The 144,179-nt window shown below is 40.3% G+C and overlaps 2 protein-coding genes across 2 annotated transcripts; one reads left to right on the plus strand and one right to left on the minus strand.

Moving 5' to 3' along the window:
• Positions 1 to 24,365: 24,365 nt before the first annotated feature.
• prkx (protein kinase X-linked) lies at positions 24,366 to 73,115 on the minus strand. Its single transcript, XM_084347630.1, has 8 exons — positions 72,426 to 73,115; positions 63,395 to 63,563; positions 56,504 to 56,767; positions 48,499 to 48,618; positions 41,565 to 41,660; positions 33,050 to 33,107; positions 29,892 to 29,969; positions 24,366 to 29,199 (listed from the first exon to the last, which is right to left on the minus strand). Exons 1-8 carry the CDS (start codon positions 72,571 to 72,573, stop codon positions 29,074 to 29,076), a joined length of 1,059 nt encoding a protein of 352 aa, XP_084203756.1. The 5' UTR covers positions 72,574 to 73,115; the 3' UTR covers positions 24,366 to 29,073.
• Positions 35,101 to 36,924, plus strand: LOC311253286 (uncharacterized protein). Its single transcript, XM_084347138.1, has 4 exons — positions 35,101 to 35,336; positions 35,611 to 35,961; positions 36,097 to 36,359; positions 36,504 to 36,924. The coding sequence occupies exons 1-3, from the start codon at positions 35,307 to 35,309 to the stop codon at positions 36,301 to 36,303; spliced, it is 588 nt and encodes a 195-aa protein (XP_084203264.1). The 5' UTR covers positions 35,101 to 35,306; the 3' UTR covers positions 36,304 to 36,359; positions 36,504 to 36,924.
• Positions 73,116 to 144,179: the final 71,064 nt, after the last annotated feature.

Below are 144,179 nucleotides of genomic sequence, written 5' to 3' on the forward strand. Positions count from 1 at the left end.
TTGTTAAAGTTAAAGTTGAAGTCAGGTTAAAGTTACCCTATAAATAATGTCCATACTGGATCATTCTGCACCTCATATATTATGTCCATTGCCAATCTTCAGTGCTAATTTTCCTTTTATGTAGTTGGGCAACTCATGAAATTGTAGGATTGGCAATGTAACATAAGTTACTAGGTTTCTATGAAAGATCATGACTTTCCCATTTGTAATCTGGCTACTTTGAGTTTCCTGGGGAGGGTGCTGGGAAACTAGTAGTACAGCGGAACTACCATTAGCAACAAAGTACCATGCTAACACCTGTGGCACTTTTGAGGCTTTAGAAGTGTTAGTTAAGTGGGCAAGGCTGGGCTATAATACTGTAAGTGGTATTCACTCAATAAAGTCGCTAATCTAGATCTTCATTAATGGATGATACGCCGCACCAGTCACTCTAAAAAAAGAGGATAGTGTCCTGCTACCAGGAACACCTGGTTGCAGTTAAGGACGCATTGGAAGTCGTGCCCATACTTCGCGCATGGTATCATGACATGTTATTATCATTGGAACATGTGACACAAGTGAACTGATATGGACATTTGAATTTATTTTGAATCTTTTTTTCCTTCATTTGCCGTGACTCTGTGGTGCCATTGGAATTGAATTTTGATTGGTTGCACAGCTGCAATCAGGAAGTGTTTTAAGTTTGAAATCTAACACCAACAAACACATCAAACTGAGGTCAATCTCATCTCCGACTCCAGAAGAACAACAAAAATTCAAATCTATAAAAAGAAAGTTAAAAAAAGTCACATGTACCAAACCGTCATCCACTACCTTCCACTTTAGATGAAGAAGATAGTAGATGAAGAATACTTTACTTTGAACACAGTCATAATCATTTGATTGAATAATTGTCAGAAGAATTGTCTGCCAACTGTAATCTCATTTCCCACACTGCCTCTTGCACTCAATATGCTCTTCATCTTGCCCTAGCTAAAAATCACTGAAGTTTCCATGCTCTGTGATGTAATCGGCCAGACACTCACACACACACACACGCAAGGGAGCAGGAATAGCATCTGTTCTTCAGTTCTTCAGACGCACCTAGCAGGCACAGAGCTGCACAAAAACAAACAGCACACTCCCTCACAACCACACAGGACCAAGCACAAGCGCTCTCATCGCAAACTAACCAAATATCCACCGCATTAATATGTCATAACCATAATACATGTTTGTTTTCCATTAACAACAAAGCTTTCTTCTTGGTTGTATATGTCACTGTTTTAATATTTTATCTCACAGGTGGTGGTTTTAAAGCACCTTAATGTTGAATTCTTATGTGACTAGCAGCGGGGGTGGGGGCAAGTTTTTCCTCACTCGAGTTCAGGGTCTAAAGACAGAGGGTGCCATTCACTGTACAGATTGTAAAGCCCATAAATATAAATATTATTTTTTATTTTTGCCTAATTTGATATAAAATTCAGCTTTTACATCTAATTAACTCAGGATATTACACTGTTTTTTATTTTTAATAAAGAACATATTTCTAGGTTTTACCTACTTTAAAGGGGACATATTGTGCAAAATTCACTTTTTCGTTGCTTTAGTACGTATATTTGCGTATCCAGAGTGCCTCCCCACCCCTTAAGCGTGAGTTTCGACAACTAAGTCAATGTTTTGTACCTGGCCCAGTCAGGAAATGAGTCTCTAAACGAGCCATTTGAATTTGAATACTCCCTTCGCACTGGGTATCTCCTCCCATACTACCCCAGCTACCTGAACGAGGATCCACCATTTTCTCGTTCTCGCTTTAGCTTCAGAGCTAATAAGAGCTCAGACTTCTCGAGGGGACTCGAGGGGGAAAAGCTGCTGCTCCTCCATGTTGATGGGGGCCAGTTGAGGTGGCTGGGGCATCTGATCAGGATGCATCCTGGGCACATTCCCTTGAGAATTAACCTAGTGTGCATGTTTTAATGGTGGGGGGAAACCGTAGTACCTCGAGGAAACCCACACAACCACAAGGAGAACATGCAAACTCAGCACAGAAAGGCCCTGCCCCAGCAAGATTTGAACCCAGGGCCTTCATGCTGTGAGGCATCAGTGCGCCACCATGCTCATTTATGTCTCATCTCGCCTAAAGGTTTCCTCAGGATCCCCTGGGAGGCATTGTAAAACGTTGCCCAGTAGAGGGTCATCTAGACATTATTGCTCAGCCTGCTGCCGCTGTGAACTGGCCAGGGATAAGTTGAAGAAAATGTCTGGCTGGTTGGCTTGGATGTAAGGATGGATGAATGGATTAGTAACAACTGACAAACCTATTAGATTAACACATTTAGAAGACAGAGATGTGATCAGCAAATGACCATCGGTAGCCCCAAGGAAGCTACTGGCAGCTACTTTCGCTCCTCTTGTTTCTGTGGTTGTGTGTGCTCAGTTTTGTATTCTGCTGGCCTGCAGCCCCACTTCAGGGAATAAACAGCCTTCCCCCTGCCTGCTGTGCTGCAGCTGTGCTCAGACCCTACAGATGCCTCATGTCAACTGGCTTGTGGACAGAAAAAAAGGAATCATGCCCGGCATCATAAAGCTAACAGGCAGCGTCGCCTGAGACGAAGGAGCAGCAGGTCAGACTGAAGCCCTGCGACTGGCTGCCAGGTGTTGGGCATTCTGGCTCTGCGTCGTTAAACTTACACACTAATTACAGGTATGCGAGAGGGTTCATAGACATTAAACACACATAGGTATTCCAACAGGCATGTACAAGAATGCTGAGGCATAAATGAAAACGCACATGTGGACCAGGGAGAGGAATTCAGAGCTGTTCCTTTACCTTTGATTGTCCTTTTAGGAGCACTTTGGCTTGTTCCAAGATTCATTAAACTGTATTATATTTGTAATTCACAATTAAACTTTGAAGGGCAGTATCACTGACTGTATGGTAACTCTTTAATGGATCAGCAGTGTTGTACCTGGATAGGTTGTAATGATAGAACAATGACAATGAATTTCACACACATCTTCAATGATGTTGAGTTGATTTTATAAGCCTTATCACCCCACCTAACATTTAAGTTGAATCTTTTTGATTCATTTTCAGACACATGGTAGTTCTACCATTTTGGCTCAGACAGGAATATTGAATGGGTTGTAATTCAGTGTGGTACATATATCTGGGGCAACCAGAGGGTGAATTCTAATGACTTCAGTGATCCACTGGGTTAGTGCCACCAGCAGGTCCAACTTTTAACATATCCAGATAAAAGTTTCATCATCTACAAGATAGACTTGGACAAAATAGACACAGAACTCTATCCCAGCATATATTGGAGATCTGAGACATACTTTAGAGCTCATGAAAATAAATTATTAATAGGTTGTCATCATCAAAAGTGTTCTTTGTTTCGTCCTCTTGCTGTTTGCAGTGTGTCTGTGCTGTGTACTCTTGTTCTGGCTGCTGTCACTTTGCAATCAGTCAGTAGTCTTTCTTTATATTTCTGCGTGGACGACTTTCATTGTCGCCACATTAAGTAATGTCTTTCGTTTTATGTGAAAAGGACATGAAAGTATAACGCCATGTTGTCTTGTTTAAGTCAAGTCGAGTTGGTTTCTATGGCACCAAATCACAACAAAAGTTATCTCAGACAGTTTTAATATAGAGCAGGTCTGGACTGTATTCTTTATGAAATTATTCACAGAGACCCAACATTCCCTCATGAGCAAGTACTTGGCGACAGTGGCGAGGGAAAACTGCCATTAGTTCCTATCATTTTTTTAAAGCATTAATGTTTCCAGTCCTTTATTGCTCTGCATGCTGTTTATTGTCTGCTGTACAGAGAGTCGAGGGTCAGGGTGAGTATGTTGCATAATGTTCTGTATGGAATCTCTAGCCTATTGCCCTATATATTATCACCACTCTCAATATTTAAAAAACGATTGCAGTAACTCTTTTACTTGTTATCTAATATTTTGTTAATGGAGGGTGTCACATCTAACCATGTATGGAGGACTATGAAACTGCAGAAAGAAATAAAGAAATAAATAATGGCTCAATAAATAAATTAATATGCCACCCAAAATAAATTTGAAAATAAATGTAGGCCTTCCTTAATTCATACAATGTGATATAAATAGATATTTCTGCTTTAATTTGCCTGTGTATTTATTTACCTTTAAAACATATCCATGTCTGCTTAATTATTCAGATGAGGGGTCTGTCAATCAAAGTGTGTCATGGGGTCAACTTTTTGATCAACCAACAGGGCGCATAGATCAACTACACATGCCTTGCTCCCACACCTGTAGCTTCCGGCCAGCTCACTCACTGTCCTCAGCCAAGAAGAAGCCAAGTCTGTAGTCTCAGTATGGTATGTGTTGACTGAATTTTTTTTTTTTAACCTTTTCCCCAAAGTATGAAAGTTTCAGCAGCTTGATTGGTAGTGATACTGTATGTAGCACTGAATTTGATTAACTTACTGTTATCAAACCACAAATGAGAAATGAATTAGGTTGGAAAAACAATAGATGCTGCGAGAGTTGAGTGTCTCGGGGTAATGAGGGTGTGTTGCAAGACTCAACTCGTGTCTGTGCAGGAGACCAGAGAGAAAGGCATTTTTGAAAGACTGTGTTCAGCTCTCAGTAATTTTGTAACTTTTTACTGAACCTTTGTAGCTTTTAGTTTAGTTTCTCTCCAGTGTCCCTGTTGGTACTTTCAGATATCTGCTGTATCTTACTGTGTCATCGTGTTTGCTGTCAGCTGTTTTAGGAGTCGTGTTAAGTGACTGCAGGTGAAAACATTTCCTGATTAACTGCTTCATAATTAAAGCTTTAAAACAACCAAATAAGTCATTCTTTTATTGTGAAGAATTTATAGGAAATTTAACGTGTTTGTCACCAAGTTAGTCAAGCTCAGTTAAAGGCTTTTCTTCGATAATACTACCACAACACAAGACAGGAGCATTATCAGTTAAAGACACACCAAATGGACAAAATAACAAAAAAAGGTTCTGAAATTGTTGCATTCAAATCTATTTAATAGAACCTGTTGGCCTACATGCAGGACCAATAACGGTTTAAGTCTAACACATGTAGTGTGGCTGGTTCCATATGGGGAGGCCTTTTTCCACTCAAGGGACCAACAGATCAGCTGTAAATGACTCCCTTGTCTGGCATTTGCAGTACATGAAGATGAGGAAGGCAGCTGGATCATGAAAAAGCTGGAGGGGAATAACGATGTGCAAGCTAGAGTTTCATGGGAAAGCAGAGGCTGTTTGGTGACCACCTGTTTCTGAACAGGATACTGCATCCATTCTGTCATGTTTGGTTGTGTCATCGCTGAAAGATCGCATCCCAGTTGCTCTTGACAACTTGACAACAAGGTTTGATAGTCAGATTTTCCTTCATGTTATGGAGAAGTTGTCCCTGTGACCTCATATCCCTGCTCCTGATCGTCCCTGTGGAGCTATCAGTATCAGAGAGCATAATTTCAAATCTAAGGCACGTCTGCTCATTCGGCAAATCTCCTCTGTGTTGAGTATCTCCCTCTCGGCAGCGTCCACTCCCGTGGGCATGAGCCAGCCGCTCTGTTTCCTCAGCTGGGGATGGGGAATTCAGCCAGGCCCATTTGTCTCCATCAGTAGAGAGATTTGTCTCTACAGAATAAAGCTCAGTGATCCAGAACAGCTCATACAGCTCAGAGTTTGCAAAATAACACACACTGCAGAGCTGCTGGCTGTTTTAACAGTGCTGAAGAGTGCGCTGAAACCCAGTGTTTAGTTCAGTAATAGCAGGAGTGAAGGATTGAGGGTTTGCTGAAAGGTAGCACTTTCGTGGGCAGGAAGCAGTGCTGTTATATTGATGTGTCATTTTGCCAATATTGACCTTTAAATAAAAAGTGGACATCCAGTAAGATGTTATTATGTAAGTGATGATTTTCAGGATGCAGCACAAACACAGCCGAACTTCTGGTGTCAATAAACTCACGGTAGCAGCTAAGACAGTATAACCATCAATCCAGTTTGTCAAGAAAACAGATTCAGTCAGTTCCAGTTCTTTCAGTAGAATGATCTAAAGCTTGGACCGTTGTCTGACACCAAATGTGTTAAGTGAAGAAGCAAATCTATTCCAGGAATGTGTCGGAGGATTCGCTATGGCCCCACGAGCTGCTGACTCACCTGCAATGTCATTAGTCTAAATGATTAAAATGCTGTTGGAGAAACTTTTCTACAATGGCAAAAAAAACCACCTAGAAGTTACACAAAAGTTTGTGATTTTGTGGGCAATTTACATACAATAATATAAAAAAATATAAAACATGATAATGTGCACCAAAAAGTGCATCAGTAGTGCATTTGTGTTCTGTGAGTATCCAGTGCCTGATGCTATCTTATTCGTCTTTGCCATAGAGCTCCTTGGTTGTCCAGAAACTATTAATAATACATCAGTGAGCCACACTGCTACACTGGGTGACATGTTCATTCATTCATTCCATGAACACACACACTGTTGTTTCTTTAAACTCGATCCCATATATACTGTTCCACTGTTAGAAATACTCACCACCAAATGTGGATTAATGCGCTGCTGAGAATAGTCCCCAACAAATGCAATTTCTCCTCCTGTTGACTAACGTTTGTTAAAAACTAGAGTGACCAGCTGTTTTAAAGCTCTGCAGCAGGTACTTAGAACTGCCCAGAACATCACTGGTACCCATCCACAGAGCATTAGTGATATCAGTGAAGTGAGATGTCTGTGAGAGTCTAAAGAATGCTAAAAGACAACACCCATCCTAGCCACAGTCTGTTCACCCTGCTGCCATCTGGCAAAAGATACAGAGGTATCTGCTGCTGTACCACCAGACTACAGAGCAGTTTCATTCCCCAGGCTCTGAGCCTCAAAAGGCTGTGAGTCTTTATGCCTCATAAAAAACAGTTTTTGACCACCCACACAAACACTGTTGCAGCCAAAGCACACTCACTCATAGTAACAGTACTCCCTGATGACAGTGCTGCCAGTGGACTTTTTCCAGCATGCCTTAAAGATACTTGATTGAAATGGGATTTCGGGAATTTGGAGGGTAGATCGACACCTTGAGCTTTCTCGTGTTCTTCGGTCTATTCCTGAGCAGTTTTTGTGGTCTGGTAGGGCACACTGTCTTTCTTGGTTTGGGTCTATTTGGGTCTGCATATTTGTTGACAATTAGAATTATATAGCACTTCTACTATGATTAAGCAAGACAAAAAACCTTCAAGCGGATCTACACTGATCAGCCATAACATTATAGCCACTGACAGGTGAGGTGAATAATGTTGATTATCTCATTACAATGGCACCTGTTAGTACAGTAGGTGGATATATAAGGCAGCGAGTGAACATTTTGTCCTTGAAGTTGATGAGTTGGAAGCAGGAAAAATGGGCAAGCATAAGAATCTGAACATGATTATCCATAACTGCAGGTCTTGATGGGTGATCCTAGTCTGGAGTGAGCATAGGCAATGGGTATGTTAGCATCAGAACTGGACCATGGAGCAATGGAAAAAGGTGGCCTGGTCTGATGAATATTTTTTTCTTTTACATCATGTGGATGGTCGGATGCGCATGTTTCGCTTGGGAAAGAGATGGTACCGGGATGCACTATGGGAAGAATGCAAGTCGGTGCAGGCAGCGTGGTGCATTGGGCAATGTTCTGCTGGAAAACCTCAAGTCCTGCCATTCATGTGGATGTTACTTTGACATGCAGCACCTACTTAAACATTGTTGCAGACCAAGTACACCCCATCATGGAAATGGTATTCCTTAATGGCAGTGGGATAACGCACTTCAGCAGGATAACGCACCCTGCCACACTGCAAAAGTGGTTCAGCAACACAACAATTGTTCAAGGTGGTGTCTTGGCCTCCACATTCCCCAGATCTCAGTCCAATCGAGCACCTGAGGGATGTGCTGGATAAACAGGTCCGATCCATAGAGGCCCCACTGCTAAACTTACAAGACTTAAAGGATGTGTAGATAACATTTTGGTGCCAGATACCACAGCACACCTTCAGAGGTCTCGTGGAGTCCATGCCCCAATGAGTCAAAGCTGTTTTGGTGGTAAAAGTGGGACCTACACAATATTAGGCAGTCCTAACCTTCAGACCTCTACAGTCTTATCTGTAATGTAACTAAAAGGCAAGGCCATTTTGCACTGGAGTAGTTCTGGAGATGACCTGAAAAATATGAGGAATCATTGCCCGGTGACTGTGAATATTCCCTGCATGATTCATAGAAGTCTGGGTTGTTGACCTCATGCTCTGGACCAAAGTGCTGGGAAACAAGCTTAATCACTGTCCTGGGGCCAAGCCCTTAGAAAGACAAGAGCGCTGATTTCATTGTTAGCCTTCAAAACCTTTCTCTCTCTACTGAAGGCTCTATTCTTAAGAGTTGATTATACATTGAAACATTGTATTTACTGTATCACTAAATGTTACAACTGTGCCTGAGATTTGGACAAGAGGTTGATAAAAAGAACTATATTTTAACACGGAATAGTACAATAAGAACACTGTTTTGGCTTACTGTGAGATTTTTCTTGTCCCTTACATGTGGAAACAATCCTAATGCAATGCAGAGATGCCTTAAGATTCAGTACCACATGCTGGCTACATAATGTGTCCTGCACCACATAAAAGTGCCTTTTTCAAAAATCAAAATTGGTGTCCTTTTTCCCACAAGACGTTATAGTTTTATCAGCTCACTTTCTTCTCCTTTCCGTTGGCAACAGAAATCAAGCTTCAAACAACCTTTCAGGGATGTAAGGTTGACTTCATGCCACATCCATGTCTTTACAATCTGTAGTCCCATAGCCCCAAATGAGCATATTTTCACTTTCCCCCTGTAACCATGTATCTCAAAACATCTACTTTTCATGAGCAATGAAAACAAGGCTTGTTTGCAGCTTCATGACAATAATCCAATGGGTTTTAAATGACTTGCTTAGCTTTAGAAGTAGGCAGTTTTTCTCAACCAATAAATAAACAGTTCATTCTTGAGTTTATCATGACATGTAGCCTACATTTAGAAGGTTCAATAAGACATTATTTTGTATGATTGCTGAGAACAAATGCAATTAATTTAATTTAATTTAATTTAAGTATTACAGTTATATACGACAGTGAAATGCATCATATATGAAGTACTAAATATCTCTTGAAAGCTGCATTTGAGACATACAGTAGCTACTTTTTTTGCTCATAGCATACATGCTAATGAGGCCTCTGGTGTGATCGTCTCCCTTTCAGCAGCTTGACGCTTGAGTTCCCGTTCATTAGTTGCAGGTGGTTAAGTTCAGTTCAACTTAAGGTACATAGATACGTATGTTACGAAACTTGAGTTGCATTGTACATGCCGCCATATAATGTTTTAAAAATTATTCACTGTTGACTTTTGGTTTCAAACAGGGCACAGACAGTCGTCCCCTGGATGAAAGTCCTGTGTTTGTTTGACCCATCAATCCACCCCAGCATCCTTCTTATGTGGACTTAGTTGCTCTTTATACCACAACACTTGACTTTCTTCTTTGCTGCCTTAATTACTACAGCCAGAGGTCTCTGCTTAACAGGGAACATAAACTGGTCATAATAAGTTCAGTGCACGGTCAACCCATATGGTTGTTTTCTGGTGATGAAAGGCTGGCATCACTTCAGAGTAGCGCCTCGTCCTCTGTCCCTGCACCCCAGTCACCTCTCTCTACTAATTGATCAACTAGACTGAGGTGAGGGAGTTACACCTGAGCAGGAAAACTACCAGGAAATGATGGAAACCATCTGTCTGCAAAGCACTCTGATGCATAATTCCAATTCCCGGGTTCCCCATCTGACAAGGGCGTGAGCGGCTGGACCTCATCAGCAACAGAGCAAGGTCTTTAGGGGGCAAAAAACAAAGATCGACTATATTCAGACAACAGGAGCACAGCCAAGGAGATCCCAAAGTGGGGAAAAGAAAAGAAAGAGATGCTGCTGTGAATGAAGGCTGTGAAGCTTAAATCAACCCTGACCTCTCTGAAGAGACTACACAAGGAAAGAGAAGAGAGGATGAAATTATACTTAACTGGTTACAGCTGCTGGAAAGTAAAGAGATCCATTTGTATAAGAGACATGAAGCTGATGATCAAAGACATGGTGTATATACGTTCACACTGGACTTAGATCAAACATCTGATTCTACTGCAATTTCTCATGGCCTTGCATGACCCGAGACTGAATAAACTGCCTCTCCTATAGGCTTACAGAATAAAAAAGAGACAGAGTAGGGAGTCCGGTCCACTAAACCTCCAGTGAACTGAATCCACACCTCTAACTGCTCCAGCCTGGCCAACTGTGAGACTGTCCCCGACAATTCAAGTGACGATAGCAGCCTGCTTGTGTTATCAAGCTCCCCGGGGTCGTGAAATGATGAAGTTATGTTCGTGCTGGGCTCAGTTTGCCTGGCTCAGTGGAAGCAAAGCAGTCAGCCGAAGATGGGAAAATATAGACCATATATTGCTCGAGTCTCTTATGTGATGACTTTGAAGACACTTTGGGCCCGATTTAAACGTTCTATAGCGCATGGTCTACAGCACAGCGCACTAGTGCGTTTAGGGCACGTCCAAGTCCATTTTGCTAGTTAAACAGCTGATAATCTTGGTGCACAGTGTGGCGCACAGTGAAAAGAGGTGGTATTTAGACTCTGAATTAGTTTAATAGCCAGGTAGGCCATGGCCTGGTACATATTAAACAGTGGCACTCGTCTTCACTGAGGGACAGTTGGCTGCTGGACCCTCTGCCCCACCGTTTCACAATCATCTGTCCCATCAGCAACTCTGTTTGACTGCATATGAAAAAATAAACTGATATTTAACTGAGGAGGAGTGCTGCCGCGTCCCTCTGTGTCAGCATGACTCACAGTCCGTGGAAAACATCTTGTTTGGGTTTAAATAAGTCGGTTAATCATCTATCTAAGGTGCGTGGCACAAGTTATGGGGGAATTCCAGTATTTACACCTGGGTCCAATATCTACATGCTCTGTTGTGTAAATGATTCATAATTGCCAAAGTTTTGGAATCCGTCCAGTTGATCGCCTCAGCTGGCAGCAGCAACACGGCTGCAATTTGATTCGATTTGATTTAGATTGTTCATTACAGAAAGTATTCCCACAGAGAGAGAGCTTTTTGATAAATCATAACATCTATTTTGTAACCAGAAACACAAGTCTAACTCAAGGAGAAGTCTCACTCTGATATCTTTTTCGAGCTGTGAGTTGTTGCAGGAAGACGACAGTGGAAACGAGTCAGACTTGGAGAGTTTGGAGTTCACTTAGAGAAGCTGCCAGCAGGATTTTATTCTCAAAGACGTGGCTGAATATTTAGCTGCTTTTTGACAGTCTAGATGAGACAGGAACTGGAACAACTCACCTCACGAGATTTCAGAGTCGGACCCCGACATCCGCCCAATGCAGACTCTTTATACTTGCCTAAGTCACCTGACCTCCTCCTTTGCTTCTGTAATAACTACTGTGTCCAACAGAGGTCACCGCCACAGTAAATGTAGATATGGGTCGTGAAAAGCTGCTTGTAGGGTCGAGCGATGTGTTTTTTTTCCTATTGATGAGAGGATGGCAGTTCCCTCAACTGAACCAACTCCAGTATTATTTTGGTTCAGTCCTCCTGCTCTCAACCTAGTTTCAATCCATGACAGGCAGCTGTTTTAAGTGATAAGGCTCCCCACCAGATATTCTTCTCAGGAGCTGCAGAAATCAAAGCTTAAGGAAGAGTCAATATTGGACTCACATTCACTAATGGACCAGAAAAGTACAACAAAAGTAACGATGATTCGAAGCTCCTCTCCTCCTCCCAGGTGAAACATTAAAGATCACAGAGGACACACGCTTACATAACTGCAAACCAAAAACTGATACAGGTAGCGCATCATAAAAAATATGGGCTGCTCACAGGGAGGCAGATGGGACGGCAGGCCTCTGAGCGTTGGGAGCTGAGCGAATGCGTCTCTGAAACAGAAACACATGGACGCCTTGTGAGCAATGCAACAGAGGAGGCTGGACGAGCATATGGAGAGGGGATCACAGGGAGCGAAGCCAGACAGACACATGGAGACAGAAAGGAAGAGGGAGAGGAGAAACACGCTCCAACAACTCAGCAACACCTGCTTCAGGTAGGAAACTCCACACATACAGATATGTCAAAATCATAAATGCAAATATTCAGAGTATAATTCACTGAATGTTATAAATTCATGCAAAACCAGGACCAGGAGCCAGCAATAGATAAAAATCTGTGGACCATCCATGAGGACATCAAAACCGATGAATCACTGAAAGAAATTTTAAATACGTAGTTCTGGGAAAATGTTAAATAAATACTAAATATACAATTTATCCTCTTTTCCAGGCTTTTTGAGATAAAGTCGTCAACCTTTAAACACATCAAAATCAGACAGCCATTCTCAGTCCTGCTCACCCGGACGAAAATGCAATATTTCAGGGTTTTGTCGAGCCATTTCATGGAACTTCACTTAAATCATCACCATTAGTGAGAAGAAAACAGGACTCACTTTCCACTTTGCTTGAATCAAACTGTTTAACCATCGGTTCCCCTCCTGAATATTGTGAATCAACCAGCCTCAGAGAGGAAGAATACCAGCTCTCAACTGTGCAACTACATAAACCACATGTAATATGATTCAGCACAAAAAAACACAAACTGGCTTTGACTGAATGTTTTCAAACCATTGTTCTTCGAATTTTCAGGAAGATTTAAGTCAATGTTGCAACACAAATGATTCCTGTGGATATTCAGCACGTCCACCTCGTCAAAGATCAATTCAATCTATGTGGTTAACTCCACATAAACACCTCATTATCTTTTCTGTCCTCTGCCATGTCGATCAGACGGTTCCATAATTGGATCATTTGACAATTTGGCATCATGTCTCTCTGAATTGTTTGAATGGGAGTGAACCTATAAACCATCAGACAACGTTGTAACTATTCTGTATGGTGTCTACACTTCTAGATTCCTTTTCAGCCCCATATCCCCTCTGTCTAGTTTAACATACTGTGCCAGCCACTGAACTGATGCTCCCAGCGGTCGCCTCTCTGGCTGCCAGTCGGCTGGGATCCACTTTCTGAAACACGTCCCACAGTTCACAGCAGAGTCATGTTTCTTTGTTTAGTTCATGGTTGGGACAGTTTGTTTCCCACACTCACAGTAGCTCCTGGAACCCACACAAAAATTCCTGCCAGTCTTGTCAGCAGTTATTTTTTCACAAATTTGTCACAGCATAAGCCCTGATTTTACCCTCTAATTTCACTTTAATGACTTTGTCGTTCAATGCAATCTTTTCTGAGGCGACAACAAGTTTATTATTATCGTCAGGGCTACAACTATACAATTGTTTTCATTGTTGATTACTCTGTTGATTACTTTCTTGAATAATTGATTAGTTGTTTGGTCTATAAAATATCAATCAGTGTTTTCCAAAGCCCAAGATGACGTCCTCAAATGTCTTGTTTTGTCCACAACCGAAAGATATTCACTTTACTGTCTAAGAGGAGGAAATTAATCAGAAAAAAAAACAATCAGTAAGAGGGATTAATACATTATCAGATAAGATAATTGCTGATTAATTTAAAAGCTGCAGCTCTGATTATTATACTTTTTTTTTAGCAAGAATCAAATTTAATTCTTGTCTTTTCTCATTTATATTGTAAGATATAGTGACTAATAGAATTTGATGCTGCAATCACAAAACACAAATTTCAACATTTTGGGAAATACACTGCATTCAGTTTAGTGGTGGAGAGTTAAAGAGGAGATACATATCTTCCTTATGTCTGCACGGTCAATATGAAGCCACCCTCCACAGGTGTTAGCTTAGCTTCACATAAAACTTGGTACAAATTGCCGTTGCCATGTTACAGATTGGGACGTGCTGGACTATTTTTTCTTTTACCTCTGCGTAGTTGCCATGGAAACAGCAAAGACTCCAGAGAAAAGAGTTATTTTGGCTTCTGATGAAATAATTTAAGACATAACTCATAGAACGACGAAATTAATACATATATTTTTAAAAAGTAAAAATAAAAAATACTTCCCACAGTTACACAGCTAGGCTTGATCAGCCTGGACTTGATGTAGACTGTATGTGGCTGTTCACAATGAATCAACACTTAACAACATCTCCAGACACGTTTCAAAGACTACACAGAAAGAGACGCAAATGTCATCCTTTATGAGCAAAAACACACACTCACCGGCCACGTCTGCTTATTATCAGTGTATCAGCATAAATAACTGCCTGATGACAGGCAGAGGAGGCTGTGCTCCAGAGACGGGATCACTGTGCACCTCAACAGCAGACCACAGAGTCTGAAGTGACCCGATTTCAATGATAACACATTAGCAATGTGTTTCAGTGACTTCTTTATGATTCATAAAGGGGGGATTGGCAGGGGAATTTCTTTCCTGGACTCTGCGGAGTAAATATTAACCTCCCCATCGCTGACAGTGTGGTGCTTACTCTTTGTGACTCGCTTGCTGTATTAGGCCAACTCATGCTCTGCATGCTAGCTAACATCCGAACAGAAATGCAGTTTTGTAAAGAAGACTCATTAACTGTCAGGAATTACCATGATTTATTGACTTGTGGTGGGCCAGCTGAGCTAGACAGCAGTGCTTGGATGTGTTCCTGGCCAGCAGGATGATGAATCTCTGAATCTCTCTCCTCTCTCTCGTCTTACAGCCATCAGTCTGTGTGTAATGTTTGCTCCGTCTGCTGCCAAGAAGATGTCTCCAATAGCGCCGGATCTCACATTGTGCTCGACAGCAAAGCGTCCGCCGAGCGCCAGGGCACACTTACTGTGTGTCAGGGGGTCACGATGCTAAGTGGGCTTAATGTGCAAACAAGCATGGCCGAACAGCTAAGTAGTATCGGGGGGCAGGAGGGGAGGGAGCTAATATGAAAATCCATCAATGAAATGGAATCATTCTATGGATAAGAGAGCAGGGAGAGAAATGTCAGGCGTACTTTAAAACACGTGGGAGGTATTTGGATGATTGAGCTCCTACTGGTGCCTCGAAAATGGGCTTCCTCCAGAGGTTTGGTTTGTGAGAGAGCGAGTCGAGAAAAGAGAGACAGCAAGACGAGACCGTGTGCGAAACAGAGGGTGTGCGCGTCCTCGTCTCCAGAGGACTCGGGGACGGAGCAGAGAAAGGCACAATCACATCCAGCTGTTGAGCCGTTGTGCTGATGGATGGGAAGCACCAGGCATGTGTGTCCGTTTACTGAGAGAGGAGCTCCAGTGTGACGTGCACACACAAACACGAGCCGGCTCTCGGCTCTTTTTTAGAATTTGGCAAAGCCCGAGCTGTCAGTGGAAATGTCTCCGAAAAAGTTTCTGCGCTCGCTCACACACACTCAGTTCTTGTCCGTTCAGATGTCATGCCAAATGCATCTAGTGGTGTTTAGTAATGCTTACCACGATTTAACTAATGGGTCACAGGCATTTTAATTACAGCTCCATCAAGCAATACTGTTGTCATTAAAGAGTTGGTTCACCCAAACGTGTTTTGCAACTAAGCATTTTTTTTTATCATGCAGACAGTTTTGGTTGTAAGATGTACAGTATGTCCTAAATAGCTTATATCCTGAAACCAGCTGTTACTATACAATGCATTTTTTTAAAGAAACCATAGTGGTATAATGACAAAGGACAGGACACATGCTGTAGATGTTTTTGAAATAACATCAATTTCTTATTCCTTCACATTCAGTGATCATTTTAGTTTATTTTTTAATGTTTTCAACTGAAATTCTTACATATTGCACCTATTTTAAATGCACTAACCTTATGTTAAATCAACAACCTTAAGTTATTGATTTATTTTTGCATGAAAGTCAATTATAGACCTGTAGAACAGGTGCAAGAAGATCTCTGATATCCAAAGTATAATTGATAATATTTTGCCATATATAATAGAAAGGTAATGCACACCAGGGGCTGATCACTGGAAGTGGACTTGAAAGTAGCAAAAAAGTATCACAGTCTGGCTCCATGTGCACATTTCTTCTTCATCTGGTGACGTCTCAACAACAATAATGGCACTGATATGTTTCAGTATACAGGCCACAATCTAGTAACACGTGATAGTGATCAGACAGTCATCTTCTATCACTAGGCTGGGAACAAACGATCAAAAAGCCTTGAATGACTAAAAATTGTGAAAGGATTTATAAACAAATACATAAATGAAGTAGTGCAGAGTTCATACCACATGTAAAGATTCAAATATCGCAAATATTTTGGTTGAATGTCTTCCACAAATTTAAAAATACATGAATTCTGTGTGATTTCTGATAGATATAAGGAAAAATTAAGCAATAAGAGGAGTCCATTACAGAAAATACAGAAAAAGTCATAATCTATGGTGAATCCATGAGGTGCCAGCCTTCTTAAATGGTGGATCCAACAGTACTCCCTCTGCCGTCATGTGACTCTGACACATGGCGGACCAAAGTAAACATTGGGTTGATGGCAACATCCATATTTGTGAAATATATTTCCTGGCTTACGTGATCTGTTTCTGTTGCTCATCCATGTCAATCAAATGCCAGAAACAGCTGGCGATGTGAAGTTTAAGTGCCCTAAGCGATAAAATGCAAAACATCGTCCATGTTGCTCCCACATTCTGACTTAATGCACACGAACACACTGTGAAGTCAGAAGAACAGCTTCTGAACTCGGGAAATGGATCATATGAATGCAGCATTAGAATTCTTTTGGTTTTCAGTAATAAGTAGTAAGAAACATTTCATGATCTCCAGTTATGGCTGATGTTTATATTGTTCTTCATATCTATTAGAAATCAGAATAATGTTTTTTTTAATATATATATTTTGGAAGGCAAATTTTAATATTTACCTGTAGTATGAAGCAGACTTTTTTTCACCTTAGAAGTAATTTGATTGGTTGTATCCTGCCACTGTCTATTTGAGGCCCTCTGGTTGTTTGTTCCCACCCTCGTGATGGAGGACGATCACTGATGTGTGGCCAGTATAACATATCAGTGCCTCTTCCTCAAGGTCTGAGGGCTTCAACGTCATCAGATTAAAAACAAAAATGCATATGGGGCCAGAGGGGACTTTTCTGCTACTACTCATAAAATGTTTTCCAGCCAAAACTACATAAAATACAGAGAGATTACAATATATTTAAACATATACCGAGTGCAGCTTTTTGATATATTTATTATAAAAGATGCTTTCAGGAAACTTTCTGCCAACACTCCACAGAGAGGTCTCCACATTAGGCAGTCTAACAAAGACATGGGTTTGTTAAAGAGATAATTGCTGTTGAGTTTTCCCAGGTCTAACTTAGCACCAGAAGCTGCTACTAACTATTTATCTCCATTGTACTGAGGTGGAGACAGTCTATACGCACCTCAGAGACATGAACCATTGGAGCCTGAACCATCTGTATGGAGACATAATGCTAATACTAATGCTAAGTGACAACAAACTAACATTTTATTATACATATTTCAGCTTGTGGACCAAAGTCTCTAGTGGGCAGAACTCTGGGATGTTTTCATGCGCTGGTAAACTTTGAAATTTTCTTTGAGATCGTCTTTCAGCCTTGTGGAAAGAAAACATCCAAAATCCACATTAGATAGACTTATTTGCATATGAAGATATCAAATTAATGTATGTAATAGACTGGGCAGGTTTCATGGTGATATGTATCAGCTAATACTTTACACTATTCACCTGCAGTGTCTCCCCGTGGATGGTTGATGGGGAACTCTCACTTGAGCATCTGTTAGTGGAGATGAAGAGCGAGCGGGAAATGTTCATATCTTTAAAATAATTCAAGCTTTTAAGATTATTTTGCACAAACACTGGACTTGCTGAGTATGAGTTTGTTTTTATGTCCCAGTACTCTGAAGCTTCAGTGTTTCGGCAGTCGTGACCCCGGGCTGTCAGTGACCACAGCAGGCAGGTACAGTTAACTGCCTCTCAAATCAAAGTGAGCCACACTTAGTTCCAACACCTAGTCCCCTCTAATTAACGTACAATAAAGTGGATTCATCAGGACAAGAGATTTTACAACTTTTCTCCCGACTGACAGCCTCCTGGGTTCTAGTGTGTACGGAGACATTTTGGAAAATGAAGGTCGTGTGGACAGGGTTTTTTTTTTTTTCAACTTTTTCTCAGACTCAATTCCCAAAAACTCTGCCTGCATTCTGAGTTTTTGTTTCTTCACTTGGCTTTAATAATCTCCCATAGAGGACAGCGTGTCTCTGAATGGTCCCTGCAGAGTTCCAGCCTTGCTGTTCCTCAGCAGGACAGATACAAAGGTGAGCATTAGTCCAGGCGGGTGGGCGGCACCCTGCTTGGTGTTGGGGTGGTGTGTTCAGGTGTCATCTCTCTCCCAGCAGGGGTGTGGTGCATTCACAGCCTGTACTGATGACAGGAATCCCAGGTGAGCGCTGCTGACATGACCCGAGTGCTGACCTGTTATTAGAGCGATATCACAGGGCATGTTAACGAGCGCACCCTGTTGTTTGGCCGGGTGGGGCTTCACAGGGCCAGCGACACTAAAAAGACCGTACGAGACGGGGTCAGATGATTTACAGTGTATACGGCCCTAAATGTCAGATTATCAGCCGGTCAGTGTTTCTTCTTCTGTGATGAACCTTCCTTCTGAACAGAGCCAATCAGTATGTTCTATCAGATGTCAGAGCAGAGGAATATGACTCGAAGACAGTCTGAGCTACAGGAGCTTCATTAGTCTGCCTTTAAGACTTGTAGCCCATCGTGGTTGGAACGCTGTTTCAGTGGAAGTCAGTGATGGTTGACTCAACAATAAAAGCTATTTGTTCACAAAGACAAAGCACTTTTGCTTTCTTTTTGTCCCCCCTGAAATCCAATAAGTACCATTTATCACAGACCTGAAGGCTGGGTGAGACCCATAAAGCAGCCTTTCTCAACCTTTACTGGTCAATAACCCTGCTGGGTCCATCAGAGTCATGTTGTTCCACCAAGCACTGTTCAAACTCACAGATCTCCGTCTTATATTCTAGTTTACCCATACATAAACACAATATATGTACATATAGAACCAAAATATTTATATATGTACATATATGTGTAAACCACATATGAAAACTATTAGAAATTGGAACAGTTTCATATATTAACATATGTCTAACCCATACAAATATATATGTAAATTACATATCCTGACTGATAAAGTACATGTATTTATACATGTAACATGTATGTAGTTCTACAAACGAGTAATATTCAAACTCTACTCTCTATGCATAGAATATCATGTACAAATATTAGATTTGAGCAGATTTGAGTTTCATATACAACACTAATTACTGCATAACATGTAAAATTTGGGAAACTCCGCCCACCTACCCCTCAACACGCTTTAATATGGTGTATTGTTTTAATATATGCACATGCACAGATTTTTCAATGGGTATTTTATATGCATGTTATAAACCTGTTTGGAATGTACGGCTGCAGCATATATAAAAATGTAACATATAGACATTTTTCGTGCATATATCTCCATATACACAGACTATGCATGTATGTAATAATCGTATATTGGCATATAAGTCACATTTATGGAAGCCTGATATAGGGGCATTTATTTCATATATTACATTTTCATATGGGTAGATCCCAAATGTCCGAGTGAACTTAGACACATGCATTAATTAATATTGATGATATACAGTAGTAAATCTCATTTTGATGGAGACTTTTAAATATTTCATTTTCAGCAAAGTTTGATCATATACAGTTTCAATAAAGTGTAAAGTAAAAGTGTAATAAGTGATACTGTTACACAGTGTGATTTAACATTTCATACAATAATAGTCAGTCTTGTCAGGTGTTCTATAAGGAGCATGCTTTTGTACTTTATATCTAAGAGTATGAAAGATAAAATATAAATGTATCAGTCTTAGAAATCTCTCAGACAGGATGTGAGATCAGTGCTGGCACCAGACAAACTAATTGGAGAGGTATTTGATTTATATGAGGAGCTTAATGTGCTCATTATGAATTCATTACACGCTTATTTCCAATTTAGTTTCATCATCGGATGAAATTCAGGCTTCAGCTGATTAATTAAAGCAACATTATGTCACTTTTTTTTAACCTTAAAATAACAGCGTACCTTGTAACAGGGTGAATGGTGTCCCTGTCACTTGTTTCTGCCCTATGTAACTTACATTACAATTGACACATTCTTACAGACCTGGGAAATAAAGGTTAAATGACCCCCCTTACCCATGGAGTATAAAAGGGTTCTCAGTGGAACCACCTTGGCTGGTTCTTATTAGCACCTTAGAATGTGAAAAGCTTCTGGATAGAACCCCTAGAAAGAGTTCTGGGGGGAACCATCACACCATGGAACCTCTGTAGGGGGTTTCTGGGTGAAAGCTTAACAGATGTTTCTAGGTAGAACCCTTTATGTTGGCCTCTGGGTAGAACCATCTGAAAGGGTTCTCCTATGGGTAGAAGCCAAAGAGCCTTTCATGGTTGTAGTTAGTGTAGTGTTGTGTAATAGGACAGAGACAGAGCCACTGTGACTTCACCCATAGGTCTCTGAAGTGGGTGGTACCGGACGTAGCCTGTTCAGTGGTCATTACAGTGGATTACCATGGATGTGGTGATTCAGTGAAGATAAATCCACTTAATTCCAAGAGTTAAAGTAATCTCTGAGCTTTCCTCCATCAGTAAACGGATACAGATCAGAGCAGAATCTGATGTGTCTCCAGATGTTTATTCCTCCAGAGCTCACCAGGTCCTGCAGCTGTCTGCTGGTTAATACTAACAGGCTCGCTCATTAATCCAAAATACCGGTGTGTGTCCCTCTGCTCCAGTCTGTTGGTATTATTTGTCCAATATTTGCCTTCAAAAATGGCCAAAAGGTGAAGATCAGTGACGGGAATTAGCTGAGCTTAAGTAGCCACACACTTAATTATGCATAACTTTAAGCCTTAATTAAATGTTAAAGAGTGAGTAATATACAAATTCACCCCTTGTACAGTTGTCATAACCGGTTAATTTTGCTAAAGAGACCAGAACCATTTTATGAACCAGGCTGTAAACACTTCTGTTTCTGCAGTAAATTTGGGCATTTTAACATGGACTCTTATAGCCAGCCTCAAGTTGGAGGTTGCAGGTACTTCAATGTTAGCTTCATCTCTCAGCCCTGGAGGCTGCCTCTTCATCCTGTTATCCTGGGGTCAAACTTAGGAACTATTGGGCTTACACTGAAATCAATGAGTGCAGTCGTTTGGTGTAAATACTGCTGTGTTTTTGTAACTGATACTAGACACTGGGACTTTTTCTTACCTCCTGATTGTTTCCTGTCACAAGGCCTTCTGGGAAGTATCACCCGGCACTCCCACAGCCTCTGCCGTCACTCCACCAAATTCACCTTGAAAGCACTTCATAAGGCATTCATTAGCTGACTATTAGAAGTGTGCAGCTCCAACGTCCTAGCTGTCATCACTTAGCAGGGACTCCAGACAAAACATGACTCACTTTTCCACTGTAAACATAATGACCCTCCATGAAACACAGTGTTCAGCACATTAACACCAGTCCTTCCTTTGGGTTTCAGAGACTGGGAGAGGAAATTAAAGCTCATAGATTTCACCAGAGTCCATGTAAAGAGCTGAATTAAATTGTGATTATACTTAAAGAGATACAGATGAAAACAGCTGCCGGGAACAGAGTCACATGGGAAATGCCACGTCAGGGGTTCATCGTGAGGCGGTTTACCAAAGAAAAACCGCAAACACCTTGCTGCTATCAACAAGTTAATTATAACCAAAAATTCTTAATATTAACCATCTGTGCATGAGGATTAGGGCTGAAAAAACAAATGCAGGCAAGAGGACAACGTCACACTTTGGATGTCCCACATGGCAGTGAGAGGAACTGCAGCTCTCTGGGGGACAGTCGTAATGTCTCTGCTGCAGAGACGCTCGGTCTCTGAGGAATTAAAAGGTCATATATGAACAATTCAGGATTACTCACAATTTCCCATTCTACCACATGCAGACAAAGGCTGTGTCGACGGCATTCCTGAGAAACTTATTCAGTAATGAAGTGTCTTGTTAGTCATACTCGGGGGGGGGGGGGGGGGAAACAAACAGAGACCTCCTTGAAGTGTCTGGAAGTCAAGACACTCACCAACAAGTTTAGAGGAATTCACTGGAAACTCACTCATGATTCTGTCCTTGCAGCTTATTTAGTTGTAAAATTGAGCAACTTACTAAATTTGGTCATTAATTCTGAGTTTGTGTTGGACTGCTGCCATATGTCTGTTAGGACCCCTACACACCAGGCTGAGGGTCAGCTGCAGGGCAGTCTATCCGGGGATCTAGTCAATGCGGTGTGTCCCGCACCGTCGGCACTGGACAGCCCTTGTCGGAGGCCTTTTGACCAATTCAGCATGTAGAATAGTCGGCAGCTCATGGATGAGAGAAATCACTCTGATTGGCTGTGTAGGTAAGCGGGTCGGGCCTCTGTCTCTTCACCAGTGACATTAACAACTTTCTATCACACAGAGAGAGTAGTGTCCAAAATGCTGCTTAATCATAACAACAGTTTGTATAGTGGCAGAGAGGTATTTCCTTTAATGCAGGCGCAGAACATACAAGTTAGTTGGCCGCCAGCTGAGGTCTTCGTGGTGTGTTCAAGTGCAGCTTTTTGGCTGGGATAAAGGAGACATGAGGTGATGCAGGAGTCAGCCTTTGGTCATATTCCTTCTGTGGGCTTACGATTGGTCAATAAAGCTGATTCTGATAGAGCACACCATCTGGCATCCTGTTACTGAGTTATGGTGTTGAGTAATGGACAGAAAAGTGTTTTTATGGAACATTACAAATGTCCCAGTGGGGTTGACCTTTGACCTTTTGTACCTATTATGTCATCACATCATGTCAACCTATGAGACATTTTGTGAACTTATGTCGTGATTAGCGTATGAATTATTGAGTTGTCACCGGCACAGAGGACACTGGCAGTCAGTAATGCACTATTACTACAGACATAGCATCCGAATATTCCTTAAATATACCTTAATCATATCAAGGTATTCTGCATGCGGTGGTTATAATGAATGTAATGCTGTTAACCATACAGGTCGACAGTGAAAGCAGCGTATCATAACCCATATTTATGTTTCTTGTTAGACAGCGACCTCTTGTGGACATAGCAATTATCATGGCAGCAAAGGAGGAAGTCAGGTGAGTCAGTGTGAAGAGCGACAAAGTCTGCATAAGGAGGAGGTCGAGGGTCAAGCACTGAACTTTCACCTGGGAGACTGAAGCCATAAAGTAACTTATGCACATACATTTGTAACTGAAGTTACATATGTAGTTATTTCAAGCCAAACCATGTTTTCTTAAATTTAACCAAGTAGTTTTCTTGCCTAAACCTCATAAAACCGTCAGTGTACAACTAACGTCTGGTCCGCCTGCTGCTGGTACACTGCAACAGTCATGTTGTTTTGGGAGTTGCTGGCATCTGACCTATTCAGTTGTTTATGTATGAGTACTGTATGTGTTATGAAAAAATAAAACGGTAATGATCATTATTTTCATGTTAAGAATGGATCAAATGACTATGTGCAGTGATAAAGCTGTCATTGTATTACCAACTCTTCAGTTCCCCTCTGCTCTACTGAGCTTTTGAACCTCTTGTAGCTTGTTCTGGTGTTGTGACCCACAAACTCAGCTCTCATCAAATTCATTTCAGCAGACAGCTGTTTTCAGTGCACCACTACAGACTGGGCCTCTGATATGAATAGCTTTTGTTTTAAATGACTGAGTATTGATTTTTTTTTTTTTTTATCAAATATTTCAGTCTTGTAATGTTACATGTTTGCTGTTCAGATAAAAAATATCCCAGTGTTACAATTCCAGACCATACCCAGTCAGCTTTGTATCAGTGGAAATAAAACTGACAAAGTTTATATTTCTTGTGTGGAGCAGACCACAGTCTGTGGAAAAAAGCAGCATGTTGTCTAAACAGATAGAAGACTGTGCTGTCTCCTGTGGTGTACTGTATACTGATGCTCTACTTTGTTGCAGCCACACACAGAGCTGTTTGCAGAGAGAATCAGTACATTTTGTCATGAAAACCTTAGACTGTAGAAGCTTTCGACATCATTCCATTTCCCAAATGTCAGATTTCCATTTTGTAAATATAAAAGCTTTGACTGACTGCACAGGCCGCCGGCTGACCTTCAGAGCGACACTCGGCAGCAGCTGCTGAGCGATCGGAGGACAGGAATGAACAGGCAGGACAAGAGAAGAAGAGAAACATGTTTTCTTTCATTTCACTTTTCCAAACATTTCCAAAGACTCTTTAGTCTTCATACAAACATGAGCCATTGCTTAGAGTTCCATAATCCAGAGTATAAAGGGAGTTACTGTATATTAAAAGGCATTGTTATGTACTGGGTATAAAATGATGTATGATTGCGCTGACAAAGCAAACATTTTAAAGGCAAAGGTTGAAATCTAAAGCATATCGATGGGTAAGACATAATGGGCCGGGGGCTGGAAGTCAAAGACAACATGCTTTGTACAAAAAACTGCTCTAAATGGACGCGCACCTCACTGAGAGCAGTCCAGTTTCCTCTACTCAGCAGAAAAAAGCTTTGCATACAGTGTGGTATGTGACAGTACAGGCATTTCCAGACAGAGGTGATGATATTTTTTACATTATTATCAGCTAAATATAAACAGGAGACTCAGGAGCTACTACTGTGGGAATACATGTGTTGTGCAGGCCCATATAGTATACTGCACATGTTCACTGTAGAAGGGATATGATGATGATGATATGATTAACATGTTGACTAGAAGTTTGTCTCATTGATGTTGAATAAATAATGTCAGATCGACTAGTGTGTTTTAAAAACAATGGCAATGGATTCAATATGAAGCTGCCATTTCAGATTTTGTGCAGACATATGAATTTTATCATCTTCCAGTGGTTTATCAGCTCGGTTATTGATTAATATGATCACAGTACTATCAGTATAAGTGTGTAGAGTATATAGTAACAAGAAATGTCAGCCAAAGATATGTACGAGGTGGCTTAATGTTCATGATGCACTGCTTCATTTGATAGTTACAATAGGCTAGTTTACAGCTTGGGGCCGTATTCACAAAGTATCTCAATCTAACCACTCAGGGTCTTCATATAAGACACTAAAAGTTCCAGCTCAAAGTTTAAGCTTAAAGGTATCATTTGTAAGAAATGGTCAGAATTTGAAAGTAGCTCCAAAACTATAGGGGGCAGCATAACCTCTTCTTGCTCCTCACTATATACTGGTGTAGGGATGATATATTTGTGTAGGCTACAACCCTAAGACGTTCAACGTCCCCGACAACCTCTGTAGTCTCATTTAGACACTTGTTCGCAACTGCTGTTTTCTAAGACGCGTCAGCGCTTTATGATTACAATGCTAACTAAGTGCTCTTTTGTAGGCAACTGGACTTGTTTCTCATCCAAGAGGCTTCTTCAGTTCTAACTAACTGAAGGGGAGTTGCAGGCTTTTAAACTTTGTGTGGGAGTGTCCTTACAGAGTCGTTAAGGACACGTGTGAGCTCTGAGTTTCAGAGTTGTTAGGACCACTTGCGAGGGCTAGGTGAGCCCAGGCGTGAATGGTTGTTAAGCTGTCTTGGGAGAGAACTCAGTACTGCATTGTAGGTGGGTGATAATTAATGTCTTAGGCTAAATGCTAACTGACTTCCAGGTTTTAGAACTCATTAAAACAGCACTCTATACTCTTTGCTGTAGCTATCTTTGGTTTGGAGCGACTAGCTGCTGTTAGCAAGTAGCTTAGCTAGCTGTGGAGCTACGCGGTCTTATTAGCTGACAGGAGTCTGCCTGAAGAATGTGTTGAACAAAAGAAGACGATGGAGTTTCTTCTTATTCGGCTTGTTAAGAGAAACTTTTGGCCTCAAGATGATTTGTGAATACAGCCTGTGATTCAAAAACGGCTCGTTTTTCTCTCAGCCATAATATACTTGTGCTGTATTTGTTGTCAATGATACTAATTTAATTGCCAGTTCACTGCATTTATCTATAGTGTAGTTTCAAAGTTCAACTGTAAAATGTCCCACTCAGTACATATCTTTGTCACAACCCTTTAACAGCCACATTTAAAGGATCCTTATTCAAACATACAGACTCCATGTCATGTGTTTCTGCATTAAAAGAAGAATATCAGTCAACATGTCAGTTATTGACATTGGCTCTGTTCAGACTGATCCACTCCACATCATGATGCTCAAGAACAGTTGTGATGTGAGAGCAACAACAACAACAAAAATCAATCACAGGAAGAAGCTTTTGTCTTTAGTGGATGGTGGTGAGTGTGATGAAAACGTGTGAAAGAGGAAACACAGTGATGAGGATGACAGGTGCCTGCTTAATATCTGGCCGAACAACTGTCATCCAGGTTGTTAAGAGAAAACACACAAAAACACTTCAGTGTTTCAAGTGTTTACTCCTGCGCAGTCAAGCAACAACACACAAAGTTAACACACACACTGATGTCAGCTGTTGTCAGCCACGTATCAAAACAGGATCAAAACCAATGAGAGGCTGGCAGATGACAACATGTCCTCAAACACACACTGAAAATGAAACAATGGCTTTGTTCGGACCAGCATTAGCACTGTGGGAGAAACACAGCACAGTGAAGCTGTGACACAGAGCTGACCGGCAGGACAGTTGGCTCAAATTTTTGTTACAGTGTAGTGTGACGCTGTCCAGCAGAGTGCTGTGATGATTAATCAATCATCTGAAGGACTACACACATTGTTCCTGGAACATTATAATTAACGTTGCTCCAGGAACATCATTAAAACTGACCAATCATGTTTTTTTTGCAATGTCAAAGCTTTGCAACTCAGGAAAAACACCAGAAAATTAGTACATGGGAGAAGATATCCTTCCTGACACATGGTTAACTTTGTTAAAGTGACGATTTTAGCGCAAAACCTGTTATGATAAACCAAACTGAAGCAGAAAACTCAATAAAATGGAAATTAATAAGTGAAGTTGGTGTAAAAACAACAAGAGAACAGTATAACAATATGTTCCCAGCAGTCCTGTACTGAACCGTTCAGCCACAACAGCTTGATTCAGTTGTAGATGTTGTTGCTTTCTTGTAAGTTAAACTGATGCTGCCTGAACATTATCAATTATAATGTTCCAGGAACAACACCAACATAAGTGGTGTGATATGATAAGAGATCGGATATACCAGGACTAGATACTAGGCGCTCACTACAAACATTTTTTGGGATGGAAGCTGGAATTTGCAACATGAAATTATGTCTCATTTGAAAGCTTTAGCACAAAACTACTGCTTGAACGTGTGGGAGTCCTGTCCGACTATCTGCAAACAACGATCATTTGCAAAACATGACAAAAAACTATTAAAACAAAACCAGTTTTCTGTTAAAACCTGGGGAATTATTACTAAAAGAGGTTTTACTGCATGATGCTTTATAGTACAGTTGCAATGATTAATCGATTAATTGTCAACTATAACTATTTTGATATTCAGTTATAGTCATTTTTTGGACAAGACAAGACATTTGAGGATGTCATCTTGGGCTTTGGGAACCACAACTGATTCATCTAGGATGAAAGTAATCATGAGTTACAACCCTCCTTTATTGTCTAACATCCTGTCTACACAAGCCACATGATAATTTGCTGCTGATGTGCTACTGTTGCTATGCAGCCAGTGTAGTGTGTCACTGATAGCTGAACCATCACGCCCCCACCAACACGGCTCACTGAGCTTTTTCGACACGGTGCCGTTTTTAGTCCAAACACGATGAGATATTTTGAGTTGGGTAACGAAGGGTGATGTTCAGAATCGTCACTTAGATATGAATAGCAGCAGAAAAAATCATTTATTTTAAAGGCATTGCCCCAAAATGCCTGACTACGGCAAACTGAAACGTCAATAAATACTGGTGGTCAACTTTAATGTAGCTCTGTAGAGTGACAGGTTAAATATTGACTGCCAAACACCTTTCACCACACGTGACTTGGCTTTAAATGCATTACAACAATGATGATGAGGATGAGGATGATGATGAGTGAAGTGAGTGGGAGCATAAAGTCAACCAGAAGTCAGTTGTTCATTAGTGGAACAGCTGTGTGGAAATAAAGTCTTAGCTGTCAATGAACCTGTTTTAAGAGGTGCAATAGGAAAACTGGGGGAAAGCTGACAAGTAGGAGACATGAGAGAACATTCAGCAGCCTGTTCTCTGTAACAGCACCTCACACCAACTTCCATTATTACTACACGCAGCGCTAATGGCTGAGAAAAGCACTATTTCAAGTGAACTTGATGTAATTGCAAGACATCATGCCCGTCATGGTGATGTAAGGCACCTTTTAACAAGTGCTACTGGTCACGCATTTTCAAATAAAGTGGCTGAATCACGACTACATACAGTATCAGGAGTCTAACACCGCACATTAATGACAACTGGCCAGCTGACAGTTACAGCACCAGTCTGGAGTCACATTACATATGACCGCATGAACATTTTAAAAAGAGATACAAAATTAAAACATGATAATATCAAAAAAAGACCTGATTTTTCTTTTTTTTAAGCCTAGAAAGTAACAGTCTTTTGGTTTCAAAGGAACCACATCTTTTCTTTTTTTTGTTTTTTTGCATATGAGCAGGCTCAGAGAACAAACTGTGATAAAAAAACAATTTTAAAACAGCAAAAGTTTGACTTTGACGTCAGATAAATAAAAATATAAAAAGCAAATCATCTCTGTGGTATGACACATGTCACAGTATCAATCATTTGGAGTTTGTCTTTGGGGAGGTCATTATTTCAGATACAATGCGACTCTCCCGCTTTGATAAATAAGGATTTCCTCCATGAAAGTACCTGTAACAGTAACTTTACAATATGTTGTGTCAATTTTCAAGATATTTAATCAATAAATAAGCCAGGCTGAGTGATCAGAAGTTCTTGAAGATCTCCAAGTCCTTTGGAGGCACGGGAGGGTCTTTCTTCCAGTCCTCCTCTGGGTAAACATCAAAGTTAGAGGTGTCCCCCTCATGGGAAACTTTAGGAGCAATGGGAGGCTGTGGAGACAACGGAACATTCAGGAACTGACGACTGCCATAATATACATGTCCTTTACAAGTCGATGTAAACCTTTTGACCACAACTGTATATCATCATCATGTTATATATTAAATATACCAACAATATTAGAACTAGTAAAACAACATTTGGTTGCAACAAAGTGAGAACTAGTGGAGAGATGCATTTTTGAAAATGACAAATTCTTAGTTGGGTAAAAAAAATATGTTTTGTTATAAATCTATTTAAATTAATACATGTTACAAATGTACAAATCATCCTTTGGGTTTATTGGATGATTCGGACAAATTTCAAACCCAATCCATTGAGAAATAAAGAATTAGTGAGGCTACGAATAGACGTACAAAGAATCACAAAAACTGATTTAGCTCTGAGGGCCAACCTTCAAATACTCGAGTACAGCTACAGGATTTTTTGCAAGGTCCCATGAATTGAAAAGACGTTTTTATATGATTCTATTCAAAAAAATCCTCAACATGCACTGGGAAAAGTTTTGAATTCTGGGTGAGTTCATAAGCAATGATCCACCTTTGAAAACCCAAAAAAATTCTCTAAGTTTTTTGCAATGGAAAATTAAGTGTTGGACCAGTCTTAACACAAATCTCACCTACTTACTGCAGTTAATTATCACCAGACAGATTAAATTAATACTTTAGAGTACAGCTCTCACCTTCAGTTTCCTCAGAGGAACTGCGTCCCAGTCAATTGGCTTGAACCACCGATGCTTCTTCACGTCGTCAGCTCCGTTCTGAAACACAAAACATGGCTGTAAATAGGCAAGTTTATTTGTATAGCACAATTCAGACACAAGGCAACTCAAAGTGCTTAACAGGGGCATACAATTACATTAAAACATTAAAAATTGCATTTCAAATCTATTTATATAGGGATGGGAGGATAAAGGATATCATCGCAAATTGAGAAGTTGATTGTGGTGAATTTTCATTATCAGATAATTGTGAACTGGGACAATTGTGAATATCCTCTCATGAGTTGCTCAATGACAAACTGTCCTATGGACTGTATACAGATGCGTGACACAAATACTGGAATTACTGGATCTCCTGTTTGGAGAAATCTGCGTCGACGCACACATGATATTCATCTCTTTCCTCTTTTTAACCACTTTCCTTCACTTTTAAGGAGATAGAACAAAGAAGAAAAATGTAATTAAATTACTTTTAAGTGATGCGTAAATAAAATTATTTAAAATTAAATAAAATTAAACATGGACATCAAATGAAACAAAATGGCCAACTCACAACTTTTTCATTTTTTTGGTTGTTAAATGATAAAATAGTTCAATTTGAAAACGAACCACCCTAAAACAAAATTAAGTCTGACCCACGGAGCAGCAGCAGGTGCGCTGATAGTCCAACACTCAACTCCCACTGATATGTAACAGCTGGCCAATCAGAGCCCATGCTGCTGCTCTGTGGGTTAGCCCTAATTTCATTTCATTTAAGTAATCTGAGTGCCCGGATACTGTGTGTCAATGAGAAATCATCTGTTGTGATGGGAGGTGAAGCCATGGGAGTTAAGTGTACAGCGTGCAGACTCATAGTCAGCCAGCTGTGTGCACATATCAGGCTGATGTCTTGTCAATACAAACAGCAGGAGCAGATGAAAGAGTGACGACAGGCACTTTCCACCCTGTATGAGCTCAAACTGAGAACAGAAGTGGATGTGCAGTACTTATTCAATGCCTCTGATAATGACAGAAGACAACTGGATGAATGGCAAAAAATGATCCTCATGGTCTCAAGAAGATCAACCCTCATCACTTTAGTAATCGTCTGACTTTTCCTCTTGTGCCATCATCACATTCAAATTTTAATTAGTCCAATATTTTTGTTTATAATAAAAAACAGCAAATTACACCTTCCCTTCAGCTGCATTTAACTGCCATTTAGCTTTGTTATTGTTAATTGTCAATAAAAACATAAATGTTAATTACAGAATGTGAACATGGTAAACATTATAGCCCCTAAACATCAGCATGTCAGCATTGTCCTTTTGAAAATGCAAGTATGCTGGTGTTTTTGGTGCATTTAGCGGAAAAGCTCTTACATGTTACATACATACTCTGTGTGACACAGGGGTTTGCTACCAGGAAATGATAAACATTGCTAGTGCTTCTACAGAGTCAAGAATCAATCACAGACTTTAGATAGTTAATTAATGCATATTTTAAATGCAATTGTAATTAAACACTGTAGAAGTCTTCCATTGTAGTGGCACAGTCCAGCCTCTGTACATGAGGACAGACAGCCTGTAACGGCACAGCTGCATCCGTGTTAATGAGCGATGTGACTGGAATATTGGCAGCAACAAATCAATATCATCTTGTCTGGGATTATGTGTGTTAATCACTGGGCTTAGACAAGTATTTGTTTTATTGAGAGCAGCTCTCAGTCTGCAGCTCCTTTCACTAATGTTAATTGAAAAGCTCCAGTCCTCCAGTTTGAATGGGAATCTACACAGCAGCCATTGATAAATGATGAAGGGGCAGGCTCCCAGTAAAATGTAAATCGTACACACTGTTTTCCATTCAGTAATTCCTCCAAGAGATCACTAGAAAGAAATGGCTCTTAACTTCCTGAGGCTGCACACAGTGAAGGTAGACTAAATGCTTTCCTTTCATATTTCTTCTTGTGTGTTCGGGTTCTGAAATGGAGCTGTTCAGGAGGTTCAATAGGAGTGAAATGGAGCAGATTTATGTGTTCTTTTGATTCCACTCTCATAATCAGGGGACAAACCTCGATGTGAGGCTCTCTTAAGATACATTCATTGCAGTAAATCAACTTATTGCTTTGAGGAAGGAGGCTCACTGCACATGAAGTGGTTGGAGCTCTAATGGAAAGGGTCAGAATGGGCTCAGATTGCTGCTGGCAGCCATTGTTGCTACATTAGCACTGAGCTATTTATACTACCTGCCTGAGACCTAGGTACTCTCAACTTCTTGTGTGACCCTGTGTCAGTTAGGTAACTGTATAGAAGTTATGCAAGTCAAAAAATGGTTACATAAATCTTACGTTGCAGTCTCTAGGTTTTGGTTGTGTGTATCTCCCACATTCAAAATACAGCTAAGAGCACAATGAAGCTGTTGGACTGAACATTTGAGGCATTATCCAACTTCCAGTTTCTGTACCACTGTGTTATAAGTTATCAAACATTTATACTTTTAGCACTCAAGATTTCACAGTTTTAGCTTGATTTCTTATTAAACTGTTTACTCGTCATAATCTACACAAGAGTAAATAAAAATGTTGTTATATTCATCTGGGTTGCACTCAGCAATGAACAAGTGCTCATAGCAATAAGCTTCACAAGCAGCAGTGAGTAATGTGTGGCTGCTTACACGTCTCCATTGTAGACTAAATGAATGACTAAACTCATGTTTTGTCCTGTGTTGGTGCTGGAAAAAAGTTCTGCGAATATGTCTTTGTGTTCTCCAACAGTGCTCTGCAGATTGGACAAAACTTGGAGTTGTTTTGGCTGACAAGTCATTAAAAACACTTCCATAACTGTGTTGCTGAGAGGAGCAAGTATGTTGCTCATAATAGGGACTGAAAATATTTATATTACAAGTCAGACCTATAATAGAGGCAGCCACAGGCATCCCATCCTGCTGGAAGTATAAAACCTTTAAAGTTCAACAGAACCTTCTGTAAGTGTTTCTTTATTTGTGACTAATTGGGACCATGTGGAGCTTCAGTCACACTGAGGGCTTTTCCTGTCCTGTCCTTGCTGACGTCAAACTACCTAGCAGAGGTATGAAATATGGTGCCATGTGGTTTAGGGAGACAGGAAGTCTAACCAACTCACCTTCATGTTGCCTAGCCGCCGGGCTCGGTCAATGACCAGAAATTTCTTGATGAGGTCCCTGGGGGGGAAAAGAAACAGTGAGTGAATCCAAAGCTGTACAATCTCCCTCCCTCTCATGAGGAAAAACTGTCAGAAGGTCCTCCCCAGCACTGCCAAAATGACAAATTCATCCTCACCAAAGGCAGCCTGTAAAAAAGTGACGAGGTCAGGTTAAGTGAGTTGTGTCCCTCTGACAATCTTTTAATTGAAGAAAGTGAGCACTTTTTTCCAGACAGGATCTTTGAGACTATAAACTTGTGCACGTGATGTAGACATCCATGAGGGAGGAATGAGGATGATTCACGGGGATCTTAAAATGGCAAAGTGTAGGCTTTCGGATGAAATGTGATAGCTGCTGACGAACAGAGAGCTTTTGATGAAGGTACCGTATCTCACATCCCAACAGCTGCTGACAGGCTCATAAATACAGCGGCTGGATGTTGGCAAGTCAGCTATTTCTCTGTTTCCGACTAAATCCCTCCTATGCTTAAAGACAGGCCTTTGGAGTGATATGTCACAGAGAAATATTTTAATCAGCTCGAGGGGAAAATATTTGTATTTATGCCTTTTCATGGATTTCATGAAGGAAAATTCATCCAGAAATGATGAGGGACAAAACAAGGGAGGAAGGATATGAAAAGAAAAAAAAAGGCTACTGGATATTTTGTGGTTCATTTTTCCAACAGATGTTTGCTTTTCCTTTTCCAATTGCAATTTTCAATCTCTTTACCCCTTTCAGCCGCATTAATCATTACGGTTATATTACCAACATTAATTATAGATAATTATCACCAACTCTGCAGTTCACCCTAAGCTCTAAAAAGCCTTTTAGCCTCTTAGAGCACACTTTTTGGTTTTATGACCTCGAGGTTCAGCTCTCATCTACAGCTTTTCCAGTAGCAGCAGGGAGCTGCCAGTAAAAAAAAAAACTCTGATAAAGCTGATGAACATGACCTGCTTAGCAACAAACAACCGACAGGCACAGTTAAGAGTCTAGCTGGTAGAGCAACAGGGCACAGAATTTTGGATCTGACTCCACAGATGAAAATTTGGGATCGAGGTAAGTAAGCAGCAGCTGTGTTAGAGAAATTTTACTCAAATGAGACAGTTTAGACGCCACGAAAGAACATCATATCTTTACAACAAAAAGTTAGTCACAGCTGAGGCTGTGTTGTGTAACGGATTATGTGTTAGCTCCAATTCGTTGAAACTAGATTTTATCAAATCAATCAATAAATCTTTATTTTTGTAGCAGCAATTCACACAAAAGTCATCTCATGATACTTTCCAAATTGAGCAGGTCTAGACCATGCTCGTTAATTCATTTATTTACAAAGACCCAACATTTCCCCCATGAGCAAGCACTTGGTGGCAGAGAGAGAAAAAACTATTTAAAAAGTATTGAGCAGATAAAGAGCCGGATAGATTTCATGGAAACTAGACTGGAGCTAAAAATATCTCAACATCTCCAAGATGGATTCTGAAAAACATTGTACAGACATTCATGGTTCCCAGAGGATGTACCCTACTGACTGTAGTGAGCCTCTAACCTCATCTTTAGCCATAAGGGTTGATGCTTGTGATATTTGGTGTCTGTGGTCATTTCAAACAGAGCAAGAAGAAGCTGGAAACAGAATCAGAAGTTTGATATAAGTGTGTGATATAGGCTACCAGTGATAAACAACTCTCTGAAATACCGAGAAACACTTGAGATATTTCATCACAGACTTGTTTTATGTGTTTAAGGATGTGGGTCTGCGTTAGTAAGTTGTAATACATGATTTGAGGGTTGTCACACCATAAAACATTTTGTCATCTTCACTGCTACTGTGAAGAGCAGAAGTGTGTTGACTCCTGTGACAATTTAAGTGTCAACACTGTGGTTGTTTGTATATTTTCCAAACATTGTTAAATTTGACACACGTTGCCATAATGACCAGCTTTGATCATCATAGTTCCAGACTGTTGACACCAACATCTATGTTAGACTGTGCTTCTGAAGAAAACCTCTTTGCATTCGACAATTTGACGGGTACACGTTTTTGTCACTGCTGAAAAGAAATCTTTGATTATTGATTTATTCAGCAGATACCTTTGCGATATCTCGATATCCAAGTCTGCTCTGTTCAACTCTGAAACTAGTACAGTTTCAACTTGAGCCCAACTTTGATTTTGATTACTCTTTTCACTGCCGCTGCGATATCGTCACTGTGTCGCCATGGACAGAAGTCCCAGTGAAAGAAGCCTGGTAAGATTTTCTTTTTTGACCTGAACAGAGTTTTTTCAGTACTGTGCCTCTCTAGTCCAGCCTCATATTTACTTATATTTCTTCATATTTGGTCTAAAGCTTCAAAAAACATAGTAAATCATTTGAAAGCAGATTCATTTTCAAACAGGATACGTTCAATGTATCATTAATAATTCCCTTGTGTTAGCCACATTGGGAAATGCAGTACCTCATATCCAATGTCAACATAAGACTGTACGACTGACATGTATGTTTGCCATTTGTGCCGATGCAGTTCGTTGCTGTCGCTTACTGCCCGAGTATGCCGGCTGCAGTACAGCTGCAGAGCTCTGAGCAGCTCCCTCACCCCGATGTGAAGGAACTCAGAGATGTCCTGTACTCCGCCATCAACGAGAGCAAGTCTCTCAGAGCTCACAACAAGTCTCTGATGACTGAGATTGGCCAGCTGAAAAAGAGCCCAGTCAAAGTGAGCCAGCTACAGAAAGAGCTGACTGAGAAGGAAGACGCTCTAGAAACGGCCAAAACCACCGCCCGTGTGCTGGCTTGGTCATCAGAGCAGTGGAGGAGCAGATGTGACGCTCTGGAGGAGATCCTTACCTCCAACTCCACCTCCACCCAGCTGCAGGTACGCTGCCTCAGATCATCACTTTATTTCACAATAACTTGTTGGATTTTAACAGCTTGTGTTGGACTGCTTCAGAATCTGCTTTTTTTATGTAAAGTAAAAAAAAAAAAAAATATGCTGTTTTTCTCTTCTCAGGAGCTTAACTCCAAATTAATGGGGCAGGATCAGATGGTGGCAAACAGCCAGGTGGAGGTGGTCCAGCTCCAAGCGAAGCTGGACCACAAAGACCATGCTGCTGCTACAGAAGGCCATCAGGAAAAGGCGGTCCATCACCAAGACCTATGTGGACACCCTGGACCTGCTGGCTCAGGCAGAGCAAGAGCTAAAGAGGAGCAGGCGTGATGCTCAGGAGGAGAGCCTGGAGGAGTGGAGGAGTGTCCACCTCCACCCAGCTGCAGGTACGCTGCGTCAGATCATCACTTTACTTCACAATAATCACCTGTTGGATTCTAACAGCTTGTGTTGGACTGCTTCAGAATCAGCTTTGTTTATGTAAAGTAAAAAAAAAAAAATACTGTTCTTTCCTTTTTTTAACGGTCCAGGAGGAGGCAGAAAGTGAAAGAGGAGGAGGAGAAGATGGAGGAAGAGAGAGGAAAGGTGGAAAATGAGGCGGAGGAGATGAAGGAGGAGGGTGAAGCAAAGATGGAGTACAAACAACGTGAGCAGGAGATGAGGACGAGTGGCGAGAGAGAGGGGGGAATTACTGAATTGTTCAGTAGAGAGGAGGAACCTGCTGCTGGTTGGACTTGGGGGAGACATCGTCATCCTCCTTCCCCCTGAAACCCCAACCTGCCTCCTACCCCCTACCTACCTCACCCTCTCCCATCTTCCCCTTCCCTACTTTGTACCCACATGTTAGCATGTCCACCCGGATGTTGTGTTTCTATCACAGTCGATCGGTCATTGAACACTTGAGTAAATGCCGATTATACATATTCACATTAAGACAAAAGCAAGATGTTAGTGGGTATTCGTGTGTTTTTTGTCCAGTGTGAAAGGGGTATTGGTAAGGCATGCAATAGGATGGAGGGGTTAATACCTCCACTAAGGAGGTTATGTTTTTTTTGGTTGGTTGGTTAGTTGGTTGGTCAGCAGGATTACACTGGCTCTTGGCCCAGAATAGACAACATTACATTTGGGGGTGGGTCCAGATAAAAGGTCAGGTCAATGATTTTTTTCTCACTATGTTAAATGTTAATTTCCCAGAGAATCATACATGGATCTTGATAAAAAGAAATCAGGTGCATTTAGGTGGCGGGTATCTATGAGTGAGTACAATTTGATGTGGATCCTAGCTCTGCCCTATGGCAGAGCACTGTGACAATTAAGAATAGGGTTAGAGTTACCCATTTAAGTCCCTCTAACACATTCTTGTCAGCCCCCTGGGGAACCAAACACATCTCAGGAATAACATGCAGGCTTCCTAGCACATAAAGACAGCAGAGGAAGGTGTCTAGGTGGTGCAGAGGGCATAAGGTCGGGTCAACACAATGTCAACATGTCTATAACAAGTCCTTAACAACCAACTAATTTTATGACTAATGTCTTACAAGACTTTTACTGCCAGGGTCACCCTGGGACAGTTCTCCAGTCTGATGCTCAGCAGCAGCTGCTGCTGGAGACACAGCAGTCTGCCTGCAGTCCTCTGCAAGGCCTTTCACTTCTTGATGGATGGGAGTGTGTGACGTGGAACTGTGTAAGAGTGATATAAATGGTGGAAATATTAAAAATCCTTCTGTCTGCTGGCTGCAAGATAGATGGCTTAACAGTAGGAAGCTGTGGCTTCGCTGAATTATCAGGGGAAGCAGTGTGTGTCTGGTCTCTCCGGGGCCACTGTGTCAGGACTGATTGAGTGAGTGGGTGCGTGTGTGTGTACACACTCACTCACTCACACACAAACACACAACCACACACACACACACACACACACACACACACACACTCAAAGTGTGCAGAGCCTGTAATCTTGCACATTCCTGCGCCCTCCAGCTGGTCTAATGGGCGGTGTGAGCGGTTGGGGAACCTGTCCAAATCAGCTGGGTGTGTCATTAGTGACTGCAGGTCAACCTGAAGCCCCTCTTTAGCTCCAGGGAGCTCATTGTCCCCGTGTTAAAGGGGACTGCAGCACTTAGATACCCAATCGACAGCCAATGTGGCCCCACAATCGTTTGAAGTATTATGCTTTAATAGGCATTTAGATGGTGGTGGTGGTGGTGGTTGGGGGAGTCGGGTGGAGTGCGTCAGTGACTCTCAATAGGGAGTCTGTCATTTCCTGACTGGCTACAGCTTATGAACATGTTCACCTGCAGGCCAGGTTTTGGTTTTAAATGGGCACCATGTGGCTAAAGTTAGGAGTCCTGGCACCAGGGCTGAAGCTAAAGCTAAGGACATTCCGGTCATGTTCCTGGTTTGGCTTGTATATTCAGGGGAACTTTTTTGGGCCGATTTGAGCATTTTTTAGACTTAGTTTATTTAAATTTGATTAGTATTTTGATCAACAATCAACAACCAGAATATTTTAAGGATAGAGGGTGTCATACAGATGAAACCTCTTAAAACTTCCTGTTCCTCCCTGACAGGCCGTGCTCAGGCCTGAAGGAGTCCGTGACTGGAATGAGATCCCCCGTAGTTAACGCGGAGCCGAATCGTAACACCCCTAAGCGCCATGTGTGGAAACCAGTTGCAATGGCTGAAGCATTACTTCAGCGTGAAATCAGCTGTTCTTACTGTATCATGGGCAAACAGTATTTGATGTGTGTGAGAGAGTTTCAAAATCGATGGAGTCATTTCCAGATCCACAACATGTTTTTACCTAACAAAATATTCTGTTTCAATCAGTTTAATCACAAAAACAATATTTTCACTGTGGCAAAACAAAGTTTGCTCTCAGATTTCCACACGCATGAGAAATTACATTTTTTTAACTACAATAACAAACAAAACAAAAAAAATGTTTTCAGCTCTTTTACTATAAAAGTTTGTCCCATCCCCACATCATTAATTCCCCAGCCATATTACTTTACCTTCCATGCAGTACTGTTAAAAAAAAAAAAAAGCTGAGGCATAATATTGATGACCTCATGATATGGTAAATAATCTCTAAATATGCTTGGTCCGTGACCATATTTGTATTTGAATATTTCACTGGCCGTGGCTGGTTACAAGACACATGAACCATTATGTCAGGTGACACATTTTCAGCAGAAACTATTGTCATTGCGCTGTATAATTTTTCTGATATTTTTCATCAGAAATTCCTCACACAATGGCGGATGATAAAAGAGATGTACTCAGTTTCTAAAAGTGTGTTCACAAACATCCTCTGCATATCTTGGGAGGTGACAGAGGCCAAATACTTATTCAATAGACATCCCTCAGGTCTTCCAGCCCCCATGCTCATCTGGCGGCTGCAGGGCTGGTGAATCAACTTGAGAATTTTGTCCCACATTTTGTCAGCGTGCGTCTACAGACACAAAGAGCTCAGACAGATCTCGATAGCGAGAGCTGCCGCTCGTTCTCTAAACTCTGATCAAACTGTCTAAATCTGGTTGTGCAGATAACACATAAAGCAAGAATCTGTTACTACACTGCATTTTCATCCCTCTTATGCTATGAGGAACATTTTTTGTCTAACACTTAGCTAAAATAGAGAAAGCTTGTGAATCGGAAGTCCCCGCCATTTTGTTTATTTACTATGAAAGTGGAGGCTACAAAAATTCTAACGAAACTGTGAACCAAGTCGGTAGGTGGAAATGTTTCACTTCTCTTGTCGGAACAGCTTGGGAGATGATGGGAGGCATGGCGGTGACATGCAGCGAGAGACGACGGGTTGAGCTCCAACCCTGGGCTTCTCCAGAGTGTCTGTATATGGGTTGCACACTCTACAAACTGAGCTACTGGGGTGTGTAAGTGAGAGACATTTTAGTCAGAGCAGAAAGATCTTCATTGACTGATTTCACACTAAATAAATAGACGTTCATGATGGAATAAACAAATGGTCCATTTCATATTAATAAACGTATAGTATATTCTCAAATTATAACTATTGATGCATTAATGTGTTCAGAACTTTATGGCTGCAGCGGGTAAAGGATTTTAACAACTGTTTATACTGCTGGGTGGCTTAACCTATAATTATATAACCTAGCTACAACTCTAGATTATTGATATAAAGTATAAATTAAGTAAGTAAAGTAAAGTAAGCAGTAGGGCTAACACTTAATAAACTACCTTAAGCTTTAAAATAAATGTAGTTGGATAAAAGTAATATTTGCTACTGAGATGTAATGGGGTAGAAGAACATGGTTTCGGTTTAAAGGGCATCTATGCGGTATATGTTTTTTGTGAGGGAAGCGCCATCTCATGGTGACACCCCGCAATTGAATGAATGGGCGTGTTTACAGTGGAATCTAGGCAAACTTTTGTGTGAACTCAGGGTGCTGATTATTGATTAGTCGACTACGCAATGAAATGTTGCTACTCTCAATAGTCGGCACCAGTCAGTTAAACTTACTATTATCATCCAGTACATATTTAAATTACATATTGATATAATTTTCACTGAAATTTAATTTCTTCCTGGTCAAATGTTGCTTTATAAAAAACGGGCATTAGTTAAATTATGTAATAAACATTATATGCTCTTAACCTTGTAGATTTAATTGTGCTAAATTTTTACTTTTTGTTTTCTTATTTTTAGACGTTTATAACTTGACTATAACTTTATAAATTGATTGCTAATATGTTCAACAACACAAGTAGTGTGGCTTTTGGTCCAGGTGATCAGGTAACTATTGCAGCCCCCTTCTTGCTAATCAAGAAAAAACAAGCAAATAATCAAAACACCAATCATCCTAGAAGCAGGGTGCAGAGGGAGTTTGTGTTCTACACTGTTGATGGAAAATAACCAAAAAGGATGAGGCTTTGTCAAAAGGAGCTGGCTTATTCTAAAACCACAACATATTTGTGGACTCACCTGCTATCTGCAACCCAAGTGAAAGCAGAAACAAATGGAGCAACATCAAATGCTTACTTTTCACCCACTCATCCTCAGGAGGCAGAAACATATATGAAGGCCCTCACTGATCAAACGGCAATCCTTATGTGGCATTTTTTCAGGAGAAGGTTGTTAAGATAATGACAGAGCTAAAGCCATTATTTTGCACGGGCAAATATAAAGACTGTAAGGCCATAGAAAGCAAAAATACAGTAACTATCATCGCCTAGGTCAGAAAGAGCGACAGTGACAACTCAAGCCCTTTCTCTGGGCGGACGCCTGCTGCCGCAGACGCTTGCTCCTCATTGGGAACAAAAGACGCTGGCGCTCAGAAAAAACATGGACATATGTGGACACACAAACGGGTCATGGAATGATACTATCACACTACTACATGACTCTGCTGCTAATCGCCGCAACGCCTGATTCTGTCTGAATGAAACACTGTCTGCGGGGAGGCGCGAAAAATTATGCAAAACTTTTTGAGTGACAACTCGAGCACAAACAAAGAAATTTAGGATTAATGTATGCCAACAGCACACACACATATACACACACACACAGATTCCTGTTGTAATTTGACGCCGGCCTGGTGTCAGGAGCTTACTTGACATAGAAATCCAGATGGCGTGGGAATTCCAGTTTTCCGGCCAGGATCTTCTGATAGATTCCAAACGGATTGTCATCAAAGAACGGCGGGTACCTGTGGAGAGAAATAAATGTCATCTCCAGCCTGCTCCTCTGAAGCTGCACACACACTGTCACAGTGAGCAAACCCAATTTGTGCTCTGCAAAAACAGCATGATGCAAGGAACAGGTAAGGTGGGCAAGAGCTTACACACAATCACCTGGATAAGTTTGAACAAAATGGAGGAGAGGTCACCATTTAGAGTCTGGGGGCTATGACGACGTTGTGCTGTAGACAGAGCAGCCGTTGTTCACAGCTGTTTTGAAGATTCAGTGTGTGTGTTAGTGTTTCTACCACCCACAGGCCCTCTGCTGCTGCACTGCACTCCACTAAATGCTTCTCCAGCTCTCCTGTTCTTCCCTCTGCTCCAGCCTGGACAAGTCATTACCCACAAATTACATAATGGGACCAGCCTCTAAATGCATTACGCATGGGGCAGACAGGCGCATAATCGCACCAGTTTGTCACACGCCACTTGCCTTCCGAGTGAAAAGCTCCAGAGTCAGGAGACTGTGGGATGGGGGCGTCTGGGAGCGCCACAGACTCCGCTCATGTGTTTTTTGTTTTTCTTCTCCAAAACTGGTGCTGTAATAGGTGGAAAATCTGGGTCACTGAGGCAAAGTGGGAGGAGGATAACATGATATGACCATTTCGTAACTTAAATGGTTTGTTTAAGAGGAGACAATATTAATAATAATAGTAAAGGGGCTGCTGTGGGACTTAAGGTGGAAACTTTTTGCTTCAGAATGACTCTCTCTGAATTTGTTGTTGAGTGGATGGTAAAGGTATAAAAATATGGATTTAAACTACTATTGACATCCTGTGAAAAACATATGTGTTAGAGAGGGGAACATTACATTTTGGTCTTTTGCCATTAGACATTTCATTCACAAGATGTAAATGCATGGTGAGTGCTGACCACTTTGAGTGCTTTTTATTATTCCAATTAACAGTCTGAATCAAGGTTTTATACTGAATGTTTTTTCAATAATGAGTGCTTTAAACAGCCCTTTCCAGTTCAGTAGGGAGCACTGAAAAACAAATGACTTTCGTTGAAAGCAAAAATGGTTTGCTCACATAATTGTCAGCAGAGGGCTTCACTGTAATACAGTAATCACAACAGACAGTGCACATTTAGATGAACACTGCACAGGTATATGCACACAGATCCATCTAGTGTGTGTATTTTACAGTAATTTATCTATTTATTTCAGTATATTGTTATTTTGTATTCCAACTCCTACCTTGTGCTGCATCGTATCGTTTTGCGCACTGATTGTTTCCCCTCTGCTGCTGTGCCAAATTGAATTTCTCCTACGGGTGATCAATGAAGGTACATCTTATCTTATCTTAACAGATTAGTCACTTAAATAAGACAACACCATCTTTTAGAAAATGCAGGCTTTTTATTCTCAATATGTGCTACATTTGTCTAACTTCAGTTTATGTTTTATTGATATGCATAGATGTGACTTGTAGCACCTCAGAGTCGGGGCTCTATAAAAACAACAGTACCAAAGAGGATCTTTTACAGCTTCTGTACTCAAAGCTTAAAGAGGCTCAGCTTTTTAGGTATGATATTTATCCTCTAGGCATGTGGCCTGCTCACATATAAGATAAATAACTTTAATGTGTTTGTTTTGGATGTGCCAAAGTCAATTTGGTGTCCAATAAAGTTCTATTCTATTCTTTACAATTCTGTTATCTGGTTTGAGTATTACTGTGCCCTTGAGGCAGGGCTCCAGACTAACTTTTTCCACTAGTAGCACTGGGGCTCTCTACAGACAATCTTAGGTGCACCAGCTTAGAATTTAGAAGCAACACGTGTAACAGAACACATGGCTGTATCGTCACTACAGTGCATTGTTTGTACACTAGGACAATCTGGTCATGGTCACTTTTCGCCCACGCCCAGGCAATATCTCACATCCTCTTCAGATTGGGTTTCGTAAGTAGAGTCACAAACCAGGTATGTATTGAGGAAATGGATCAGTGTTTTGTTTTCTTTTGAGATCTTTTGAGCAAAACGTTACAAGTGGTAATGCTGTTCCTGGTGTTTCACATGATATACAATGATGGTTTTAAAAAAACAAGTTCCACAGGTGCTCCTTGTATTGAACTTTGGTTGCACTGTCTCCAAAACTGCTCACAAATGTGATTTAATGGTGGCAGCCTGGAGCCCCGCCTGACGATGATTAGGAATCACTGATGGTCTCTCCCCGACCTCCACTGTCACACTACAATAAAAGGCTAAGGTTTCCAGCTGTACTTAAGAAATATTAAAGCCACTCATTCAAAACTGTCTGATTTTCGTGCCCCTTAGTAATAGTTAGGAAAAAAAACACCTTGGTAAACACACCAGGCTGCACCAATTTTCACTCGGATGATGAGGTTTGTCTCAAGGATCCTCTGATTTCAGAAACCCCTGCTGTCAGGGAGTGCCGTTGCCATAAGGGGGTCAAGGGGCATCCACATCATTGCCAAGTCCCAAGGTTTCCCAGCAGAACACTGCATTGGAACAAGATGATCAACGGTACTCACATCTCCTGTCAGTAGTGTTATGTTGTGGTTGATCGGTGTATAAATTCACATGAATATGAAGATGCAAAAGATTATGTTCTGATTATTATTCTGGCTGTACTAAGCTTCTTAAATATATTTTGTTAGAATGATCTCAGGTTAAGAATCTTCAACTTTTTATTTTTCTTATTAAAATAATTGTATTTTCTTTGTGCAAAATTGAGTAGCAAATTTGTGAAGTGCTTTCAAGACGGAAAAGACTGTTTAATTTTATCTTTGAGCGTGCTGAACTTTGTTGCTTCAGCCTCTGTTTCAATGTCACAACCTTCAGTTCAGACTGACCATGCTGAAAGTGTTACAGAAATGTCCAAATCCAGCCAAGTAGGACTGCTGTCGGGACTTTTCCAAAGTCACCTGACACAAGAGACGATCATGTGAAACTGCTATCATATTTATGTGAGGAAAAGATGGACAAAAAGTCACAGACAGTCATGGGACATACTGAGAATACTTATACTCCTTAGGGACGTAAAACTCGTAGAAAACAAAATTATCAGGGCATCATTTATTCCACTTTTGTATCATGAGTAAAATTATCTTAAATGTGACTTTTGAAAAGGTATCACATATGTTAGAGGAAGGAGTTGCAGTATCAGATAGTGTGTAATCAGTCAGAACTACTGCAGACACTTTGACTTTGTGGGTGGCAGTCTGGTGTGATAGGACAGAGTGTTTCACCAGGCTGACGCTTCACTGAAATGAGCTGTGTGAGGACTGTCCAGGGAGCCAAGGAGAGGTAAGAGATGGGAAAAGGGTCAATTTCATTTTTATGCAGCCAATCCAGAAAATGGAGCAGGGTAATAGACACACTTTAATTAGAATTCCAAAGTGGGATTCGCCTTCACATTAAAATATTTCTTGATGCAACTGATTTCCAAATTTAGCATGAAGGCAACGCTGAGCCAAACACTCAGGCCACTGGGACTGAGTGAACCAAGCAAGTTGCCATGGCTTTCCTAAAAACTGAAGCAGGTCTTTGTCTTGGGGGTAAAGACAAAGTACAGGAGGCAGATTTTCAGGATGAGAGGAGCTAGACTTCATACACACATCCACATGTACAACTCCATATACACACAGGATGATTGGTTTCCATTAAGACCAGAAATCTGGCCCTGAAGGCAGGATTATGGAAGGAAGACCCATTCTCTTTCTCCCACTCTCACTTGGCTTCCTCCCTTGGAGGCCCTGACCCTTCGCTCAATGTTTTTTCAACTTGTGCTTCACCCCAGAGGAGGATGATCTACCACTGCTGACTTTTTCAGAAGTAGCCGCTACATTCTTGGATCAGGACCCCTGACGAACAGCTACACAATATGGCAAGATGAAGAGAGCTCTTTGTCTGGGGGGCCTTATAATGGTCCCCCTCCCTGGACATGTCTGCTGATGTGCTAAGGGCAGCACAGCAGCATGCAGTCTCTGTCAGGACTGCAATACTTCAAAGCCTGCACTGATGAATGCTGGGAGAAGGTCACATTCCTGACACAAACTCAAAGCCACCTACTTTCTCCTACACGGATATGAAGCACATGGATTTAGGGGTGACGGTAAGCCGGGCTCACACAGGTAACATTTGAGTGGGACTAGAGAAAGGTGCTCCACATTAGTTAAAGCAGTGGTCAATCACTGGTTTCCTACAGGAATATCTCTATTTAAACTAAAATGATGTTTAATCAAATTTTATACAATAACTATCTGAACTATTATTAAATATTAAATATTTATCAAATAAACAAATCACATTTTCAGTTTTGTTCATAGGTGTCTCTGTGGTTTCTGCATCCACAACAATTCAATGGTGTTGAACAGAACTTGTTTAGAACTTGTTGTAGTGCTTAAAATTACTTTTAAATAAGACTGTCAGTCTGCACGAAGTAGTGGCTCTGTGGGGTCGTACTTCAGGACAGCAGTGCTTTGAACTAAAGGCTAAAGGTTAGCCTTGTTGGCCATATAAAATCTTCACAATTCAATATTCTAGACTAACAACAGATCTATCAAAATAATTATGTGTAATATGAAAGTCTATGTTCATAGTGATGAAAACACAAAATCATCACCAACTCTGCAGGTACCAGCTCTACAGAGTTTTTAGACTTTTTTGGTTCATTGTTTTGGTTTTAAAGCCAGCAGCTTTATTGCTTTGGCTCGCATTCAGCCTAATTACCAACAGCTGTTTCCAGTGAAAAACTTGCAAATAGACGCAAATTTGAGTGTGTTAGACTTTTAAATGTACAGTCGTACTGATAACACTTTTATGTGGACAAATATTTTTCTAAGAATAAGACATCTGCAGAGCTTATAGAAAGGTCCAGAACAAAAGTATCTATTTTCCTTAAGAACATTATTATAAATGTGAATCAATAATTTTCAAATATTTGTCGGGTCCAAAGTGATTGTTTGTTCGTCTCTGTAAGAATTCTGATAGTTGGTTCCACGTTCTAACAAGGTTTGTCAGCCAGTAGTGTAACGCTGTTGGAATCACGTAGTATCTGTGTTTCGTCAGCGATCAAAAGTCTTGGTAGTTGCCGGTTTGTGGAAAAAAACGTAAGAATGGCTCAGTTCTACAATATGCACCCAGCATACTGTACTGCCCTCACGTTATCTAGCTAGCATTAGCAACTTTAAGGTTCACTAGATAGCATTAGAAATGTTAGCAACATTAGCTAGTGCACAAACTGGCAGCTACATGAGAGATTATTCAAACAACAGCGGTACTATAACGTGAATGCAATGGACGTGGGGAGATGCAAAGCCACATTTAGTGGCTGAACGTTATCAATAACATCTTCAAGTTATAAAGTATGATTAAATGTCATATAATACATATATTTACATTCATGTTTAAACTGTCTATGATGGGTTTACCAATCGTCTGCCTGGCTGATTATGTGAACCAATATTCAGCAGTTTTCTGGTTATTAGAGTGTTTTTAAATCCAATTGCTGATAAAAGAAATTACTTTAAAAATGTGCTACTTTGGCTCTGATGCAGCATGTAATCTTCAAAGTAACTCAAGTTATCAAATAAGTGTATCAAGTAAAAGGTACAATATTTGCATCCAAAATGTAGTGGAGTGGAAGATAGATAAGGATAAACTAGCAGAAGAGATACTCAAGTAAAGTCCATCAAAACTGTACTTATTGTACAGTACTTCAGTAAATGTACTTGATTACATTACATCACTATCTACAGGTAAATATACTGCTAGAGGGCGTTGTTTCCTGTACTATAAGAATTAATTATTTTATGTATATTGGGTGAACTGGCCCTTTAAGGAGGGTTTCACAGGAGAAGGTAAGTGCTCTACATACTGCATCATAGGCAAGCGGTTTTTGAGAGGAAACAGAATACTTGCATTTTATGTTTACTTTATGCATGAAAAGAGTCAAAAATAAAAATGAAAGTTCTTAAATGTTGCCAAAATTACCAAGGAGTTCAGGCTGGGCCATGGTAGTTGGTTTAAACCATTAACATCTCAATCATAGAATATCACCTCGTGTGTCCCTTCTCAGTCAATGTTTAAGTCAGTCTCACCTGCAGGCTTGTTCTCTCACAATGCCAATAAGGCACAGACATTATTATTCATCGCGACTGACTCAGAACATTAGAATGAAGCAGAGTGCTTTCTAACAGGGATCAGCGTCATTGTTCTTCATCTACAACAATGATTCCCATTCACAGATTAATTTGTCGCAGCTCTGCAGTATCCAATAAGCACACAATGAATAGATTTCCCACACTGAGACAATAACAGCAATATGATTAATTGAATAATTCCTTCGTTGCAAGAACACAGGCTCCTCCACTGCTCTGTACTCTCACTCACATTTACTTGCAGGGCTGTTAGGTTGGATTGCATCACTAGTGTACAGGTGTTCATGTTATTGTGTCATTTTGCTTTGTTTTGAGAGATGATCATCAGGCTAATTCCAGTCACGTGGAGACTTGCTCAAAGTGTTCATTGTCTGTGCTTCACAGAGGGAGATTTTCACCTGTGTGTGTGTGCTTTGTGTTTGTGTGTGTGAAGTTAGAACATGAGAAATTCTTTCTGCAGACATTCCTCTGATCTCTCAGAGACCCCACCCCCCTCTCTCTCAACAACACCACACAATTCGAGATAAAGTGTCTTTACTTTCCAAATGGCCTATAATCTGGTTGCTCTTTAACAGAGGTGATGTTCAGCGCTGCTTAAGTTCAGTTGCTCTGGTGGAGGAGAGCGCCCCCTGGTGCTTAAAATGGGTGGAGTGTGGTATATACTGTACACTTCAGCACTTACCCAGCCAGCATTTCAAAGATGAGGATGCCCAGAGCCCACCAGTCCACCGCTCGGCCGTGACCTTTGCTTTGGATGACTTCAGGAGCCAGGTACTCAGGAGTGCCACACAGAGTCCAGGTCCTGATCGCACAGAGAGGGACAAAGGGTTAAACGTTATACCTCTATTTCCAAGAGGCTTCATCTATTATTTATGAGCCATATGTTTGAGGTTGTGCTTAAATGATTTGTCGATTAATCCATTGGTCAACTGAGCATTATCAGCGAGTATTTTAACAACCAGTAAATCATTAAGGCAATTTATCCGGATGTCCTGTTAGCTTTTAGTGTGTTAGTGGGCGCCCCATTCCTGCAGGCTGAGTGAAGTTGTTTATCAAGCACAAATCAAACATTCTGTGTTGCAACTTCTCCGATGTGACGATTAGACTCTTTGCTCTGTTTTATATCATTAACTGAATATCTTTGGGTTTAAGACAGTTAGAAATTGACATGATTAATGTATTAACCATAACTTACAGATATTACTCGTGTATGTATGCTCATGTCACTTCATTACGAATATTATATTATTAGTATTAATATATTATTATTATATATTTCCTAGAAGCTGGAACAATAAAACATTTGGAATTGTTAAAGATAAGATGACATAAAAACAGTGATGATTTTGCCCTTGTGGTTTTTTGTATGCGATTAACACAATATTTGAGTACTTTCAAACAGAAAGCAAATATTACATGGTGAAAAAGTGACATCACTGTTTTTTCAAGGCAAGGTTGATTTTTCTCGCTGTGAATGAAGGCATCAACCAATGTTATTGTGCGATCATGACAATGGTAGACCTGTTGATTGTTTGTCATCACGTTGTATGATACAACAAGGGGCACACAATTAGTAAGACGATGTGGAAAAGGTGATTTGGGATGAGTAACCTGTGCTCCTTGCACAGACAGACTGATGGGTATGTGGGATTTACTGACGAGGAACTGAAGCACTTATATCCATCTCTGCTCTCTACAAATCCACCAGGCTACTGGGATAAAAACAGTCATTCTACCTTACAGAACATGGGTGTTGCTGGTCTACTGCTGCCTCGATCGGCTATTTTTAATATTTCTCTGTTTCAGTACTCATTTTCCACAGTATCGATATTGATACCAGCTACGCTTTCCCACTCTCTTCTCTCCGACAGCAAGTTCACACGCACACCGCTGCAGTGCCCATTTAGACCTGCCTCCTCACACCCAATTACCTTAAGTTAGAAATTTCAGTATTGTGGCAACACTATTTGAGTTTCAACTCACTAATACACGTTAATGGACCGCACCACATCAGCCTGGACCAGAGCCCCTGATACAGGCAGCTGAAACAAGTGAATGCGACCTCTCTCTATGTATCAACAATCAATCAGTGCTGCAGTACTGAGACCCTCGGGTGCCCTCTTGAAGCTCTGCAAGCTGGCGCTGTTTTTCTGTGTGTCCTGCTTGGTCTGCAGAACGTCTCATTTTAAAAGGTGCATTAAAAAAGGTACAATATGTAAGAAATGTAATTAAGAAAAAAAAAAAACGAAACAAAGGAATTTGCTGTAATACCACTCCAAACACCCAGTCCGGACCAGCAGCTGCGCGGCTAACAGAGCTAACTACTAAAACGGCAGCTACATTTTGCGGGAGTTAACGGCAACTAAGGCGATATGCTGCTCTCCAATTTCTTTGTCACACATATTCAAGAGGTGGCAAATTTTTATATATTACTGTGTCACAAATTCACATGTTGTAGTATACAACAGCAAATTTGCTTTGTAGCTAATGTAAATAGTTTTGATGTGTCATATAGACAGGCGAGTGTTTTGCATAAGTGTTTGTCTGTGTAAAGGCCTTTAATCCGTCTTGTTTTCAATATACTGACGCTCGTATTTAGGACATTTCTGAAATGGGGAAAGCACTGCCAGAAATAAGTGCAATTATCTTTAAATGATTTGGAAATATGAGCAATTTAAAAATTGTATCAACATTGCAAAAAGTAGGTTGCTTACATTAATATGTAATGTTCAGAACCTCTTTTCTGCCTATGTAAACATATAGGGTCACGTTGTGAGCGTTTTGAGCCACTACTCTCTGACACATGATAAATGATAGCCTCTGCTCGCTCTGTATCTGTACATTACACACCGTTTGTAAAAAGAAAGTCTCCAATTGCACGGGGAAGACGACCCCTGTAGGTAAAGTGAGCCTTCCATGCCACCTGACCCAGCTGTGTCATATTTTATAGTACTATGAGGATATGGGAGCTCTGTGTGGATACAGCAGTAATAGATCTGGAGGTGTCAGTCTGTATTGGCGAGGTGACCACAGGATGAAAGTGTAATGAGGGCGAGAGTCCAAATACAAGTACAGGACAATAAGTGAAGGATGCCTGTCGAGCGTGAACAATAACAGGAAGTCTAAAGCAGATTATTTGCCTCTGGCTGACAGAGCAGCTGACTGACACTTTGTGTATGTGTAACAAACATGCACGGTGTTCTCTGTGAAATCCACTTGTCCTCTGATGAAGAGCACTTGGCCCGCCGCCAGCCTTTCATCGTCTGTCACCGATATCACCTGGGTAATGACCTCTTTCGGCCAGTTGCCATGGTGACGGTAATTTGTATGGAAATGATGTTGGTCCTGATGGTGGATGAGGAGGCTGCTGACGATGGGGGAGTAAAGCATGGGGTATGGAGGAGGCGTGTTCGCGGTGGGAAGAAGACACACGTGCTGCTGATCTTCAGGGTGGCATGTGTCATCATAAAGAGCCTCTGGTTGAAATGTGTTGGTGAGTTTGTCTGCCAGCAGGGGACGCTGTGGCAGCACATGGAGCACTGGGCTGTGATGATGCTCCATGACATCCTGAACAGGGAAAAGTACAAGAGAGCTTGTGGCAATGAGGCGGTTGTCTTCCTATCCCAGGCTATTCTGCTGCCCTCCATTTATATAAGTGAGTCACTTGCACATCAGAGAGGTATCTACTCCCCATCTGTTTTGCTCTCCCAGTCTGGGGGAAAATGTAATCTTACTCCATTATGTTTACATGTCAGCGGGGGTCAACGCAGCGCTGGGTGAAACGCTTGGGAGAAACACTGCAGTAAGTGAGGCTGCAGTGCAGATATAAAGCCGTCTCTTCTCCTCTACAGTGCATCTTTTCAATTCTGCCGAGGTCGCCGGGAGGCCTCGCCCACTGGATATCTAATTCACACTAAATGACATCAGTCGGGGGAAGTTTGTCCTTCAGTGGCACTGCCAGGGGTTTCTTGGAGTTGGGAGGATACCCTCAAATTCCCAGAAGAAAATATGAGCTTTTCAAGGACACTGAACACACAAAGGACATGAGCAGGATGGCTTTTCCTCATTCCTTTTATATTTATTTGCCCACAGTTAATAGATGTCAGCATCAACTAACAATTTAATCATGTAATGAAGGAATGGGCCAAACTAATTAAATAAAAAGAGAAAATGTTATGTTTTTACCCAATCAGGCAAAAAGAAAGAGCTTGAGGATTCATAAGCACCAAAGAAACGACTTCCTGCCTCCCTCTCTCCAACAGCTCTGTGTCTTATGTGTGTCTTTGTAGTCTTGACACGATGAATCATACAAATAGGTTTTGAAGAGAACTTTAAACCCTTACTACTTTCTCACATCGGCATACCTAACCAGCTGCTGTCGCTGTAAGATTCACAATTCCCACAACTTCCAATCCCACCATCAGAAACTCCATCAGGAAGGGGTTTCAGGCGCTATTAGACAATCCAAGAAGCAAGTCCTTTTAGACATATTGAGGGCAGGGATTCAGTCTGTGAAGGGAGGGCTTCTTTGGTGGGACAGTGAGACACTGATAGTCAACCCAAGAAGTTCAGTTGGAGTAAAAGATGAATGTGTTTAAACGCTAATCAGATGCCAAAACACTGCACAGCAGTTTGTTTTAATCACGGACAGAGGACATCTCTGGAAAGGTCACAGGGAAAACCTCTTTTAACTTTCATCTCAACGATCACAGCATTCATGTTAAAAGTAATCAACCACAAATGCATTTGCATTTATTTGATTGGCCGATTTCAAGCAACTTCTTATGAATTAAATTATACTAAATTAGTTATTGAAGTTTGAATTACCTCCACCAAGGAGGTTATGTTTGCTTGTTTGGGGTTTCAGCAGGATTATACTAAAACTACCTTATAGATTTCCACAAAACTTGGATAAAAGATGGGCCCAGACATTGCAAGATGTTTTTCAACATTTCTCAGGGAATAATGCACGGATCTTGATGAAAAAAATCAGACATATTTATGTGGCTGGCATCTATGATCAATTTGATGCAGATCCTAAAAAAAAATCCTGATCTAGCAATACTGTAACAAATAGGGATAGAAACCTGCAACTACTGTAGCCAATCTTCAGCTTAGATAATGGGAATTCAAAAAGACCAATAGATCTTTCATAGTTATAGAAGCATATGCAAACGGATATGAGAGGTTTTGGTTCACATCCAGATCTGTGGGCAGAGTAAACTAGACTATGCTCTAATGACTCAGCCCCTGTTATGACCCTCTGATGTAAAATGTTTTATGTTAGGAGCATTTCTAAAATCTTCAACCACTAATTTCCTGTAAATGAAAGAACAGGTTCAAGTCTTTAAAGAAAGGAGAAAGTTTCTGTCTCCTAAACTGAAACTGATGCAACCAGTCGAAAATCAATACAAGTGTAACTGTGCCCTGAGAATGAATCCTGAGGAACAGGATGACCTCCAGACTACACCAAGCCCTAGATGTGTTTCTTCCAAGTTCAATTCCAAGTTGAATCAGGATTTTCCGCCCAATCCACAATGTACAAATAGAAGATAAATCAAAGTGTAGCTTGCTCAGTGCAGCCTGTGAGAGCATGTACAGTATGAGCTCAGATGTACAGTGTGGACTGACAGCTGCTTTATCATTCACCTCCTACTGACAATCAATCAAACATCAAACACCGTGAACTGAGAGCGGAGCATCTCCAACTGTCATTCAGAGCAGCCACACACTCTCCAGGAAGATACGAGAGAGAAGGCAATTGTACTAACACGCAAAGAAATAAAGAAGTTTGTTTTAAGGTACAAGTATCAAAAAAAGTTGCAATTCATAAACATTTGAAAAGTTCTGATGGAAACTAGAGGTGTGGAAGTTTCTCGATTATAAGATGCATCGCGATGTGGACGTGGAAGATTCTGCATCGATGCAGAGACTGAGCATAACTGAGAGTCTGCAGCTTATGTTGATTGTTGATTGTCCAGCCTCAGCTGGATAATAAAGCTGTGTTGCACCATTGCTCCCATGCTTTGAACTGTGGGCGGAAAATTAGGCTGACGTTACCTATGTAGAAGGTATGTTGGAGGGGGGCAGAAATCATCTGCAAGAATATAAAAACTTGCCAAGTATGTTTTTAAACTGACCTCTCAGGGCACATGTCAGATTTTAAGAACTTGCTGAAAAGCACAAATTGGACAAGACCCACGCTGCGCGTGACTTCTGCCTAACAACAATTATTAACCACATTAGTCATTTTCACCTGAAGCTAACATCTGCAGCCATAAATAATAACTGTTACAGCAAGCCCAGCTAATCAGTCACGATCTGAGGAGGCGCTTCCAACTTACCATTCAACTCTGAGAGAGGTGTGCAGACAAACGTGTAAGGCACTGCAGATGGATAAATGTTTTGTTTTTGTGATGTTTATGTATTGAAAAGTTGCAGCTTTTATTTTGTAGACTGCTGTAGTCTGATTGTTGGAAGGACTTTCTGAATAAAAGGTGAATTTAAATGACGAAAAGAAGCCATGTGCAGTAATGTAGATCACTGAGATGCATCAATAATCATTTTGCATTCGAATCGTTGACAGCTGAATCGTAATCGAATCGAATCTTGAGGCCAGTGAAGATTCACACCTCTAATTGAAACACCTGTAACCCAGTAGCATATCATTTGTACATATGCTTCATTACATAACAGTGCAGGTCATTTTCCTTGTTGGTCTAATGTCTGAGTAAACGCTAGAATCACACTGACATAAATGTCGACGGCAGTCTGATGAGGTCAAAACTGTGACGAGTTTAAACAAAACTGTCGTACTAACGCAAAGGCTGCAGTACCACAATGTTATACACAGGAGATAATGCAGATTAAATGCACATCTTGTTCCACAAACTTCAATGTAATAAATGTATGACAGACTTCATTATAATGTCTCCTATACAAAGAAAATAAAACCAGTTAAAATGGCTCTGTGGAACTTCTGTGTTGTGCTGGAAGTCGCTCGTTAGTTTATGTAAGCGGACCCCATTTCTAAACTAATGTAAGCTACTGTTGCTCTCTATTAGCAGAGTGGAGAGAGGCTCTGAGATGAGGCACTCGAGAACGTGCATAAAGTCACATCCTTTTTGACTCAAACTTTACATAACATTACAATCTGCTCACATACAGTCAATAAAAATGACTACAAGTAAGTTGCTCCAAATAGTTACTTTGAGCCCCTTTATTAACTATGAAACATTTCATAAGCCAACTGAGACAAATCTTGTCTTAAAAAAGTCATTTTAAAAAGTACGCAGTGAGTATGTGAGTTTTATATACATGACACTAGCGAATAGGACTTAACTTAAAGTTAAGTTACTTAATGTCCATCTATGCTTATGCACTGTCAAACTTTATCTAATAAATGATGTCTGGTTATGTCTGAGTAGAGGATAAAGCCATATTGGATTTTTATATAATGGACACCTCTGAATGACAAAAGACAATCACTTTAATAGACAGATGTATGAAAAGGGCTTTACTATAAGCTCTGCAGTAAGGGCAATGATCCCATGTGTTTAAGGTTAATAGAACCTATTTTATTTAAACATTATTTGTTAAATGAAGATTTCCCTCTCATCTGCAAATCAATAGGGCTACAGCTAACATTTATTTTCATAATCTATCAATCTGCCAATTAGTTTCATGATCAATCAGTTTATTGTTTAGTCGATAAAATGTCCAAAAATTGTTACATTTAAGAATCTGGAACCAGGAATTGTTGACATTTTGCTCGAAAAAGGGACTCAAACAATTCATCAATTATCAAAATATTAGACTATTATTTTCCTATTGGTCGACTAATCAAGTAATTAGCATTGTTGCAGCTCTACAAATCATGTAAAATCATGAGTCTGATACTCCTAAAACTATTTTTAAGATTTCTTGTATGACTGAAATTTAGGCATGCAGCTAAACATAATATTACTCATCTGAACAGCTTATCAATTAATCTGTTGATTATTTCTTTGAAAAATTAAGCATTTAGAAGTTTAGTCTCTAAATTGTCAGAAAGTAGTGAACAATACTAATCACAAGTTCCTAGTGCCAAAGACAATTAGCACTGATTGACCTGAATGTGACTCTGTCCTGGGAATTACCAATGTTATTCGGTCGGCACCCTTAAAAGTACTAAGTTCATTACCCAACTGGTAATGGCTGGTACCAAGTTTATATTATGAACAAGTTGTTATTAGCTCCTTAAAGGACCTATTTGAAGGATGTATGAGAAGTTGATTTTTCAGTCCCATTCCATCTCGTCAAATAATGACGCTCTGTGTTGCCGACTCGTAAAAAACTGACGCTTTGGGATTAAAGGGCGGGTCAGCCGCCATCCCAAACCGTCAGTTTTTAAAGAATTCCAAATCCAGATTGAGAACAAACAAATTGAGATTTAAAACTAACTCTGGGCAGCTCTTTTTTCTCAGACTTAGAACTGACTTGTCTGATCTCAGACTGAAAATCAATCACCTCTTAAATCCATTCTTAAACTCCATAGATGCAGAAAACTTATTACCCCATTTTTGTTATCCCTTTTCTGAATATCTCCCCTTGCTTATCCTCTATTCACCATCAATTTGATTAGTTTCAGCTCATTTTAACTTCCTTATAAATCACTCTGTTATCAAAATCAATGCTATTTCTATCACCTGTCAGAGAGCTTCTTAGCGAAGCCGAAGTCGGTCAGGCGGATGTGTCCTTCACTGTCCAGCAGGATGTTCTCAGGCTTCAGGTCGCGGTAGACGATTTCTTTGGAGTGGAGGTACTCGATGGCGCATACAATCTCAGAGGTATAGAAGAGGCCAGTGAGGTTGCTGAAGCGCCCACGGCTGCGTAGGTAGCTAAACAGCTCACCGCCTGGCACGTAGTCCATCAGCATGTAGAGGAAGCGCTCATCATGGTAGGTCCAAAACCTGAGAAATAACAGGACATAAAGGTAAAAAAAACATGGAGACGGTTATATTAAAGTCTTTTTAGGAAAAAACAGAACATTGAGTTGCTTTTCAGTCCGCAGTTGTCCAATGTGTCCATCGGAAGGTAAAAGTGTTAAAGTACTGTCTGACGAGTTGAGGAAATCAGATAAAATGAGAGGCTGTATCAGTCTCTGGCTCTTTTATCCCCCAGTGTGGTTTGGAGCAGTGTGCAACAACTATTTCAGCGGGAAGGGCACTTCAGAGGAATAAAAACAAGAGAGCACTGTCACTGATGAAGATGGAGGAGGCTCCAGTGTTTTCCATAAGTGCTGGCTGCTGGCCACAGAGACGATTACTGACTCTTTCTTACACTGCTATTTTATCTCCACACTTCCCTTTTGCTTTTTCCTGCTTTCTCATGCTATAGATAACCTCAATTTATTTCAAAATAATACGATAGTGCATATACAACCTTGTGCATATGTTATGTTGTCAATCAACAATCATCAGATAACTGCTCAAAATCCACACAGTTATGTCTTTTTTATGATGCTCTTTGTTTACTTGAATCCTTATTTACAATAGATTAGTTACCAACTGATAAAAAGGCCAGCTAATATTAGCTCAATGCAAATAAATTCTAGTAAGTACATAAATGTCAAAGATGTGTTTGAGGTCAACTGGAAACTGTTTCAGTTTCATAGTTTGTCCACCACAGAGCACTGACTACTGACGTGAATTCTTACACTGTAAAATGTGTCACTCCGAACATATATTGGTCACAATGCTCTAATCAAATCAAATCAATTTAGTTTATATAGCCCAAAATCAAAATCACATTGCCTCAGTGGGCTTCCTCTGTCCTTAGACTCTCGATTCGAGTGAGGAAAAACTCGCCATACTGAGAAAAAACAAGACGATCATGTTTAAACACACAGCAGGTCATTTCTGCCACCAGGGCTCTCTCAATCCAACAATACAAAAGTAAGTAAGTAGTGTGAGATCATGGGAGCTGTCTTTTTTACATCCACCATTGTTGATGAAAACGCATCTACGTGACACGGGCGGAAATGTTCACAGACGAGGTAATGTTTTAAACTTACAGTCACGTTATGTTTAGTTTGCCTACTTGCTTCCTTACTCTCTGCCTTTCTGCTGGAAGTTATAGTGATGGGACTAAATGAAACACAGTTAACTTAAACAAAATTACAGACTTCTCTGGGTTTGAACACTGTTGGAAATGTTTGGGATAATGTCAGCTCACAACTCAACAAAATATATTACAAAGGTCTTGGTGTTCTTAGACTTTAATTTGACATGTTATATCTTTAAGGAATCCTTATCGAAAATGTTGTTTTTGTCAAATGTTAGTATCCATGTCAATCTGCTTTACAATAAATCATATACCATTAATCATATACACACATTTAATTGTTTTACGATTACGAGGAAATTACACTTGTGGTGGTTAAAACAAAGCCAGAGTTGTTGGAATTATTTTGTGAGATTCATGGAATGTTTTTACTGTAACAGCCCTTGCGCTGTTCAACAATACACAAGCTGGCAAGGGCACGACACCATTATCGCAACTCTAACAAGTTGATTAATGAGCTGTCAATCAATTACACATCAGAGTCTGTGCCCTGGGGAGAGAACTTTTCTATATTTGGAAGCTTTCCAAAGCCAAGATGTGTACCAGGAAATAAGATAACATAAACATTACGGTCAAGAAATAGATGGGAAGCAACACACATGATCAAGGAGTGAAACTGTTGGCCAGACCACCAACACAAATAACAGCTATCTACACATTCAAGATTTAGAGTTTCCTCTAGCTTTGATCACAGCTATGATAGCATCAGAAGGCTGTGAGGTTTCTGTCATCCATCTGTTAGACTCAAGAGCAGAAGGAAGGAAACAGAGCTTCAAACTGCAGTTATTTGAGCTATTTGAAATCTACAACACAACTAAAGCTGCAAATAGTGAGCCTTATTCTATTTGTTTCATCTAATATAATATAAATATAACAACTCAAACCCAAAACGGCTCTCAATATACTGTGTATGGCTTTCTCTAACGTTGATGCCCTATATGTACAGGAGTCCTTAAATAATAACAGCGAGTGTAATCTAACGTCATATCATACTGTGCTGTCGAAGGTGGTACAAGGTTGAGGTGACCTTAACATCTCACCATGCATTTGAAAACATCTGTTCATTTTCTGCACTGTACAGACCCCGTTAAACGCTCTGTAGAAACTACTATAATATCATCAGGCAACACAAGACTATTTATTTAATAACCACTGTGTTGATGAAAGGAGAAATATGTTAGCCATATTCTCAAGACTGTTTGCTATATTGAAAATGACACCGAAACTACCACAAAGAATACATGGGAGAAACTTTTGGAAGTTGTTATTCTTACAAGAAATGCAAAAGAAATTTGCTCAGGGATAAGAGAAATTATCACCTAAGTACAGCATATGCTCTGGAGAAACAGTTGCAGTATTTTATTACACCAAATAAAGTCCAATATGACTGATCTGTGGACAGAATCATGCTGATTTCCCTCCTCTGCTCCTTAAGTCTTTAAATTATATTGGATTTATATCAGTGGGGAAATTTACTCTATTAGGGACATTTTTTATCAGAATAGGTCTTTGATTCATATTATTATGAATAATATCTGCTGAGACAGTGGACAATGAAGGTCCATATTTCATTAGATTAAAAAACACAGTTGCTTTAAATGAAAAGTTCAACATTTAAGGAAGTAATCTTACTTATTTTCAAAAGCGAGATGAGAGGCTATGTGTTTGGTATGGAGCTGGAGCCTAGCTTACTGTCACAGTGAGGCTGCCAGGTTTGGGTCATCATGTCTGTGCAGTGACCACAATCAAAACCTGTGCTTATAGACTGTGGCACATCAAACGGCTCTACTGGATGGATACACTGTGATACACACTTTCTCTTCAGATACAACTCCATGCGCTTCCAGAAGTATCGAACAACTCTCCAGCTTTGGGCGGTATCAGCAAGTGGAGGGAGGCAAGTGTAATAGTTCAACAATGGTGTGACCAAAGAGTTGGTGTTAGGCTTCAGTTGGCAGAAAACACCACCTAAGCCTATTTCCATCAAGGCGTTTGCTACACTGCTCAGAGATACTGTACCTGGGAGGACACCGGACACCAAGTTGGACTTGGCTAAGAAACCTGAGGTTGTGTACAAGAGGGGGCAGCAATGACTATACTTCCTGTGGAGGCTCCATTCAATGTCTGCAGCACTATGCTGATAATTCTGGTTCTAATACAATGTTCTTTCAGCCTGAGATAGCTGGTGCTATTTCTGTTGCTGTTGTGTGTGCTGGGGCAGCAGAGTGAGGGTAGTCGACACCAACAGAATCAGCAGCTCATCAGAAAGGCTTGCTCTATCAAGAGGATTGAGGTTGATTCTTTGGTGTGTCCGAGTCGAGGATTCAGCACAAACAGCAGACTATAATGGGCAATGATTCCCACCCTCTCCACGATGTGCCAGTACTGCAGAAGAGCGCCCTCAGCATTAGACCGTTACTGCCACAATGCACCACAGAAAATCCTTTCTTCTTGTAGCAATCAGATTTTACAATTCATATATCTCTTGTCTAAAGATGGACAGCAGAAGCACGGGGAGCTGAGGAGGTTCCTTAGGCTGGAAATAGACTCTGGCTGTTTATTCCTTTGGAAGCTCTGGCTCTGCCCACGGCTGTCTCCTCAAGAGCTCCCCAGCTCCAGCAGCTGCCTGCCAGTTAACGCTGACAGGGTCACTCGTTAATCCAAAACACCGGCATTTGTCCCACTACTCTGGTCTGGTAGTCCAATTAACTGCACAGCAAGCCATATCATTTGTCCAGTTTTTGCAAGAAAAATTCTCCAAAAGGCATCAGCATATAATACACAGTGGAGAGGTGAACATCAGTCCAGCAGACAGTTTGCGGCTTGCTGTCACTCAAAGCTGCCACGCACTTAGTTATGCAGAGCTTTAACCCTAACTATTGATGAAGGTTCTCAGTCATCCAGGTCATGGTAATTCTAAGTGCCATATCGTAGGCAACTTTTCAAGTCCAGTTGCCTACGATACAGCACTTAGAATTCAATCATTAATATAATTTAACAAAGGGAGCTTTATAAACTACCCCCCGTATGGAAATTAGCTTAAGAGACCAAAACTGTAAACATGTTTTTTGCTGTAAGGTTGAGCATTTTAACATGGAGCTCTTTGGGAATTGAATCACTTTTGAAACCGGCCTCCAGTGGCCATTAAAGGAACAGCACTTTCTGGCACTTCCACACTGGCTGTGGCTCAGGGGTAGAGCCAGCGTCTTGTCATTGAAAGGTTGCTGGTTCGATTCCCCTGGTCTGCATGTTGGGCAAGATATTGAACCCCAAAACTGCTCCTGACGTGCTGGTCAGCACCTTGCATGGCAGCCACCGCCATCAGTGTATGAATGTATGAATTAATGTAAGTCGCTTTGGACAGAAGCATCTGCTAAATGCCCTTAAATGTAAATGGCTTCATTTTCCAGCCCTGGAGGTTGCTGCTTGGGGGACTCAAGCCTCCATTTCAGCTCTGTTCTTTTCGATTGTCCCTCTAGATTACTGTCTCACCATGATTTACAATCATTACAGTTCTCGGATTTATCGGACAAAATGTGCATAATGTGAAATATGAAGAAAATAATGAAATGTGAATTAACCATATAAACTTGATGTTGTGCTTACATAGCTATACACCACTTCTCATGCATATCTATGATCCATACCGTTATATTTGGCATTGTGTATATTTTGAATTTGATACTTAATAAGTTATATTTGCACTCGTTCCTACTGCTGTACAATTTCTTATCTTATATTGCGTTAATTTGATTATCTACACAGTGCAGGGGACTTAGCAGTAGATATTTATAGGGTTGTCACAAGAACCGATACTTCGGTACCACTTCGATGCCGACACGAAAAAAATAATTCGATACTTGCTTTTTTCTGGTAACGTCAGAACCGAATATACAACTTTTCACTCGGCGAGCCGTGTCGATTCTTGGCGGAACTGACGGGGGCAGTATACGCGTGTGAGCAGCACAGAGCAGTCAGCGGCGCTGAAGAAGGAAACCTGCCGTCTTAGAAAGAAATGGCCTCAGCAAGTGAGAGTGAAAGCACAACACGTCGGCTCGTCGACAAGACAGGTATTAAGAGTCGCATGTGGAAATATTTTGCATTCGAGGCGGATGAATACGGAGCAATTCTAGACTCAAACAAGCCGACATGCAAACAGTGCCTCAGAAGTTTTCAAACGAAAGGAGGAAGCACGTCAAACATGGCCAGACACCTCAAAGACAGGCACCACGACTTGTTTAGAGAATTCAAGTGAGTTTCGAGTGAGTTTCCGTTTACTATCACTGTTGTGTCACGTCATACGTTAACCCGAATATGCCTACGTTCCGTCATCTGGGCATGAGAGTCAGCTGGGGCGTAGGCTTCTACTCTCGCTCAGTCGCTCACTCATGTAGATGTTTAACGTAATGTAACGGTACGGTCTGCGTCATTATACGTAAGGTGACATGATGAGATACTGGCTTTTTTCTGGTAACGTCAGAACCGAATATACAACTTTTCACTCGGCGAGCCGTGTCGATTCTTGGCTGAACTGACGGGGGCAGTATATGCGTGTGAGCCGCACAGAGCAGTCAGCGGCGCTGAAGAAGGAAACCTGCCGTCTTAGAAAGAAATGGCCTCAGCAAGTGAGAGTGAAAGCACAACACGTCCGCTCGTCGACAAGACAGGTATTAAGAGTCGCGTGTGGAAATATTTTGCATTCGAGGCGGATGAATACGGAGCAATTCTAGACTCAAACAAGCCGACATGCAAACAGTGCCTCAGAAGTTTTCAAACGAAGGGGGAAGCGTCAAACATGGCCAGACACCTCAAAGACAGGCACCCCGACTTGTTTAGAGAATTCAAGTGAGTTTCGAGTGAGTTTCCGTTTACTATCACTGTTGTGTCACGTCATACGTTAACCCGAATATGCCTACGTTCCGTCATCTGGGCATGAGAGTCAGCTGGGGCGCAGGCTTCTACTCTCGCTCAGTCGCTCACTCATGTAGATGTTTAACGTAATGTAACGGTACGGTCTGCGTCATTATACGTAAGGTGACATGATGAGATACTGTCTGACAATCTCTTACCTTATGTTATTTAAACTAAAAGTACCTTTTGGCAGTTGGCAGCAGGTACTGCAATTTAAATTCTGTGCAAAAAGATGTTGAAGCACAGTGGTGTTAAATACTTGACAGTTTGAAGCAGTTTTCAATAAATTAGTGAATTTAAAAGTACATGGGTTCTGTTGTTTTTTTTAAAATTGTGGTATCGAATTAGTATCGAGAATCGTGGAAATTCACAGGTATTGGTATCGACTACTGAAATTCTGGTATCGTGACAACCCTAGATATTTATACTTTTTATTGGAATCAATGTCAGAATTCACAAGCAGACACTGAACTTTGACCTTTTTCATTGGAAAATTCACCCAGTAGACCGTGACCCCTGCCACCCCCAGTGTGTTTGTGGGTAATACTGGGGAGCACACTCACAGTCGGATGAGGAATGGGTGGTTGACCTCTGTCAGCACCTCCTTCTCGTTGTGGACGTGTTGCTCCTGCTTCAGTCGGATCACGTCGGGGATCTTCATCTGCTTCAGGGCGTAGAAGGCCCTGCTCTTCTTGTCCTTGACCAGGAAGACTCGGCCAAAAGTCCCTGTTCCTGAGGTGGGGGAGAGAGGGTGAGGATTAACCAATGTGACAGGAATCCAAAGCACACCGGGGAATTAGACCATGACAAACAACTTCTTATCTAATGTTCTGCATCTATTGATTATGTTTGGGTGCTGTGCTGTACCACACTGATGTTCAAACCTGTCATTTATCATTAATGCATGCAAAAATAAATATTCAGGGCAATCAGTGTCAGCCAATAATCCATGCACTCAATTAAAGCTCTTAGAATTCATTCATCAAAACCTGATCTCCTCTACAGCTGTAACTGATGATAACATCTTGAAAAATGACATCTTCAAATCTCTGATGAAAAATCCAAAATAGAATGATGAAATTCTGAATGTAAAATGACAGAATATGGTCAATTTGACATCTGAAGTAGTGTAGAGAAGGTTTTTTGCGGTGAGGTCAACCTGAAAAGTGACATGGGCACAGTGGCAGGTTTTGCAGGGTTTGTTTTGCATGATCTTTGGTAGAAGTTGAATCAGTCATCTGTATCATGTAATTATAAATCCCCTGGTAAGTTCACATTTGAAATTTGTAAACATGTAAAACAAAAAAACAAAAAACTGCTTTTATTTTATTTAATTATTTTTTATTTTATTTTTATTTTAAAACAGCCAACCAACATCAGCACTTAAGAAACAAACACTACACAGGGTTGTACAATGAAAAGCAAGCTGTGGTCCTTTTCAGAGCATGGATATCCAACCCTAACCCACCGGGACACAAAGGGCCAGGTAGTGTCAAAAAATTAGAAATAACTGTCATAAACAAGTTGAGTCTGGATGTAAAAAACAGAACGCCCATCAAGTTCGGGTCAGACTTGGTTACTGACGGGTTCAGGTTCAAAAAGTGGGCCAAGCCACACTCTAGCACTACTCATTACGTAAGGCTGGGTTAGAGCAGAGGATCAGTTCAACAGTCTCACAGCCTGAGGAAAGAAGCTGCTCTGTAGTCTGGTGGTACAGCAGTGGATACCTCTGTATCTGTTGTCAGATGAACAGACAGTGTCTTTTAAAAGTGATTAACTGTGAGGCTTGTAATCATTTCTACTAAAGGTTGCTTGTTGAGTGTTGACTGTTGACTGTGCGGATATTCTTTAGATAGACTAGAATAATCAATTTCCCTGTGGGATGGAGTAGACAACAGAAAACACTCTTGTCGACAGGAGTGATCAGACTGTTAGAGGAACCAGGTCAGGATGGGATGATGACGAGACAAAGGAGCAGACAGTAACAGTTGGGAATCCTTCAGGAGCAGGCGGGTTCAGGATAGAAAAAACAGGCCTCCTGAGGCTGAATGAATACAGATTTTGTGGCATTATATTGCCCTGAGCTCTGTGTTGTTGTTTTCCTCCTAAGATTGAGGAGAACCATTTGGCATTTCATTCCTGCAGTGTTGATGAGCAGTGAGGGAGACAATAAATGGCTGATGACAATATGTGATATAACAGCCATTCCGAGACAGACATGGAACTGCTAGAACTTCCTAATGAAATGCTGTCTGTCTCGTTCCTTTACCCACAATGAACCTTTGTCCCAGGCTTATTAGTGTTGCCATAGCAACAAACACCCTGCAATACACCATCTCTGTAAGGTGAATAACTCATTTCTCCGTAATGTCAAACTTTTCAAGCGATAAAAAACATTTTATGTAACTACATCTCTTGAAACATCATGTTGATTTTGAACGGGATCCCATAAAGCCAGTACAGGTTAGGTGAGGTGAGGCTGTTTTATAAGAGCAATAAATGTGAAAATTAAATCAACAGTAAAACCTATAAGAAATAGGTCTGAACTAATTTATCACACCAATAAACTACTGTAGACCAACTGTTACATCAGTCAAGATTATCAGCGATTTTAGTTATTGCCGTATATGTCAGCTGGAAAACAACAACAAACTGCAGTATAGCAGAAGATGTGTTTCCACTGCAGGGTGCGTCTCAACTCATACTTCTTGTATCAGGTACTTTTCTCTCCTTCTTTTTCCACTGCAGATACTATCACCTAAACGTAGGCGGGAATTGTAGCTGTTCGTTTTAACGATGTCGCCCCCCCATTCACCTTTCCAGCTGTTGGGAAACAACACATCAGAGCTTCACTCTGATCTTGAGAAGGTGCAGCCTTTATTCACTGACAAACTGTAACCTACACAGTACATTTACTGGTAAACTGACAACTTCACTGTCTGCCGTTTGCTCTCTTTCTCTTGCTCAACCAACCAACCAAATGCACTCAGGAGCTACTAGTCTTATAACACAGGATATGAATTATAATACAGTCAGCGTTACCAACTTGCAAGTAGCAGGACACAGCTTGCCGTAGGAGTGGAGTTTAGGAATGTAAATAGTTTGTCTGAGCTTCTCTTCATTTCTCAATCTCTGGATTAGGGTGTTATACAGCTTGTAAATATATAATAATAACATAATAATAAATATATAATAGATCATTTCATCTTGAAAATATCTAAAGGAGATATGCTCATTTTCATTTTTTGGGGGGTTACTACTTGAATAGTTGAGTACTACTACTTGAGTGACAGCTCCCAAAATGTTAAGTGTTCATTTGTGCATGTTTGTTATCCCGAGGGGTTTGGCTGAATGAGGTCATATGTATGCACATTTTATCACATAATAACAGCCTGTGACAATTTTCTTATCATAAATTATAGACCTACATAAATCTTGATGACAATAGGCTCCAAATCTGAGACAACGGTCATTATGCAACACACAGGGTTGGGCTATGTCAGGGTGTATGTAGTCAGCATCTTTAAATCAAAAATCACACTGTCTATCCACTTTGACTGTGTGTCAGTCCTGTGAGTCCACCTCTCTTCGTCCAGCTGTAGTCCTGCACACTGTCAGGCAGAACACAGTGGGCCCGTTCAACAACTTGATCCAAGATGTTGTGGTGGAGACAGGTCTGAGTTTATGTTGTTTGGCTGGCCTGAGTCCTATTTGCCCATTTCCGTTTCCTGTGACCAGCCATTAGCCAGGAGCAGCCTTACACCAAGCTGGCTTAGCAGGGTTCTTATTCTGGCTCTCTACCTCCTCTTGGGTGGTCCGGCTGGTCTAGTTGGATGGATGAAAGATCCCGTGGGTCGAAATTTGGAGGAGCTACCAGCTGCTGCATCTTCATGTGCCGCTGTTGCCATAGCAAAACAAGCACGGAAGCACTGAAACAGCATACTATCTCCAACGGATTTGACATATTGATAGGACTGATATTTATAATTTCTTTGTCATTTCTTAGTACTTGCATATGTTCAGACAAAATTTGTCCTCTGCATGTAACCCGTCCTATGTACCCAGAGCGCTGGGCAGCTGCGGGGGACCAACTCCACTTCCAAATTCTTTATTAGCTATCAGTCTAACTCTGTAATGTTTAACAACCTGAGCTTGAGAGAGAGGTTCACTGTCAAGCCTCTGCACACCTGGCCAATCACAGTGTTAAGTGGGCATAATTGTTTAAAATAAAAGTTACAAAAAGTTGGACGTGGGCCCTCAATGCTGATGACATAGACAATTCAGTAATTACTGCATTTGAAGCCTACTGACGCCTTAGTTTCACCAAAGTCAAAGGGGGGAGATTCTTCCAATCAGGTTGAAGCTGATAATACTGTATGAAAATGACATCAAATTGGAATTCCACACCAAGAAACACAAGGAGCACTGCTCTTAATGATAAGATAGGAGGTACAGTATGTCAGGTATGAAAGCCTGCTGCTTCTCTGCATAACAATGTGCTAAACCGGTGCACATTTCACCTTGCTTAACAACCCCTTTATTGTACAAGGCCTGCATTGTGTGAGTGTTTGAAAACATACATGATGGGGAGAGGGAGAACAAGATAAGCTATTCTCTCTGCACACTAAGTGATGTTGTAAATCATATGGCTGCTTCTTTGGTATTTCCTGAGCCAGGATTGTTATCAGAAACCAAACAGGGACAAAGGCAGTGAGACTAGAAATGGCTAGTTCATTGCAGAGAGTAATGTACTGTAACTGATATTTACCCCTCTGGAAACTGGGTCATCCCCAACTCCTCTTCCACCTGCTCTGTTTCTGGGGCTCACAGAAAACCAATGCACTGCACGCAACTCTTGAAATTGTTATACTGACAGGATGCAACTTTTATGAGCAACAGATGCATATGAGCTAGATCAACAAATCCCTAAATAGCATGTTTGAGATGGCGATGTTGCTCATGAATTCATTTGCTCTGACAGGGCTGCAGTTGGTAATGCCTTCAAGTGATATTGTCTGGGTCATATAGGCTACCACAGCAACGAATAAATGTAATGGCGCAAGAGAGTTGCCTCATGATTTCAATGACAATTAAACAACAGCAGGCAGATAAAGAGCTCTAGCTGATTTGTTTTAGGCTGCAAATCCCTCTCATCAGACAAAATGGCTTGGCAAATTGGATTTTTATGCAGGGCTCATAAGCTTGGAGCTTTCTCCCAACAGCACAGGATGAATGTCGTTCCCTGCTGCACACCTCCCTGACAGGCATTAAGCCCAGGCTTTGTTGCCCACATGTAGCTTAATGCATATTATTGAGCTCGATGTCTTCCGTAAAGTATGCAGCATGAGATCATAAATCACAATGTACGTTAAATCTGCCTGCAAAATCAAACTATTACTATTAATGAAAAAGGTTTGAGGGATGCTGTGTCATCACTATGCAGTGTTTGCTATCAATCCTATCACCATCTGGCCTTTTATGATCAGTCTGCATCACTGTTACACTGTCAACAGTAAATCACAGCACTGCTGTTAAATTATGAAGACAACAGACTGGTTAGATAGGTACCAGTTTTCACCCGTTTCCATTTGTTGGTTGGTTGGTTGGTTGTTTTGTCAGTACGATTACACTAATTACCAAACGAATTCCCACAAAACTTGAAAGGAGGCTGGGTCTCAGCCCAGAATAGACCCCATTAACCTTAGTTGCAGATACGAATGAAGGGACTGATCCAGGAATTTTCACACTTTCAGTAGCAGTGCCAGATTAAATCATACTAAATTTGAAAAATACAGATATTCAATACCATGGGGTGTGTGTGTGTGTGTGTGTGTGTGTGTGTGTGTGTGTGTGTGTGTGTGTGTCAACTAGCAGTCGGAGAGAAAAGCGAGTGAGAAAATTCAGCTGGTACTGGTGTATGGATACTGCAGAAGATGTGTATTGAAACTGTTTCACATATTCATTGTCAATATGTATCAATATTTCAATAATTTCGATATTAATTAAACACTAATGCATGGGATGAAAAAAAGCAGGCATATTTAGATGACTGGTATCTGCTAGTGCTGACTGGTGGAGGTATGCGCTCCGGCTCGGACAAACTCCAACAGCGAAGAGCAGCTCTGGAGGGTGAGTGACACGAGAGGAACAGCAGAAGACCGGGACAGAGGCTGAAGGGGTTGGGTGCAGCTCGTAGGCCGCCGTATCAGAACGCAAGAAAAGCAGACATTACTACTGTGTGACAAGCCATAAATGTATCATACAGAGCTATTTATACTAACATAAAAACTAGAATCAAGGCCTTGAGGTCATATGCCTTTCCACACCAGTCAGGTTGCTGTTCCTGCGCTATAGCATTGAATAAAGTGCAAAACATTTGTGGCAGAGGATTTGGATGTCACAGTGCATTTAACCTCTAAAATTTGGGATATCAAATGTCATAACTTCATAATTTTATCAAAGTAAAATGAGTGAATTTCCCCTGTAATTACTTAGATACCGTGTAATTCAATGATGTAAGTGTGAGTCACACTTTGGACATGACAAACAGTGATGACTAACTCCCTGAAGGGTAGGTCCTTGCCTGAACACAGACTAACATCGGCATGTCAGCTTCTCGGAATACTTGACTAACCGGCAAGTTTACACACCTCTGACTTATGGAACACATGTTCAGGCTGTCTCTGATAATTGATCTATGAAGTTTTGAGAAAATATGAACCAGTTCACTGCTGCTTGCTAGGGTGTATCTACACGATCCACAAAATAACTCATCGAGCATAGTTTGGATTTACCAAATGTTAAACTGCCAATTTTAAGACTTAATGCTCCATACTGTACACATATTGTAAAACAAAGCAAACAATTGACTTCCTGTCTTCATCAAACACGAGAAATTATGCTCTTTCTAGCCCTTCTAAAAAGAAAGGGTTATGATTTATTCTTAATTAAATTACCTTTCCCTACATAATAAACATGCGCTATTATGATGGGCCGAGAAAAGTAATCAGCCATTATCGATCATAATCACTCAGAAGAAGTTAAGAGGCCATGCTACAAAGAACTATTTGATTCACACTAGTTTCTGTAATCACCAAAATTGGTTACTCAATTAATTGTATGTATATTTTCGACCCAACAGATTTGGTCACATTTTCAAAAATTGTGAAATCAAGCAAAATTCCAATTTCTACATAAGTAAGTTTAAGTATGTCCTTCTTTGTGCTCTACATTTTTCAGACTGTGGTGGACTAACCTCAGCCAGCAGCAGTGTTTATCCAAACAAAATATATAAAAAGGACAAAAAGATAAAGGATTAAGTAGGTCAGCTGGGGCTGGGTGACATATTGATAAAGTGCTGAGATCCTGATATGACACTATCAGTTCAGATTGTTCGCAGCAGGGCCAGACAATATGATGAAGAATCTATATCACAATGAGCTGTCACATTAATCTCAATATCACTAAAAGTAAAAATATTTAAAATATGACTCGAAAAATATTGTCTTACCGAGGTTATGATTCTGGATTTCTAGGTGAGACTTCTGGCTGATTGGATAGTTAGATGTCTGGTCAAAATGACATTAGTTGTTGAGACTACTGGGATTTGCAATATGTAGTAATTGAAAACTTTGGTATAAGTACATTTAATTGGTAAAAGCTTCATATTGTCATAATGTGATTCGGTCAGCATCACCCAGCTCTACATTCAGTTTGTTTTATTTTTTCTTTTATGAAACTTTTGCTTAAACTTTAATGGTGCTGAGAACTGTCTATCCAAGTTAAGCTTAATCACAGATATAAAAAGCCTTACTCATGTACTGTACAAGGCTGGGCAATGTGAGGGGTTGACCGTGTCTCAACACTCATCTAGACTCGTTTAACCTTCTGCTTTTGTTTTTTCTCGTTACCACAGCAAGTTGTTGCCCAATGCTAACCTCCCCATGAGATCACAGACACAGTGCACGTGTGAGCCCAGCTTCAGTCTGCATAGCCTTGAAGCCAAAGCGCTGAAGCTACGCCCTGGCTTGTGCAGAGAGCAGTGTTCGCTGTTTAAAATGTATTAATATCAAATGTATTGCATGTCCAAATTTGCACCAAATTCGACACTTCATTTCCCTGGGTCCTCAGTAACAAACCTGCCAAATGTGAAATAGATCGGATGAACGGTTCTAGAGATGTGCGAACAACAGACAGACAGAGATTCCTTGCTTGATGGTTACATATTCCAAACAGCAACAACATTTTATGCCTCAACACAAGCAGCAGTACATGAACTTTGCTTCAGTGTAATACAGTCTAAATATGTAAAGTTACCCAATTAACCAACATCTGCTTAAAAACCATGTAAACAAGAAAAATAACCAAGCATTCAATGCCAACTATATGCTCTATAGTAGAGATGCAAAGATCAGTCAACTAATCAATCAGTCTATCAATAGATCGACATGATTTTGATTTTGATTATCCAGGGAGGGTCTAATCTAAGGCGACTGGACTTGGTTGTAGATAGATACTTGAAAATGTTTAGCGTCTTATCAAATGGGCTTCTTCAGCTCTAACTGATTGGCGGGGAGACCCAGGTAGAGATGTTACGACAACGTATCAGTCAACACAGAGTACAAACCCAATACCAGTGCATTAAAAATATATTGTTATTATTATTATTGTTATTGTTGTTGTTGTTGTTGTTATTTAACCCCTGTATACTACTAAGACCTGTATGGTTGTTAATGTAAATTATGGATGTACTTTAAGTTATACAAATCTTTGCCGTTTTTGAATATTGGCTGCTTGTGCAGTAAAAAACCTTTTGTACAGGTGTACTGCTGGGAAGTAGCAGTATGTCATTTCTAACGTGGTATTGGATCAGTGTATAGACTGGCACACTCACCGATACTGTTTAAGAACAACTCACAACTGGTCCCATTTATTAAATCTAACATACCTTGGCATCTCCATCAGTGTCAAAGTTTCCCAAGATTCAACCCTCCTTGGATAACCACAACCTGGATGACTGAGAATCTTTATCATATCATTATCATCAAAAAGATTACTTTGATTCATTAATTTTAGGTAGATTCTTGAGGAAAAACACTGCGATTCTCTGGTTCCGGCCACTCAAACATGGAAATTACTACACACCTTCAGTACTACATAACACATTTGATTTCTTGTGGTTTTGGATTGACACCACCTTGGACCTAAGGAAGTTGTCACAGGCATTTTCCACTGTGTCATGGTATTTTACAGTTCAAATGATTCACAGTGATGGGTGATGTGTCCTTTAATAAGCAAAAATTACAAAAACACACCTTTTCCAGCTGCTTAGATGTGAATATTTGCTGGTTTTCTATGTGTTTTACGATAGAAGCCCAAATCCCTTTGGGTTTTTTTAATTGTACATAACAAAAATTCCAATATGTGAACTTGGACTTAACTATTCCCTCTGAAGTCAAGTTATGTGGTATTATTACATGCATCATCTATTTATCTCCGTACCTGGAGTTTGGAAACTACTGTATGTTACACTATAGCCACTTGAAACAGTCCAGTCCAGGCAATTCATGTGTGTGACATGTTCTTGTAACTCACCAACTGTAGCCATGGTCTCCAGGTCATCAAGGCAGTATATCCTGTTGTGTGGTGCTGCTTCTCCAGCCAAACTGCTGGCGTTGCTTTTACTTTCTTTCAGGGAGTTGGTCTCACTGTTGGTTCCGCTCTTCACTTTGGAGGACGCCATTATTGTTATTCTTTTCGGGACTAGCAGACTATTTGGGTTTTAAAAATATCCAGTGGGACGCATACACACTTCACATCATACATTTCTGGACGCAGGGAGTTATCGTCAGTCCATCTTCTTTGTCTAGCTTTGGCAGTGCAGGCACAGTGACAGCTTCCACATTGGAGTAAGTGAGGGGAAAAACAAGCCGACGTTTATGTTAACAAGTTCAATTAATTAGCACTCATCGGGAAATGAAGCCACCGACCTGAGTGGGACAAAGAAGCCGGTGACAGGTGCACTGCACTGGCACGTAACGTTAGCGACTTTGGTTAGCAGCTAACAACCCATAGTGAGCTAACGTGAGATGCACCGCGACACTGGAGGTATGAAAGGGTGGCGGAGCGGGAGAAGGTCCGGAATAAAATATAATAAATAATAACAAGAGAGTTTTAAAAGCTCACTGACTCGATGAATCCCATGGCGTTCTCAGTCAAGTTTACTGATTTTCTTCTCCACTTCACAACAACAGACCTCACCCCTCAGGTCTTCCCTGTGTCCACATCAACCAGGAAGAGATACTCTGTCGCCGTCCAAATAATATCCGGGCAGGACTTTCAAAATAAAATGTATGGCGCGTGGCGGCGTTTGCAGAGTAACGCAGTCCCAGAGAAAATGACACTGCTTTTCATTAGGATGAATGTGCTCTAGGCCGAAATAAGTAAATGCTCCTGTTCTAAGAAAGTAGCTGAAGTGGACTTATTTTTTTATTTTTAGTTACAAAAACTTTTTCTGCCACACTTTACAACTTCCTGTATGCTCTACCTGTCTCTGTGTACCTTGACAGACAGAAGGCAGGGCCCTTTCTATTTATTTTTGATTTATTCTGTGTAATGTCCAAACAGTCTGCTTTACCATTTCAACTTTTTTAAATAATGATGACAGACTTAGGCAGACCATTCTGAGTAAACATTAGTAATCGAAATGCATTAATAGGACATTTACCAAAAGAGTGCTGCAGGGATGACGTATATTTGTCCCTCCACATGAAGCTTATGGGATTTTTTCCTCTGTGGCAAACACAAGTCTATGATGCTTATACATTTTGTTCAGCAAGATAATCTCCACAGATGAACACCACTTTGTGATTTTCCAAGTAAATATGAAGAAGTTAAAAGCTAACAATATAAACAAACTAGCCTACATCACAGTGATGTGAGGTCAACATCACCACCACTAAGTATCTTCACATTGTACAATACACACTTTACAGTACAGTAACTGCAAACATGTGGTTCATTGACCTGTTTTATGTCGTAGAGCAGATTGTGAAAATATCTTAAGTTTGTAGTAACTGCAGACCAGGCTTTTAATTGAAAACCCATTCAAAAAAGCCATTGACTTTGAAACGAGGTAATGGAGTGCAAAATTTAGATTTATTTCCGGGCAGCACACTTTAATGTCTGAGGATGGGTGTGGTGATGAAAGCAGGTTAAAAATCAGTTCACTGAACAAAATGCTCAGGCCTGTTTAAACATTCATTTACGTAGTCTCAGGTGGTGGTTTGGTAGCTCGGTGTGATGAGTTATTGTCAACCTAAAACATCACAAGGACAGCAGCAATAGATCTACTGTATAACAGGCATCTTGATGTGACGTTTGATAGCTGGTACTTATGTGTTTCACATACTTGATGAAGACGATCTTATTGACACCTCACATTGTACCGCCTCTGTGTTCACTGCTTCCTTCTACCATGTCTCGAGCATCCCTCAGAACACCTGAAGATGGCTGGATTGATCGTCCTCTGCTCTTGATCAGCTTCGGCAAATGGGACATCAGAAATGCAACAAATCCACTTGAGGAAGAGGAACTCCTGGTGGTGACTTAGAGATGAACTTTTCTGTTTCCTGGAAATGTTTATGATCGTCTGCTCTTCACTCTAACAGCACCTTTTACAATAACTTGTAACCTAACCAAACCCTCTTCTTTCTACTCATCTTTAGGGCTCTACAGACACAGATGTTGACTCAGAGGACATTGTGAACTTAGTGTTCAGTATTTCAGATTTATCTCATCAGATCAGTCCTGTTCAATGCTTGGTGGTGAGACAGACTCAGCTGTAAAAGCTCTGCATCAGCGAGACAGTTTATTTTTTAGATAATGTTGCATTAGACATCACTTCTTTCACCTACATATGGTGTTTATTTCATTTCATTGTGGCATTATGAGATGGGCAGGTGCAGAGTTGATGTTCGGAGGTTGTGCTGTTCCATTTTTAAAAGCTTTTTGTTCTTGCAAATAGCAAATGTAGCATTTTTGTCAGAGTGAATTATGGGAAATAATGAAAAAAAACAACAACATCTTATGAACTCATGCTGCTGTCACAAAAAAAACATTTCACTCTGTTACCTTTCCAGTATGCTAACAAACACATGCAACCTATACCGTGGTATTTCCCTATGTTGTGAATCTTGTAATAAGATTGTAGCTGGTTCAACGTGTTAATTGATTGTTTTTTTGATTTGCTTGCAGGTTGAACTTTTTCATTTTGTTAGTTGTAAAACACTTGATGAACTGTTACATAGTTAAATTAAATAATTGGTTTGGTGATTGAATATTGTGTTTGTGCTGATGTAAAAAATGTGTTAAAATCTGATCGTTTTGGAATGTTTCACATGTAAAGAAGTGCACTTGTGATCCTTTGTATGACAACTTTTAATACACTTGGTTCAACCCTTCAACCTTTGTGCGGTTTAACACAAAGTAAGTGCACTTATTTTCAGCACATGAAAGCATACTGAAATGCTTTTAGAAAATGTGCCTTAGTGTACTTTTGTCATGTGGATGTTTCTAATACAGTAGTTGCTGTCCCTTCTGGTCTAGGTTCAAATGTGGCTGTGCAGCTCAGCAGTAATGGAATATAACTAAGGACATCTACTCAATCCACTCACATCTACAATTTTGAGGTAGCCTACTTGTACTTCACTTGAGTTATTTCTATTTACTGCTACTTTATACCTCCACTCCACTGATTGATTCCATTGTATATTGTATTGCAGACTCTGTACAGCTGGCCAGTGAGAACCTGCAGCATTCTTTTAGCACCCTCCAGAAGCATTTATCGTACTCAAGCATTGCATTGAGTACCAGCAATGCAAGTAAAACAACATTATTGGTTTTCTCCAAGATCGGAAATCATGGATTAATGTAATCTCAAAACCTCCACTGTCAACAGATGGGCTATTGCAAGGGTAACAGAAATCAAGTATCTTGGTACCTGGCTGGATGACTAATTTACATTTTAATATCATATCAGTGATCTAGTTTGTAAATTGTGCCAAAAATTAGCTTTTTCTTCAGAAATAAATCCAGCTTTCCTGTCTTCTGGAGGAAGCGGATTGAACTACTCAAGCAGTTTTGGATTACTTTGATGTCATTTACAGAAATACTGTTGCCGCCACACCTGGGCCCCCACTCAGTCTACCACTCAGCCCTGAGATTCATTACTGGTGACAGCTATACCACCCATCACTGCATCCTCGGTAAGGTTGGTTGGCTCAGCTGAGGCGATCTACTGGACCAATTCCAGAACTATTGGTAAGTTTGAACCATGTACACACCCAAACATGTAAATTTAGAGCCCAGATTAAAAAATACTGGAATTCACATTTAAGTTGGAATGGCCAAATGATGACATCTGATCCTTACAGTGTTGGGTTTGATGTGGTGGGTCGATTTGTCCGCAGACTCAAACTGGAATTTGGTGGAGAACAGCAGGAAGCAAACCTTTTTGTTTTACGTTGGAATGGCCGATTGCTGGCAGGAGGCTTAGGTTTTTTTGATGTCATCCGATCCAATAGATTTGGTGAATGTGGACACACAGGTCCTTTGATTTGTCGTAAGTGTGACACTGGTTCTTATCTGAAATAGGTGGAAGGCGGATTGACCCTGATTTGTCCAACTTTGATTCCAACTTTAGCTTCTGCAACTCTTCTGTCAGCCTGATGTTCTGCTTTTTCTCACTGGCAAAATTTTACTGGAGCATGGACTGTGTCTCACAAGCAGAAGCTAAGCAGATCTTCTGTGTTCTGTTTGTTTCATTAAGCTGCATCTTCAAGTTTTTCCAGCTGGTCCCTCATGGAACGATTTTCCATTTCAATCCTGCCCAGCTTTAAATCCTTTCTTTGCATCTCATAACTCTGCTCTGTAATTGTATCATCCAGTTGTTGATTTGTTGTGTTCTTTACAGCTATTTCTAGGTGAGCCCTGAACAGATTTTCAGTGATGAGATCTTTTTCACTCTTGAAAAGCTCTGTCTGTCTAATGAGCAACCACTGTCTTTAATTCAATTATTTCCTGGTCTCTGCCTTCAAGGAGCCTGGCTTTTTCCTGTTCCTTTTCTTCGATTTTTTTCCCCTTGACATTACTTAAGGTATTAGGAGCAGTTTTCAGTTGGTAATGTAGCTTTTCTTTCTTGCTGTCTGTAAGCTCTGTTAACTTATGCTTCAGTTTTTTTATTTCTTCATGGGCAAAGCTTTTATAATTAGACATAAAGTAAATATTTTGAAGCCTTTTTTTGTTTTTATTTTACAGCTCGTGAAAATAAAAAATCCAGAATATTCAGTATTCAAATCTATCTCAAAATATTAGAATATTACCCGTCAAAACAAGGATTTATAAAACAGATATGATGTCCTTCTGAAAAGTATGTTCATTTATGCACTCAATACTTGGTTGTGTGCTCATTTCAATCCCATACTGTAGTTCAAATGCACAAATGGGTGTATGTCTCCTTTAAATATCATATGGCTGTGAAGGCTATGCTTGGACACAGGGTTAAAGTTTGCAGGAGGCAAGTAAGGAAACTCACGGCATGTGTGCCCCTAACATAGACTTAAAATAGTCCATACTGAGTCAGCTGCCCTCAGCACTCAGTTCACTTCTTGGCAGAAGAGAACTGGAGTCCTGCTTGGATGCTGTAACTACTTGACTTGTGATTAATTTAAATATGGCTTGAGGTGTAGTGCTTGCTTTGAAGTCCTGTCTGCCCTACATACAGTATGTGTGTTTCACACTGACATAACTGTCCTTCAGTACGGCATTAGCTTCCTCTGGACTGAATAAATCAGCACAATTCTGCATAGCAGAATTACAAGTATAGAATGTGTAACACAAGCACATTAATTTTAATCAAAGATCATTCAGATTTCCTGATTTGCACATTGAGTTATTTAATAGTTTTAAAGTTTTGTGACCACATTAGCAATGCAAAGCAGAGTGGCTGCTATTAGTATTCATACTGCAGCCTATTTCTTTTTTCTTTTTTCAGACTGTCTGCAGCATGAATGGAATAAAGATGCGTTTGATTTAGACAGAGGTGGCCTAACATTTGCACTGGCGTCCTCAAGCTGTGAAACTATTTGGCACTTCACCATGATAGTCTAAAATATAAAGTTCTGTGCTTTTTTGATTTACCTGATGTGCTTGAAAGAGTTGTTAATATAAGTGATTGTGTCAACAAAAAGTGTCTATCAACCAATGATCTGCTATCATAGACTAAGTTAAATAAAGTGACTTCAGTGATGAGAAGAAATTATGACTCTTAATTCCGGTGTGACACTTAATTCATATAATAAAATATCTTTGAAAAAAATTACCTTTTTAAAAATATATACATACAGTACATATTTTTCCTTTACTTAGTACAGGTTCCCTCTGATCTTTTCCTGGTCTGAATTTAAATCCGCCTACACACCTGAAACACTCTTGGAACCTAAGAAAAGACATTCTTAGATAAGCAAACAAGACTCTGTCTATCTAATCTAAAGCCCCAAAGGCTGCAATCTTTATTAGACCCCACGGTACAAAAAAGGGGGGGGGGAATAAACAACAAGATGATGATTTTTCACTTAAGAGCTTTACCAGAAAATGGGGTTAAAAGGTTAAATTTGTTCTAAAGGCAGCAGCAGAAGAAAGATGAAATCAGAATGGTTTATCCTGTGGGGAGCACGGGTGCCCTCAGGAAACTTGGTGCTGACCTACACATTAATTGGGAGCATGAATGTGGAGGCATACATCTCAGTGCGATATTTGTTGCTTATACACAGATCTGGGGTAGTATTGGAATAATAGTGGTTGATATCCATGCATTTGAATGCAAGCTGTCCTAAGAGGTGAATGGTTTGCTACTTTTACATTTACTTTCTATGTAACATTACTTATGACAACGACCTAGGAAATTGGAGAGAACCTGTGCAGTTCTCTGCCGCTCTAACAGGAGTGACAAACTTCAACTTTAGGTCAACACTGCAAAATACACAAGTGTCATGGTCCTTTCATTTTAGTTTCAGTCTATGTGCATTTTGTTGGTTTTTATGGTGTCTTTTAACCCTTTTTTCCAGTGTTCTGTTTTCACCAGCCTGATTTTCCCTCCACACCTGCACCATATCTCCCTCATTAGCCTTTAGCTTCTTCCAGTGTTATTCCAGCCTACCAGCCCCTTCCCTGTTTCTAGTGTTTTTCCATTCATTACCCTCACCTGTGTTCTCCACCTCACTCCACCTGCACCTCATCCCCTCGTTAGTTTAGTTTGTTTTTAAGTCCAGTCTTTTGTTCAGTTTTTGTGGAGTCATCTGTTGAGTTTCCCTTGTCTTGCTGGCATGTTTGCCTCTGTTCCTCGTGTTACCTTAATCCTGAATACACTTCATCCAATGATCTTCCTGCCTTCTAATGCATTTAGGTCCACTCTCTCTGCCTCACTGTGACAGCAAGCCTTTAATTTATGAAGAGCTACCCCCTCTGAGACATATCACTTCACATAGATTCATTGGGCATGCAGAATACCAAGATGTTCACCAGATGTGGATCAAGAATATAATGAGAATATAATATTATTTATTAATTATCATTTTCATGATTATCATTATTATGGTGATTTTGACCTATGAGTGACCTGTAGTTGGCCTTTTGTTGCTCATCACCAGGCTATTAAAGATTAAAGATCATCATCCATAAGAGGTACCTTCATCAGTAACTGAGAACCACTATTTACCATCACTAGCCCAACTTCATCCTGCTTACACTGTTAGCAGCAGACACTGCTTCTCTACAACTTGCCACCACAGTAATTGCGCTGCCACTTGATACACACACTGGTTGCCGGATTCTTCTGTACTTTGGATTTTTCTTATGTCCATTAAAGGTTAAGGGTCACAAAAACAGCAGGAGGATCTTCAGGGGATCATACCATTTCATAGGAACTGTTGCTTTCTGCGGTTATTCTCACTCCCAGTTGGTCCAGTCAATGGAAAAGAATGATCCATTGTGGTCTCCACTTTCACTTACAAATAAATTAAGTCCTGTAAGCATGAAGCTATAGGACCTGTAACTCACCCATGGGACAGAATTCTGCAACTACCATCTTGCAACACTTTTGGATTTTCATCCAACAAAATTGAAAATGGAAAAAGACTGTACCAAGTCATGCTGCAGGTTTGTGCCCTATGCTGGTAATGGCTTTCTCTGGTGTCACAAAGAGCTCATCTAGAAGCACAGACACAGTTTGCATTGGTTCAATCCGAAGGAATGCAAGTTGTAGAAAACACTCTGTACGGACACTCCCACACAAGGTTTAAAAGCCTGCAACTCCCCTCCAGTTAGTAAGAACTGAAGAAGCATGTAAAATGTCTGAAACAAGTTTCAGTGACCTAGGTGACTGAGAATCTTCACCAACAACTCACATGGTGAGATGGACGACTCACATTAACAATTCATATAGCGTATGTGAGTGAAATGCAGTGAATAAAAATTTCAACTCAACTGGAGTAGTCAGGATCTGTTGCAGGGACCTCTCATTAAATCATTGGTTACATTTAATCTTGCTAGACCTTGGCACAAAGCTGCAAACAATAGGAGGTTTTTCTGTGACCCACAAATGTGTTTAACTTAATATCTAGTAGTGTATTTAAGTAAATTTATAGTATATTGAAATATATTAAATACCATTTCCTATTTATTTATGCATAAAACACAGGGCTTTGTCACATGTTTATATAATATTACAGTTTTGCATTTTTATGTTCGACTTGGGGTAGCTCTCTCCCTGATGGGCAGCTTGAGGCACTGCGTGCCTTCGGCCGTGGCCAAAATGTTGTCAAAGTGCTCTCATCATTGGTGCCATGGGTAGGAGACAGCACACCATTCACTTGACCGCTGCCAAGGTCCCCAGACTGGGTTTAAAGATTTTAAAAATTGTGTAATCGACTCAAGACTTTACAATTTTCTCTATTTTTAGGGACTCTCAGATCAAGACGTAGAGTCGTACATCAAAAGATGGTTTCACCTTGCAAGCAACTGAGACGGAGGGAGAAGGGAAAGAGAAGAACAAAGATGGACTGTCCAAGAAACTCGCAAGTCAGTTTCAATATCTGTTTTACAATGTATGTGTTTTATTTTGTAACATTAATCGAAACACATAAGTAAGATGGAAACTGTCCATTAGGGGTAAATTTGTTTGTTTGCATTTTGGATGAGCTGTCTCCTTAACTGCTATAATTCTTGTCAAAAGTCAGCATTATTTTGTTTGTCACTTCCTGTGATAAAAGCTACAGCAGCTGAGATCAAATTTAAAAAGGAATGTTGTAAACAGGGGCAGTCATATGATGTTATCGCTAGGACTTTAACTTACTGGAACACTGTAATGTTCCTTAGAACCCTGATAACACATTTGAAAGAAACAGGGATGACAAGACATGGCAACAAGCCTATGTTAGCTGCTCTCTCCAATGGGTGTCATTAAATGTGTGATTTCAACAATTGAGACACAAAACTATGTGGTATGTGGCAGTTGTTATACTCTTGTGGCAGACACAAAGACCTGTACAACCTCTAGTAACACCACCATTTTCATAGTCATTATTCCACACAAAAATGGAGGCGTTCACAGAGGATGGTGTGTCTGGTGGTCTTGGTGCGAGATGTTGTGGGGAATCCCACACCCTAAAAAATCCTGGGTTAAAATCAACCCAACTTGTTTTGTTTTTTTTAACCCAACGCCTGGGTAACTATTGGACCAACCCAGCAGTAGTTAATTTGACCCAACAAAATGGGTTGTGCATTTTAACCCAACAAGACGGGTTACACATTTAATTCAAATGCTGGGTCAAATTAATTTCAACCCTGGGTAAATTCTACCATATGAATTGGTTAAATATTATGCAAATTATACTTTATATAATACTCCACCCAAATGCTGATTCATATAAACTGCAATGGAATAATTGTACCTCAAAAATGGTGATTATCGTGATGTTGTGTTTTATTGTAACAGAATACCCATGTCTTGTAAACAGTTACATTACAAACCCTCTAAAATACATCCTATATTTGCTCATGCAAATATATTATGCAATAAACACTTTTAAACAATGTTAGAATCTTAGAAAAATATTTATTCTATTTTTGGCAGATCAGAGGATTAACGTGCAAAACAATCTTCAACAATTGACAGCAGTGCAAAACTACATGAATAAATGTCCAATATCTTGTGTTTAGGACTTTAAAAAGCGAAAATGAAAAACAGACCATTACTACGTCAAAAGTAACCAACTACAGTATTAAAATCGTCAAACATGGCCAAATTAAACTACATTTAATGCCTCAACTCCTACAAATTCCATGTGCTTGTCAGGGTGGAGGGTCCCAAGTTCAAATATTGGGATAGCTGGATCAGGGCCAGTTCCCCCAAACAATCTGTAGGAAGACAATATTATAGGTATCAATACGTAGAACGGCATATCTGGGATTTGGTCATTTAGTAGCAAAATAAAACACCTGCTGAAATTGACATTTGCATAGTCTGCTGTACAATATAATATTGTATTGCCGGGTGTTAATCCATTGAGCGAAGAGGTCAGTTTCCCTTCCCGTCTCGCCAGGTACAGAATCTTTTCGGCATAAAACGGCAGCCAGGTTTCGAAGAGTTTTGGTGCAGCCTCTCCATATAAGACTTCTAAGTCTTGTGCAATCTAAAACAAATTGAGGAAAACAAATTAAATGTGGCAGCTAACATGCAGATAAAAGATTGTTATTAACAAAGAATCCTCAACATATACTCCTTCCTAACGTACCATGCCTGGAGTGAGTAGATGCGGGAACTCTTGGCAGGTCTCCTGGATGCTCCCCTGATCATCTTGGCCCTGTTTGATTGAATACTTTATTAGCAGTTGCAGAAAGTACAGCAGTACAATTGTACAAGAATGTTAAAAGGATAACACAAAAAGCCCTGAGGGCAATTGCAGACAGGTGCTCCTTTATGGCATTTTTGTTGACTGGTTTGGGGATAGGTGTTCCACATTTTGGTAGCATAATAGAAATGCATTCATTCATTACCGGTGAACTAGCTTGTTAGTTAGCTTGCGCGCACCCAACTAACCGGCTAGCTGGCGAAGTACCGGGCTGGCGAGCAAACCAGCAGGATAATTAGCCCGCTAGCTGCCGGCTGCCAGGCTAGCGAACCAGCGAGCTGGCTGGCTAACTCAATAAACATGACCAAAAGCCCGCGGGCATTATGGACGTTTCATTAATTCATTTGGTAAATGGCTAAAACCAAACAGATGAACTGCATCCGTGTGTGCTTCCATGATAACGACAATATAAAGATACTACTTTAATAGGTAACGCAAGACGGACAATGTGAATTAGATATGTAGTGTGCACAAACCTTAATTAGGACTTGGCTCGCCGCGATGAGGATGATCGGTCGGGTTGCCGCTCGGTGCTTCGTGGTGGATGACGGGAGAAGTCGGCGTGATGACGTGTGACGTGTTGACGTTCAAAACATAAACATCCCAGGTGCTGGGTCAACTGATGTTTGTTGGGTTGATGGATTTTAACCATAGACTGTTTAAAGCCCAACTGTATTTAACCCAATGCATTGGTTGCACAAAAATAACCCAAATAATAACCCAAAACCCATATAATAACCCAAAATGGGTTACACATTTCATAACCCAGCAGTTGGGTTGATGAAATAAACCAGCATTTTTGACCATTCTAGGTCTGTAGGTTTTGCAACCATTTGGAATTTTATTTTGTTTCACATTTTGTTTATTTTATAAAACAGTGTAATGTTTTTTGTTTAAGTGTTTTGTTCTTTGTACCATTTGTACTTCGTGTTCTGGTCCTGACTCAACAGGACCAGATTTTTTCTTTGTGCATGAAGGTCTGCAAGATTGCCACAGCACTGATGGGCCCGGTCAAGGTCAATAATTCCCGTATACAGATGGTTCCTGTTGGCAAGTTTTTTTGGTTTTGTTTTTTCCAAGACTTTATTGTACTACAAAAAGTACATACAGACACACTGACAATAAAAACAATTATCCAACAACACAAAATCAAACAAAAAGATAATTACATTCACAATGCCATTTCATAGCATTCATGTCATAAGCACATTAGCATATAGGGTTTTCTTTTAACATCAGATATGGAGGTGCTATATTGTTAAATTCATTAATAAAGTGTAGGAAATACAGATGAATGAATACAGATTTTCCAAAAATACCAAATAGTTACATCATGCTGATGAAGGTTCTCAGTCATACAAGTCATGGCAATTCTAAGTGCTCTATCGTAGGCAACTGGACTTGTTTCAGTTTCTTAAAGACGTTTCACCTCTCATCGAAGAGGCTTCTTCAGTTCTAACTAACTGGAGGGGAGTTGCAGTCTTTTAAACTCTGTGTGGGAGTGTCCTTACAGATGTGTCCTTAACAACTGCATGATGTTCTTTTTTCACAAGAAAATGAATATAATAATTCTGATGAAGCTTGGGGCTCTTGATTCCGGTTCAAATAGAAAAAGAGGTCTTTGCAGTAGTTAACCCGTTGGGTTTTTGATAGCTTTGCCACAACATTGTATTAGTTCGTCAACAACAACACAGCTAATTAGGATTAATGTAGCTAAAACATTTAAGTAGTTAATATACTGTAAATGCTGAGATAGGCTTAAATTATCTTCCAATCATTTTTATTCTTTTAATAAATCTGGCAAACAGGAGTGCATTGCCAAAATGCCACCATTCCATGGAGCATGTGGATCATATAAATTTAAGGAATAAGGGCAAGTTGGGGGTATGACCCACACAGGTCTGGTTTATTTGGTTTCTTCTTGGCCGACATGCAATCATATTGCAACCTGCTTGTGGCTCAGATCAGACAGCGGAACAGCATAGTGCATCCGTTTTTTCAAAATAACACGCCCAGTGCCAATATAACTACGTAGCCTACTCAACCACAGCAAAAATGAAGGAGAAATGATGAAATAAACACAATCTGCTAGGGATATACCGACATACCAAATTTTGCGACGTTGCGTTAAAAAAACGCTGCGACACCGTTGTGGGACTGTGACGATATTTACTAACCTATCACGTGGCTGTTTTGTCCATAAAGCTCAGGGATCTAACAAAGGAAATCAGTATTAATGCGTTGTACTACCTCTCCTTGTCATTGCACCAAGTGCCTGTTCTCAGCTGACCCCCTTGTCACAACCCCCTGGGTCCTGGTAGACCCACTGTACAACCAGAGGGAGGGAGGCTGCTGAGTTGTTTCGCAATTGTACATAGTCCAATGGCTACTTTTTACAAATGCATAGGTCATGGAAGGTTACTTTTATTTTACTATAGAAGAAAAGCAGAAGAACCTCAGGTAAAAAGTAGAAGCAAACTGTATACAAATAATAAATGCTGTACACATCACATTTATTATTAAAGCACATTGTTCGAGTCATTGTTTTTTTTCTTAATATCATGACAAATATTGTACTTCTTAATCACACCATGACTTTTTGTATCGTTACATCTCTTCTGCACAAGTCACCAGTTTCAGGCAGACATGACGCTTTACCTCTGAAATGCTCCCATTGGGATTTGAAATCGTGTGGACGACAGAACAAAACAGCGGCACACATGCAAGCTATTCATCAATCAGAAGATTTGTGGTTTGATCCCTACCTCCACAGTTATATTTATCAATGCTTTACAAACGCCTTATCATCTATAATGTGTAAATAAGAGCATATTTTCATTTTGGTCCTTGAAAAATAAAACCATATCTTCTCAGTTGAAAGCCAGTATTGCAAATCCCAGCGAAATACTACGTCCTTAAATAGTCGGCGACAAGATTTTTGCTTTTGAACCAGTTTTGAACATTGTATTTAGACTATTTTTCATGGATTTTTTGTGGTGTGCTGTGTGTGTGTGTGTGTGTGTGTTTCAGAGGTGCTGTGGAATTGCTGGGTGTGGTTTCCTGATTGGCCAGAGCTGACAGCGATCTCACACTTGCAGCACATTGAGGCAATCAGCACATGGATAAAAGTCCTGGGGCCTCATGTACTAAGACTTGCGTGGATTTCCTACTGAAACATGGCGTACGCTAGAATCCAGAAACTGTCGTACGCACAAAAAAAATCAGATGTATCAAAGTGTGCGTACGCGTCGATCCAAGCACTTTTCCTTTGTACATCCCAATCAACGTGGAATTGAGCGCACATGTAGACGTAAGAAACTCCTCCCTGTCCACGCCCTCATTTAAATATGCAAATCAATTTAAATAGGCGGGGATTCCCCTCTCTGCACCATCAGATTTACACCATGAGTAAAGGGAAGAAGCGCAACTTCACCGAGTCTGAGCTCGAAACGCTATTAAAAAAGTCGAGATGCGAAGATCTGTATTATTTGGTCGCCTCTCGCCAGGGATAAATACCAAAAAAGAAAGAAAAAAAAAAAAGAAATGTGAGTGGGAGCGTGTGTGTGAGGCAATGAACGCTGTGGGGTCGGAGCAGCGCACACTCACTGAAATTAAAAATAAAAAATGGTCCGACGTGGCGGTGGAGGTGAAGCGGAGGATTTCTGCCCAATAGCATGTGAAATAGATTTTGTTTCCTTTGTTCATGCACCGCTTGATTGAATCACTATTACTTTTTTCAAAAGGAATAATATATATTTATATATTTATTTTATAATATAAGTGCCACCGTTAGTGGGAAACAAACAGAAGGACAAAACAACTTCATTACAAGGATTGACGAGACGGATCACACTTATATTAATGACTGCAGAAGTGCGTCGTGGCTACTGCAGTGTGACATTTCCAACTTTACGCACACGTTTAATGACACAAATACTGAACACAAGGAGACAATAAAGGGCTTGTTAGATAGCTCTGCCGCTCTATTTTCACCAGGGAAAAACAAATGCACATATTTGAATGCACGTGCCCAAAGGCATTGTGCTGGTTTACATTCGGGGCGCAATTAAACGGATTTAGTCACCGAGAAGCCACCCATCGCGCACCGTGCCAGCCTCCAGCCTGTTACCAACCATGCTATTGGTAAGAATGAACGAGTCATGTTGAACCAGGCCACCTTGCCACGATGTTGGTGAGCTGCATTTGCGCATCACATATTTGAACATTAATTGAATGAAAATGTTTCCTGTTGACAAAAACAAATTATTCCTTTGATGGCGCTTTTATAGCAACATGTGTGCAGGGAAACCGGCTTTTGCTGCACATTGCGCTTTAATGTTGGCCTGTTCAACAGCATTGTATGGGAATTTGATGTACCGGGATGACATTCTTATGATCCCACACCTGTGTGGGCACGGACAACCCCTGGCTCCTGGCTGTGTTTCGTTCTAGGGCCGGCCGCAGCTCTGCGCACGGCTCCAGTAACACTGGCCTCGGCAACCTAAAACGACTCATGAGCCAGTTGTCGTCATTTGCCAACAGATCTTCCCGTTCTCTAAACACCCTCTCATGTCTGATATTACCATTTGCGATGTCTTCTAACAAGGCCAAGGCTGCCGTTGTTAATGGCATTTTTTCATCACTTTGCGCATGCTTTTGTCATTTATGATCCATATGATTGAAAACGCGTGTGTTAATTGTCCGTCTCGCTGATGTAATGTGCACACATTACTCTGAGGACAAATTGTTTAGACATAATTAACAGTTTCACAGCATCACCTCAGAGTGTCGCCAAAGGAACAATAGCTGCAGAAACGTGCGTACGCCAGCCATGAAGCTGGCGTGGGGCACCGCACATTTCCACGGTCATTTCACTTTTGATACATCTGAACGTTGGCGTGGAAAATGACGTACGCCACTTTTTTGTGCGTACGCAACATTGATACATGAGGCCCCTGGTCTCCTCTGCCAGATCATTTTGTCTACCAGATGTGGTTTACGGTTCCTCAGTGCTACTTTAGTGCCTACATATTTTTCTAGTGTGTGTTTTGTTCGTGATCCCCAGAGATCTAATTTGTTTCTTTTTTCACTTCCTCCAATGATCACCTCATTCCTGGATTTCCTCTGGCCTACTACGACCCAGCCTCCTGCACCTAAGCCCTTCCCTCCGTGAGTCGCACCATCAACTCGGCAGAGCCTCCAGCCTTCTCCTCAGCCTCCACTGCAATATATTCTATTGTGTTCAATAAACCTTCTCCTAGTTACGCCCCAGCTTCCGCTGTCCGCTTTTCGGTCCCCCAACTCCATACCACAAAGTGTGAAAAATGCTCACTTGGAAAGTTAAATGTTTGGACAGTAGCTTCTGTCTTGGGTCTGATTCATTCCCTCACCACAGGGCCCAGATATGACTGTGTGCACAACAGTTGATTTAAATGTTAATACTGTGACCATTAAAGTCGCAATGTGTTCTTGAGTAAAAAATATTTCACTTACATAAGTCATGTAATGCACGAATGCGACTCCTCTCTGTGGGAGTTTTTTAGTGTGCTGCCACCACCATTATCTGCCTCATAAATGCTTCTCCCATCTGCTGAAGTCAGTCATACTGTAATATGGTCATCCGACTGTGTAATTTCCCTTTGCAAACTGTGTTCCCCCCGACCCCACAACATTTCATGTCTAACTCTCCTCCTCCATAAGTTCTCCTCCTTCTCTTAACGTTGCCTCCTGGCTGGTGTTTCAGCAGCTGCAGCATTATCAGGATGATGATGGGGCACTGAGAAGTGAAAACAGTGTTGGTGGGGTTGTAGGATTAAGCTGCTTGATGTTATAATGCCCTGCCTTCTCACAAATGTGCCCAGTGGTCATAATTCCTGTAGGGTTTTTTTTCATGTAGTCTCTTTGTCCCTGTCCTTACATGATCTCAAAGAGTGGAAGGGGACTTAATAAATTCAATCACTTTTTAGAACTGCATTATTTAATCTTTAATCAGGATATTAGAAGTTAAGTTTAGAGTCATGAATGGACCTGTCAAAATGAAGACCATAGCTTCCAATGCCTAGTTCACACTACAAGATTTTAGCCCTGACCTTGCTGTACCTAACGTATGCAAAAGCCACACAAAAATGCAAAAGTCACCACAAATGTGGAAGTCACAACATCACAACGGAAGTGTGCGAGCGACAGTGGAAGTGAGCGACAGCAGATGTTGACATGGCGGTCCGTGAATAAATAAATGTCAGCCCTAGTAGAGGAGGATGTTCTTCACTAGCTAACTATGATTTCTATCACTATGTTTTTGTCACAAATGAACAGTGTTGTTCATATTTATGTACACTGCTATCTCATGTTAGGCTGTTATGAAGCTTGCGATGCAGTAACGTTAGTACCATGTAATGTAGCTAACGTTAGGCGATCAGGTGGACGTAATCTAAGATGTACTGTGGGTCAAGACATAGCGATGTTAATACTAATTCATTCAATGCTTTTGATGAGTGTCACTCGATAGAAACTAAACCTGTTACCTGTTGACCATGGTGACCACTTAAAACTGTTCGCTAAGGCATAGATTGAAATGACGAGCAACTGTTTAACTGTATTGTGACTTTTGCATTCGTGTTGTGACTTTTGCATTTGGTTCAACCCTTCCGGGCCACCATTAAATTCACGTTACAAGATCAACAAAGGGGTTTTGAACTGGTTCCGGCCCTCATGTAGCTGGTGCCCTTTTAATTTTTTCTAGACCCTTCCTTAAGTTCTCACTCCCATTGTCCAGTCAAAGGCTTTTTAATCAGGCAGTTCAGACAATGAAACCAAGATTAATTTAAACATGTTACAGTTAGAGCTACAATGGAAAATGTATGTTCCAGACACGACAGATTCTTGGAAAACTGAGATGAAAAATGGAAAATGTATTAGGTGTTATACTCTGGCATAATTGTGGGGTGTCAGTGATGTGAACTGTGAGGTTTAGTGTGAATTATATTAATAACTGTTTTTTGCAATTGCTGCTCCATGATTTAATAGTGACTGTATTTGGATCATTACCAACTTATAGTGAATAAGTTCCTGTGAATGCTTACTCACTTGTATGCTCTCATTAGATAATCACTGACTCATTTAGCATCCCTGCATGACCTTACTGAGGGGGCACATCACTATAATTCCGCATTAAAAGTGGAGTGCTTAATTATTGTTCACTGATGCCTACTCATGTATGCAAAGTGTAGGGCAGAATTCATTTGGATGTGTTAGACCAGCAGGGGGATATAAAATGAAATAGAGCAAATAAACCCGACAGAGCTGCCTGCCTGAGGTGAGTATGAACAGAGGATCCAAGTGTACACTCCGGAGTTGAATGAGCTTATGTGGACTTTCCTAAAATGCGACTGATAGGTCTAGATGTCACTATGTATGGATGTTTGGATCTAGCCATGTCGTCCTGTCCTGTGTTCAGTTCTCAACAAGTGTACTGCTGACAAATCAGATTTCACTGAGCTGAGATACATTTTTTTTTTTTTTTGGAAATATTCTATTTGAATGGCAGTTGATGACATAGATTCACGAATATCTTCTAAGCTATAAGAGCTGAAGTAATAATACTTGGCACACAGGTGAACCATGGAATTATGCTCAACATATTAAAGCATGCACTTAACTGCAACACCAGTTGGTCAGTGAGTAAGCATTTTATGATTTGGCTAATAACTTATGAAAGAAAGATTTTTGCACGGTGGATTCCTTGGATGAAGCTGAGTCAATTGATATAGGCCACAGCTACCTGATCTTACAAAACTTTTAGGGAGATTTAGGATTTTTTGGTAAAGACCCTTTCTTCCTATATTGGTACATATTTCATCCAATCTTATTTCATCCAAAACTTATGCATTCATTTTATTCATAAAAAATGAATGCATGAGAATGAGAACGGGGGATGCTACAGTACCAATATAACTTTATTCCTGCATTTTTTTTGCCTTTACATGTCATCCTTACATGTAAGAAAACACTATATTATCATAATGAACAGAAACAACGAACATGGCTATTGTTAGTACTCACCATTGTCAAACTAGAATGTTAGCATTGGAGAATTTTGGCTGCACTTTCTCTGCCATCCTTGTGCCACTAGCAACCTAATAGCTATAGCAATACATCTGCTTAGCCCTGTGGAAGACCATACGGCCTATGGTCTTCCACAGGCACTGCTTCTCCTGTACTCGTCCCAAACAAACGCTGCCCGAAAGCCCCAGGACTCTCTCAGCTGCCAGCGACTTGAATGGCAATAGACTATCTCATCCAATATTGGGTAGCTATAAGCTTGCATTTGGTACAACATTGCAATCATTCAATCCTGCCTGGTACCGCAAGCAACCATGACTAGGGTACTCTGGAAATATGGCACTGCTAACAAGAGGGATGTTGTTTTTACCTTAACTGGTTTTAGCAACTGGAGAGCAGCACTCAAGCGAGACAAGGGGCTACAGATTGATTACACTTTTAGTATTATTAATATTCAAATGTCAATTAGTAAAGCTATTATTACTGCTGTGGCTGCTGTATCCCCCCTCCTCCCATTTCTCCCACTGCTTCTCCCCCGTTTCTCTCTCTCTCTCTCTGCCATCTGCCATCTGCCTTGACCCAACCGGTCTAGGCAGATGACCGCCCACTATTGAGTCCGGTTCTGCTTGCCTGTTAAAAAGCAGTTTTTTCTCACCACTGTCACCAAGTGCTTGCTCATGGGAAATGTTGGTTCTCTGTAAATAAATAAATCAAGCAGTATGGTTTAGACCTGCTCAATTTGGAAAGTGTCATAAGATTGTTGTGAATTGGCGCTATATAAATAAATATTGATTGATTGAGAGGCATGTGTCCAGCCACAACAATGTGCATGCTTCAACCACCTGGACTCAACACAAGAGCAGAGAGGCTACAGTTTCTCTGTGTGAATAAGTTGGGGTTCCGTGGGACTACAGAAACTTTAAGACATGATGCAGCAGGTAATGACATTGCTTCGGGTCTTTTTCTAAAATTGATAGCTAGCAGGCATTGCTAAGGGTATCCCAAAGAGTGCAAAATACACATCTAAGGATATCGAAAATGAAATTATTCAAACACTGGCAGACGTGGTGCTTGAAGATGTCAGGAAAAAATATGAAAATGCTGACTCTGCAGGGTTTTGCTTCAAAAGTGATGGGACTAGGGATTTGGGGTTTGTCAGCAATTCCATGAAAGACGAGCATCCTTCTGGGTTGCTTGACTTGCATCAACTTGATGTGGAGTACATTATTTCTGAGATACTGAGGCATCTTTCTGATGCTTTCTGATGGTGCTTCAGGGATGAGTGGGGTAAGAGGTGGTGTACAAGCACTGCTCCAAAAGAAACTTGCTAGATATGTCCCATATATCCACTTTTATAACCACTATGCAGTGTGAGCCATGTGCGAAAAGATTTTTTGACCTCTGTAGTTCACTGTACAACTTTTTTCAGCACCATTATGTGTCCAAGAAATACGATGCGCCCAGTCTCAAAAGGCTGCTGAAATTCGATGGACAAGCCACTTACAGTAGAGGTGACGAGGTGCATTGTTGACAATCAAGACCATATTCTCAATATCCTATCAGAGATTTCTTTGAGACTGGGAAATTTCTAGTGTGGGTGCTTGGTGTCTTGAAACCAGCAAATGCAATTCTACAGTCTCAGTCTGTGGATATGTGCACTGCTTCTGAGGTTGTTGGTGCATTGCTGGAGTCCTTAAAAGACATCCGTGAAGATGAGTGTTGGGCAGAGTTATCTAATATAAATCTTCATATCCTCCAAAGAGTAGGAGAACAATGAGCAAACACCTTGGTGAAAGTGTTGTGCTCTCAACTGTGGGCCATACAGACTCTGATAATCCCCACATCAGTCTCTGAAAAGATCCCTGCCTAACATCCTTGACAGGGCCATTTCAGAAATGGAAACAGATTTTCCAAGAAGAATGTTGACCTAATGAAAGCCATATCTAGTCTTGTACCCAAATCTGGTGCATTTCTAGATTCCACCATGTTGCACCCTCTGGCTGTGCTTGCTGGCACTGCAGCAGATGATGTTACTCTGAAAAATGGAGCAAAAGCAATGCTGGTCAAGAAATGTCCAAATGAAATAGACCTGTCCACTGTGTGTAAACACCTGCAGGAGTATAAGAAAGCTTTTCCTGACTTGTATAAATTGTGTGTCACAGCCCTGGTAATTGGTGTCTTCAGCATCATGTAGGAGTTCCTTCTCCACATTGTCACAAGTCCTCCTGACTACTTATCATCACACCATGATACATGAATGAAAGAGGAATTTTGGATTGGATTTTTTGGGAATTTAACAGTTGTAGAGAAACACAGGAGATTGAGAAAAGGCTTGATAAGTTGATTTTTACATGTGGATGTCATGTTGCTGATGGATGTACCTATATGTATGTTATAAAATGTTGTTCTGCTTTATACAACCTGTTGGGTTGTATACATTACATTGACATTTGAAAAAAGCCTTGATAAGTTGATACCTTCTAGTTTTGTAAATTTTGGCTATGGTGCAATCCACTGGTCCTCCACATTGGGGGTTGGACACAATGCTAGCAACCCAGTTCCATGGAGAAAACACTGTTACAGGCAAAAAAAAATACCCCACAAAAAATGTGTGTAAAACACACCCCAAAAATTTTATTGCTAGCGCATTATGCCCCCTTCACATTTCTGATGCCCTCTAATATATGTCTGCCTAAAAAAGCCCTGTTGATAACCCTGGGATATTCCGTGGGTTTGGTGGATTTTGTTGCTTCCCTTGATGGAGTATTAAAAGAGCACCTTGAGATCACCACTGTATTTAAGGGAACTTCAAAAACTGTGCAGAATGAGCTACTGTAGTGTATGTTGTCTCTTGTGGCGGATCACATCATCAAAGAAGCCGAGAGCGGTACTTTTCTATCAATCCAGCCAGGAAACTGCTATTTCCACACTATCTCAACAGCGATACTACACTGATGGCAAAAACAACGGGCAAGAAAGATTTTTTGAGTTCATCCTCCTTCAGTCAGCAACAGCTGAATCCATTGCTACAGCACTAAAGGAGTGTCTCACTGCCATCCTTCCTGAGAATCAGATAAATAAGCTCATCTGCCAGGCATATGATAGCGCCAGTGTGATGAGGGATGCCACTTCAGGCATTAAGAGGACACCCACTGCTATGCACATCAGCTCAACCCGACATATCCAAAGTGAGGATTTGTTTTCTCACCTTAATGGATTTGCCAGCTCTTTTTCCAGATCACCCAAGCGGACAGGTGTTCTTGATAAAATAGTTGCCCATAGACTGCCAACATCCAGCAATTCTAAGTGGAACTTTCATAGCCGTGCCATCAATACTGTGTTTGAGCACAGAGAGGAGCTCGTCCACTGTTTTGAGAACAGTAGAAGCACAAAAAGCTAGAGCAAGTCAACAACATTAGGCAGGCCTCACAACCCACTTCTGAAACACTCCCAGTGGGATATGAAGTCGCCTGGAGGACGAAAAACAGCTTTGGACATGCCAGGTGACAGAGGCGTACCCAGTGGAATCAGGGGGTTAGGGCTGCATGGCCCTCCAAACGGAGGTACACTTGTGAGGTTGATGAGAACTCTGTTGTTTCAATGTATTAAGGTCCTTTTTGAGTGTTGGGCAGTAACGCAGTACTCAGTTATATATTTTTGTAATATTCCTTTTCCCAGTAACGAGTAGTGTAAGGGATTACAATTTCAAAATCAGGAATATTATTAGTAACTATATCAAGTAAGGCAGTGTTACTGTCCTAGGTACGCTGTCTTATGGTGACATATGCATGCTGCAGGTAAGGACAGTGCTTCAACCACGATAGAAAATACAACATGTGAACTACATCTGATACAGCAGCACAGCAACGTTAAACTCTGGCTAAACAACAGAAACTGTATTTCTGAGCAGGACACAGTTGTGGAGAGACGTTAAGTGGACAAGATCTAAAGAAACTCATCATGGTAAGTTAGATTGTGGAGGAGATGTTACCTGTGTAGAAGTAATATACTGTAGTAATATAAAGAGTAACGTTTTGATACCAAGTAATACATTATATAATTACTTTTAAACTGAATAATAAGTAAAGAGTAACTTTTTACTCTTCCTAAGTAACTTGCCCAACACTGGTCCTTTTCTTTAAAACAAGTATAAAACAATCAATGTTAGCTTATAAAGCTTCTTTATTTGATGACTTGATTGATAGCATGAAGTTGTGAATGAATTGCTTTTCTATCTCCATCAGATAGATGGCATTGTGAGAATACCAGGATTGTTACAGCAACACAAGAGAAATCACCGCAGCTGAAGACGACATATTGGAAAATGTCTGGGCGTGTCTGTTTACATAAATGCTATCATTGACAAATGATAACATGTGAGGGTCCTGAAGGGGGAGATTTCAACCACTTCCCCTTAAAAATATAGTCTGAGGGGCAAGAAGGCACTTTAAAACAGGGGGCAGGGGTAAACATTGGAAATGAGATTGGGCCTTAGTATCACCTACAGAGCAGTGCCCAAATTTAGCTGAAGAAACTCCTGCCCAAAGCTGATTTAGAACCCATGACAATGGATTGACAATATATTATATTTCATCAACTTCCTGCAGACAGCAGACAGAGAGCTCTGAAATACTCATTTAGTTCCACAGATTCTGTTTCTATTTTAAGAGTGAGTCAGTTGAAGTGTTAGAAAATGTTTTGAACTTCAAATACAGAATAAAAGATGGTCAAGTCCTTCCCTTTAAGCTCTATTCAGCAGCCATAACTGAGAAAAAAACATCCACGGTGATAGGTTAACAGGGTAAAGCAGTACGGCAAACATTCACATTAGACTCTAAAGGTCTTTCAGTGAGGTTAATTAAACCAGGATGGGCTTTATGTTTGCATGAGATCCATATGTTGACTGTATAGACTAGATTTCATAAAATGTCAAGAAATGAAGCTGGGTTACACTCCATTATTGAAGGATGATGTTTTGGCAGCTGTTCACTGCAAGTGTACCTTGCAAGAGTTATTTTATGAACACCTTGCTATTTGTGTGCGTGTGGGCGGCAAATCGCTTTGTGCTCGTTTATATACATGACTTGTTAATATTGGCAACATGTATATTTGTGAAGGCACGATCCCTAATAACTTTCAATCAAAGTAATCTAAACTGCAAATGAGACAGAGAAAGCATGATTTTGCTGTTTTCAGTGCCATCAAAAGCACACAGGCGGAACACAACTGGTGCCCTGAGTTGACATGAATTGGACAGACTGTGATTGATCTCCAACAAACTGGTTTGATGTTTTATTGCTGTCACATCTCCACCAGCAAACACAGCAGGACCGAGTTGTCAGGGCTGCAGAAAAGAGCAGTCCTGACAGCTGAGGGATCCAGACTGACAGAGCCCGAGGCCAGCAATTCTCATTATCCATCTGCCTCAATTTGCCCAAAAAACAACATTTCTCTAACACGTTTCCCTTTTTACAAGCAGGAGAAATAGGAGATGTCATCTAATGGAGGCAAATGACAATTTCCTCTAACTTCTGGGAAGTTAAATCACTCCACTCAAGTACTGAGCAGGTTGTGGCTACCAAGGTAACTGCATGCATTCTGATAAAATACCTTCAGTAATGTCACCCAGTGTCTAAGTGGCATTGTGGGTAATGTAGATGCCGTTTTTTTTATTCCACCAGCAAGAACAAATGATCAAAATTTAAATAGCAGAACTAGAGACACCTTTTTAATTTTCACACATTCTTCTTCCTTTTCAAAATCTGCAGCCTACATCATCCACAATGCAATTTAGCCACTGAGTGACATCACTAGAGGTAATTTATCAGATCACATGATACATTTGAAAAATGCCCTAATTTGCACACATTTCCAAAACAGAAATGTAATTTTATTTATTTTTTTTGTATTTCCTGTTTCGTTTCGTCGACATGTTAGTCAAAGGTTTTTACAGAGGGAATTTTGGATATCTCTTTCTATTTCACTTTCTATTGTTTTTATGAAAAAAATGTTTTGTAATTTGCTTTGAATGAGATGTGCACAAACTCCTCAGTAAATCCTTCAGAATATAGATATGAATACAACTGGAAAGTTTGGTAAGTGCTGCTGAAGTGGAGATATCTTTGGGTTATTTACATAACCCCGGTTCTCTGAGTAATATGAGTGAGATGTCTCACTATGGGATGCACGCCTCGCTGCAGCCCTCAGAAGCATGAATCTCATTACGCCAATCCTGATTGGCTGGTGAACGTGTCCGTCAGCCTCAGGTAGTCCCATCTACCTTAAATATTGATGCGGATGGCACCACGTCATTCAAGATAAGCACCTCTTCTCACTAGCCCAAGCAAGAAGGGGTGTTCGTCTTCCTTCTTTTTGGCTTCACACCGCCATTGCATTGAGGCCAGCGCGGAACCAAAAATCCCCTCCGGGACAATGGGCATGTCCAGCACGTCGTCCTTCTCTCTGTCTGACAGGTTGGTGAGGTTGAGCCACCGTGCCCGTTCCTGCAGAACCATCGCTGACAGCCGGGGATGAAGGTGCCCTGCAACGAGTGGCTCCATCGGAGGCATGTAGAGCAGACCCAGGCTCTCCATCACTTCACAGTCAGGGACGAGGCTCCGGGAATCGGGCTCCTGCGGCTGTAAGGGTGCGCCACCTCATCCAGCAGCTCTGGGAAGACGGGAAGAAGTTGCTTCGTCGCACTCTTGGCCAAGGGCAATCTCTTCCCTTCGTAGCAGGATCTGGTGGTCTCAGCTACGACAGCGGGCCAGGGCATGGCCAGCCGGGCAGCGGCGCGTTTGCACACGTCGAGCATGTCCGAGCTGGGGCGGGGAGAAGCTGGTGTGCTACTCTCATCTCCATCCTTAGAGGCGATGAAGGCCACGGGCTGCGCAGCCCGGGCCGGAGTGATGAAGACGTCGTCCTCTTCTTCATCCTCTGATATGAGGAGTTCCGAGGTGCCATCTTCATCGTCCCCATAGTCCAGTTCCAGGATGTCTTCCTCCTGCGGGGGATCTGCGGCTAGGTTGAGCCGGGAGCCCCAGCTGGCATTAGCCTCTGGTGTCGCCACCGCAGCGACCTCCATCTCCTTTCCGGCTCCGACGGCGGCGTCGTTGGAAGGGAAATAGGGGTCATGTCCAGACAAACTAGCTTGGCGGGCTAGCCATCTGCGGAGACTCTTGACGGTGAACACCGCACAGTGTTGACACGAGCCGGGGACGTCGATAGCTAGCCGGGCGTGTTCCAGCCCCAGGCAGCTCGAGCAGACCTGGTGTGGATCCGTACTCGATATCTGGTTCCCGCAACGACAGAGTCGGGCCCCAGAGTCTATGTGCCCTCTGGTGTGAGGGGATTTAGCCTCCATTCCTCGCGAGCTGGTGTGCAGGCAGGGTGTCGAGGCAGTTAGCTGGTGTGCTAACCGTGAAGAAGTCGAGAGATTAGTTGGTGTGCTAATGCTCGGTGCTCGAACTGCAGTGGTGGGGTGTCGAGAACAGTGCTGACCAAGCCGAGGAGGGCAGGGAAAGCACTGGGTTCAATCTGGTGTGACCGATGAAGCAAAAAGGAAAAAATATCCAAGGCTAGTAGCACCCAGCGACAGAAGTTAAATAAGATCCGTCCGTGGACAGTTTAGCTACCTAGCCCTGGACGAGAGATATGCTCCGAGTGAGAAGAGGTGTTTAAATGACGTGGTGCTGTCCACATGCGCTATTTAAGGTAGATGGGACTACTTGAGGCGGACGGACATGTTCACCAACCAATCAGGACTGGCGTAATGAGATTAATGCTTCTGAGGGCTGCAGCGAGGCGTGCATCACATAGTGAGACATCGAACGAAATATTATGAAAGAGAACTGCCTCCGAGTCTGAGAAAAACCAACATTAAGACTATTATTTTTTGTATAATAATTTTTCTGATGTTATCTTTAATTATGCAAATTATCAAATATGGATTAATTTGAATTATATTTCCATAAAATAAATCTGAACTAAACTAAAGACCTTAAGTGTGTTTTGAACATGTTTTTTCCACCAGTCTGAAACGGGGCATGTTATGGAAGCAAAACAGCCCAAAATCTCAGAATTGACCAGTGCATAAAAAAAAGTGTTTTCACTTGTACTGTCTCACAAAGTGGGATGTTATTTAAAAAGAAATGTCTGGATCTTGGGCTTCGTGCTATTTTTTAAAAAGTTTTGTCCATTTTGGTAATAACATTAGTTACAATTACGACAACAGCTACCTGTTTTTACCTTAATAGTTACATCGAAACTCTTAATTTATCATAGAAATACACATCTCATGTAAATACCAATATATGACCTCTTATTAACCTTAAGTAATCAATGGCTGCATGTGAAGGGTGGCACGTAACCAAGGCTGACAGCAAGGCAAGGCATATTGTCACACGTTTGCTTTCACTTCATTTATTTTCCCTGTCTGTAGTACATAAATGTCACTCATTTTCCATATTAAAGTCAACAATAAATTCTTGTGCACAACCAGATTATCTTTACAGAAGTACAGAATGTGCATTTGTGACAAGTTGCTCCATCAGTGGGAAAGTTGTCATATTATAGTTTCAACAAATGTAAGCAGAGGCTTTCTACAATCATCTTTGCACTCAAGTCTTAATTATTTAGACAGACAAATGCCAGGGCTCTATCAGTGTCAGCGCATTAAAAAACAGGAACCCATGAAAGTAGATAAATGAACAATAATCTACTGTGGGCAAGACAGATTGATGAACCTGCGCAGACCAAATGCACTCCTACTAATAAAACGTATAAATGAAAAACAAATAACAAAAAGCAAATAATTAATCAGGATCTATTACTTTTATCAGTTCCAATTCAAAACAAAATGCAACATTTACCCAGCAGACTTAACAGCTTAATGTTGCTTACATTTTTTCACTGACAGGCAACATAGCCTAATCAGTCATCGGCAGTCACAGTGCTGACACATAAACTGCGAACCACGGACTACAAGCCTTGTGTGCCCATTTCTTGCATTGGTTATTGCATTGCAGATGTACACTGGGCCAGAACTGAGACAACTTGCCCCGGAGTGACATGTGTGCTCATGCTAGCTTTAGCACAGGACTTTCATTTATTTTATTTAAAATAAACATTTTCTTTTATATAATCTCTCTGGTAAACACAAGTTTAAGATAATCTTCAAATGAACACCATTTCTGTGACTTTCAAAGCGTAAATTAAATCACTAGAAGCAAAACAGTAATGTTGGGCTATAAACAGACTACACCGTGGTTGCATGACTTTAGTAAGAGTTAGAATAGTTTGTAACTAAAGTAGTAGATGAGTCTCCATGTTCACTGTGATGATGTTTAATGTCCCTGACAACCTCTGTAGTCTCATTTAGACACTTGTTAGCAACCGCCATTTTTAACACACAGAAGAGCTTTATAATTAAACTGTGGGACATTTAATGATGTATTTTATGTTGTCAAACAAAATGTGTAAATATCTTCAGCCTGTGGTAACCACACACCTTATTTCAGGCATTTAATCAAAAACCAATTGAAAAAACTCTTTGAGTTGAGGGAACAGGATGTGCAAAAATGCTGACTGATTTCCAGGTTTGAGGACTCATTACTACACAGCTCTATACTGCATGTCAAGAGCAAAATGCCTTCAGAACAGTAAAAGACACATGTAACTGTTAGTTTTTTTAGATAGCGCCCTCTGATGTTGGATATATAACCAGTGTGACGACTTACTTACCCATGTGTCAAGATGTCCTGCTCTTCTGCGCCAGGCTCTGACCTAAAGGTCACATTATGGACAGCTCCCGGTGCTCAAACCAACTCTAATAAACTTACCAGATGAGCAACACAAAAAAACAATACACTCCACTTCATTTAAATTAAATAAGATTAGAAAACACTTCTATGTGTAATTCTAAATGCAAACAACTTTCTTTTAACAACAACTTTTCTTTTAATTTAGAGGACGTGTTAAATTAGAATAGTTTTAATTCAACCGAAATGCCATGCTCATGATAACATTTTCCTCTAAGGCAAAAAACAAGAGTGGTACTTTGATTCAACCACGAATGAAGCTGGCCATTGTTACGTGTGTGTAGAGCGACAGTTCAGGTGATGTTTACCTGAAGAATTTCCCAGGAACATAAGCATTCTGTTTGCTGTTCTTCAGTTGAGAATAAACTCTGTCAGATTTTTGGTTGGTTATCAAGCACTGATCATGTTTGCATGCACACCAGCGTGTACTGTAGCTTTTGTAAACATGATTTGGATTCAGTGTTGAACAGTCAAATGTTTGTTCAGTTCAACCTGCAGCTTGTTCACATTCATACTGATCTTCAGACATTTTTAGTCTGCCTGCTGTAACTCTGGATGAAAATGACTTGTTTGTGAACATCCCAGCGTTTGTTGTAGTGACCCTTTGGAAATTCTCAATTTTCCTGCAATTTGGTGCTGGGAGAGTTTTTCTGCAATCAGAGAAACGATTTGTCCCCAAACTGATTTTCTAAGCTCTTTGGAGGCTCTTACAAACAAACACCTGGGAGAACAGCAGCACCAACACAGTGAACACTGTGAACTTTTTTCCTTCATTGTAGATTGGATGTGCACGCTATAAGACATGATGTACAGGGATAAGGGGAATGCAGGCAAAATCCCAATACCCAATCTTATTCCCAAAAAATTCTAATCTCTATAGAGATTAGAAGGAGGAGATGTGGATGAAGGGAAGCAGACGATCTGCAGGAGGATTTTAAGATTTGATACAGCTTCGAGGTGGATTGTCCAAAAGATGTCCCTAATACAGAGTTTTTCTCTCTGAAGTTCACCTTGAAGCTGATTCATCCAGAATACAATCGGTCTCTAAGGAGAGCACAGCTAAACTAAACTAAGCTACAGCCAAAATAGAAACAGAAAATATTGACAAATCCTGATAAAGGCAGCAAAACATTTCTCCTTCAGTTGTATTCTTTGAACCCTCTGCAGCTGCTTGTAGGCACAAAATGCACAGGTCAAAAAATGTATTCACTTGGCTCAATGTACTGAATCTGTCCTGCAGTCATGAAAGTGCACATACAAGTATTAAGTATAAATGCTAGTATTGAATATAAATATATAATATAAACATTATAAATAATGTGCCCTATATTAAGGCCTAGTTCACCAATCTAGAATGAGTACATGTGTTCAGGGTTGGTATAATACGAATATATTACAATTATGAGGTAAGTGCAATATTGTTAAACATTTTATATATTTATATATTTACATATATATAACTTAAAACTGCTGTTCAGTATTGATAAGTGGGCTTCATGGGTAGTTTATGTTGCACCTAAAACTGAGTCTTACTTCAGTGGCCTGGGATTAATTCCAGCCTTCTAAAGGCAAAAAGCAAATTAAACTAATCTCATTAAGAACTGTCAATAAATGCATCATAATGGACTTATTAACATTAATAAGGGCTTGTTCTTGCTTCAGATCCATTAGCTGCATAAAGCATATTTAACGGTTAATAATTGCATAATAAAGTAAGCGTTAATCTATCTGATCTAAATCTAAACAGCAGCTTTGAATTTACTTATTTTACATACAGTGCCAATGTTTAATGGCTATGCAGGTGCCCTCTGTGTCCCAAAGCTGAGTGTAAGGACATTGAGACACTGGATGTTAAAAAACACATTGTCACTGAACATAAATTGGAGTTTTACAAAAGTATTCAACATCTATAATCCTGTCTCCCAACAGGGCTGAATAAAAATCCCAACATTAAAGGAGCAACAGCAAAAAGAAAAAGAATCTGGTTCTCAGCACGGCTGTTCTGCTGCATTTTACCCACTGTGCTCTGGCTTCATACAATAAGAGCTATCTGTGTCATTTTAAGGGCAATTTGACATGGCCTATTTCTGACAAGCACCACTTGGTCGGCGTGTCGCAGAGTGGCCATTGTTTCAGTAACACAGTGATCGTCTGGCCATCTGTCGCTGCAGTAGAGCCGGCGTCTTAGACGACACCCCTGATGTTTAATAAATAAGCCTGCCTCTCTAGCAGGGACCGAGCCATACTGAATGCACCTTCTCTCCTGAACAGTCAAACAGCCAGGAGGGCTTTGGGGCCAGACGTGTTCTTCAGAGCGAATGCGCTATCCGACCACCTCTTGAGACGAGCGTCTCAGATAAGCCCAGAGTGTTTGATGGGGGAAACTGTCTCCCCACCTTTATCAATCTCAAACAGAGAGCCTTTTTGCTCCATTATTCTGCGCTCTAACTGATAAGGTGTGGAGAGCCCAGAGTGGCGTGAAAGACATATTGTGCAGGCCTGCGGTTTGCAAAGATAAAATGAGACTGAACTGCAAAGGTCAAAGGCATCCTAGAACACGCTGAATGAGTCTGTCTTCTGTTCAGGCTGCTCAATTTAACATCCAAAGATCATGTTTAAATCTAAACCCTTATCAGAAAACTGTTCTGTGTAATACATTACAGAAATGTTGTTACTTGAACACTATTTATGTTTTGTTAATGGTGATACATTCGGGGAACCGAAACAAATTCCTCTTCGAAATCCAGAATGTTAGCTTTTTTACGTTAACATTTAGAACTCTGTGAGAAACACGTCATATCCATCAGTTAATACATAAAGGGGTACAGTCCTGTAACAGTACTTTTTATAGCATGTTACCCTCAACACTGGGAAGCATAACCAATGGCAGGACGTACAAAAATACAGAAAGTTAGATGTCACTGAAGTATTGTATTTAATATATAGCATCACATATAGGCACTGGATTTGTTGTAAGTTTAAGTAAAATTGTGTCGATCCCAATAGCTACAAATAAGGAACACAGGAAATCTCTGTGTTGTTGTGTTTCTCATTTAGGTCCTGGCTCACAGTGGCAGCAGGTTCAGTAACAGGACCCCACATGTTCTGTCCTTCTCCCCAGCTACATCCTTCACGTCATCTGGGCACCAACTATCAAATTGGTCCCAGGTCACCCCGCCTGGATTAAAGGAACTGGGGTGTGCTCCTGGAGCCAGGCCTGAGAGGGAGCTCCGTGGTGGGCCTTTGGGACCTAGCATGGTTTAGCCTGTATGAGGAAACGGCATGGGGCTTCAACTACAGGGAAGAAGGCAGCAGTGGTTGAATGCAGAAGGTTTGGTTGGTGGGAACATGAAACCAAGTACACCTTAAGGCCGAGTTAACAGAGCATCACTGCGAATATAAGTTCAGTTGCCTGGAAAATATGAGAGGGTAGCTACAGTAGCATCAGCTCCTGTCAGTGTACGAGCCTCTGACTGATGTGGATGTTGACATGAGGCAGAGCAGGAGCACAGTGATTGGTTGGAGCGCTAAACAAGCTCTCATTTACAGTGTCTACCCAGGAGAGCAGAGGGGCTGCCTGGCTGCCTGACCTGAATTTGCCATCTCATGCCCCTAGCTACACTGTGGGAGAAACATAAAATGTCAAAAATGTTTGTCTTTTTTTCCCTTTAGAAAGCTGTTTTTAAAACCAGCTTGCTGCTTCTGTCTGACAACTGGAGAGATGTAACAGAGGAGTTTCTCTGGTCAGAATTCTGTCAGCTCTGATGTCAGTTTTAACCTTGATGTGCTTCACACAGCACGATGACCTCTGATGTCGTGGACAATGCCGATTAAGTACTCTTTGAAAAGTTTATTTTAAAGTGCTTTGTTTGTCTGTGAGAAGATCAGAACCTGAAGTTCTTTCAATGATACATTTGATCTGTCAACAAGGAGAATTCATTTATTTATAAAGTAAACTTTAAGTTGGCCTCATTAATACCACTGAGACAATATAAAGGTTTTAGTGCTTATTTTATTGATTTTATTTAATTTGTGATTTTTAATTTTCTTTTCCAAAGGACAAAAAAGACAATGATTGCAACAATCCATACAGTAAGACATAGCAATGACAATGACAGACACATTCAGTCAAGGAGAGGGGGCCTTTTTTCTCAGCATTGGAGGCGAAGCCCTATCCATTCCTAGGAAAGCTGCTCAGTGGGACATGAAGCTAAAAAAGCTCAACTTCCCATCTATAAAATTACCCAGACCATACACTCTGTGCGGCCCATAGACTGTGTGTGCACTAAAGACTTCCGCCGACTGAGCAGGATAACTTCCACATTAGAGCCAGGCAGATAAAACAATTTAGTCTGGCAGATTTTCTGAACTTCGGCATTTATTGGACCAAATGGCTCAAAGCCAGACAGTTAAACGTATCATTTAATGGGAGTTGTGACGCTCCAAAAAAATGTATACAGCTTCTTTCACAATGTATGTTTATGGAAGATGCCACAATGCATTAAGGCCTGCATCCAGTGACGTTGTAATTACATGGTTTGGCCACTATGAAAACTAGCTTCAAAGCCTGGTGCTCTTCCTAGAGACTTGGAGGGGGTACAAGTTAGTGTTGGACCAGGTTAGCATTGGGGATGATGATGCCAAGAAACATTTCAATCAGAGGCTGCAGCTTCTGATTGTCTTCACCATTGATTCATCTCCAAATAATTTCCCAACTTAATCAATCAGTCATTTGGTCCATAAAATGACGGTGAAAAACATCCAGTCCAGTCTCTCACCTCCAAAATAAGGTCCTCAAATATCCTGGTCTCTTTGTCCAACACCCAGAATTATTCATGTCAATATAAAGCAGAGAATTGCAGGAAATATTTACAAATCTGCTTCAAAAAATAATACTTTGAGGATTAATTGATAATCAAAATAGGTAGCAATCATCTTTCTGTCCATCTACTAATTGCGTGTATTCGTTCGCCATATGATTGTTAGTATCTGAGCTGATAGACGTATAACCTTTAGTCTTGAGTGGGTTCATGATGTCATATTGGCATGCTGACCATGGCAGGTTAGTGGCAATTGGAGCTGCAACAATTACTCAACAGATCAATTCTATTGATTTTATGCCTCCTGACATGAAAATCAGCGCTCATAAACATGTAATGTGAACTTGAGATGACACGTTCTGTTGAAATGTTGATATGAATTGTGGTTTGGTTGTTTTTTTGGCCTCTGAGCTGTCTCCCTCGTTGTGTTTTCTGAGGATTCAAATAAAACACATTTAATAAATTATGTTAAACTTAAGCGTTGTCATCATATCATAGCTAGTTTTGTGATCCTTGATTAAAACCAAAGAGTTTAGTCTTCCATGATTAGTTTCTCAACCTTGGGACCCCATGTAGGGTCTCCCATCCTGGGAGAATTTACTGATATCTGTTAAATATATATATATGATATATTTTTTTAAGCAATAAACATAAATGATGTCTTCAATGGGAACTATTGGGCTTGGAGCTGAAAGCCACAGACATGGTAGGGAAGTCAGGAATTACTGAGACCAACACGGTGTTGCCAAAAGATTTTGGTCAAAAAAGGCATTTCGTGTTATGCATTTCCTCTGCTTACCAAGAGCCTGGAAGATTAGGCAAATTACACTAATTCTAGATTAATAAAACCGCATGATTAAGATGTAATTACATTAAATATAGCACAACAACACAGAGTAATTGCTGTGCAAATGTGTGGTGTTTGAATGGTTTGAATAGTGGTGTTTGAATTGGAAAGCGGATAGGAAGAGGTGGAAATGGAGATTGAGAACAAATGAACGGCAGGATGCCTGTCTCCAAGGCAGCAAGGATCTGCTGAGTGTTTTGTTTTTTTGTTGTGTTTTTTTTTTGTATTTTTTTTTTTTTGTGTGTCTTTATTTAAAGATGAATGGCATGAAATGGCAGGACTAACAGGGGTAATCATGCAACAAAAGGGCAGCTGGAACTGGACCGGGAATGTAGTGTTCTCAGTATATGGCATGCTTCTTAAACCACTAGGCTGAGAAGACAGTACACAACAGAACAGTAGAACAAACAAGTTATTGTACAGCTTAGGTGATTTAAGGTTCATTTTAGGGGTGCTCAAACATCTTTCATCTCAGCACCCCTAAAATGAATAATAATTATATATTCCCCACCCCTCTGAAAGAAACAAAAAATGTATTTATGTTTTTGTGCACTCATTTCAACTCAGTGTGAATCTTGACCGCGTTTTGCTGTCTTTTACCGTCGCACTAGTTTCTCTCCTCTGTCTGTTACCGCATGTGTACAGCTGACAAGTTGTGGAGGTCGGTCTGCCTATTTGAAACTCACTCGTGCGGGGCTCCTGTCACACGGAGCTTAGCGGGCTGAAGCGGGGTAGAGACAGGTGAAGAGAAGATAACTCGAGCTGACGACAACTCACTATGTTACATCTCGTTACACGTGTCTCTGTTTTGTTATGTATTATGTGACATGAATTATGAAGCAGTAAAAAGCACTTTTCTAACTTCATATATGGCTCCAAAGAAATCTATTTTTCCATAGATGGATATAGGCTAAGATTTTTTCTCTGCAAAATAGCCAGGTTCAGGTGAGAGTGAGGTTTTAATGTTACCTATACCTATGTTATATTATAAATACTCTTGTTGTTTAACTTTTGGTTGACAGCACAAAGTAGGAGAGAGGAGGAGAGAGACACAGAGAGCAAGAACCAGGTGGACAAGTAGTCAATACCACATAGTTATAATGCCAAATCAGCTACTATTTAAGCAGTGTATTGATATTAGCTACAGTTATCAAATGTGGAACTTACATTACATTACATTTATTTGCGTCATAAATATTATGTTCATGTCATGTCATCAAAGAGAGAGAGACGGATGAGAGGATAAAGAGTGAAAAGAGGAAGAACCAGATTAGGTAGTGGACAGCACCCCTTAAGGTCTGATCCTAGGGTTGTCCCTGTACTTTTTGGACATTGGAAATTTTCCTTTCAGGTCCTAAAACTGAATGAATGCTGTAGAAAGTGTTGCAATTTTGAGGCTTGTGTTTGGCCTGTGAGTGTGACATTTATTTTGCTAACTCCACCAGAACTGCAAAATTGTCTGAGCCACCAGTACCACCTTGAGAGCAAGGTGTTCTTGTGGAGGCAAGAACTACAGCCTGGAAACAGTTCCGGGGTTTCTGCAATTGTTCCTGCAGTCAAAATGACTCAAGCGAGATCTCTCTGTTTAAAAGCAGAGCCGCTACAAGTAGAGCTGCCCCCACAACCTGCCCTGCATCAATTTCAGGCTATAAAAGGCCACAGCACAGATGAAAGCACCCTCCAGCAGGTTGGTACTTTGGGCTTTTAGGCACTTTGACAGCCCAATATCTCAAGCACACGCGGGCAAGTCCTGCTAATGATGCAAATATTTTATTCTCCCACGTTTTCTTACTGCCTCTGTAGAAGGTATATCTCAGAAAAGAGACACAAGAGGAGCACAAGCCCAGGCTTCCCATTGAGAGCAGGGAGATAGAGATATCTAAGCGTTCTTTGAGAAAACGAGTTAATCCGCTGCAGCGCGGCTCAATACAGGAAGCTGTCAGAGACCGCCGCAGATGATTAAGATAGGGAGCTGTTGCTCGGATGTGTTTTTATCCACTTTTCTGCTGCTGCTACACAATATCAATGTGATAAATGTGCGGCTCTTTAGGAAGCATGTTTTGCTCAGTGGTTGCAGTTTCAAATTAAGAACCCTTCATGTCATTTCTTGCAATTACAAGAGTTCCAGTTTGTCATTGTAGTTCAAATTTGAAATCCCATTTTTCTCTTTTTAATTTTGTAGCAGGCACCAGAACTTTCAGAGTTTCTGTTCTTTTTTCTTTCTTTTTTGGGGGGGTTGGTCTTTATACAACATGTTACCCTTACGACACCCCTCTAAGAATTGTAAACTTCCCATCATGTCTCAAGAATGTGTTAATTATTCATGTGTGAGTTTTACAGCGCTGAGTGCTTTATGGATTCCATGTCAAAATAGATAATTGTTGACCATAAACTATAGTAATGCCTTTAACGTGCCTTTAATTGCCCCCTGTGGACAAATAAAGTATTTTGAATTGAATTGAATTGTAAGGATTAGCTTATACTGTGTGTAAGAAAAGCATGTGATTGAACAGGTAGATCTATTGGAGCACACAAATGTGATTTGTGTTTATGCAGGGTGGTAACAGCAGCACTGATAGAGCCAGTCTTCTGGGTCCACAGGCCACGCCTACACCTCAGGCCCTTCGGCGGTTGCCTAGTTTGCCCCTTCCTCAGCCCATCCCTCGTGTAGCTATTTGTTAAACTATGGTAGTTTTATTGCTCATGTTAACGACCCCCTCCTTCCTGTGTTGTTAACTTGTATATACAATTACTATCAGTTGAACTAAGATGACCTCTTTATGTATTGTGTAGGCAGAATTTTATTTTTCAATATTCCAAGCTCTGATCATTGACTGTATATAATAGTGGAGCTGAAGCTAGCCTAGTTTGTTAAACAAGCCCACCAAGCTGGAAAGCATCACCACTGCTCCCAGTAGACCTCACTTGTGCACTGTGCAATAAAAACTCTATAACCCATTTCTCATTTTGGTTTGCACTTGGGCACTTTTCATACTCATTTATTATTTATTAATAACAATAAACTGCCCACACTGTTTATAATTACACTGTTTATATTTGTGCATATTATGTATATACGAGTCTATTTCTATTTCTTACCTTTTATTTTTTCCATTATTATTATTGTTTTTTGCAATATTGAACTGTCCTTTGCTGCTGTGACGCACAAATTTCCCTGTTTGCGGGACTAATAAAGGAATTCTGATTCTGAAACTGCCAAGCTAGCTGAGGCTAACAAGCTATCAGTGTTCACACATAAAGAGAAGTTTATTTCACCTCATAGTACTCTTGTTAGTTTGACATCAGGTTTATTTGCCCCAAACAGACTTAATACCCCTCCAAATAAAAAAAAATCCCAAAAGTTTAAAAAGAAAACTCTGTGCCCTTTTCAGTGTTTTCCTCCAGAACCTCCAGGCTCTGCCTGCGGCTGTCTCCTCCAGCGCTTGCTATGTTGAGTGACTGGAATTAGCTGAGGTGAAGCCCTTGAAATGCTAAAATGGGTCACCAATTATATTTTAGAGGCCAAGAATACAGTTGGGCGGCCTGTCCAAGTAAAGTCTATGTGTGGGGTACAATATGCCATGTGTATTTAAGAAAGACAGAGAGAGTGAGAGGGAGTTATCAATACGTATCACATAATCAATATGTATTAATCAATAATCAGAAGTCAGTCAATGCTCTTGGCTGGCTGAATTGATATCTGTTCAAAAACTCAAATCATTCATTATCATTGGAGAACGCAGCTGCTTTCCACTGCTGCTTCACTGAAACACTCAATTGTCCGAAAATCCCCAATTGATTGTTACTAACTGAGCTGGTTGCTTCTACTTGTAAACTTGTAAAAGTTGTCACACAGGATTTGAGATCAATATCAAGATATTGAGATTTTGGGACATAGAGTAACTTTCAGGGTTGCAGATTTAATTTTGTGTCCAATGGACAAATGGCTGGTGAATATTCAGATTTGTTCCAATAGATTTTCATTCTTTTTTGGCTGGTGAATGAAGCAAATCTACCAGCCACTTGAGTGTTTTACCAGCATGAGGGCTGGTGACTGGTGCTCATTTTGTGGCCTGTAACACTGCTTCCATACACTCCAATAGCACATCTTTTGCACACAATTCATGAAACATTAATATGAACAGTTAAGGCTATAAAACTATTTGAGCGATAATGTTAGAATGGCTAGTGAATGTGAGCTAATGTCTGCATTAACATTAATGTCACTGGCAGATGCGTGGGATAACATGTTTGTAAAAATAATGCAATAACAGACCATCTTTACTTTAAAACATTTGATAAATTTGAATTACCTTAACTGTGTAGAACGTTCTGGCCGTTCCTCTGACACAATGGTGCAGTCAGTAAAACGCTCCCTGGCTGTTGTTGGCATAAATGTCTGGTTGTAGACGAGGTTCTCAGGAGGCAGGGTTGTTCATTTTATACATAACTTAATCATTCATCTCAACATGACGGAGACTAGAAAACTTTATAACCCCCAAAATTTAAAGAATTATGTGAGACTGAAATATGGTTGAAAAAGAAGTACAAATGAGTTGTATATACACTTATGTCATATACTAATGTGAACAATCCACCATTTCCCCTTTTTTCAGGGTACTTTGACATTGTGCAATTGTCCTCTGTTTCTTATATGCGGAGAATGCGATTGCATATGGGACCCTCAAGCTACCAGGAGGCTATGCTGTAATAAAATTGTGACGCAAATGCTGCAGAATTGATTGACTGAACTCATAGCAGGTGTGTCTGATAGTAGTAGGGAACACTTTGTTGCTGTGGCTCAGCACCAGGGTGACCAGACGTCCTGACAAATTTGAGACAGTCCTTAATTAGGAACAGTTGTCCCAAATCACGTATCCTGTCCTCTTTGTCCTGGAAATTAGTAGCAATAGATAAAAAAAATAACAAACTAAAATGAGACCTGTCTGTATGCTGTGAGACTGGACTTGAGAATTGAAGGTAAAAATGCTGGTGCTTTCGTGACTCTGTACTAATATTGATAAATGCCTCTCTGAATGTGTTAAGATTTACAGTATAACGTAATGGAGAAATGTGCAACAGTCACCAGAGTAAAGACAACTTGAAATTCAAATGAGGGCAGGGTTGCCAGGTCTGTGTGACAAAATGAGCCCAACAGCCAATAAGACCAGCCCGATACTGGAAATGATAAAGATGTCTTCTCTAAACTGTATTCTGCTTTTAAGAGTCTGACAGTATTGCTACTGGACTGTTATTACCTTGACCGTTCTTCCACTTTGGTCCTAAATCTTATGTAAATAGATACTATATATTATCATAAATAAAGTATAGCTTTGTGAACACATAGACAGTTACACTGACATAAACTAACCGTATGCTTAGTCTTTTGACTTTCTCCTCATCTCTTCCTCTCTGCCTTAAAATCATGAATATAATGTTATTATCATATTACTGTTAATGTCAGACCTGATTTCAACTGAAGACTTATAATGTTACACCAGTATGTTAAAGTCAATACATGTGTAAAAAAGTTGATGTATTTACTCTACAGTAGCAAGTACACCTGATCCTGTAAATTCACAATGTTTTAATAATGTACACAATACATATATATCTTAATAGGTTGTGTATTTGCTGAATTTAAATCATTTTAATTTACCTTTGCTAACCGCCTTAGAAGAAAGATAAACTCTTTTCTCCAGGCATTATAATTCTCCCAGGGGTCGCTTGCAAGCTAATTGTTAACTTGTTAGCTTCACTAACTAGCATAGTTGGGAACGAGTGGCGGGTGCCTATGTGTCTGTGTGCTTGCATTTGTGGGCTTGACATTACCATTAGCATAAAAAATAAGTCGGAAAGAAATTCAACCTGTGGCAACACTTCAAAAACAGCCTATTTTGCTGATGAAAATCACTTTTGTTGGCTGTAATTTCTGCTTTAATGAAAGTGAACTTGATATAATGATTTAGGTACTATTCCATACAACACAGGCACTGTGTTTCCGCCTGTAGTCCTACGTTAAATTTTAGTGATTTCGATCAATTCATTTTTGTAATGAATTTTCGGATGTGCCCATTATGCAGCATTGTAAAAAAGTATGCAAATGTAATAGTTCAGTAAAAGTAAAGATATCGTCAGAAAATATTACTTTGGTGAAAGTCAAAATTAGCCATATGAATAGTGCTCGAGTAAAAGTATCTGATATAAATGTATTTAAGTGTTAAGTAATTTTCTGGCAATAAATGTACTTATATATATATATATATATATATATATATCAAATATACACGTAACAGTGAATTATAAATATATCTACATGTATCTATGTATGATATGGGTCAACCAATTATCTGATCTGATATTCTGCATTTTTCCAATTGATATTCACTTATGGATTAAATACAGTGGTTTAAAAAATGACTACTTTGGCTCTTTGCAAACTGCAAAGTCACTAGTAACTTAAGTTAACAAAGAAATGTAGTTGAGTAAAAAGTAAAGTAAAATTGCTTCTAAAATGTAGTGCAGTGGAAGTATAGCAGAAAATGGAAGTAAAGTACACATATTTTACTATAGCACAGTTAAAGTAATAAGATTCCATCACTGGTAGTTTGTTATATTGACTAAGTTTTGCCTTTAATCTGTAAAGGAATTAAAATTATTAAATAAATGTAGTGTAAGAGTAAAAAGTACAATATTTAACTCCAAAATGTAGTTGAGTGGAAGTATAACGTAGCAGAAATAAAATACAAGTACCTCAAAATTGTATTGGATTTGAGTAAATGTACAGTACTTAGTTACATTTCATCACTGATGATGATAATAATGTGGCAGTGGTGGCCTAAAGGTTAGAGAAGCGAGCTTGTGACCAGAGTGACTACTGAGGTGCCCTTGAGCAAGGCCCTTGACCCTGACTGCTCCAGTCCAGTAGAGTTGCTCAGTGGCAGCTTGGGTAAAAATGTGATCAGGACCTCCCTGGAAAAGGGCATCACTCACAGCGAACCCCCCTGAATAAATAAAGGTAAAATAATAATAATAATAATAATAATGATAATACTAAAAATTAGGTATTCAGGTCTTTAGTAAATCACAAATGTACTAAAAGTCCTGCATTTAACATAAAAAATAAATAAATACAGTACTTAAGTACTGAGAGACCTGATGTTGCTGCTGTGACCCAGTGAGCAAAGAGTTCTCTAGATCACGTCTTTTAGACGTCATTTAAGGACATCCAAGACGTCTAAAAGACGTCCTCTGGGGAGCCAGAATGAACGTTTTTTATACGTCTTTTCTGGACGTTGTATAGACATTTATATATTGTTTATCGACTAATTCTGGCTGTCAATGGACGTCCAGACCATAGCCAGTATGAACTTCTATTCTCAACTAATTCTGGATGTCAGTGGATGTCTAGATTATGGCCTGACTATTGACATGGCCAGGCCACGATCTGGACGTCCATTGACAGCCAGAATTAGTCGATAAATGACGTTGAGAAAAGACGTCCAGTCAGGCCATAATCTAGACATCCACTGACATCCAGAATTAGTGAATTAGGGAGTTTGTCACCACAAGACACCACTTTAACATTACACATAGTCATCTGATCCATTGTTAATATGCATAACATAGAACTTCATCCCGAATCCAGAGATACTCAAAATTACATAAATATAACAATTAAAAACAAGACCTCAATAATTTAATAATAGGAATAGGAATAAATGGTGACAAAAGTGAAAGAATAACTATAAATAATTAAAATAAAGTACATCAAGAAAATAAACTAATAAAAATAAAATAGAAAAAGTAGTAGCATGCAAGGATATTGACGAGCAATAACACCTGATAGTGAAAAAGAAGTGCAAATGATATAGAAAAGTTTGAATTAATATTGAACATTATTTTTGATATAAATGTATCCGATGTATTAACTCTCTTCCTGCATGATAGTGATATCACTGTTTTCAGTGTCTGCTGTCAGATGTTAGAAAACATCGATCAGTGCAGCTTTGAGCTAAGACAACTTTTTGCTGAGTCTGCAAACATATTAAAGAATGTAACTTCAATCTTGCTAAGAGAGACTGATGCAACCCTAATAACGATGTTGTCAATAAGGAAGGATGAAAGGAGTGTGAAATCCATCTAGGACTTAACTGTGCAGGGGTGTGGGGGGTCCCTGTCAGCTTCAGCCTTCACTACAGAGGCCTCAGTATCTGTCTGCACAACAGGGATGTCTATAATCATACCTCTGATGCTCTCCATCCCCCTCCCTTCTCCTTTCTCTCCTCTTCCCTCTGCACACATTCATGCCAGCTGTCTATCACAGGAGGAGAGGGGGATGGGGAGGTTGAAGAGTACGTAATGACAACTTACAGAATGGCTTCCTGACTAAACATAGCAAAGCCCCTCTGGCTACGGCTGAACTGTGCCTGCTGCGCCTTACACCTCCTTAGCAAACAGGAGGCTTGTCTCTTTTCTATGTCTGGCCAGGGGGGAGGAGACATCTCCCTCACTACCATGTGGGGGCGCTGTGGAACTTTGCCTGCTGCAGGTGTGACACACTCTTGTTGATTCCGCTCTGCACTGGAGGTTTAAATTAAACATTAAACACTGAGGGAAATGAGAAGAGAGAAGCGGGAGGATGACTAAAATGGAGGGAGGTAAGCGACGGAGAGAGAGAGAAATTCTATTCATGAAATGTCTACTTTCTTTCTTTACAAAATCTGACATAACACAGTGGGTGGATGATTCATTGCTCATGAGGGACGTTCTATTTCAGCAAAGTATGAATATGTTGGCGCCTTGAGACCTTTTACTAACAGCCCCTGTTGTATTGTAAATATATGGGGTCCCAAGGGACTGATTTAAATTGCTAAAAGATTATAAACTCAGAAATAAAAATTAATGCACCTGTCATTGTGTTAAAAAATACAATTTAACATTGGCACAGAAATGGGAGGTGTCCAGGGGGAGGTAGTTGGGGTGAGGGTGAAAATGTTGGATTGTTGTCAGGAATGGGCCTGTTAGGGGTTTTGTGTTGTTAATGGTTTGCTAGGTATTTCATGAAGAAAGGTTGCAACAGTCTGTGTTTGGTCGTTTCCTGTTTCAAAATACCAATGTACCCATGTACAAAGCCAGGTCCAGAAAGAATTGGCTTTCCCAGTTTGGGGTGGACGAACTTGACTGACCTCAACCTCACCCAAGTCCTTTGGGATGAGCTGCAACACCAACTGTGAGTCAGGCCTTATCACCCAACATCAGTGTTGTTTGCAATTTCATGAAAGATTAAGGTTAGGTTTAGATATATAAAGGACTTTACAAAGGGTCAGGGTTAAGACTAGGTATTTTTCTGAAGGTTTAGTGTTAGGTTTGTCAAGGATTCTCTAACTGAAAAGCATTAGGTACGTTCATGTTTTTGTAAAAGGTTAGGGTTAATCTTAAAACGTTGCCAGTGATGACAAATTCAGCAACATTCAGGGTTTCTTTCCCATTGAAGGGCCAGATGTGATGTAATGGAGTGGCTGAAATGTCAAAAGTGGGCGCAGGCAGACGGAGTGAGAGGATTAATGCAGTGGCTCGGAGCCATGCAGCGAGTTTTGCTATCATGACCTTGTCGACTAACTGCCAGTCAACTCAGACCTCCGAGGGTTTCCGCTTTCTTAGCTGATGCTGACGCCGTGTCTGTCACGCCAAAAATCCTCCTTCCTCGCGGCCCCCCTGGAGACGCCACATGGCAGGTAGGCAGCAGTATGGAGAGACTGCTTTTTCTGTGAACTTAAAGGACCAAACGCCCCTAACCCCACCCACGCTGAAAGCAGAAAAAAGATTAGAGATCAAACTCAATCAACCTTGGCTTGAGTTTTCCCTCTGAATTAAGAAATCTGTCGGGGACAATTTGAGGACTTACTCAAAGACATACACAAAAAAAGAGATTTTCTCATTGTGTAGCCAGGGGTTTTTATGTCTAGAAGAAAGTGAATAAATTAAATCACATTAGCTAGCGCCTAAGTACTTGACACCGGTGCCCAATTAAGATCTGTAAGGCCTGGAGCACAGAGCACAGAAGGAGCCTATAGCTTTTTAATAGCAAATATATGACAAAAGCACTATGCTTTCGACTTTGATAACCTTGTTTTAATTACGCTGTTACATGGCCGTCTTCTAACCCCGCTCTCTTTGGTGCATTAAAAGCAGCCTCCACAGTCAGGGCCATTTGTTCAGCATAACGACAGCTTTGAACTTGCAGGAAAAAGTATGCAAAAATCTCTCCTTTGATGCAGAGCAAAGTGCACTTATTAAACAATTAGCATAGTTATTCTGGTGGTAATCACCCAGAGAGAATGCAAATTGGCAGGAGAGTTTAAAAATAGTCCTGTTTGAAAATTCTGTGCAGTCTTTAATACCTGACAGCATGCCCTGGGGCAAAACATTGCTACTGTGTCTCCAGTGTAGCTGTAGAATGCTGATATACATTCATAAAGCCACTAATATATTGTACATCTTCATTGTCTTTTGAATGTTTCCTGTTAGTATTCTGTCACAAAAGCTTATTAATGTTGCACAGAAGAATGTTTCCAGAAATGAGAACAGCTCTGTGATGGGGGAGACATGACAGCAGCAGCTCTCTCCAACTTGTTTAGGGATAAAATACTGATGAGGAAGCTTTTATTACCTCAAGATGCTTCAGTGATGAGCCGAGTGTCCATCACGCATGCACAACATTAAATTGCTAGACCTTGAGATCACTGTTTTTCTTTTCACTGTTAGCTCCATCTGTGGTGCTATGATCCCATTGCTTTGGTGTTCCAACGCTGCGATTCTCAGAGATCACCTGTCAGTCAGGTGGTTTGTCCAATGCCTGGGGTGCAAACTCCAAATGGGTGAGAAACCTGACAGGTTTGCTGTTTTTTCATTTTCTTCAAAGAAATGCCGTGATATGATGCGCAGTAATGTAGAAACATTTCTGTACATCATTTTACAGTTTTATATCACATGTACAGATGTCATTAAACTCTACTGTGTTTAGGTGCAACGCTAAAATGAGGGAGTTTACACTATGCAAACATCAACATCCTATAGACTACTTTCGGTCTGGGTCTGTGTTTCCAGATTAACATTGATTATGGGGAAATATTAAAGGGGGATTCATAATAATAATAATAACAATAATAATAATAAACCTTTTTTTATATAGCACCTCTCCGAACACAGTTACACAGTTCTTTACAAAACAGAGTAAAACTCAAAGCAAATAAAAGCAATCAAAAGAGAAAACACATAATAGAGTAAAACATGCAATCATAAAGCAGATAAAATCACTGCTAATTTAATGGTTTTCAAAAGTGGTTTAAAAGATGAGACTGAGTTTGCAGCCTTGATCTCCTCCGGCAGGTCATTCCAAAGTCTTGGAGCTCTGACAAAGGCTCTATCACCTTTGTGAATTAATCTAGACCTCAGAACAACAAGAAAAGATCCATCTGAGGAGGGTGAGAGAAGGAATATGGCAATAAAAGATCAGTTAAATAACTTGGGGGGCTAGGCCTCTCAGGGCTTTGTAAGTAATCAATGAAATCTTAAAATCAATTCCAAAAGCAACAGGTAACCAATATAAGGAAGCCAGCATTGGTGTGATGTGGTCATGTTTTCTAGTCCAAGTCGAGATTTTGGCAGCAGAGTTTTGAAAGAGCTGGAGGCGGGAGATTGATTTTTTTACTGATGCCAAAGAGCAGGGAATTGCAATAATATAATCCCCTGGTTATGAATGCATGACTTTCCAGATATTTGTTAGAAAGAAATGATCTAATCCTGGAAAAATTTCTGAGATGATGGAACTACTGAATTTGCATGTTTGTCTAAACTGAGGGTCTGATCAAAATGACACAGAAAATTCTGCAATATGGAGTTCATGAGTGGGACAGAGAGCCAAGACTGTTTGATATTTAGACATTTGATCATTATCTCTGTATTCTCAGGATTAAACTGCAGGACATTTTGTGACATCCAGTTATGGATGTCATGGAGGCGATTTGATAGTTATTTGTTGATCACAGCTTACATAGATCAGAGTATCATCTGTGTACAATTGCGTATAAGGTGGGAGCATGGTTTGGGAATATGTAAATTGAAAAAGGATTAGCACCAACCCCTGCAACACCCCACAGTGGAGAGCTGTTGCACCAGACCTGGCATCAGCAATAGCCACACAAAAATGCCTTTCTTGTAGGTATGACCTAAACCATTGTAGAACCTTGCTATTGATATCTTACCAGCATTGGAGACGCTCCAAAAGGATGTCATGGTCAATTGTTTTGAATGCTGCACTTAAATTTAGAAGGACAAGATTGGATTTATGGCCTGCATGGGACAATCTTTTCTAAAACTTCTGCTAAAAGAGCTTAGAAATGGGTCTATAATTGGTAAGATCAGAGGACTCATAAAAATGCCTTTTTAAAAGCAGTCGTGCCAGGGCAAAAAATTCAGGAACAGAACATGTTGATGAGCAATTTAAACCTATACAATTCAGAGTTGATCCACAAATTAAAAAAATCGATTATCTAAATGTTAATTAACAGAGTGATGTTGACAGAATGAAAAAGGCAGAACTGACCTGTGAGGGCAGCGCAGCACCCAGACAATTTACAGCGCACACACGTTCAATTTATCTTGAAGTTCATCTTCAGCTGTTGCATGCATTTTTGTTTAATGACTGAATAATTACCCTTTTATTTACTTATTATCTATCATTAATTAATGCTGTTAACTTTCTAAAATGATAAGACTGCAAACTTAAACTTAAGTTTATCTTAATTTCCAGTTGTGTTTCATATTATATCTCAGCAGATTAAGGACACCAGTAAATGGCTGGCACACAGGAGCAAAAGACTGAAAATAGTCCCCCCCATTTCTCTTTATTCAATCAATAATCAATGTTGAATTGAGAATCATTTTGAATCAAAAATCCATTCTGATTCAAATTCGACACCTGAGAATAACCAAATAGTCACATTCCTACTCACCTGTGTTTCACTTCTTAATTAGCCCTGTGTATTTAAGTCTGTGTTTTGTCTCCTATGTCGGTTCCCGGGTTCTGCCTTTTGACGTCTGTATTTCCTGTTTGTTCCGTTTCTTGTGTCATCCTGGTTTCTTTCCTGCATTGAGCCCTTTTTGAAAAACCAAAAAAAAAGAAGAGAGCACAGAAAAAAACTGCCCTTCGCCTGCGTGTATTCTCTTCATGTCTGTGAAATATTGTACAGATAGACATAAAAACTATTTTTGCGAGACTCCAAATCTCAAGAAAATGCGACGCTGCAGCCTCACTCGACATGCGTGTGAGCCACGCTACTCACACCGGCAGTTTCTGCTCTAACCTGTTAACATGGTCGCAAAAATAAAAAGCAGGACATTCTGCCACACACGCTGCTCATGCAGGCAGTTGAATACATGGCCTTTGATACAATACAATCATGTGTTTGACAAAGTGGTGAACCTCGCCCAATCCTTGGTTCTGAACAACTGAGGCTTTCGAGGACACCCCTTTAATACCCAATCATGATACTTTCACCTGTTACCACTGAACCTGTTTACCTGAGGAATGTTCCAATCAGGTGTTTTTCTAGCATTTCATAACTTCTTATGTGTCTTTTGTCGCTCCAGTCCCAACTTGTTTGAAACATGTTCCAGGAATCAAATTTGCAAATAAGCATGTACAGTATTTACAAAACTCAATATGGTTGATGCAAAACATTAAATACATTTTCTTTGTATTATTTTATATTGAGTATATGTCACAAATGATTACTCAATTATCACATTCAGTTCTATTGATGTTTATCACAGTGTCCCAACTCTTATGGAATCAGGGTTGTCAACACACATTTGGCTGATACATTCAGTATGAAGATGCTCTGATATACTATTTCAAAACAGTTTCTCACTGTGTTGATGAAAAAGCCCAATCCTGTTTAAGGTTGTTTGCAAATTCTACCCTTAAACAGTGTTAAACACTCTCTCAGTTTAGCTTTAATTAGTGCAGGGGCTGACTGACAGACACACTTTCTCCTCGGGGCTTACTGTAGGTGACTTACTGCTGAGACTGTTCAGTACTACAAACCTGTATGCTGAACTCAACCTGACTCAACTACTGCTTATACCAGCTCTTGTACGCACTCTCTGCCTTCTTTCCATACATGCTTAACTGCAGCCCGAGGTATACCAGAGAGACCGCTTGTTCCTGCACCAGAGACAGAGAAAGTAGAATCAGTGCTCGTTAGCCTGTGGATATTATTCTTGCTGCCTGTGGACTTTAGTGAGACTCACTGCTGTGATTTGGGTGATCGTTAGACAACTTTTAGTGCTTGTTGGTTTTTACATTTTCATTTGAAAACTTTTATCATCTCCAGGTCATTTGTTATTTCTGCTACTGTCATAATACAACACACATACACAAGTTGGTAGAGTTTTGTGTAGTCCTTGTAAAAACAATGATCACAGTCACTAAAGTAAAACACCTTGAATTCATAAGGTTATCAGCTTTATGTAGCCTACAGTTTAATGTTTTAGGGGGATACAGAAGCATATTGCTTTACTTCCCCTTTTGCAATGGAATATATTTTCCATAAATGTAGATAACATTAAAAACGTTCTAGGTGTTTTTTAATATAATATTTGTCAATTTAACTGTCTTTTCACCTTCTAATTACATATTAGACTGATATGAGCAGTTGACACAGGCCTATGTTTGAAATTAGTGTAATCTTCATATGTATTGAGTTATCTTTAATAATTTACTTGCAATGTACTCAAATGATATTGGACAAAATATGACATATATTATCTAATAATATATATACTTAAGCATTTTATTCTATATAGTATTTTATTGTTTTTTGTATATTGTATATACTAGTTTATTGTTTCTATATTTGCCCTTGTATTTTGATTGTATTTGTACTTGAATGTACCCACTACTATGATAACCTAATTTTCTATCTAATACATATGTATGTAAAATGTATTATCAAAATGTAAATTCATTACATTTTGTAATATATTCTTGAAACAAAATGACAATATTTGCATGTATTTTCTCATGTCATGAAAATGTTGCAGTGTGCTCTGCATTCTTTTGGCATAGATTGTGCACAATTCGTGAAAATACAAAATACTCATATATGGAGAGGTCTGACTGGGTATACAGAGGCAACGTGACGCAAAAACGTTAAAGAAAAGTTCCCACTTTCAGCCTGCACCCTCAGCAGTCCTACACTTCGAAGTTTGACGCTATGGTTAACACTCAGGCGTCATTTCTTGAAGCACACCTATAGTGCAGTCACATAAGGAGAAAAGTTATACCTAACTAAGTTGTGTTGGTGCCTAAACCTAACCAAGTAGTTACACAGTCATAATTGCGAATGAAGCCTATTATTGCTAACTTGACAGCAGAGCTATTTACATGGAAAACTGATGTTACAGGGGTAGGCAAACTATCATAGTTTGAATAGTTTTGCATATTATCTTGAAATGGTATAGCGACGTGCCTCATTAGACTTAATGAGATGAGTGTTAAAAGTAGCTACAAAGTGCATTTTTATATTAACAGGTATATGCATGTCTGTACTTTATGTACTTTATGTGTCATGCCCCTACTTTTCCCATAATGCAGCTCAATAGCACTTTTTTTTTTTTTTATGGACAAGAATTTGTATTCACCAGCTGAGGTGAATATAGATTCCACTCAGTGAACTACATTGTCTCACTCAACATATGTCACCAACACACAACTGGGCTCAGAAAAGGTAGTAAAAAGGATGAAAATTACAATAAATCTGGCCATATTGACAACTGCAGTTATGTGAAAAAGTAGTTCATCATTTTTGGGAGCTACTAATATACAGGACCAGCTCTACAATGTTTAAGTTACAGGTTTTGGTGAGCGTTTAACGAGATGTCACTAATGGACTGTTGGTTGTGTAGTCTTTATAATTACATATTTTACATAAAGTACTGTACTTTATGTACTGTACTTTATGGTGCTTCTATTTTCGAGGATTCAGTAACAAAGAAACTAACCTGCTGAAATGGATATTTTTCAGCAGACAGTATATTCTTCTTGCCACATTTTCATGTTCACTGCGTTCAAGTGTCACATGAGCCTCATGTAGGAAAGCACTTTTCAAATAATCTCATTTTCCTTTCACTTACATCCTTTAAATACTGATGTGGATTATGAATTGTATGCCATAATGAGGTTGAGAAGATGAGATGATTCTGATTATCTTAAAATATGCAGAATCTCAGTGACAACCCAGACATGTTAACATTTATAAATTAGATGATTCAGGTCTCTCTCTCTCTCTTTCTCTCACTCTCTCTCTCTCTTTCACACACACACACACACATACACTGTAACACATCCCAGTCATCACCACTAACACGCCACCTTTTTTGCTGCATTGGAGCTAATTTAATCCAGCATATTTTTATTCCCCTTGTGTTTTATGAGAATTCTATTATGTCTCAGTTACCCACCATGTTGTTTGTGTCGCTATTTGGATTCTGTTGCCGCTGCGTTTGTGTCTCAGCCTGTCACCCTCATCTTCTTATTTTCATCTGAAAATGTTTCTATAGGCCCATTGTAGCTTTTTTAATTTCACTCGCTCCGATGATCGATTGCATCTTTCCTCTTTCTCGTTTTTCCACCATCACATTTTATCAACTGTATTTTCTCCACTGTCACCCAGCTGCTGTTTTATCACTGCACAAATAAACTCAAACTTGTTTTGTTTGTGCAGCTAATACACTTTTTCTGCTGTCAAGTCTCAGGATAGCTATAAATCCTTTGGCTCATTTTTCTTAAACATCATAACCCATTTGAGTGAGGTGGGAAATTACCAACCTGTCATACACACAGAAAAATGACTGAATATTTAGACAGAAACCATACAGCATATGTTTATTAATGCAAATTGTATATATACTCATTACAAGGGCAGTTACTCAGCTGGTGAATATAAATTCTTGTCCATGAAAAAAAAAAAGGTTTGGAGCTGCATTATGGGAAAAGTAGGATTCAGTGTTTTTGGGGCATGACACATACTAGTTGGGACTTAAGACCTTTGCACACCAGGTCTATTTTTCTTACATCCACAATTGCCACAGGCTTAAACATTAATACGACCTCATGTAGTGTCAATCATGATTACACACTGACTGACTTTCGTCTGTCATTGATTTTTAAGGAACAGGTTCGATTTTCTGCATTTTTCTAGAATAAAGCAAAACGGCTCTAACATTATGCTCTGGTTTAACAAGAGAAAAGCCTCCAAGGATAAGGCCTTTTGGCAAAGACCAGTGTACAGCTGCTTCACAAAAAATCTTCTATGGGATGAACTGTCTCCCTCAAGGTGGATGACCAAGACCATGAACAGGGCTGTGGAACTAGAGAGTGCAGAAGTCACACCCCTTCCGATTTGCCCCATGGGAACTCATTTTGGAAAAACTTTGTATGGTAGTGAATGGAGAGAGACAAATAATTTTTCTATCCTGCTTGAATTGTGCCGTGAACCAAACACATGATGTTTGTCATTTAAAAATAAATAATTCTTAAATAATCTTTTCAAGTCAAGAAAGCCACAGTTTGTCAAAATTAAAGTAAAATACCATCTAGTTTTGTGTTAAACCACTCAGTGAACTACATTGTCTCACTCAACATTTGTCACCAACACACAACTGGGCTCAGAAAAGGTAGTAAAAAAGATGAAAATTACAATAAATCTCGCCATATTGACAACTGCAGTTATGTGAAAGGGTAGTTCATCATTTTTGTGAGCTACTAATATACAGGACCAGCTCTACAATGTTTAAGTTACAGGTTTTGGTGAGCGTTTAACGGGACGTCACTAAAGCGACTGTTGGTTGTGTAGTCTTTATAATTACATATTTTCATAGTCTCATATTTCATTTGTTCGACTTCGACTTTATTGACTTGGAAAATTATCTTTTCAATTGGCAAATATTGTATGTGATCATGACTCAAGTGGGATCAAATAATTATTTATCTTCTCCACTCACTACCATACAAAGTTTTTCTGAAATAAGGTCCCATGGGGCAGACCAGAAGAGGGGTGACTTCGGCTCTCTATGTGTGTACTCATTAAATCACTTAAATACCCCTTTTGAACATCCCACTCATCAATATATTTTCATTAACAATGTTAAAATATGGAGAATTATCAGTAATTTTACAGTTCTCCTGAGTTCTCTTTTAGCTACTTGCTTTGGTTTTAGACCTCTAGGGTAAACCAAATGTACACTTCCTGGCGAGCAAAGTGTGAGAGTAGCTGACAACAAAGTCAACCATCTAGTAGCAAATGAACCAGATACTTTTTTAGTTAGGAAGACCAAACCAGAGTTAAGAGGATGAAAGATGAATGTTAATGTTACTCTGTGAGACTGTTCATACATGGGTCACAAGTGGACAGCTTTAAGTCCTTCAGTTCTTACTTGAAGGGGTTCAACGAATAATCGACTTAGTTGTCAAAAATCCATGACCAATTTTATGGTGGATTAGTTGGTGATGTCATCGGGTGTGTTTTTCACACAGGCTCTGACATGTAGGCATCACCGCGCTAACTGGAGTGGCGTGAAGTGAACAATATGGCAACATGGCAACACCATCACGACCAAAATCATCTAAACTGTGGGAGCATATCACCACCACCACTACCACCACCACCGACTCTCCGATTGGTGGACAACCGCTCTACCGCCTGAGCCACAGCTGCCCCAGAATGTTGAATGTATTTATAAGATCTCACAAAAGACATTTTGGGGGATTTCTCTTTCTACTGTTTACTGTATTTGTAAAATTTGACATGTTTAGCATCAATAAAATGTTGTCTTCTATGATTAATGGAGTGTAAATGGTGAAATCAGTGTAAACAGTGTGTTCAAACAGCTGCGAAATGTTGGCAGGTAAGATGCATTTTAGACACAGAAGCTGACAGGCTGGTACAGTCATGCTGCCATAAACTGACACTTCTTACAGGGAAACAAACAACTTCACATTTTGATTTAATGCTAAATTTACAAGAAGGCACCAATGATTTACAATTTGCAGTAGTTGTGTCGTAAAGTTCTCAAGTTTGTCCTTAATCAACTCACAGAAAATCACGGGATGTTAAGGGAGTGTGGGGATATTTTTGTTGCTAGTTCAATGGTTGGATCCATTGAAACAGACAGTGTGTTATCAAACATCTGCTGCTAACATTGACAGGTTAGGAGACACATCACAGTGAACCACATGGAAATCGGACCGCATGTAATCCCTTCAGTCTGTTGTTGTGACTTCTTCCTTGTCTTCTTTCACAGATGTGTTAGTCAAGTAGGCGGTCTTCACAGTGTGGCCCAGGACACGTATGTACAAAATGCAAAAAGAACGTGGTCACATGCAGCCCAGACCACCTCTGAATGTGGTCTAAGTGATCAGATCTCAAATGTGTCATCAATGCATTTTACGTGTGTTCACACCTGTACTTGGAGCTGTCCACCTGTGACTGGATCACTCAGGACTGATGTTAGTACCAGGTCTTAACACGGCCTGTGTCTGCTGGATGTAGAAAGAGGTAACTGTTGTATGAGCCATTAGTAATAACAACTTTATAATCTAATTATATATTTGCGCTGAGATCCTCTTACCCTAAATTGCCAAAGACCCTTACAAATAGTTTCACTTTAATTTGCTGGGAAATTTATTCAACCATTTTGGTCTGTGCTGCTTAAAACATCATAGCAACATCATAAAATCAGAATCAGAATCAGAATCAGAATCAGAATTCCTTTATTGTCCCGCAAATGGGGAAATTTCTTTGTCACAACAGCCAAAGGACAGTATCACACTTAAACAATAATTAAAAGTAAAAAATAAACAATATAATAAGACATAAGAAATAGAATTTAACTGGTATATACATAATATCTACAATATGAAATTGGTATTTAACAACTCAATGAATGTCTCAAATATGAAGATGGTCTGATCTGGGACCTTGCACTGGCTTACAAGCGAGTGTGTGGGCACAACTGTTTTGAAGGTCAGCTATCTGGTGCGCTGAAGAGGGTGAGGAATACATTTTTCAGCAATATGTGTGTGTGCATATATATATATATATATATATATATATATACACACACACAATACATATATATATATTTACACAAATTCCTATTAATGTTTTTGATGCAAGATTAAAGCATGCACCTTATGACCCTCAGCCCGCCCCATAATTTGGGAAATCAGGAAGCGATGCAGGAGAAACGTTGTTGATGGCCAACAGAACCAAACCTCCTTGAGCAGAAATGGATAAAGAAAAGGAGATGATTGTCAAGCTCAGCTTCACAGCCCTGCCAGATGGTTCTCTCGACAAGAACAAAGTTATTTGCATTTACTGTCGATGTGAACTGAGTTACCACTGGAGTACGACCAGTCTCAAATACCACCTGCTGGCCGAGCACTCACCTGATGCAGAGAGCCCTCCTCCCCCTCGTCAAAGGCAGATCACACTATAGAGTTTGCAACGGAGACGCCTGAACAACTCTACATGAGACAAACTTTCAACAGCGATAGCTCAATGGGTGGCTACAGCTTGCAGGCCGATTAACATTGTTTAGTGAACCTTTACAAGTGTAAAGTTGGACACTACATTGTGTTAGTATTACTAAGGCATGTTACATTCAGGTCAGTATGCCTATCTGTTGTTGCTTGTTGGGCTTGAGTTTGCCATGTTATGCTTTCAGCATATTGTTTGAGCATGCAGTACCTTTGAGGTTATTCTGAAGAATATTCTGGACAGTATTTCTCATTGTTTTGGATTGTTGCAATAATAATAAACCTACATTTGCTTAAAGCAAGCATATTTGTCCACTCCCATGTTCATAGGAGTATTAAAAACTTGAAAAATATCCTTTTAAAGTACATTTAAAACAGATTTTAAAAAATGCAATTAATTGCAAGTTAACTATGTACACATCTAGAGTTTTCTAACTCTAGACCACTATCAATTAATAACTGTATTGTAATGTTTATAAAAATGAAATCACTGAGCCGGATATCCCCAAGACCCAGATATTTCTCAGTACTGTGAAAAACCTCTTCCTAGAGGCTGTGCAAAAGTACATGTCATTTATGAATATTTCTCTTTTTGCCTGGTATTTGTAAAATATATTATTATAAATTATCATATGCCAGCATGTGCACACTTGTGGAGTAGGCGATTTTGGACAAGTTTGTTAAATGGCTCCCACCCCAGACCCAACAGAAAGTAATTGACAATCAACCATCTTTCTTTAGAATGGCCTACTCCACCTTTAAACTGGTGGATTAATTTATGTTGAATAGGCCTCTATTTCAATGACATAATGGGCCTGAAGCAGCAACATTGTTTTAAATCCACAATATGTAATTTTCTGCCCCTAGGGTTCTGTCAATCAGACAAAACAAAATACCTAAGTAGTGAGGGTTCATGGGAGTTGTAGATGAAAAATTCTATCTGATGTGATTCAGGCACAAATGTTCACAGACGAGGTTATGTTTTAAAAGTTATTCACGTAGTGTTTATTCATGTTCACTTTCTTTCTCAAGTTTCATTTATGCTCCTTTTATGTGCAAGAATAGATATGTCTGTTTCAATCGATATAACCATCACTGGCCAAATATTTCCATGCGTCTTTCCTGTTGGTATGGATGTAAAGTAATACGACCACTACAGGGTGCCCACACCCCTCACAGGTCTCATAGGGACCTCCACTTTTCCTTCACCACTGTCCAACTCACATTTAATTCCTGTCCAGTCTCCTCTCAGCTGTCCTGTAGTAACTATTTGTTATCATACAGATGTTTAAAACGTACTGTACTGTATTGTACTCACCAACTCACATAACCTCTCCTCAAACAGTTCTGCCATTCTCACACTTCTTCCTCTTGTCCTATGGTCGAGTCTTGCTTAAACTATTGTCTACACTGCCCCCATGACTACTGTAAGTACTGCTCTGTTGGTCCGTATCCGTAAGCTTTCAGAAATTGTGCAGAAATACTGACGATATTAACGCAGAGTATGGACAGAAGGCTCTGTCCTCATGTGAGCCAGTTTCTTTGTAGCGCTTGATTGAACGGACTGACTGACCTTCATTTCTTAAAGTAATGATGGCCACTCGTTTTTCTTTACTTAGCTGCTTTTTTCTTGCCATAATACAAATTCTAACAGTCTATTCAGTAGGACTATCAGCTGTGTATCCACCTGACTTCTGCACAACACAACTGATGGTCCCAACCCCATTTATAAGGCAAGAAATCCCACTTATTAAACCTGACAGGGCACACCTGTGAAGTGAAAACCATTTCAGGTGACTACCTCTTGAAGCTCATCAAGAGAATGTGTGCAAAGCAGTAATCAGAGCAAAAGGTGGCTACTTTGAAGAAACTAGAATATAAGGCGTATTTTCAGTTGTTTTACACTTTTTTGTTAAGTACATATTTCCACGTGTTAATTCATAGTTTTGATGCCTTCAGTGTGAATCTACAATGTCAATAGTCATGAAAAGAAAGGAAACTCATTGAATGAGAAGGTGTGTCCAAACTTTTGGTCTGTACTGTATATATTAAACTTATGAGACAAACTTACTGAACCTGAACACTGCAGGCTGGAACCCTTTTCACCCTTTTCATCTTTAAGTGTCATCTTAGTCTAGAAAAAATACCTGAAGAAACATGAGGACGCCATTATTTTTCAGTCGAACCTGTTCACAGCTAGGACTGTGGATAATGTCAGGATGAGACATTAGTCCGCTGTAAGATTAGAATCCACACAAGGAACCACAAATGTCCAGTTATTCATTTTAGTGGCTAAACTGCAGTTTCAGAGGCTTCACACCATGCACAGACATAAATCCCATGCAAAACACTTCACGCCTTGCTTGCAGAGTATTACAGCCTGCTGACGCTGCTGAACACTTCAAAGGAGTTCAAGATCACCTTTGAAGCATGTAACAAGTAAGCAGTTGTTTAATGTGGTGGTTTAAAGTTATGTGATGAATGATGTTGTACTGTGGTCAGAAACAACTGTTAAGTTTATTGTATAATTATTTCCCACCAAAATGAAAGTTGCAAAAGTGGTGCCACTGTTCAAGAAAGGTGACATACACAAATTTACTAATTACAGACCGGTCTCAATACTGCCACAACTGTCTAAAATTCTAGAGAAACTATTTAACAATAGGCTAGACAACTTCATCAACAAACACAATCTACTATACGATAGCCAATATGGATTCAGAAGAAACCACTCAACTGCTCTAGCTCTAACTGAGTCTGTGGAAATCATTACTGATGCTGTTGACCAAAAATTACATTCAATAGGAATCTTCATAGATCTGAAAAAAGCATTTGACACAATTAACCATGATATTTTGATAGCTAAACTGGAGAGATATGGTATTAGAGGTATAGTACTGGAATGGGTCAAGAGCTACCTACACAAGAGATCCCAATATGTTAAAATGGGAGATAACTCATCAACTTGCTTGGACATAGTTTGTGGGGTCCCACAGGGATCAGTACTGGGTCCAAAGCTGTTTATACTATATATAAATGACATATGCAGTATCCAATATTCTGAAATTAATATTATTCGCAGATTATACTAATATTTTCTGTTCTGGGAATGACTTGAACCAATTAGTGGAAACAGTCAATAATGAAATGGCCAAGCTTCATGTGTGGTTTAATATAAATAAACTATCACTAAATCTAGAGAAAACTAAATACATGCTGTATGGGAAAAAAAGGCTACAAGAAGAGTATTAACATTCAAGTTAATGGAGTGAATATTGAAAGGGTTAGTGAAAACAAAGTGCTGGGAGTGATTATCGATGACATGTTAAGCTGGAAACCACACATAAGACACTTAAAAAGTAAACTGGCCAGGGGTGTGTCCATACTTTGGAAAGCACAAAAACTACTAAATCAGAAAGCACTTTATCTGTTGTACTGTGCGCTAGTCTCTCCACACCTACAATACTGTACAGAGGTTTGGGGACACACTTATAAAGGCAACACACATCCCCTGCTAATACTACAAAAAAAGGGCTTTGAGAATTCTACATTTTGCCAACTACAGGGAACATACAAATCAATTATTTATCAAATCAAAAATACTCAAATTATATGATTTAATAAACTACCGCACAGTACAGATGATGTACAAGGCTGCCAACAAAAGCCTCCCTCACAACCTTCAAATACTATTCCTAAACAGAGAGGAGGGACACAATCTGAGAGGGAACTTGATTTTCAGGCAGAGAAAGGTACGAACTACATTAAAATCCTTTACCATGTCGGTCACGGGTGTCAGACAATGGAATGATCTTGATGAGGAGGTCAAAAAATCAGCAAAACTGAGTATCTTCCAAAAAAAGTATGTAAATATGACTATTAACCGTTACAGACTGACCCAGGAAGAGAGTTTGATAAGGTCAGAGGCAGGAATCAGCAGACGCTATGTTGAGACTGCATGGGAGAAAAAACAAAAGAAAACAAAAAGAAAAAAAAAAAAAAAACAAGAACCAATTGTACCCAAACAATAGCTGACATTGAAAAGTACAAATGTCTACTTGTGTGAAGAACTCAGCTGACTCCTGTAAATCGAGACACTAAGGAGAATCAATTGGTCCATGATGGAGTTCCTAAGCTGGTCACTGAATGCGATCGACAGACTGTTCTCAACAAGGCGTGCGGGTTCTGGTGAACCTACATGCCTGGATGGGACCTTCATGGCCGGCTACATCTTGGATGGATGGGAAAAGTGGAGAGTCGTGTGCCTTGCCGCACTGGATATAGAGGACGTTGAGGACGTGTACATATTCTCGTTCATGACAATTGGAATGCTCTCCCTGGGATATGGAATGTTCATGCAACTTCGGAAGCTGAGAAAGATCGCTGCTGAGCAGACCAGTGTGAGGGCGGACAACGCCAAAACTCGGAGTGCTGTGGTGGGGATGCGATCTGACATCTCCGCATTTCGCGAGTATGGCAAGGATGCGAGCGGATGTAGCTACAAATCGAGAGGACATGGCGAAGCTAAGCGCGGCAAAAATTGCAGAAGAGATGGATGAATAAAGAAGGCAGATACGGGCTCTCACACCATCCCAGTTAATAACCAAATCACTGAAATAATCTCTATCGATTGGACCACCTCGTGACTTTGTGATACGCCAGGCAACAAGTCGGACAGTTGTTCACTCATGACGGACTAATATGGACACGTGCAGACACACACGTAGTCTGTTTGACTGTCTAGAGCTGGACTGCAGCTCTGATTGCTACCTGCTGTTGAAACATGTTATGTCAAAATGGCAAAAGAAAAACAATATGATAAAAATAATGTATTCTGTGGGTAACGGGGACGGGACTAGATAAGCTTTTGCTTCTCCCGCTTTCCCTTTCGGCCATGTGTACTGTATGATTTAAACTAAGATGATGTGTGATGATGATTGTTCTAACTGACATGCTCGAAATAAACAAATAAATAAAATTGAATAAAGTATGGTCACTTTTGGAAAATGTTTTCGTAGTTGCCACTTACTAACAGAAGTTACAGAACAAACCCTTTCCATGGTTGCTTATTGTATTGAAAGCTTCACTAGCAAGACAGTGAATTCTGGTAAAAAGTAGTTTTCCATCTCAGCTGGAGAAGAAGTATGAGTAAGATAGAGGAATATATTAACACTATTACGTGTGTTGGCAGTTGGGAAGCCAGTAAGGGATTGTGTCCTTGTTACAGTAAGAAACAATTGCTTAAGGTGTGGGAACGATCATGGTCATCATTAAGAGAAACCAACTTTGACTTGCGATTGGAAATTAAAAATGAACAGTGTTGGTAAAGTCTGATGTTTTGTTGACCTGTTCTCCAAGTGACTTTTGTCAAAACTTCTTCCTTTGTTCCCATTATAATTACAAGGGCCAGTAGTGGGTATTCTTATTTGAATGCAACCTTTTGGGTACTTGCTGAACTGATGCTGTCATTCTTCTTGGAAGGTCAATCATATGATGTAAAGAATCTGAAAAAAGTTAGTTTCACTGTGTTTTTTTTAGAGGATTCACTGCAAGCAATACACAGGTAATATGATATAGCAGCACCACCTCTCTCTCTAGCTAAGATGGCTTCTTATTGGGCCAAAAGACGTAGAGTCATCAGATCTGTAAGGGACATAGAGAAAGATATCCTTAAGGAATACGAGGAAACTCTGCTTAATGAAAGTGCAAATGTATACGCCTGTCTGAATAGGGAACCACCCTTCACAATCGCTCACATTTCCCAACTAGATACACCACCAGCTTCCCATGTACACTTGGAAAATGAGCATATAGATGGTAGTGTAGCTGGCAATGATGAGGTTGAATCAGATTACGTACAAATGGAAAATGATCATACAGATGGTAGTGTAGCTGGAAGTGATGGAGATGAATCAGATTCTCACTCTGACAGTGATGAACCTAGTCAGGATCTGCTCATAAGGAGCCTAAGATATTGGGCAACATCCTACTCCATCAGTCTGGTTGCTTTGTCTGCTCTGCTGTCCATCTTAAAGCTATTTCACCCTAGGCTTCCTAAAGATGGAAGAACTCTGCTTGGAACACAATCTCATGTTGCAACCACTCAAATGCAAGGTGGTGAGTACTATCATTTTGGATTGGTGCGAGGAATACTTTCACGATTGAAATGTCTGAGTTTACCAGTGAACCTCACAACTCTTACTTTACAGTTCAACATAGATGGTCTCCCCCTCTTTAAGAGTTCAAGACTTCAATTCTGGCCTATACTTGCAATCCTGAAATGTGATTACACTAAGTCCCCATTTATTGCCGGTATATTTTGTGGTTTAAGCAAGCCAAAGTGCGTTGTTGAGTATCTGCAGCAATTTGTTAGCGACCTTAAAAATGTACTTGCTAATGGCATTATTCATAAGGGTAAGCCATTGAATGTAGAGGTTTCCTCATTTGTGTGTGATGCTCCCGCCAGAGCCTATGTTAAGAATGTTAAGTCACATAATGGGTATTCAGGATGCGACAAGTGTGATCAAGACGGTGTGTGGAGGAACAAAATGACGTATCCTGAAACAAATGTCAGGCTGAGGACTGACTCAAGTTATTGTGATATGATTGATGAGGAACATCATTTGAAACAGACACTCAGTCCTTTAACAGGGGTTGTAAAGATGGTTTCTTCATTCCCAATAGATTATATGCACCTCTGTTGTCTTGGGTTGATGAGAAAACTGTTGAATATGTGGTTAAAGGGCAATCTAGCCACTAGGCTTCCTTCACAAACTGTTAACAGTATATCAAGCAAACTGCTGGTGTTACATTCCCACACCCCTGTTGAATTCAATCGCAAGCCAAGAGGTTTGAATGAGCTTGACCGTTGGAAAGCTACTGAGCTCCGATCCTTTATGTTATACTGGGGTCCTGTAGTTCTGAAGGATTGCCTTGCCAGTGAGTTTTATGACAATTTTATGTTATTTTCAGTGGCCATGTATTTGTTTTTGTCATCTGGACTTTCTGGCCAAATGATTGAATTTGCACGTAGATTGATGATTTCCTTTGTGGAACACTTTGGACAGCTGTATGGTAGGGATGAGATTGTGTTCAGTGTTCACCAGCTTATACATTTACTTGATGAATACAAACAATTTGGACCTTTAGATAATGTTTCAGGATTCCCTTTTGAGAATTATCTTGGCCAAATAAAGCATTTTTTCCGCAAGCCACACCAACCTCTACAACAGGTTGTCAAAAGGTTGTCAGAAATGTCACATGTTGAGCTTCCATTAGCAACAGATGAACCAGTCTTACAGAACATCCATACTGATGGTCCACTTCCTCGACATTTCAGTGTTGCTCTACAGTACACAAAGGTCTCAAGTAGTCGCTTTACCTTGTCTACAAAGCAGGGGGATAATTGTATTGAGGTGGGAGATACAATTGCAGTAGTACAGAATATAGTCCAAGAAGAAGATGACGTCTATGTGATATACAGAAAGTTCAGACACCAAGAATCATATTACAGTTATCCCTGTGAGTCCTCATGCATAGGTACATATAAGGTTAGAGAGTTGTGTGATGATATCGGCGTTAGTAAACTTAGCTGTATTAGACGTAAATGTGTTCTGTATCCAGAGTCAGAGGGAAATAGCCTCATAGCTATTCCAATAGCTCATATGCAGTAGCATAGCTAGTTTATGACATCTTATGATTCATGTATTTTTATCATTTATATTCTAATTGAATTTATTGTACACAGAATGGAAAGTGAGGTGGTGCTTTGGTCATTGGTACTATTTCCAAATGGCGGAACTGCAACAGTTCTTTCCAGCTGGTTCAATCCAAAGGAAAGCACATTGTCCTGGCCCCCCAAAAACATGAATTATGGCCCTTAAAGAAAACATGATGCCCTGTAAAGGATGGACCACGTATGAGAATGTTCGGCTCTTAATTACTTGTGGTAAGTAGTCACTGCATCACTATTGTCTGATGTGAATTATTCCATATCTAAGCGTGTCAATCCCATTTGTGACAGAATGAATGGCATTACTTTTATCGGTCACAAATGGGACTAGTCAATCAGGTTAATTGAAGTGGCAACCTTGATGCCATTTCGTTCTCCTTTCTGGTATCTAAGGAGAACCATTAATTGTGGGTGTGTTGGGGTAGAGTATAAGATATATTGGTAGTTAGTAACCTCATTTGGCAGATGGTAACTAAACAGATATGTATTTGAATTAAAATCTGATTGCCATTTGCAAAACTCTGTTTATATTACATTGTTTATCATACTTCTTAAAATGGTATACTGTATTTTCTGCCTGTTCTTTTACAGACTCATTTGAAAAGGCCAAGCGACATGAAGAAAAGTATGTCACTACTGGATGTCCGACCACTGATTTGGAATCAGAGGAGGGAGCAGATGTATGTCGGAAAAGAAAAACAAGGTACAGTTGAATTCCTCAACCAAATGTGCTTAGTAAATTAGCCTACACCTAGATGCCGCTGCCTTGTGGTGAGTGTCAACCTTGAGATTATGAGGTCAGGGTTCGATCTCCGGCCGAGTCATAACAAATAGTCGAACCTGCTTGGCGCTAAGCTTTGAGGGTTGGATTGGATGTCTGTCCTGTGATAGACTAGTGTCATGTCTATGTGTACTTGTATGTCAATCCGCCTCATTTCACAGAAACGGGCGATGGGCTCCTGACCCGAGAACAATGTCTATCTCAAGGCTTGCTCATTTAATGTAATTCTATTTAAAATTCTTTCAATTGCTGGGAATGTTTGATTTTTATTTTCAAGGCCAAATCCTGTGTACATGGAGTCAGATGGGGAGCCAGAAACTAGCAGTGTGAAGAGAAAATTTGCCAAGCCACCTGCTATTCACTTTCCAGGTACAGTGGTGACACTGTCAGTTATGACATTAACTGTTACAACTACCAGATGCAAGCAGTGGTATGTAATTGCATGTGAGCTTTAATTTACAAGCATTTAGTTCCTCTGTCAATACATGCAAACATATCAGTCATGTGATATGTGTTAAAAAGTTACAGCTCTATTTCTGTCTTGTGTTCCCTTCTTTTAGCCTCTGGAGGAAGCTACTCGGAGGCTGAGTTATAGCAATCATAGTTTATGTTTTGTGTTCTCTCATTTTAGGCTTCTGTGAAGACTTTTTGACAGAGCTAGAGTCACCAGACCTCTGTAATGATGGTAAGTAGACAAATAGGCTACATATGGCTATGTGATGCCCTCAGCCACTCTTATTGAGTCTAAAGTGTCTTTAAGTCTCTTTAAACTTTAAAACATATACACAGTCTTGATAAATTGTATCCACGCTTTTTTCTTTTACTCCAAGTTAAATCCTCTTGAATAATTTGATTGTCCTCTTCTTAGACTTTGCTGGCAATCACCATCACCACCCCCAGGGCTATAAAGGTGAGTTAACTAACACATTCTCATCACATTTTTTTTTAATTAATTTTACACCAGACATGCCAACCAATCTCAAACGATGCCATTCGATGGCCAATCAATCTGGGCATCCTTAGTATGAGGCTATGGGCCTTCATACTGTATCATAAAACATTTTACACATTGCATTTTATATGAACTTTTAACCCATTTAGACCGGGAACCCCTATATGTAACTATACCTTTCAATCTGGAGACCCCTTTTGGGGTTGTTGTTGCTATGTATAGTATATAGCAACATCATTTTTTTAAATTTTTTGAATAAATATGTTCATCCCACAGGTCTCCTTTATCTAAAGTTGGAAAGTAACTATATGGAGCTAGGTACACTTGCTATATGGTGCTCATTCATAACAACTTTGATTGTGCTTATTTACCTTATTTTGTTATTTCTGTCTGTGTCTGTATGTCTCTAGAAATGCCAATGTATAACGCGAGTCCCTACCACACTGTGCCATCAGAGCAAGCAAGGAATGGTATGTATTTCTCATCTTAAATGTAGAAATGTTGTCTGTGCAAAATTCCACAAATCATGTTCAATGTAATTACTGTGTATCATTTCTTTTAGACATCAGTCCCAGCTACGCAAATGGCTCCACATCAGCTGACTTCAGATCACCTGGCCTGGGTAAAGATAGCTATATGCCCATTTCCCCCCCAATACACAATGACCTAATGTGCAATGCCATGTGTGATGCCATGTTGTCGGTTTCTTAAAGGTTCAGCTCCAGAAACACTACGGGGAAGATTCCATGGAAGGGAGCCCAGCCAAATGTTGCAAGGCAAGTATCATTTTCTGATCAACTTCTTAACCTTACTGATGCCATCTGAATTGAGAAACATGTCCCTTGTGACATGACTGTCTTTGTTAGGCTAAACATTTAAGTGCTTAATGGTTACTATAAGTTAGGGGTGCAAACATCAGTGAGTTGCTTGGTGTCATTCTAAATGATTGAAAATGGTCAATCTATCCTTGAAATGTAATGTAAAACCAATTGCTTTTCTTCCAAGACATTGCTGCCAACAAAAACACCAAGATGCTCACGGAGCTACTCATGGAGGTGAAGCAAATGTCACGGGACATTCAGTTTATAAAGGCTGAAATCGCTAAATCCTCCATGAATATTCCTGGAGCGGGTCCTGAATCACAGAGAGAGGAGCCCTTCCCCATTGTTCTGCCACTCACCAATGAGGAGCAGTTTGATGAGGCTGAAGCTGCACTGAAGGAGGAAACAGTCCGTCGAAAGATGGTGAACCATTTTTATTTTCTTACATTTATTGTCAGGAATTGTAGGTGTGGAGGCATTAAAGGGATAGTTCGGATTTTTTGACATAAGGTTGTATGACATCCTCACCATCAGTGTCGGGCATCAGCAGTGACTTTTCCCCCACTGCGTCCCGTGAGCGGAGTTCTGGCCCAGTTTTGGCATTGCAGAAAGTAGTTCTGGCTAGTTTCTGGGGTCACGGAGATAAAGCGTTTTGCTTCAAAAAGCAATATGCGTTCAAAAGAGTAATACATTTGCATCACGAATTCTTGGCCCTAAAAAAGTCCGACCTCGCAATCATCCAGCACTATTTTCCTTCCCTTCGTATCACTGGGCACACCTTTTCATCAGCTGAAGGAGGCGGAAGGAGACTGCTGCGACGTGTCTTCTCTGCGTCGCAGCGGTCTCCTTCCGAGCATGTAAACGGTGCAAAACGCTTTATCTCCGTGACCCCAGCAACTAGCCGGAACTACTTTCTGCAACGCTGAAACCGGGCAAGAACTCCGCTCACAGGATGCAGTGGGGGAAAAGTCACTGCTGATGCCCATCTGATGGTGAGGATGTCATACAACCTCATGTCAAAAAATCCGAACTATCCCTTTAAATGCAATACTCTATCCATTTGACATGGCACATTGTACACTTTAGCAAACTAACCATTTTCTCTCTAATCTGTTAAGATTACCCACTTGGCATTAGTCGGAGGGACCAATGCCGAAAATATGATCCGGCGAATGCTATCCGCTACCATGGCAAACCGTGTAGCATGCATCTTCAACTGGGCGGGAAAGGGACCAAAGACGGCTTTCAAGGACACGTTAATGCAGGACTGCATGTTTGGTGAGTCTGCACATCAAAATACTAGGTTTACTACTTTACAATACTAACGGATTTGGCATTTTTGATGACGGATTTTGAATTTAATTCATAAGTATTTTAAACTTCTATCTGAGGTAAATAAGAATGGATGCATTTTCCTCACCATGGAGGGAGCCTGATAAATATGGAGGACCAACTCTACCATAATTAAAAATAAATAAATAAATCACTCAATACCTAAATATATGCCATAAATAGTATTTATTTATTAATTAATTTATGGCATATTTAGGTATTTTTTTCATTTATTTATTTATTGTTAATTATGGCAGAGTTGGTCCTCCATAGAAAGGCTCATTCCATGGGGAAGAAAATGCATCCACTCTTAAAGAAGCACTTCATCCATTTCCAACGTTTATCTTCATATAAGTGGTCCTCTAATGCAGTTGTTCTCAACCATTTCAGGCCCAAAATAATCACATTTGACCTGGGGACCCCTTAGAATAATAATTGAACTGGGGACCCCCCACCCTGACAAGCACTTAGAATTGTTGGTGTTGAGGCATTGCATTTAGTTTTACTCGGTTCCACAGATAAAAATTGTGAAAATAGCCGATCTACAAGCTCGCAATGTGAAGGCGCTGGGAGCTTGTAGATCGGCTATTTTCACAATTTTTGCCTCTTTCTTAAAGAGGAATCCACTGAGCTCAGCTTAATCATTCCTGCGGTGTCAATCAGGCCTGTGTTCCGCTAGCAAATATAGAATAGAATAGATTAGCCATTTATTGTCATTGTACATCTCGCAAATATAAGACTTCAGGTGGACTGTCTCTTCCACCTCTATAGACATCTATAGAGGTACTCTAATTTGTTGATTACTTTTGATGCATTAATGGTATTATTTCTTCTCTTTTTTTCTGAGGTATTAAAAATGTCTTAAAAGTCCTTAAATTGTCACTTCACTGTCATCTGGGGACACCCCCCAGATTCATGTGGGGGTCCCGACCCACAGGTTGAGTACCACTGCTCTAACGCTCACAATAGGATGGCACCATTTCTGTCTACTCGCTCTGCGTCTCAGAGGGCGTCTGAGCCTGTGGACAGTTCTGAAACCGGCCTACCAGTGACATAATTTTAAGCTATTGGACATTGAAAATGACCATTGCTGTGATGTCACTGGTAGGCCGGTTTCAGAACTGTCCACTGCCCTCCTCTGAGACACATAGTAGACATAAACTGTGCCATTGTTTGTATTAGTTTGGATCAACTATATGAAGATAGGGTTGAAAATAGTTGAAGTCCACCTGAAAATCTAGTACACTAAAAAGGACACACTGGACATTTGTGTCACTTTGGAATGGAACTGCAGCTTTCGTATTTTAAATTTTACAACTTCATACTTTTTTTTTTTCTTTGTTTCAGCGGCTGCTCGTCAATTTGACCGCAAGTTGACAGAATTGCAATACAGGGATGCACTGCAGAAGTGGCTGCGTTACACACCTGAGAGGAGTGGCGGGGTACCAAGAAAATTAAAGGCAAAGAGTTAGAAGGACAAATGAGTTGAAACTTTGAAGCTACTACATTTGCCATGTTTGTGTCCCCTGGAGTTTCAGGGCAAATGGATAAATCTCCACCTAAGCCAGGCAGGAAAAGGTGTGTTCTAAAGAAAAAGTACAAAAGTGTAATTGCTTTTGAATATTTAATAAATAACTTATTGAATAATAGTCTGTTTTGTTGGGGTTTTTTTTTTTGTTCATAGAGCATGCAGTAAAGCAGCTGTTCTCAACCTTGGTTTCTTAAAAAGAATTGAAATAGCCAATCTAATTTTTAATGAGTTTTTAATGAGGCATATTAAAAACATACAAAGGAAGGTTGAAATGGTCCTTTTAATAATAACCTTGTTTCAATGTATAATGCAATGCATATATATATATATATAGTTGAATCAATGTTGATTCAATTCTACATTCTTTCAGTGTTGATCATATCATAGTTGAATCAAGGTTGATTCATTGTCAGAATTGATTGGAAATTCAATGTTATTTCAATGTTGATCATAGCGAGCACTTTCAATGTATATTTCAATGTCTGATATCAATGTTGATTACAATCTTCAGCCTGACAATATCTCAATGTTGATTTAATCATGTTTTGCTATCTGGGAGGCCATGCTGTCTAGTCTGATGGCCTCTGTAGTTTCGGCTGGGAAGTATGTGCCAGCAGCGAGTTCACTACTTAGTCTGATACGTAAACAAAATATACTCACACAATGCCAAGAAAGGAAAATGTTTACGCCTATTTTCCTTATTCAGAGCTGAAAAATACAAGCATACACCGTATGAATTCAAGTTTCTCTCTTTTACCAAACTAACTGGCAGATTCCTCTAGGCATGTTTATGTTACGTTACAGCCGTGACACAGGCGCCAGGAACTGACCAAGGTGTTGGAGTTGCAGCCATATTTGACCCTAAACTCAGTGTTGTGCCTGAACGCGTTCAGTGAACGATCGTTCATGAACTCGTTCATATTTTGGGCGAACATGAACTGAACGTACTGTATTTCTACCTGATGAACATTATTGTGAACGCGTTCATTCTGGCGCTTGTGAAAGGCACTCTCTCAGTTTAACTTCGTTCAAGAGAGTGCCAGATTTCGATCGAGCCTTCCAGACGAAAACCCGGCTACAACACACCGTAAACAGGTGCAGATATGTAGCAGAAAACCACCCAATCTGGCAACACCAGCCACCACAGAGTCGCACCGCCGCATGCATCATCATAATGCGAAGCATGGAGTCAAAAACAAATGAAGACAGCAGCACTACCTCAGACTCTGCCTCCACCATTTATACGGCATCTTCGTATGATTACTTAAAGGTGACATATTATGCTCATTTCTGCTTGTTGACATGGGTCCTTGATGTCTAAATGGAATGATAGTAACATGCTTTGGTCGAAAAAAACGAAGGATTGAGCACAGCAGGGTTGTTTACACACCAGTTTCACAGCCCTGCTCTAAGCGGCCGGTTTCAGTGCCTTTCCCTTTTATGCTAATGAGCTACTGCGTGCACCGCCCACTTCTTCCTGCTGGCCGGAAGACGTGAGGACGGCATCACGTGACCATGGCAACAAGCGATACACAGCAACTTTCAATAAAATTGAGGAAAAAAAACCAAAAAAAAACAACAACAACGAGCAATACACAGCGCGAAGCAGCTTTTCTGTGTCCATGTCTGCATATAACTGATAGTAGCACAGCAGACATGTAGCAGGTAGCCCCTGTCTCCAGCTCCAAAACAAAGTAGTGATTGCTTTACTGCAGATAACGTTTTGGTGCTCTCAGGTCTGGTCTCTCATGCCAGCAGCTAACGCTACAGGCTGTAGCATTAGCTGTACCGTTAGCTGTAGCCTACAGCTAACGCTACGACTAAGGCTACACGTATTACATGTATACCAACACACAGAAAAATGGTCAGAGGACAGTCTCCCAGAACCATGACATCTGCCCAACTACAGCAGCCCCTTGGGCTGTCACACAGTCAGCAGTGCATTCAGACAAAACACTCTTCTAGAAGTTTGCTTACACACTGTCCTTTAGCACACCATGCTAATGAATTAATGTAGCTCACTGGCCGTGAATAACAGAGACCAGTTCATACCGTTTCCTCTGCGTGTTCACCGCGGAACAGCAGCGAAACGTCCGCGAACAACTGACACACACAACTGAGACGATGTCACCCCGTCTCCTCTGTTTGTTCACCGCCGAGCAGCAGCTCACTGTCCGCGAACAACTGAGACATTTCACCCCGTCTCCTCCCCATGTTCATGGCCGAGCAGTGGTTCACCGGCCGGTTAGAAGTGATAAAATCTCAATATCCTAATTCATTTTCTCAATTCACCGTCATGTTTTAAAAGAGTGCTGATATGACAAATTAACGTTTCGTATCATTAACATTATCGTGAATCCTACGGCCAGTAAGCCCAACGTTGATAACTTCACATGTAATGTTAGTTCAGCCTCATATTTACATCCACGGTTAGCGTTAGCTCATGTGCTAAACAGCCAAAGTAACACAAACTATACTGTTTTTTAAATACTTACAGTTCCATCATTGACAGTGGGTATGGATCCATCTTTTAAGGGACAATGTCGTTGCCACCCTGGTTGCTGAAACAGTCCGGCGTGAAGTGACTGGCACAGACCATAACGCTTCTGCTCACTGAAGCTGGGACCCTGATAAATAAAAAGTAGCCACTTCGCTCTGATATCCTCTTCGGTGATGTAGCGAAACAGGATCCGTGTATCCGACGACAGAGCAGCAGTGCTTGGCTTTCGGGTTATACATGGTAGCGGTCAGGCTGTCGCGTACAAGTTAGCGAGAACGAGAAAATGGCGGATCCTCATTCGGGTAGCTGGCGTACTGTGGGAGGAGATACCCAGCGCAAGGGCTGGATTATTCAAATCACCCGGACTGTTATGTAACAATCCGGGTGAAATCCAAACGGCTCGTTTAGAGACTCAATTCCTGACTCTGCCAGGTACAAAATATTGACTTAGTTGTCAAAACTCATGCTTAAGGGGTGGGGAGGCACTCCGGATACGCAAATATACATACTAAAGCAAGGAAAAAGTGAGTGTTGCATAGTATGTCCCCTTTAAAACAATTTTATGAAAAGGTCAGTGATGATACAGGTGGGAAAAATCTTACCTTTTTGTGTAAACTTTGCCTGCCGGGTTTCAAGAAGCAACTCCGTACATCAACAACGTCAACAGCAAACCTGAAACGGCACATTGAACTAACGCACCCGGCTAGCCTTTCAAGGTATGTGCGAGTGAATAAAAATCAAAAGACACAGCAACGGCGAGCCAAAACAAATCCTCTAGCACCCTAATCGCATTAACAGTGTCCAGTAGCGACTCTGTTGTCTTCATCTCCCAGCTGCAGCTGGACAACCTGGTTTTGCAGTATATTGTCGGAGACCTGCAGTTTCAGTGTTAAAACTGATAAAATAATTGCTGTCTGTGGTTCTATATGGGCTGTGGCAATAATTTTGAAAAATAATAGCTCGCAGTGACATATAGAACAAAAAAAGAACTTTGAACTAGTTCATTTTTGGAACTGTGAACTGAACTTTGAACTAGTTCATGTAGAAAGTGAACTTTCCCAACACTGCCTAAACTTGATTATAACTCATTCGAAAGCCCTACTCTTAGTCTTTCTCAGCCGACCTAGAAAAACAATCCAGCCAATTCTGTTTGTTATAGTGTGTTGTACTCCTGGTCCTTATTCTGAAATTTTATCTGAACTCTCCAGTCAAAAGTCCAGTCCTTAAAACAGATAAAGTAATTATAGTGGGTGATTTTAATATTAACATGGACATTGATAATGATAGTCTTGGTACTGCATTTACCTCATTATTTGAATCGGTTGGCTTCAGTCAGTGTGTACCTGAACCCACTCACTGTTTTAGTAACACCCTCAACCCTGTTCTGGTATATGGCATTGAACATTTAATAGTTTTCCCACGTAATACTCTGTTATCAGACCATTATATAATAACTTTTGAATTCCTATTTCTGGACTACATGCCACAAGGCAAAAAAAATATTTCTAGATGTCTGTCTGACAATGCTGTAGCTACATTTTATTCAATGTCATGTCAAAACATAATAGTCAACTCTTGTGC

This window comes from Pagrus pagrus (assembly GCF_965226575.1).
Source record: "Pagrus pagrus genome assembly, chromosome: 24".
Classification (NCBI taxonomy): domain Eukaryota; kingdom Metazoa; phylum Chordata; class Actinopteri; order Spariformes; family Sparidae; genus Pagrus; species Pagrus pagrus.

Coding starts and splice junctions, on each gene's coding strand:
- LOC311253286 (XM_084347138.1), top strand. CDS start 35,307: ATGGACAGAAGTCCCAGTGAAAGAAGCCTG. Junction 35,337..35,610: donor GTCCCAGTGAAAGAAGCCTG/GTAAGATTTTCT, acceptor GTGCCGATGCAG/TTCGTTGCTGTCGCTTACTG. Junction 35,962..36,096: donor CCACCTCCACCCAGCTGCAG/GTACGCTGCCTC, acceptor TTCTCTTCTCAG/GAGCTTAACTCCAAATTAAT.
- prkx (XM_084347630.1), bottom strand. CDS start 72,573: ATGGCGTCCTCCAAAGTGAAGAGCGGAACCAACAGTGAGACCAACTCC. Junction 56,768..63,394: donor CACCCATTCCTCATCCGACT/GTGAGTGTGCTC, acceptor GTTATTTCTCAG/GTTTTGGACCTACCATGATG. Junction 33,108..41,564: donor CATCTGGATTTCTATGTCAA/GTAAGCTCCTGA, acceptor TTTCCCCCCCAG/GGACCTCATCAAGAAATTTC.